At 41.6% G+C, this 115,960-nt stretch overlaps 5 protein-coding genes and 1 pseudogene across 6 annotated transcripts; 3 read left to right on the top strand and 3 right to left on the bottom strand.

Annotated features, from left to right (window-relative positions):
• Positions 1-23,998: 23,998 nt before the first annotated feature.
• Positions 23,999-27,445, top strand: LOC310633365 (olfactory receptor 5AR1-like; the record flags this gene model as incomplete). Its single annotated transcript, XM_083351066.1, has 2 exons — positions 23,999-24,086; positions 26,502-27,445. 2 exons carry the CDS (start codon positions 23,999-24,001, stop codon positions 27,443-27,445), a joined length of 1,032 nt encoding a protein of 343 aa, XP_083207192.1.
• A 2,783-nt stretch (positions 27,446-30,228) lies between these two features.
• On the top strand, positions 30,229-30,992 carry LOC310633364 (olfactory receptor 2V1-like; the record flags this gene model as incomplete). The annotated part of the gene is given in 2 exon segments (XM_083351065.1): positions 30,229-30,535; positions 30,538-30,992. Coding segments are annotated over 2 exon segments (762 nt in total).
• Positions 30,993-32,092: 1,100 nt separating this feature from the next.
• Positions 32,093-50,234, bottom strand: LOC310633363 (L-amino-acid oxidase-like; the record flags this gene model as incomplete). Its single annotated transcript, XM_083351064.1, has 5 exons — positions 32,093-32,588; positions 33,917-34,050; positions 48,416-48,650; positions 49,491-49,597; positions 50,211-50,234. The coding sequence occupies 5 exons, from the start codon at positions 50,232-50,234 to the stop codon at positions 32,093-32,095; spliced, it is 996 nt and encodes a 331-aa protein (XP_083207190.1).
• A 732-nt stretch (positions 50,235-50,966) lies between these two features.
• LOC310633362 lies at positions 50,967-63,650 on the top strand (annotated as a pseudogene). Its single transcript has 5 exons — positions 50,967-50,973; positions 58,592-59,515; positions 60,216-60,324; positions 62,283-63,049; positions 63,619-63,650. The product of its transcript is annotated as an uncharacterized misc_RNA (transcript).
• A 512-nt stretch (positions 63,651-64,162) lies between these two features.
• LOC310633361 (L-amino-acid oxidase-like) lies at positions 64,163-83,672 on the bottom strand (the record flags this gene model as incomplete). Its single annotated transcript, XM_083351063.1, has 6 exons — positions 64,163-64,658; positions 65,981-66,114; positions 68,448-68,501; positions 81,894-82,089; positions 82,927-83,033; positions 83,649-83,672. The coding sequence occupies 6 exons, from the start codon at positions 83,670-83,672 to the stop codon at positions 64,163-64,165; spliced, it is 1,011 nt and encodes a 336-aa protein (XP_083207189.1).
• Positions 83,673-89,800: 6,128 nt separating this feature from the next.
• LOC310633360 (L-amino-acid oxidase-like) lies at positions 89,801-111,151 on the bottom strand (the record flags this gene model as incomplete). Its single annotated transcript, XM_083351062.1, has 6 exons — positions 89,801-90,625; positions 91,959-92,092; positions 94,180-94,233; positions 109,373-109,568; positions 110,406-110,512; positions 111,128-111,151. 6 exons carry the CDS (start codon positions 111,149-111,151, stop codon positions 89,869-89,871), a joined length of 1,272 nt encoding a protein of 423 aa, XP_083207188.1. The 3' UTR covers positions 89,801-89,868.
• Positions 111,152-115,960: the final 4,809 nt, after the last annotated feature.

The raw sequence follows: 115,960 nt of genomic DNA, 5'->3' as shown, positions 1-115,960 counted from the left end.
AAACCAAAGTCCTTTCCAAAGGATTTAACTTAGCACTCGCCCCCAAACGCATCCCCACTGAAAACATCATATGCGAACTTGAAGCCACAATGGACAAAGATACAAACAGATAGAAGGAGCACCCATGGGATCACCTCTCTCACTTGCAAACCTGTACATGGAACACTTTGAAACCAACACCTTAGACAAGTCTGAACACAAACACAACCTCTGGCTTAGATATGTAGATGACACTTTCGTAATTTGGCCACATGGGAAAGAAAAACTGGACAACTTCCTCACACATCTCAACAGCCTACACCCCAAAATACAATTTACTATGGAAATAGAAGCTAACAACCAACTCCCCTTTCTGGATGTCCTAATCTACAAAAAACCCAATGGTTCCCTAGGACACACCATCTACCGGGGAAAAAAACACACCAACCACTACTTAAATGCACAATCCTACCACCACCCGGCACAGATCAACTCCCTAGCCAAGACCCTCATCTCCAGAACCAAACGCCTAGCCGACAAACACCAAGTCAGATCAAAAGGTTGGCATCACAATTATAGATCAAAATTTAGTAAAACAAATTAGAGATTTAAATAGTGCACATATAAAGAGGATATATAATGCTTTAATTGAATTGGATTCGGAAACGGAATTGGTTAAAGACTGTATGATAAAGTGGGCACAAAATATTCAGGAACCAATTTTGTTGGACACCTGGGATATAATTTGGGTCAGAAATGTTAAATTTACTCAGGCTCAAAACTTAAGAGAAAATTTTTATAAAATGTTCTATAGATGGCATCTGGTTCCCAAGAAGTTGTCCAACATGTATCCTAATTTACAGTCTAAATGTTGGAGATGTGGTAGTTTAGAAGCTACCTATTTTCACATGTGGTGGACTTGTAGAAATATAAAAGCTTTTTGGATCAAAATTTGGTGGAACATTCAAAAGATTTTTAAGAGAAAAATAAAGTTTTCTCCACAATTGTTTTTATTGGGTATTGTTGTAAATTGTGATCTTAAAGAAACTAATTTGATGTTGAATATGATAACAGCAGCACGGTTCCTGGCGGGACAATATTGGAAGAAGGATAGTTTGCCTACTATAGAAGAATGGGTGCTTAAAGTATCTTGCAGAAATGTCTAAGATTTCTGCTTACTTGAAAGATCATTCACAGGAAAGATATATTTCAGTTTGGAGGAGATGGATAGATTATATTCAGAACAAATATGGGACTAAAAAGTTTCATTTAGCTTATGAGTAGATTTTCGTGGGATATTGTTATTGGTACTTTGTAGTTATATTAAAGGAGAGCACATTATGAATTGGTTAATTGTATATTATGCATAATTTTTATTTAGAATATGATTATTATAACTATAATCCTGTATTTAGCTCTGGGAAGTGGGGGGGGGGAAGTGGGGGGTTTGGGGTCGGGGGGATTTGGGGATATATTGTAAAACTTTGTTTTTGTAAAACTCTTTAATAAAAAAAAAAAGACAGCCTTCGGCACCGACCAAAAAATATCCAACATCTTAAGAAACCCCAAAGACAAGATCCAGCTTGAAAACCAAGGAGTCTATGAAATAACATACAAAATCTGCCCAGCCACATACATTGGACAAACTAATAGAAGAATAAATGCACGCATCGCAGAACACAAGAACGTAGTTGGAAAAGAAGAAAAAACTTCCTGCCTTTTCCAGCACCTTAAAGCAACAGGACATGAAATTGACTTTGAAGGAACGAAATTAATCTCGAAAACTGAACACTACAACAAGAGAATAATAATGGAAGCCATCGAAATAGAGGAACACCCCCACAACATGAATAAACGTGATGAGACCTGCCGCCTACCAGACATCTGGAAACTAGCCCTAGTCAAAAAAACAAGTCCCAGCCACAAAAACCGTCACTGGACCCACAACAACACAGGACACCACCACCAATCATCCTCACCAGACTCAAACCCAAACCAAACCCATAGACGAAATGCAACCACCATCCAGAAGCCAAACCATGGCGGCATCTCCAGCTGTTGTACACACACCCAACCCCCACACAAAGCAAACTGACACACGCCATGAACACAAGGCCAGACCGCAAACTGGAAGCCAAACCAAAGCCCAGGATGTTACACCACAGCCTTCTGCTCAGGACATTACATCACAGAACTCAGGAGGTTACAATGCTAAAGCTCGGGATGTCACAACACAGCCAACCACCCAGGATGTTGCAGCCCAGAACAAAGGATATCACTACACTAGAGCTCAGGATGTCACAAATCAGCCAATCACTCAAGTCGTTACAACACTCAAGTCGTTACAACACAAAAGACTAATAGGCACACAGCCATCACCTCAGCCACACAGGATGTTACACAACAACCGACTCAGCTACAAACAATAACTCCATCATCCAATCAGGATGCAACCCAGTGACCTACTCGTGAGCTTCGATGTCATTTCCCTCTTCACCCAAGTGCCTATTAAAGAAGCCTTGACAGCTATCCAAAACAAATACAACCCCCCTAAGCACATCCTAGATCTGACCAAACACTGCCTAACCGACACATACTTCAGCCACAATGAACAAAGATACAAACAGATAGAAGGAGCACCCATGGGATCACCTCTCTCACTCATCATCGCAAACCTATACATGGAACACTTTGAAACCAACGCCTTAGACAAATCGGAACACAAACCCAAACTCTGACTTAGATATGTAGATGACGCTTTCGTAATTTGGCCACATGGAAAAGAAAAACTGGACAACTTCCTCACACATCTCAACAGCCTACACCCCAAAATACAATTTACTATGGAAATAGAAGCTAACAACCAACTCCCCTTTCTGGACGTCCTAATCTACAAAAAAACCTAATGGTTCCCTAGGACACACCATCTACCGGAAAAAAACACACACCAAACACTACTTAAATGCACAATCCCACCACCACCCGGCAGAGATCAATGTTCTGTACCAGCCTGCTACTGGCCCTGCAGAAAAGGCAGGGAGAACCCCTTTTACAAGAAGGCAAGAGGCTGGAACTAAGCCTGCCAAATTTATGGATACAAAAGCAAACAGAACAAGACACGAACCATGAAACAGGAGCTATTCAAGAGGTTGCCTTCAGCAAACCAGCCCTCACACGCATTCCCCTTTTATACAGTTCAGGGCGTGGCTTCTCTCTGCCTCCTTCCGAGGTGCCCCAATGCCTTCCTCTGTTTACTCCTGATTGACTGCCTCCTGCGTCGGACGTCCTTAAACAGGGCCAGCTGTGGGTCATCTTCATCCACGCCGTCAGGCTCACACAGCTGGATCTGTGTCGTGACCAGGTGGGAGGGGCCTGGCTGAGGGCTCTCATCAGCAAGCTCTCCAACCCCCTCAGCAACCTCTCCAACACCCCCCTCCTCCTCTGAATCGTCCGACCCAACTGCTGAACCCACAGGCTGACCCTGAATCACAACAATCAACTCCGTAGCCAAGACCCTCATCTCCAGAACCAATCGCCTAGCTGACAAAGATCACCTGAAAACTGAATTACACACTCTCACAAACGTATTAATTTCCAACGGATTCCAAAGAAACACAATTACCAACCTAATCCAAAGGGAGACACCCCCCAAGAACCAAGACACAGAACAGGACAACGGCATCGCCCTCCTCCCCTATATTAAAGGCGCCACAGATAAAATCAGCAAAATTCTCCACAAACACAATATCAAGACAGCCTTCGACACCAACCAAAAAATAGCCAACATCTTAAGAAACCCCAAAGACATGATCCAGCTTGAAAACCAAGGAGTCTATGAAATAACATGCAAAATCTGCCCAGCCACATACATTGGACAAACTAATAGGAGAATAAATGCACGCATCGCAGAACACAAGAACGCAGTCAGAAAAGAAGAAAAAACTTCCTGCCTTTTCCAGCACCTTAAAGCAACAGGACATGAAATTGACTTTGAAGGAACGAAATTAATCTCGAAAACTGAACACTACAACAAGAGAATAATTATGGAAGCCATCGAAATAGAGAAACACCCCCACAACATGAATAAATGTGATGATACCTCCCGCCTACCAGACACCCTCAATCTTACACGGGAAAAGACCCGAATACGCCAAGACCTACATACCTGTACCCAGAAAAATCTACAAAAACAAATATCTTACCTCTACGGGGAGGAAACCTTCTGGCTGACCAGGACCTACGAGAAACTGGAAGTCCAAAGAGCCACCATCTTATGTGACCTCACATTCGTACGCAACTGCCAAGACAAAAACGTGATCCCCACATGCTTCCAACTAAAATTCCATTCTAAAACCTCAGCTGCTGAAAGGATCCTGAAAAGAACTGAATTAGCCCTAATCAGAAACAAACTCCACAGGAAAAGATTCCTACTAGACCAAACCAACAGGGACCTACTCACTCTTCACCTCAAACTCAGCAACAAAATCCACCCAGCACTCTGGGACAAATCCAAACAACTAGCCCTCTGGAGAGCCGAAACAGAAACCTCCCACAAGACGCGCAACAGAGATATATGGTGGAGTGGAGAAGATGGATTGATTATATACAGAATAAATATGGGACTAAAATGTTTCATCTAGCATTTGAATAAGTATTGATGTGATATTTAAATTGCTTGTAGTTATTTTATAAGAGTTAAAGTGCGATAGATTTAATATTTTATTGTTGTTTGCATAACATAGACTATGATTGTTTGTATATTTATACCCTGTATTGATCTCTGGGAAGTAAGGGAGGGGAGAGAGGGAGGGGAGGGAGGTGTTGGGGAGGGTTGGGGAGAGGGGAGGGGGAGGGGGTTGGGAGGGGTTTTTTCTTTTTAAAAAATGTATTGTAAAACTTTTAAATAAGAAACCTCCCACAAGACAGACACACACACGAACAAACTCCACAGACTAGAAAAACGCCAGAAGCCCAACCCCCCTCCACAGCAACTCATGAAACAAACAGTATATAACATATCAGACAGGACCCTCACCATAGCAGAAACCAATGTCCTTTCCAAAGGATTCAACTTTGCAGTCGCCCCCAAACGCATCCCCACTGAAAACATCATATGCGAAGTTGAAGCCTCCCTAACCAAAATCAACCCAGATGAAGCCAGTAAAATCAGACTCGAAGTCACCAATGTCCTCTGCTCCAGCAATCCACCTAGAAGCAACTTACATAACGAAGAACAAAGAGCACTCACCAACCTGAGGAAAGACAACAACATAATCATTCTCCCAGCAGACAAACGAAACGTCACTGTGGTGATGAACACATCTGACTACCAAGCCAAACTACCCAACCTACTCCAAGTCCCCGCTTACAAACCTCTAAACACAGACCCCACCACCTACCTGGAAAAATCCACCAAATCCAAAATAAAAGCCTCTTCTATCAGCGAAGAGATCCAGCAAAGAATCATCCACAGAGAGAAATCATCCAGATGCCCCAAACTCTATGGCCTCCCCAAGATACAAAAAGAAGAAATACCACTCAGACCCATAGTCAGCTCCATAGGGTCACCTCTACAGAATCTTGCCAAATTCCTTGCCAAACAACTTCAGCCCTACACAAAATCCATCACCTCACACGTACAAAACTCATTCCACTTCATAGAAACAATAAAGAAACAAAACCTGCAACCCAGTGACCTACTCGTGAGCTTTGATGTCATATCCCTCTTCATCCAAGTGCCTATTAAAGAAGCCTTGACAGCTACCCAAAACAAATACAACCCCCCTAAGCACATCCTAGATCGGACCAACCACTGCCTAACCAACACATACTTCAGCCACAATGGACAAAGATACAAACAGATAAAAGGAGCACCCATGGGATCACCTCTCTCACTCGCAAACCTATACATGGAACACTTTGAAACCAACGCCTTAGACAAGTCTGAACACAAACACAAACTCTGGCTTAGATATGTAGATGACACTTTCGTAATTTGGCCACATGGGAAAGAAAAACTGGACAACTTCCTCACACATCTCAACAGCCTACACCCCAAAATACAATTTACTATGGAAATAGAAGCTAACAACCAACTCACCTTTCTGGACGTCCTAATCTACAAAAAACCCAATGGTTCCCTAGGACACACCATCTACCGGGGAAAAAAACACACCAACCACTACTTAAACACACAATCCCACCACCATCCGGCACAGATCAACTCCGTAGCCAAGACCCTCATCTCCAGAACCAAACGCCTAGCCGACAAACACCACCTAAAAACCGAATTACACACTCTCACACACGTATTAATTTCCAACGGATTCCAAAGAAACACAATTACTAACCTAATCCAAATGGAGACACCCCCCAAGAACCAAGACACAGAACAGGACAACGGCATCGCCCTCCTCCCCTAAATTAAAGGCGCCACAGATAAAATCAGCAAAATTCTCCACAAACACAATACCAAGACAGCCTTCGGCACCAACCAAAAAATATACAACATCTTAAGAAACCCCAAAGACAAGATCCAGCTTGAAAACCAAGGAGTCTATGAAATAACATGCAAAATCTGTCCAGCCACATACATTGGACAAACTAATAGGGAGAATAAATGCATGCATCGCAGAACACAAGAACGCAGTCAGAAAAGAAGAAAAAAGTTCCTGCCTTTTCCAGCACCTTAAAGCAACAGGACATGAAATTGACTTTGAAGGAACGAAATTAATCTCGAAAACTGAACACTACAACAAGAGAATAATTATGGAAGCCATCGAAATAGAGGCACACACCCACAACATGAATAAACGTGATGGTACCTCCCGCCTACCAGACATCTGGAAACTAGCCGTAGTCAGCAAACGACTCTGAGCCACAAAAACCGACACCGGACCCACAACAACACAGGACACCACCACCAATCATCCTCACCAGACTCAAACCCAAACCCAACCCATAGACCAAATGCAACCACCATCCAGAAGCCAAACCACGGCGGCATCTCCAGCTGTTGCACACACACCCAACCCCCACACAAAGCAAACTGACACACGCCATGAACACAAGGCCAGACCGCAAACTGGAAGCCAAACCAAACCCCGGGATGTTACACCACAGCCTTCTGAACAGGACATTACATCACAGAACTCAGGAGGTTACAATGCTAAAGCTCGGGATGTCACAACACAACCAACCACCCAGGATGTTGCAGCCCAGAACAAAGGATATCACTACACTAGAGCTCAGGATGTCACAAATCAGCCCATCACTCAAGTTGTTACAACACTCAAGGCGTTACAAGACTCAAATTGTTACTACACTCAAGGCGTTACAACACAAAAGACTAATAGGCACACAGCCATCACCTCAGCCACACAGGATGTTACAAAACAACCAACTCAGCTACAAACAATAACTCCATCATCCAATCAGGATGCAACCCAGTGACCTACTTGTGAGCTTCGATGTCATATCCCTCTTCACCCAAGTGCCTATTAAAGAAGCCTTGACAGCTATCCAAAAAAATAGAACCCCCTAAGCACATCCTAGATCTGACCAAACACTGCCTAACCGACACATACTTCAGTCACAATGAACAAAGATACAAACAGATAGAAGAAGCACCCATGGGATCACCTCTCTCACTCGCAAACCTATACATGGAACACTTTGAAACCAACGCCTTAGACAAATCTGAACACAAACCCAAACTCTGACTTAGATATGTAGATGACGCTTTCGTAATTTGGCCACATGGTAAAGAAAAACTGGACAACTTCCTCACACATCTCAACAGCCTACACCCCAAAATACAGTTTACTATGGAAATAGAAGCTAACAACCAACTCCCCTTTCGGAATGTCCTAATCTACAAAAAGCCCAATGGTTCCCTAGGACACACCATCTACCGGCTCTGCAGAAAAGGCAGGGACAACCCGTTTTACAAGAAGGCAAGAGGCTGGAACTAAGCCTGCCAAATTTATGGATACAAAAGCAAACAGAACAAGACACGAACCATGAAATAGGAACAATTCAAGCGGTTGCCTTCAGCAAACCAGCCCTCACACGCATTCCCCTTTTATACAGTTCAGGGCGTGGCTTCCCTCTGCCTCCTTCCGAGGTGCCCCAATGCCTTCCTCTGTTTACTCCTGATTGACTGCCTCCTGGGCAGGGCCAGCTGTGGGTCATCTTCATCCATGCTGTCAGGCTCACACAGCTGGGTCTGCGTTGTGACCAGGTGGGAGGGGCCTGGCTGAGGGCTCTCATCAGCAAGCTCTCTGACCCCCTCAGCAACCTCTCCAACACCCCCCTCCTCCTCCTCCTCTGAATCGTCCGACCCAACTGCCGAACCCACAGGCTGACCCTGAATCACAACAATCAACTCCGTAGCCAAGACCCTCATTTCCAGAACCAAACACCTAGCCAACAAAGACCACATGAAAAATGAATTACACACTCTCACAAACGTATTAATTTCCAACAGATTCCAAAGAAACACAATTACCAACCTAATCCAAAGGGAGACACCCCCCAAGAACCAAGACACAGAACAGGACAACAGCATCGCCCTCCTCCCCTACATTAAAGGCGCCACAGATAAAATCAGCAAAATTCTCCACAAACACAATATCAAGACAGCCTTCGGCACCGTGAGTATGGTGAGTGTGGGAGTGAGTATCGATATGTTTTCTTATAAGGAATTACTTAGATTGCAAGGGAATGATTGGCAACTTAAATCATTAGATGAGTTAAGACAAGAAAACATAAATTACTCTTGGTTTCAATATACCCAATTGAAAGTTAGGTGGAAGTCAGATCAAAAGGTTGGCATCACAATTATAGATCAAAATTTAGTAAAACAAATTAGAGATTTAAATAGTGCACATATAAAGAGGATATATAATGCTTTAATTGAATTGGATTCGGAAACGGAATTGGTTAAAGACTGTATGATAAAGTGGGCACAAAATATTCAGGAACCAATTTCGTTGGACACCTGGGAGATAATTTGGGTCAGAAATGTTAAATTTATTCAGGCTCAAAACTTAAGAGAAAATTTTTATAAAATGTTTTATAGATGGCATCTGGATCCCAAGAAGTTGTCCAACATGTATCCTAATTTACAGTCTAAATGTTGGAGATGTGGTAGTTTAGAAGCTACCTATTTTCACATGTGGTAGAGGACAGGAAGGCCTGGAGGAACATTGTCCATAGGGTCGTGATGGGTCGGACATGACTTCGCAACTAACAACAACAACAACAATTTTCACATGTGGTGGACTTGTAGAAATATAAAAGCTTTTTGGATCAAAATTTGGTGGAACATTCAAAAGATTTTTAAGAGAAAGATAAAGTTTTCTCCACAATTGTTTTTATTGGGTATTGTTGTAGATTGTGATGTTAAAGAAACTAATTTGATATTGAATATGATAACAGCAGCACGGTTACTGGCGGGACAATATTGGAAGAAGGATAGTTTGCCTACTATAGAAGAATAAGTGTTTAAAGTTTCCATTCTTGCAGAAATGTCTAAGATTTCTGCTTATTTGAAAGATCATTCACAGGAAAGATATATTTCAGTTTGGAGGAGATGGATAGATTCTATTCAGAACAAATATGGGACTAAAAAGTTTCATTTAGCTTATGAGTAGATTTTAGTAGGATATTGTTATTGGAACTTTGTAGTTATATTAAAGGAGAGCACATTATGAATTGGTTAATTGTATATTATGCATAATTTTTATTTAGAATATGATTATTATAACTATAATCCTGTATTTAGCTCTGGGAAGTGGGGGGGAAGTGGGTGGGTTTGGGGTCGGGGGGATTTGGGGATATATTGTAAAACTTTGTTTTTGTAAAACTCTTTAATAAAAAAAAAGACAGCCTTCGGCACCAACCAAAAAATATCCAACATCTTAAGAAACCCCAAAGACAAGATCCAGCTTGAAAACCAAGGAGTCTATGAAATAACATGCAAAATCTGTCCAGCCACATACATTGGACAAACTAATAGGAGAATAAATGCACGCATCGCAGAACACAAGAACGCAGTCAGAAAAGAAGAAAAAACTTCCTGCCTTTTCCAGCACCTTAAAGCAACAGGACATGAAATTGACTTTGAAGGAACGAAATTAATCTCGAAAACTGAACACTACAACAAGAGAATAATTATGGAAGCCATCAAAATAGAGGCACACACCCACAACATGAATAAACGTGATGAGACCTGCCGCCTACCAGACATCTGGAAACTAGTCCTAGTCAACAAACGAGTCCCAGCCACAAAAACCGTCACTGGACCCACAACAACACAGGACACCACCACCAATCATCCTCACCAGACTCAAACCCAAACCCAACCCATAGACGAAATGCAACCACCATCCAGAAGCCAAACCACAGTGGCATCTCCAGCTGTTGCACACACACCCAACCCCTACACAAAGCAAACTGACACACGCCATGAACACAAGGCCAGACCGCAAACTGGAAGCCAAACCAAAGCCCAGGATGTTACACCACAGCCTTCTGCTCAGGACATTACATCACAGAACTCAGGAGCTTACAATGCTAAAGCTCAGGATGTCACAACACAGCCAACCACCCAGGATGTTGCAGCCCAGAACAAAGGATATCACTACACTAGAGCTCAGGATGTCACCAATCAGCCCATCACTCAAGTCGTTACAACACTCAAGTCGTTACAACACAAAAGACTAATAGGCACACAGCCATCACCTCAGCCACACAGGATGTTACAAAACAACTGACTCAGCTACAAACAATGACTCCATCATCCAATCAGGATGCAACCCAGTGACCTACTTGTGAGCTTCGATGTCATATCCCTCTTCACCCAAGTGCCTATTAAAGAAGCCTTGACAGCTATCCAAAACAAATACAACCCCCCTAAGCACATCCTAGATCTGACCAAACACTGCCTAACCGACACATACTTCAGCCACAATGAACAAAGATACAAACAGATAGAAGGAGCACCCATGGGATCACCTCTCTCACTCATCATCGCAAACCTATACATGGAACACTTTGAAACCAACGCCTTAGACAAATCGGAACACAAACCCAAACTCTGACTTAGATATGTCGATGACGCTTTCGTAATTTGGCCACATGGAAAAGAAAAACTGGACAACTTCCTCACACATCTCAACAGCCTACACCCCAAAATACAGTTTACTATGGAAATAGAAGCTAACAACCAACTCCCCTTTCTGGATGTCCTAATCTACAAAAAACCCAATGGTTCCCTAGGACACACCATCTACCGGAAAAAAACACACACCAACCACTACTTAAACGCACAATCCCACCACCACCCGGCAGAGATCAATGTTCTGTACCAGCCTGCTACCGGCCCTGCAGAAAAGGCAGGGACAACCCCTTTTACAAGAAGGCAAGAGGCTGGAACTAAGCCTGCCAAATTTATGGATACAAAAGCAAACAGAAGAAGACACGAACCATGAAACAGGAGCTATTCAAGCGGTTGCCTTCAGCAAACCAGCCCTCACACGCATTCCCCTTTTATACAGTTTAGAGCATGGCTTCTCTCTGCCTCCTTCCGAGGTGCCCCAATGCCTTCCTCTGTTTACTCCTGATTGACGGCCTCCTGCGTCGGCCGTCCTTGAATAGGGCCAGCTGTGGGTCATCTTCATCCATGCTGTCAGGCTCACACAGCTGGGTCTGCGTCGTGACCAGGTGGGAGGGGCCTGGCTGAGGGCTCTCATCAGCAAGCTCTCCAACCCCATCAGCAAGCTCTCCAACACCCCCTCCTCCTCCTCCTCCTCTGAATCATCTGACCCAACTGCCGAACCCACAGGCTGACCCTGAATCACAACAATCAACTCCGTAGCCAAGACCCTCATTTCCAGAACCAAATGCCTAGCCAACAAAGACCACCTGAAAAATGAATTACACACTCTCACAAACGTATTAATTTCCAACGGATTCCAAAGAAACACAATTACCAACCTAATCCAAAGGGAGACACCCCCCAAGAACCAAGACACAGAACAGGACAACAGCATCGCCCTCCTCCCCTACATTAAAGGCACCACAGATAAAATCAGCAAAATTCTCCACAAACACAATATCAAGACAGCCTTCGGCACCAACCAAAAAATATACAACATCTTAAGAAACCCCAAAGACAAGATCCAGCTTGAAAACCAAGGAGTCTATAAAATAACATGCAGAATCTGCCCAGCCACATACATTGGACAAACTAATAGGAGAATAAATGCACGCATCGCAGAACACAAGAACACAGTCAGAAAAGAAGAAAAAACTTCCTGCCTTTTCCAGCACCTTAAAGCAACAGGACATGAAATTGACTTTGAAGGAACGAAATTAATCTCAAAAACTGAACACTACAACAAGAGAATAATTATGGAAGCCATCGAAATAGAGAAACACCCCCACAACATGAATAAATGTGATGATACCTCCCGCCTACCAGACACCCTCAATCTTACACGGGAAAATACCCGAATACGCTAAGACCTACATACCTGTACCCAGGAAAATCTACAAAAACAAATATCTTACCTCTACGGGGAGGAAACCTTCTGGCTGACCAGGACCTACGAGAAACTGGAAGTCCAAAGAGCCACCATCTTATGTGACCTCACATTCGTACGCAACTGCCAAGACAAAAACGTGATCCCCACATGCTTCCAACTAAAATTCCATTCTAAAACCTCAGCTGCTGAAAGGATCCTGAAAAGAACTGAATTAGCCCTAATCAGAAACAAACTCCACAGGAAAAGATTCCTACTAGACCAAACCAACAGGGACCTACTCACTCTTCACCTCAAACTCAGCAACAAAATCCACCCAGCACTCTGGGACAAATCCAAACAACTAGCCCTCTGGAGAGCCGAAACAGAAACCTCCCACAAGACGCGCAACAGAGATATATGGTGGAGTGGAGAAGATGGATTGATTATATACAGAATAAATATGGGACTAAAATGTTTCATCTAGCATTTGAATAAGTATTGATGTGATATTTAAATTGCTTGTAGTTATTTTATAAGAGTTAAAGTGCGATAGATTTAATATTTTATTGTTGTTTGCATAACATAGACTATGATTGTTTGTATATTTATACCCTGTATTGATCTCTGGGAAGTAAGGGAGGGGAGAGAGGGAGGGGAGGGAGGTGTTGGGGAGGGTTGGGGAGAGGGGAGGGGGAGGGGGTTGGGAGGGGTTTTTTCTTTTTAAAAAATGTATTGTAAAACTTTTAAATAAGAAACCTCCCACAAGACAGACACACACACGAACAAACTCCACAGACTAGAAAAACGCCAGAAGCCCAACCCCCCTCCACAGCAACTCATGAAACAAAGAGTATATAACATATCAGACAGGACCCTCACCATAGCAGAAACCAATGTCCTTTCCAAAGGATTCAACTTTGCAGTCGCCCCCAAACGCATCCCCACTGAAAACATCATATGCGAAGTTGAAGCCTCCCTAACCAAAATCAACCCAGATGAAGCCAGTAAAATCAGACTCAAAGTCACCAATGTCCTCTGCTCCAGCAATCCACCTAGAAGCAACTTACATAACGAAGAACAAAGAGCACTCACCAACCTGAGGAAAGACAACAACATAATCATTCTCCCAGCAGACAAACGAAACGTCACTGTGGTGATGAACACATCTGACTACCAAGCCAAACTACCCAACCTACTCCAAGTCCCCGCTTACAAACCTCTAAACACAGACCCCACCACCTACCTGGAAAAATCCACCAAATCCAAAATAAAAGCCTCTTCTATCAGCGAAGAGATCCAGCAAAGAATCATCCACAGAGAGAAATCATCCAGATGCCTCAAGCTCTATGGCCTCCCCAAGATACAAAAAGAAGAAATACCACTCAGACCCATAGTCAGCTCCATAGGGTCACCTCTACAGAATCTTGCCAAATTCCTTGCCAAACAACTTCAGCCCTACACAAAATCCATCACCTCACACGTACAAAACTCATTCCACTTCATAGAAACAATAAAGAAACAAAACCTGCAACTCAGCGACCTATTCGTGAGCTTTGATGTCATATCCCTCTTCATCCAAGTGCCTATTAAAGAAGCCTTGACAGCTACCCAAAACAAATACAACCCCCCTAAGCACATCCTAGATCGGACCAACCACTGCCTAACCAACACATACTTCAGCCACAATGGACAAAGATACAAACAGATAAAAGGAGCACCCATGGGATCACCTCTCTCACTCGCAAACCTATACATGGAACACTTTGAAACCAATGCCTTAGACAAGTCTGAACACAAACACAAACTCTGGCTTAGATATGTAGATGACACTTTCGTAATTTGGCCACATGGGAAAGAAAAACTGGACAACTTCCTCACACATCTCAACAGCCTACACCCCAAAATACAATTTACTATGGAAATAGAAGCTAACAACCAACTCACCTTTCTGGACGTCCTAATCTACAAAAAACCCAATGGTTCCCTAGGACACACCATCTACCGGGGAAAAAAACACACCAACCGCTACTTAAACACACAATCCCACCACCATCCGGCACAGATCAACTCCGTAGCCAAGACCCTCATCTCCAGAACCAAACGCCTAGCCGACAAACACCACCTAAAAACCGAATTACACACTCTCACACACGTATTAATTTCCAACGGATTCCAAAGAAACACAATTACTAACCTAATCCAAATGGAGACACCCCCCAAGAACCAAGACACAGAACAGGACAACGGCATCGCCCTCCTCCCCTACATTAAAGGCGCCACAGATAAAATCAGCAAAATTCTCCACAAACACAATATCAAGACAGCCTTCGGCACCGTGAGTATGGTGAGTGTGGGAGTGAGTATCGATATGTTTTCTTCTGCTTATTTGAAAGATCATTCACAGGAAAGATATATTTCAGTTTGGAGGAGATGGATAGATTCTATTCAGAACAAATATGGGACTAAAAAGTTTCATTTCGCTTATGAGTAGATTTTAGTGGGATATTGTTATTGGTACTTTGTAGTTATATTAAAGGAGAGCACATTATGAATTTGGTTAATTGTATATTATGCATAATTTTTATTTAGAATATGATTATTATAACTATAATCCTGTATTTAGCTCTGGGAAGTGGGGGGGGAAGTGGGCGGGTTTGGGGTGGGGTTTTTTGGGGATATATTGTAAAACTTTGTTTTTGTAAAACTCTTTAATAATAATAATAAAAAAGACAGCCTTCGGCACCAACCAAAAAATATCCAACATCTTAAGAAACCCCAAAGACAAGATCCAGCTTGAAAACCAAGGAGTCTATGAAATAACATGCAAAATCTGCCCAGCCACATACATTGGACAAACTAATAGGAGAATAAATGCACGCATCGCAGAACACAAGAACCCAGTTAGAAAAGGAAAAAAAAAAAACTTCCTGCCTTTTCCAGCACCTTAAAGCAACAGGACATGAAATTGACTTTGAAGGAACGAAATTAATCTCGAAAACTGAACACTACAACAAGAGAATAATTATGGAAGCCATCGAAATAGAGGATCACCCCCACAACATGAATAAATGTGATGATACCTCCCGCCTACCAGACATCTGGAAACTAGCCGTAGTCAGCAAACGACTCCGAGCCACAAAAACCGACACCGGACCCACAACAACACAGGACACCACCACCAATCATCCTCACCAGACTCAAACCCAAACCCAACCCATAGACAAAATGCAGCCACCATCCAGAAGCCAAACCATGGCGGCATCTCCAGCTGTTGTACACACACCCAACCCCCACTCAAAGCAAACTGACACACGCCATGAACACAAGGCCAGACCGCAAACTGGAAGCCAAACCAAACCCCGGGATGTTACACCACAGCCTTCTGCTCAGGACATTACATCACAGAACTCAGGAGGTTACAATGCTAAAGCTCGGGATGTCACAACACAGCCAACCACCCAGGATGTTGCAGCCCAGAACAAAGGATATCACTACACTAGAGCTCAGGATGTCACCAATCAGCCCATCACTCAAGTCGTTACAACACTCAAGTCGTTACAACACAAAAGACTAATAGGCACACAGCCATCACCTCAGCCACACAGGATGTTACAAAACAACTGACTCAGCTGCAAACAAAAACTCCATCATCCAATCAGGATGTAACAACACAGCCAACCAACATATACACATACACATACACATACACATTTCATACACACACACATACATACACATATAATTATCTTTTTTGTATATGGTATGCATGTGAATTTTGCTTATTTTACTGTGTAATATGATGATCAAGTAATCCATTTAGTTCTTCAGTTAGAGGCATGGCTTTATACATTAAACATGAGATATGGATAAGGATTCCACACATAAATATCAATCAAACTTAGCTGGAGGAACCTAGTTGTAAACTTTGGACCTATGTTCTAACTCATTGTATATATTTTTCTTATATTAAAGTACTCTAGTTTATGAAAAAATCAGGAGCACTGGAACCTATCAAAATCTTTCTTGGTATATATAATAAAGTGCCTGAATATATGGCATTTTCAATTTTATGCATTGCATTTAATATAGATGGATTTTTGTATAAGTGCACTTTGATAAAAATTGTATCTATTTATCTCTTTAATTAGTTATTTCATATGCAAAGTGATTCTAGATGGCTTAAAATTAAGATCATAATATAAAACTATTAAAACTAAAAAATCCTTAAACTATTAAAATTATGAAAACTAGACTGAATTGTGTGACTGTTATTTAATGTGCACTTTTCTGTATTTTATGTCATTTGGATTTAACATATTTTGTATGTGATATAAAGTGCTTTATGCACATTATTTCAGTAAGTATTATAGCAGCCTTTCCCATCCCTGATATTATTCTACAACTCTCATAATACCAACTAGAACTATACTAGTACATTAGATTTCTCTGCTTGTACATCCAGTCTACTTCTTAAAACTACCTTGTTCAGCGTCTCCTCAAACAGCTGGTTTGCAGACTTTCTCCACTCATTGGGGTTAAGTTGATATCCAAAGATTTCATTATTGTCAAGTGCCATTTTTTGTCTGACATTTTGAATTAAATACCAGGCATTCTTATCAGTCTGATTGAATGGGTGTAGACGAAGTTTAAACTTGTCAATGTATTCACGTACAATTCTGTGAAGGGAAAAACAATCCAGATTTATTTGCGAGCTTATTTCTTTATCAAAGCAAGCAAAAAACACAAATTTATCAGATTAACAGTTGTTCTACTCTGGCCTTGTCTGGTTCTCAATAACCACCAAGGACAATTGTCTGTCCCTACCATAGTTCTCCTGGAATTGCACCTTAGAGACACTGCCCATGATCCAGGAAATAGCTTGTAATCCTGATGACTACTTGCTTTGATAGCAAGGCAAGACTGCATAACCCCCACTGTAAAATTATATTTAAAAAAAAGTTTCACACCTCAGTTTTCCATCACAGAAACATAGTCTTTATAGGAGACTATGTATCTATCTATAATTTAATAGAGAAGTTTGCAGTAATAGCACAGTTTCCAAAATGAAACAGTTCTAGTCCTACTCTCTGGAACTGTCCACCACCATCCAAAATTTAGCTGACCTTGACACAGCAGGCATTTCCGAAAGCTTTAAAAATGTGGCCATTTCCCCAGGTTTAGGGAATGAATGCCCTTGAAATTGGCTACAGCTACCACTATGTAGAGATTTATTATGGCTATTGTTATCAGGTGTCTTTCAATGAGTTTTACTTTTATATGGACCACCCAGAAATGATGTGGCAAGATGTACTACTAGTGCAAGCTTTCTGGATAGTTTTCAGAGTCAAGTTCTTATCAACACAACTGTTGTCCTCTTCCAGTAAGCATCTTAACAGTTATCAACTTTCTAACAATATGCCTAGCATTTCAGGAAGGCGACAAATTATTAAATGTGAATGAGTTTGCCTCTTACATCAGATGATGGATGGAGAAAGACCTTTCAATCAATCTTACCTGTGTTTTGTGGGCAATCGCATTGGCCCCACATCTACATACCAGCCTCCTTCTCGGTGCGTCTTTATGCGTCCTCCCACACGGTTACTGGCTTCCAAGATCACAACCTAGGAGAAAAGAGTGCTGATGGGGAATGAGTGAGATCCAAGGTTCTGGTAATGGTTTTTAAGTCCCTACATGGCATGGGTCCGGAGTACCTCAGGGACCACCTGCTGCCGGCGTCAACTTCCCTCCGCCCTGTGCGTTCCCACAGAGAGGGCCTCCTCAGGGTGCCTCCAGTCAGAGAATGTCGGCTGGTGGCCCAAAGGGGGAGGGCCTTCTCTGTGGGCGCTCCGGCTTTATGGAACCAGCTGCCGGTCGAGCTTTGGATGGCACCGGACCTTCGCTCCTTCCGACGCGGTCTGAAGGCCCATTTATTTGAACAAGCTGGCCTGGCCTGATGGGGGATGTTAGGTTTTTTAATGGTGTTTTTTATATTGTTATTGTCTTTATCTGGGCTATTATTTAATCCTTTTTAATTTTTGTATTCTCTATTTATATGTGCCCTGTTCACCGCCCTGAGTCCTTCGGGAGAAGGGCGGTATATAAATATAATAAAATAAATAAATAAATAAATAATGGATTGTTCTAATTTCTCTCTCTTCTCATAAGGGTTTGGTGATCTGTACTTAGGTGTGCCTCCTCCAAATTTCCCTTCGATTTCACATGAACATTGATTTACCTTTACAAACCCTGCATCCCACATCCTTATTGCCTGGCTGGAGCTACAGTATATTCTCTGTTGGCTATTAATATATTACAGCAATTATTATAAACTTTGGTCCTTTTATTCCTCCTCCTCCTTCTCCTCTTCCTCCTCTTCCTCCTCCTCCTCTCTTCTCTCAAAGCCTGCTTGGACGAGTCCCTACAGTTTTATTTTCAGGAGTGACTTGCCATTGCCTCTTTCCTGGGTCTGAGAAAGAGTGACTGGCCCAGGGTCATCCAGCTGGCTTTGAGCCTAAGGCAGGACAAGAACTCACAGTCTCCTGTTGCCTTAATGTCTCCTGTTGCCTTAATATCTATGCTATATTGGCTCTTCTAGGAGGCCATCAATTAAATAAAAAATTCAAATAGTTGAAGTAAATATTCACAAACAAATAATAATTTTTAGTCTTTATGTTATTCGTCAAATATAGAGGTAGTCCTCAGCTTACAACCACGATGGGGACCAGAATTTCCATTGCTGAGCAACGCAGTTGTTAAAGGAGGTGGGCCCAATTTTACTACCGGTATTATTATTTCTTTGCCATGGTTGTTTGTTTGTTTGTTTGTTTCGATTTATATACCACCCTTTTCCCGAGGGATTCAGGGCGGTTTACAGGGCAAATTAAAACAGTGCAATGTACAAATTAAAATAAAATTTAAGTAATAGCCCCAAAAGAGTTTAAAATTTTAAATTTGAAACCCCTCAGTCCAGGGGTTAAGCGAATCACTGCAGATGTCAAGTAAGTCACATGGTTCTTAAGCGAATTCAGCTTCCCCCATTGACCTTGCTTAGAATAATCTAAGCCCAATTAATTCAGTTTCTGTAACATTTAATTTTTATGGCTGCTCTTCTTCAGTAAGCAGCACTGAGTAGTGTATGAAATGTCTTTACAAAGACAAGAGCGAGACCATTGGCAAGTTCAAAGATTTATTCGGTTCAGCTCCGGGCAGCTGACTGTCAAAACAATCCCGGCTTATATAGTGAACTGTCAAACATTACAACCAATCAGGTAACAGTAACTTTCCTGCCGCTCGGACAGCGGCCAATCGGCAAGCGGCATTTTGACAGCTCGGCGGCTGTTGGGGAATTCCTCTCAGCTGAGCGCTTGGCTCAGTTCGGAGGACCAGATTGTGGACTGCGGATTTGACAGTTCCGGGAACTGTCAAATCCGGCGTGTGCGTGTTTGGTCCCGGCAGCTCGTTTGACAGCTGTCATCGGTAATGGCGGCCGGCTGGGCGGTGCGCATGCGCTGTATCTTCTGGCGGCCATTTGACAGCTGTCAACTGTCAAAAGTTTGCCGCGCCGGTGTTTTGTATGCTGTTTGGAATTCCCGGATTTCCCGATTTGATTCACCCCCTTTCCCCCCCCCTGAACTGGTATGTTATTGGTAACAACAGTTGAACTTTTACAACAAGTATTGTTAACAGGGTTTCTAATAGTCGGCGGGTTTCCCTCCCATTCAAAGTCCGCGAGGTATGCGGGGGGTCTTCTGGCTCGGCTGGACCGACGGAGGCAGGGGGTGCTTCCTTCGTATTGTGCTGCCGGTGGAGTCATTTCTGGAGGGATTTCGGCAGTCGGTTGTGGGACCTGGGGAAGGGGAAGTTCGATGGGTCCGGGGGTGTCGGGTGGCGCGGCCTCCTCCAGAGTCGGTTGCAGCGTGGGGTTGGGGGGTGACTGGGGTCGGAGCTGATCTGCGTGTCTGCGTTGTGTAAGTCCTGTCCCTGTGTCCACCATGTATGACAACGGTCCTGTTTGGTCCAGGATAACCCCTTGAACCCACTTATCCCTTCCCCCATAATCCCGAGACCAGACATTTTGACCCCTGGAGAATGTTTTTGGCTGGGCGTTGGGGGTCATTTCGGCTGCGGTTCTGTCCGGGTGGAGTCTGTCGAGCCTTGTCACCAGGCGGCGACCCCAACGGAGTTCAGCCGGACTTTTGCCGGTGGAGGAGCAGGGCGTAGCGTGATGGGCTAAAAGAAATTGCGCCAGGCGACGGTGCCAGTTCCCCGTGATGATTCTTTTGAGGGCATCTTTGGTGGTCCTCACTATAACTTCCGCAAGGCCATTGTGCGATGGGTGGAAGGGAGCCGACGTTGAGTGCCTAATACAATTGCTCCTCGTGAAGATCTGAAAGTCATGAGAAGTAAATTGTGGGCCATTGTCTGATATTATAACGTCGGGGAGACCGTGTGTTGCAAAGATTCCCCTGAGGGCTTGGATGGTTGCGGTGGATGTTGTGCTGTGAACTGGGAGAACCTCCCGCCACTTAGAATAACTGTCCACTACTATAAGGAAGACCTGCCCTTGAAAAGGTCCGGCATAATCAATGTGGATGCGGGACCAGGGGTTTTTTGTGAGTTCCCATTTGTGGATCGGAGCTCTGGGTTGGAGCGGACAGGATTCCTGGCACAAATAGCAGCCAGCGATGTGTTTTTCTATGTCTTGGTCTATTCCTGGCCACCAAACGTAGCTGCGGGCCAAGACTTTTGTTTTTACGATGCCTGGGTGGCCCTCATGTAACGTGTGCAGTACCTTGGGTCTGTGTTTGGGTGGCACGATTACCCTGCACCCCCAGAGTAAGCATCCCAGGTGAGAGGTTAATTCATTTTGTCTGGAAAAATATGGCTGGAATTCTGTGCCTGGACAGGAGGATTGCCAGCCAGTATGTACCCATGCTAACACTCTGCTAAGCGTTTTGTCCTGGGATGTTGCTGCAGCGATATCGTTCGCTGTCAGTGGGCATTCCAGGAGTTCCTGAATTGCTAAGATGTTGCTTGCTGGGGCCGGGTCTGGTTCCGAGTGGGGTAATGGCAGCCTGCTAAGACCGTCTGCGTGACACATTTGGTGTCCCGGCTTGTATACTAGTTGGTATGAATACGCTGCGAGGAATGTTGTCCAGCGCAGCATCCTGGGGGACAAAATTTGGGGGGTTTGGCGGTCCCAGGTGAACAATCCTAACAGTGGCTTATGATCTGTGTAAATCACAAAGGGGCGGCCGTAAAGGTAGTCGTGAAATTTTTTTATTCCCGCCACTATTGCCAGGGCTTCCTTATCTATCTGGGCGTAATTTCTTTCCGTTTTGGACAGAGTCCTGGAATAATAGGCCACCGGGGCATGAGAGCCGTCACTGTCTAAGTGGCTTAAAACTGCTCCGATCCCATATGGGGATGCGTCGCAGGCTATGCAGAGAGGTTTGTCCTCTTTATAGTGGGAGATGGTGGCATTACTGGATAGCATTTGTTTGAGAGCTTTGAAACTGTTGTCATGGACTGTTGTCCACTGCCAGGCTGCCCCTTTGTCGAGCAACCTGTGGAGAGGCTCTGCGATGGTTGCCTTTCCAGGTAGGAAGGCGTGATAAAAATTCAAAAGCCCGAGGAAAGCCTGGAGCTCTGTTTTATTTTTGGGTGTGGGGGCGGCTTTGATTGCGAGAATTTTGGAGTTAGTGGGGTGGATTCCTTGCGAGTCAATTTTGTAGCCCAGAAAATCAGCGGATGGGACGCCTATGGAACATTTTTCTCTTTTGAGTTTTAAGCCCGCTTTTAGAAATCTGGATAGTACCTCTTGCAGTCTGGTTGCTAAGTTGTTTTCAGATTCCCCTGCGATGAGCACATCATCGAAATAGGGGCAGACTCCTGGGATTCCCTTTAACGTTTTTTCCATGACTTCCTGGAAAATACCAGGAGCCACTGAAATGCCGATTTGAAGGCGGTTTACCTTAAAGGCGCCGCGGTGTGTAACAATGGTTTGAGCCTCTGCTGTTTCTTGGGTGACAGAAAGCTGAAGGAAAGCGTGCGCCAGATCGAGTTTGGCGAATATTGACCCAGAACCTATTTCAGATAGCACGTCCCTAACTGCGGGGACGGGGTATGCATGGGGATTCAGTGCGCGGTTCAGGGTTGCTTTATAATCAGCGCATATTCTCACGTCCCCGTTTGGTTTAACTGGTGTCACGATGGGTGTCTCCCAGGTTCCCCCATCTGTTGGTTCTAGTACCCCGAGGCTGACTAAGCGATCTAATTCTGCCTCGATTTTTTGTTTCAGCGCGAAAGGGACCCTTCTTGCCTTAATGCGGATGGGACCCACCTCAGGTTTTAGCTTGAGGTCGATAGGGGTGCCGGTATATTTGCCAAGCGTTCCGTCGAAGACATCGGCGAACGCTTGGCAGACCTGTTCTAGGGTTTGGGACTGTATGCGGTGGGTGCCCTCCAGGCGGATGCCCAGAGCCTCGAACCAGTCTAATCCGATGAGGCTAGTTCTGGGTGCCTCTGTGATCTGTACTGTTAAGTGCCCAAGGAATTTTTTATATTCTACTTTTAATTGTGCTTGTCCCTTTAATTGGATAGCAGCCCCCTGGAAGTCTGCAAGGAGAATTTTGGAGGGCTGTAGGGAAATACGGCGTCTGCTTTTAAACCCAATTTTTTTGAGAGTGTCCCATGACATTATCGAAACGGAGGACCCGGAGTCAACCTCCATTTCACAGGGCACCCCTTGAATCTTAACCCAGATCTTAATCTTGGGCTGTAAATGGTGGATGGCCGAGATTTTTTGTTTGGCCCGAATGGACAACACTGAGGGCTGGGGATTTTCTTTGGCGGGGGAAGGAACCTTGGTCCTACCTGCCGGAATTTCCTCAAGCTCGTGGAGGGTTTCCCAGTTCAAACTGCGGCACGCAGAGCGAATGTGCCCGATCTTCCCACATCCGTGGCACTTGGCATTTCTGAAACGGCATGTGGCTCTGGCATGAGCCCTGCCACAGCTGGCACACTTCGGTTTGGGGCCGGTGGAGGTGGGTCTTTGGCCTGGACCGGCTGGTTTGAATGGCCTGCGGTTCCTTCCATGGTCGGTGCTCATTTTGTTGAAACGGGACATGATGTCGTCGACGCCGGTGTAGGTCTCCGGTTGCTCGTTGTCCGGCTCCCAGGTGTGGTGGACTGACCCGGCCGGGCTGCTTCTGAGCACAGGGGAGCCCTCACGGTGGCTGTCTTCGTAGGCCATGATCTCAAGTATGAGTTGAGCGAGGTCCATCGTGGCCTTGGCTACCAATTTCCGCTGGAGCCGCTCATTAGAGAGACCGGCGATAACCTGGTCTCTGATGCGGTCTTCCAGGTCTGGAAATTGGCACCTGCGGGCAGCGTGACGTACCCCCGCGACAAAGGCTGTGGACGTTTCGCCGGGTTGCTGGCGGCGGCGGGCGAAGTGGAGGCGCCAATACAGCTCAGACCGATGGGGCATGAAGTGCTTGCTGAGGAGGTCGGTCAACACAGGGGACGGTCGCGACGGGGTCTGGGCTGCAGAGCCCTACCGCGATGTCGTAAACGGTGGGTCCGCTGAGACAGAGAAGGGCTGCGGCTTTGTGGCGGTCCTCCGTTATCTTGTTGACAACGAGGTAGCCTTCAATTTGCCCCCAGTGCGATTCCCATCCCTCGGGATGGCGGACGTCGAATTCTCTAACGTGGCCTAAGTTTGCCATGGTCTGGGTCCGCAGTACTGTACAAGCTGCAGAAGGGTTCCTTTGCCCTCAAAGTGGCTTCAGCAGTGACTTGTCAGCGAGAGGGATCGGAACTCCTTCGCGGTGTGACTTAGCTCAGCAGGCAGCTCTATAGTACCGGGATCCCATCTTCGTCGCCAGGTGAAATGTCTTTACAAAGACAAGAGCGAGACCGTTGGCAAGTTCAAAGATTTATTCGGTTCAGCTCCGGGCAGCTGACTGTCAAAACAATCCCGGCTTATATAGTGAACTGTCAAACATTACAACCAATCAGGTAACAGTAACTTTCCCGCCGCTCGGACAGCGGCCAATCGGCAAGCGGCATTTTGACAGCTCGGTGGCTGTCGGGGAATTCCTCTCAGCTGAGCGCTTGGTTCAGTTCGGAGGACCAGATTGTGGACTGCGGATTTGACAGTTCCGGGAACTGTCAAATCCGGCGCGTGCGTGTTTGGTCCCGGCAGCTCGTTTGACAGCTGTCATCGGTAATGGCGGCCGGCTGGGCGGTGCGCATGCGCTGTATCTTCTGGCGGCCATTTGACAGCTGTCAACTGTCAAAAGTTTGCCGCGCCGGTGTTTTGTATGCTGTTTGGAATTCCCGGATTTCCCGATATGATTCAGTGTACATAGTTAAAGCCAATAATACAAAACAAAATATTAAAAACTAAGGAAACCCAACAAGAATAAAGTAAAAATGTGGAAGTCTTGCTATGTTACTTTGTTCTGTTCTTCAACTCCCATGCTATTCTAATATTTCTTCTTTTATGCCTTCGGATCATAAATGCTAGTTGCCAACTCTTTTATGTGGTCAAATACTTCAGAGGTTGACTGGGAAATATATGATTCATGATCTAACAAGCTTGCTTTTTAAATTAATTGAGGGGCAAAAATATGGTGATTATTTGAGTATGAAAATAGAATTGAACTATTGTATTGCTATGTTTCTCAAGAGGCTATTTTCTTTCAGCTGGGGTACATTTATGCAAGTTTATGACTGTTTTATATAGATATCTTAGAATGGGGGTGAACCATACGTTTAAATAACACAAAGTTCTCCAGAGAAATGCATTCTAGAAAGCTGAGGACACGGTAAACTAGATATCACTGAAGGAACATTACAGTGGAATTGGTGGCCAGATGATGCATCTTGGCTGGCAAAATCTCTCCGGAGAAAGGAGAAATTGTGAGATTGCTCACATGTACTCCAGACAGCTGTCTCATAAGCAGACTGCCAGAACTGAGGTTTTTGCACAGCAGCTAGGAGTTGAAGGACACCAATTAAGCTCATAGTTGTAGTAATAATAATAATAATAATAATAATAATAATAATAATAATAATAATAATAATAATAATAATAATAATAATAATTTTATTTGTATACCGCCCTTCTCCCAAAGGACTCAGGGTGGTGAACAGGACAAACATATAAAAATACAAAAATACAAAAGTTAAGAAAGAATTAAACGAGATGCACAAGTTCTAACAATAGGTTAAAATACATTTAAAACAACAATAAAATCCAAACCCATCCCCCATCAGGCCAGGCCGGCTTGTTCAAACAAATAAGTCTTCAGATCACGTCGGAAAGAACGAAGGTTGGGCACCATTACATTGCCGGTTGAGCTCAACCGGCAATGTAATGTAATGTAATGTAATGTAATGTAATGTAATGTAAGGTAATGTAATGTAATGTAATGTAATGTAATGTAATGTAATGTAATGTAATGTAATGTAGCCTATATGGACATAATGTTCCACTAAGCCTTATTTCTTAATCACTTTTGGAATTTTTTTATAAGAACCTTTAGAACAGCATGTTCAATCTATGGCATTCACTGGCTAAGTATCTTCATTCTTTCATGAAATAACTTTTAAATACTCGAGGGCATTTTCTTTCAATAAACAGCAATGGGGTTGCTTCACTTGAAGGAATGTCTTCCTTTACAATTAAATGCAAATGTGGGAAACCACTTGCCTGAATGATGATATATATGCTGCACCTTCTTATAGCTAAATTTCTCCAGATTTCTTTTTCCATTTGATTTATCTTTCATCAAACTGAATGGGAATAGGCAGACAGGCACCTATGTCTTCACACAAACTTTTTTGCACAGCACCTATGTCTCTACACAAACTTCACTATTCAGTGGCACCAGTTTTCTCTCACAATCATTTGTAAAAATAGCACTCCTGAATTCCGCTTTTTTTAAAAAAAATAATAATAAGCTCACTTCTTTTTTATCTTAGGTGAACATGGCAAAAATCTCCTATGGGAAAATAAAAGTTCTGTGTCTGAATTCATCCTTCTGGGTTTCTCAACCAAGCCGCAAACGCAACGATTCCTTTTTGCTACCTTCTTCATCCTGTATCTGATGATTGTGCTGGGCAACGGTCTCATTATCATCCTCATTAGAGTAGACTCTCGTCTCCACACACCCATGTACTTCTTCTTGGCCAACCTCTCCTTCTTGGACATCAGCTACAGTTCAACCACAATGCCCCAGATGTTAATACATCTCCTTTCAAAAAGAAAAAACATCTCCTTTGCAGGCTGTACTGCCCAAATGTACATCTTCCTGTCTTTGGGGATAACTGAATGTGTTCTCTATGCCGTGATGGCTTATGATCGATACATAGCCATCTGCCGCCCGTTACACTACACTAACCTGATGAGTAAGTCAATTTGTGTTAAGATGGTAGCCGGATCCTGGGCCTGTGGCTTCCTCTTTGCCACGATGCACACTGGCTTCACTATGCACTTGCCTTACTGTGGCCCAAATGAGATCAACCACTTCTTTTGTGAAGTGCCAGCTATCTTGGAATTAGCTTGTGCCGACACACGTGTTAATGAGGTGGTGGACTTTGTGTTGGGGGTGATCTTGCTCATGACCCCACTTTCTTTGATTGTGACCTCTTACATGTTCATCCTGGGTGCTATCCTGAAGATCCGCTCCGCAGAAAGGAAATTCAAAGCTTTCTCCACTTGCACCTCACACATCACAGTGGTGACTCTCTTCTATGGTGCTGCCATGTTCATGTACATGCGCCCAGCTTCCAGCTATAAGCCGGAAAGAGACAAGAAGTTTTCTCTCTTTTACAACGTGGTATCTGCTCTTTTGAACCCATGTATTTACTCTCTAAGAAATAAAGAGGTCAAAGGAGCTCTGTGCAAATGGGTTTGCATTCAATAAATGAACATGTATATTATTTATTAACAGAGGAAATGTAAACAAGAGGACTATTTTATAACCATGCTATAATTTATGCAGAATACATGAATGATTCCCCAGCTCACAAGGACACTCCATTTGTCTATCTATATATTGGGCTAGACATAAGAAAATAATTTTCCAGACAGACCTTCTAGCATATTTCTATAATATTCACTTGTATATTCATGTTCGCTGGAAGAGTGTGAGTTCTAGTTCCATTTTCGGCATGAAGCCAGCTGGGTGACATTGGGCCAGTCCTGATACTGAAAATATTGCCAACAAAACTTCTGTGACTTTTCCAGGCATTCACCAAGAATCAATACTGATTCAAAGGCACCCCAACATTTTAAAGGTAAAATGTTCTATTGTGTGAAAGTAAATATTATAACCTTATAATTGCTACAGAGCAGATCAGTTTCTTCCTAAGAAGATAGTTAGAGGGACTGATTTCCTCAGAGACTTTAGCTAGAAAGTCAAGAAAGAAAATGGAACAAAATAAAAACTAGGACCTATGTTTGATTTTTTTTATTTAAAAAAGACACATCCAAAATTCTAAAAACTGGGTCAAAATGGCTTTGTTAGAATGGATCGCGGTAGGCGTCCAGGTTACCTGAAGAGCTGCCTCACCCCAATGGGACTGGCCTGCCCCACTCGTTCTGGCAGAAGAGGCCTACTGCGGAGCCCATCGGCCAAAGAATTTCAGCTGCTGGGGTCCAAGAGAAAAGCCTTTTCTGCCAGGGCTCCCGCCCTCTGGACCATCTTGCAACCAGAGGTGAGATCTTTCCTCACCCTCCTGGCCCTCAGGAAGAGCCTTAAAACCTGGTTCTTCCATCAGGTATGAGGCCCTGAGGGAGAAGGTCTAGGCCGGAGGTGGCCAGTGCGATGACAGAGAAGGTACCACCATCGCTCCATTCCAAACCCTTGCTATTTTAGACTCTTCTGCCATTTTAATCTCTTTCAATGTTTATAACTGTTTTTATATCTCAGTGTTTCATCATACTGTAAGCCATTCAGTTGCCTCCAACTGCCAGATGGGCAGGATGTAATTTGAATAAATAAAAAAATAATGGGAATGATAAATCAGTTGCAATCCCATCTATAGCGCTATGATGTCTGAGTTATTTTACCGATTATTGTTTATGTTCCCGTCATGCAAATCAATAAATTAATCAATTAACCTCTTTGAAATGGGCTGTTGGTGCAGGAGATTGGAGTCAGAATGCCTGGAATATTAGATATGACCCTTTCCAGTCTAATCAACAAAGGTGATGGTTTGCTGTACACTTAGTCCTCTACTTACAGCCATTCAGTTAGTGACTGGTCGAAGTTACGTCTTTGGAAAAAGTGATTTATGACCAGTTTTCATACTTATGATTGTTGCAGCATTCCCACGGTCATGTGATCAAAATTTGGGTGCATGGTGAATTTATCATGGGTGCACTGTTCCAGGGTCATGTGATCACCATTTTGCACCCCCCCCAAGCTGGCTTCTGACAAGCAAAATCATTGGGGGAAGCTAGATTCCCTCAACGACTGCATGATTACACTTAACAACTGCAGTGATTTGCTTAATGACGGTGGCAAAAAAAGGTCATATAGTGGGGCAAAACTCACTTTACAACTGCCTTGCTTAGCAGTGGAAATTTTGGGTTCAACTATATTTATACGTCAAGGACTATCTGTAGTTCATTGTCACTGTACTTCTCAACATCTCATGGGAAATTACTCGCTTTAGCGAGTCCCAAATTAAAGCCTCGGGAATAGTGAGTAAAGTCCCCAAAGTTTGATACCTTGGAAGATTTTTTTCTCGTCCTGGAGGTGTGAGCCTGAGGCAATAATTAATCAGCCATTCTTTCAAAACAAAACACTTACTTGCCATAGCTTGTTCAATATAACAGAAGTTACTTCACAGAGGAAAGTTATTTTATTGTATGAGTGCAGCTAAAAATGAAGCACCAGGAGAAACCCTGAAAATCATGCATGAAAGTAGTATATACTACCTAGCAGGTAATGATAGGTTTGGGATTGGGATTGGGTTGTTGTGAAGAATATTTGAATTTCTCATAATCATCAGACATCCTTTTAGCCCCAATTTCTTCAGGGAAAAGATTATAATAGAAAGGTGGATGATTAAATTCAGAGGTAAGAAAGCCAGTGTGGACATGAGACACAAACCTGATGCTGAGAATTAATAATTGGAGTTCTGTGGAACAAAATGTCTTCTGTGCATTTCCAGAAGACAAACCTACATCTTTCATTGCATTCATCAATAATGAAAGAGCATCTCTTCAGCTCTGCAATTTTCTCTCAAGAAATGGGTAGAATTTAAAGCCAAGGTATTTTTTTCCTAATACTGAAGAACTGTTTTTTTAAAACGTATTTCTTAGTGGAAGATACCTCAGCAAAGGATTCAAAGAAGTTCTGACAGCAGGTGTGTGAACTCTGTGTGTGTTCATGTGTGTGTGTGTGTGTGTGTGTGTGTGTGATTCCTATCCAACTATTACCAGCTTTGATTTTGGTTTTCATCTCAACCACTAGCTTTCTAGCTTTACTTCCAATATTTGCGGTTATGTTTTCAGGAGAACCCGTAATAGAAATAATGAACAGAACTTTATGACTGAATTCATTCTTCTTGGACTTCTGAGTCACACGGTGACACACACAGTTTTCTTTGGGGTGATTCTATTGGTTTTTTTGTTGCTTTACTGGGAAACAGTCTTTTCTTTTTTGTAATCATCACAGGTTCATATTCCAGGGCCCCTATGTACTTTTTCCTCAGCCAGCTCTCATTCATAGACATCTGCCAGACGTCTAGCATTGTCCCCAAAATGTCCATGGATTTTTGGAACAAGGGCAATACAATTTCTTTGGCTGGATGTGGGACTCAGATTTTTTTCACCCACATGATGGGAGGAGCAGAGTGCCTCCTACTGACTGTCATGTCTTATGACAGGTATGTGGCCATCTGCAAACCTTTGCACTATCCAGTTCTCATGAACAGAAGGGTTTGTGTGACCATGTCAGGTGGAGTCTGGTTTGGGGCTGTTTTTCATTCACTCGTGCACCCTTTTGTGTGCTCCAGCTGCCTTTCTGTGAGTCTAATCGAGTGAATCAGTTCTTCTGCACAGTCCAAGCTCTGCTGAAATTATCTTGTTCTGAAACATCCAACTATGAAAATTGGTTGTTCCTAACTGGCAGTATATTACTCCTTGGTCCCTTCTCCATCATCCTGGCTTCCTACATCGCTATTCTTTTGACAGTCCTGGGAATGCAATCAGTGGAAGGAAGGCATAAAGCATTTGGCACTTGTCTCTCTCACCTCTGTGTGGTGGGGCTCTTCTATGGGGCAGCAAGCTTTAAATATATGAGACCCAGATCTTACCGAACACCAGAACAGGATAAGGTGGCCTCTTTGTTTTGTGACATTGTGACTCCCATGCTGAATCCCTTGATATACAGTCTGAGGAACCGTGATGTGCTAGTAGAACTGAGAAAACACATTCTGAAATGTAAGTTGCATTTTTAACCCACCTAACAAGGCCACATCAGAGCCAATCAATAGTTATGTGGAAGAGAACAAAAACAAGGAGAAAAATATTATGTAACAGTCATGAGTAGTGTTGAAAGAAAAGTCGTCATCATGGTTCAATCCAAGCCGGGAATGAACAACATGGCAATTGCTTTAGGAAGAAGGTTGAAGTTTATTGAGGAGGAGAGCCAGACAGGAACATGGCTCTGGAAGAAGAGAGAGAGAGCATGTGTAGGGAGTGGGTTTTTATACCTTCTGGAGACTTTTATTTGGAGTTGTTCCTGTGGAATGAACTTTGACCTCAGTCTGAGTGTGCCCTTTGGCGTCTCTGGGTTAATCCTATTATGTTCTGTCTTAGAGTTTGGGTGGGGTATGTAGATTTTAGGTGTCTTTGTCTTCCTAAACTTCTAGCTGGGGCCTCCAACCTTCCTGGATTATTTACATCTGCATTTCTACAGAGCTGGTTTCTGCTTGAGGGAGGGAGACTTGGGGCAGTTAAGAAAAACTAGGCATCCTTTTCTGCCTCTTTAATATTTCCATATTTCCAAGCGAAGACCCCATACTTACAGAAACCCGAATAGAGGGTTGACAGTGCACCAAGTCCTTGCCGGACAAAGTATTGGGTCCCTGTTTCGGGTGCCACGTGTAGTATGAAATGAGACTCACACGAATCTTGAGCAGCTGTCTTCTTTATTGGTTAACATTCAGTCATATATATATATATATATGTCTTAAACAATAGCTTTAGCGGTTAAACATTAGCAGTTTACATGCCATCCCGAAACTGGTTGTTTTTCCTTATCAATTGCTTATCCCTTTCAATAAATACAAGGATTAATACATGATCCAGTTTCCTGCATTCCATAAGCTTATCTTTCTATTTTAAGATCTTATTTTTCGCATGTTGTCTCAAGCACACTTTGTACACTTCCTCTGTAGTCCTTGTCTGAGGTTCGCCATCCAAGACAGGAACATACAGAACGTATACTTCAAGATGGACTCAGAAAACATGCCTACATAAATTATTCTTCAATAAACAAGTAAATCCTTCAACAATAAATTATTCTTTTATGCATTGTGGATATTGACTGCTTCCCTTATGGCAGACTTCTGGAAGTGTCAATCCAACCATGTGGCTGACTCGTGTGTTCACCAGCAAAATAGATCCTCTCTTCATTCTGGGCCAATATCTGAGAATAATGGGTAGACTGGTATGGGGTGTACCCGCTGAATGCTCCCCTATAATATGGATCAAGGTTCCATTTTTGCACCACGTATTTTCCACAGACTGATTTGAGATAATTTTTAGGTACTTGATGGATTTCCACAAGATTATCCATCACCACATCAAGACACTTTTCATCACTGAGAGGTGGCACAAACTTGATGAGTTGTGTGGCTGGTGCTGTAGCTGTGATGAGGACATAATCAGCAACCAGAGATGCAGAGCCAGTCAACCATTTGTAGAAGATTCTCACTTTGTTGTTTGTGCGAAGTATCTTCTCCACAGTGCAATTGAAATGGGCAATTCTAACCATTTCCCGGAAGAAACTTTGAGGAAGTTGATCAAATCCATCAACAATTTCATCAAAACTGAGTTTGAGAGAAGGAAAAAACAAATACAAGTTATTTCTAAGTTATCTCAAAAAAGTGTGCCTTGTTCTTATTTCATTCTTTGACAAAGTGACTAAATTAGTAGACCAAAGAAATGCTATGGACATAGTATACTTAGATTTCAGTAAGGCATTGACAAAGTAGTACATAACCTGCTGCTTAGTAAGCTAGAAAAAGGTGGGATAGACAACATCATCATCAGATGCAATTCTAGCTGGCTGACAAATGGTACTCAATGGGTATTCCTCAATGGTACTACATCCACATGGAGAGAAGCAAGCAGTGGGGTACCACAAGGCTCCGTCTTAGGCCCAATACTCTTCAATACCTTCATAAATGACTTAGATGAGGGAATAGCTAATACAATCCTACATTGTATAAACAGAGGCATAGAATCAAGGCCATGCAAAGCATCGTACCACTTTATAAAATTCTAGTAAGACCACATCTGGAATACTGCAACCAATTTTGTTTACCATACTATAAAAAAGATGTTGAGACTTTGGAAAAAGTTCAGAGAAGAGCAACTAAAATGATCAAAGGCCTGGAGAGGAAAACATACGAAGAATGGTTGCAGGACTTGGGTTTGGCTAGTGTAAAGAAAAGAAGACACAGGGGTGACATGATAGTAGTATTCCAGTATTTGAGGGGCTGCCACAAAGAAGAGGGGGTCAAATTATTCACCAAAATACCAGAGGGCAGGACAAGAAACAATGGTTAGAAACTGATCAAAGCGAGAAGCAACCTAGAATTAAGGAGAAACTTCCTAACAATGAGGACAATTAACCAGTGGAAATCATGGGCACTCCATCACTGGAGGTTTTTAAGAAGAGACTAGAGCTAGACAGTCACTTGTCTGAAATGGTATAGGTTCTCTTGCTTGAGTGGGGGACTGGAATAGAAGACTTCCAACGTCCCTTCCAGCTCTATTCTATTCTATTCTATTCTATTCTATTCTATTCTATTCTATTCTATTCTATTCTATTCTATTCTATTCTATTCTATTCTATTCTATTCTATTCTATTCTATTCTATTACAGTCCAACATCAATTATTTTAGCCCATCTACTTGAGATCAAAGATTAGTTAATTTCTTTTTCAGTTCAGTAATATTTTAACTGTCATAGTTGCCAAGAAGATGTCAAATATAATTTATAATCTTAAAAAAAGTTAGAGGAGACAAAATTTAACAATCAAAATAAATAACAAGAAATGCACTAAAAATAATAATAATACAAGAAATAAACTATTTTTAAAAGTAGCCTTTGGTTTCCCCCCCCCCCACACACACACACCATCTTGTTTACCTGTTATTCGCAAAGATTAAATGATCCATAACAGAAGGAAGGAATGAGTAATGAAATCCACTTTCGTCATTCAGGAAGTCACCAATCATCTCAACAGCTCCTTTGCTCAAATTTCCTTCCTTAATGAGATATTCCTAAAATACAAAGAATATTTGATGGGGAAAATACTGAATTTTGCCATTCATGAATACACAGTAGAATTCTTCTTTGATTGCATGGATCTAATGCTAAGGCAGATGACCTTAGGAAGTTGAACACTGAAGTTCCTGGAAAAGTGCAGTAGGCAGGTGAAGGAGGCAAACAGCATGGCAATACATCCATAGGCCACCACAGTGATAGCAAGCCATAACACATGTATCAAAGGTGACACACTATGATGCTTTGGGTGACATGCCAAGGTTCATCAACATCCAACAACAACTATTCTCGAAAGCAGGCCCCTTTCTCACACGATTTTGGGGAACCTTAGAGGTCACGCAAGAGGACTATGCTCCATTTGGAGCCTCTGAAAATCATGTGAGAACGGGGCAGGATTTCTCATGGGTTTAGGAGGCTGTGGAAGAGCCTTCATTGAAGACACTTTACAAATGAAGCCTTATGCAACCCAGACAGTGGTGAGATTCAGCCGGTTTGCACCACTTCGGCACAACCGGTAGCTAACCCAAGCCCAGAATGGACTTCCGGAAGCGGCATCCATACAGAGAACCAGTTGTTTGCATATCTGAATCCCATCACTAGACCCAGAGAAACCTCAGGTAGATGGCAGGGTCTACCAACAGAAAGAAAACACCACCCGTGGCAGATCCTGAAAAGTGCAGATCACAGGCACAATCCCCAAGAGCTCATGCCTCAAAATAATAAGAAGCTATATTGCCAATTCCTCTCTCCCCCCTACAACAGCAGGGAGAAAGGAATTAAATTCTCTTTCTACAAAACCAGTTATGTTGTTAATTGTAGGAGAACAATAGGCAGAATGGGTGAGTGGGGTGGGGTGGGGGTGGGTGGAGTTATGTGCATCATCAGCTCAAAGTCATTGGGTTCCCACACGTGGTCCAAATTCATCCTCTTCTGAAAACTCCGCTGACCCTTGACTTGCACCAATGTGATGCTGAGACTTGGCTGACTAGATTCTTGGGAATAATAATAATAATAATAATAATAATAGTAATAATAATAATAATAATAATGATGATGATGATGATAATGATAACAACAACAACAACAACAATATTGGAAGGAACCTTGGAGGACATCTAGGCCAACCCCTTGCTTAGGCAGGAAACCCTATACCAGGGGTAGGCAACCTTGGCTCTTTAATGACTCGTGGACTTCAGTTCCCAGCATTCTTGAGCCAGCCATGCTGGCTCAGGAATTCTGGGAGTTGAAGTCCACGAGTCATAAAAGAGCCAAGGTTGCCTACCCCTGCCCTATACCATTTCAGACAAATGGCTGTCCAATCTTTTCTTAAAAAGTTCCAACTTCTGGAGGTAAGTCATTCCACTGATTAATTGTTTTAACTGTCAGGAAATTTCTCCTTAGTTCTAGGTTGCTTCTCTCCTTGACTAGTTTCCATCCTTTGCTTCTTGTCCTGCCTTCAGGTGCTTTGGAGAATAGCTTGATTCCCTCTTCTTTGTGGCAGCCCCTGAGATATTGGAACACTGCTATCCTTCACCCCTCGTCTTTCTCTTCATTAAACTACACATACCCAATTCAGGTAACTGTTCCTTACATCTTTTAGCCTCCAGTCCCCTAATCATCTTAGTTGCTTTTCTCTGTACTCTTTCTAGAGTCTCAATATCGTTTTTACATCTTCTATGCTGCAGTTTGAATAGATGGTCCTGATCTTTTGCACTTGACATTAATATAGGATGATGCATAGTGAGTAAAGGAGGAATGCAGGTGTCATTTTTTTTATTTTTTTAGTAAAATCATTGTACAATTCTGACACCTGCAGGTTATTTTTCCCTTTGCTTTTTTCCATTGGTAAATTCAACCAGGCAATTCTCTACCATTTTGACCAGTTCTGACCGTGGTAATAATAAAATGCATATGCGTCTGATGTAAATTTCTCCAAACATATTTTCCTTTTCTTTGGAATTTTGATAAACATGGCTAGGCTTGGCAAATCATTTTCTTAAATCTGTTTTGTACATTGCTTCTTAATTAATCCTCTTTTCTGCAAGTTTTCTCTGATAGATTTTTTTTAAAAAATTGGCAAACTACTTTGCAAACTTGAAAAAGCAGGGACATTAGCCAAGTTGCAGTTAATTCATTAGACTGGTTCAAAACTGCACTCTGGGACAAATCCAAACAACTAGCCCTCTGGAGAGCCGAAACAGAAACCTCCCACAAGACAGACACAAACACCAACAAACTCAACAGACTAGAAAAATGCCAGAAGCCCAACGCCCCTCCACAGCAACTCATGAAACAAACAGTACATAACATATCAGACAGGACACTCACCATAGCAGAAACCAAAGTCGTTTCCAAAGGATTCAACTTTGCAGTCGCCCCCAAACGCATCCCCACTGAAAACATCATATGCGAAGTTGAAGCCACAATGGACAAAGATACAAACAGATAGAAGGAGCACCCATGGGATGACCTCTCTCACTCGCAAACCTATACATGGAACACTTTGAAACCAATGCCTTAGACAAGTCTGAACACAAACACAAACTCTGGCTTACATATGTAGATGACACTTTCGTAATTTGGCCACATGGGAAAGAAAAACTGGACAACTTCCTCACACATCTCAACAGCCTACACCCCAAAATACAATTTACTATGGAAATAGAAGCTAACAACCAACTCCCCTTTCTGGATGTCCTAATCTACAAAAAACCCAATGGTTCCCTAGGACATACCTTCTACCGGGGAAAAAAACACACCAACCGCTACTTGCACAATCCTACCACCACCCGGCACAGATCAACTCCCTAGCCAAGACCCTCATCTCCAGAACCAAACGCCTAGCCAACAAAGACCACATGAAAACCGAATTGCACACTCTCACAAACGTATTAATTTCCAACGGATTCCAAAGAAACACAATTACCAACCTAATCCAAAGGGAGACACCCCCCAAGAACCAAGACACAGAACAGGACAACGGCATCGCCCTCCTCCCCTACATTAAAGGCGCCACAGATAAAATCAGCAAAATTCTCGACAAACACAATATCAAGACAGCCTTCGGCACCGTGAGTATGCTGAGTATGGGAGTGAGTATGGATATGGTTTCTTATAAGGAATTACTTAGATTGCAAGTGAATGATTGGCAACTTAAATCATTAGATGAGTTAAGACAAGAAAACATAAGTTACTCTTGGTTTCAATATACCCAATTGAAAGTTAGGTGGAAGTCAGATCAAAAGGTTGGCATCACAATTATAGATCAAAATTTAGTAAAACAAATTAGCGATTTAAATAGTGCACATATAAAGAGGATATATAATGCTTTAATTGAATTGGATTCGGAAACGGAATTGGTTAAAGACTGTATGATAAAGTGGGCACAAAATATTCAGGAACCAATTTCATTGGACACCTGGGATATAATTTGGGTCAGAAATGTTAAATTTACTCAGGCTCAAAACTTAAGAGAAATTTTTTATAAAATGTTTTATAGATGGCATCTGGATCCCAAGAAGTTGTCCAACATGTATCCTAATTTACAGTCTAAATGTTGGAGATGTGGTAGTTTAGAAGCTACCTATTTTCACATGTGGTGGACTTGTAGAAATATAAAAGCTTTTTGGATCAAAATTTGGTGGAACATTCAAAAGATTTTTAAGAGAAAGATAAATTTTTCTCCACAATTGTTTTTATTGGGTATTGTTGTAGATTGTGATGTTAAAGAAACTAATTTGATGTTGAATATGATAACAGCAGCATGGTTACTGGCGGGACAATATTGGAAGAAGGATAGTTTGCCTACTATAGAAGAATGGGTGTTTAAAGTTTCGAATCTTGCAGAAATATCTAAGATTTCTCCTTATTTGAAAGATCATTCACAGGAAAGATATATTTCAGTTTGGAGGAGATGGATAGATTATATTCAGAACAAATATGGGACTAAAAAGTTTCATTTAGCTTATGAGTAGATTTTAGTAGGATATTGTTATTGGTACTTTGTAGTTATATTAAAGGAGAGCACATTATGAATTGGTTAATTGTATATTATGCATAATTTTTATTTAGAATATGATTATTATAACTATAATCCTGTATTTAGCTCTGGGAAGTGGGGGGGAAGTGGGTGGGTTTGGGGTCGGGGGGATTTGGGGATATATTGTAAAACTTTGTTTTTGTAAAACTCTTTAATAAAAAAAAAGACAGCCTTCGGCACCAACCAAAAAATATCCAACATCTTAAGAAACCCCAAAGACAAGATCCAGCTTGAAAACCAAGGAGTCTATGAAATAACATGCAAAATCTGTCCAGCCACATACATTGGACAAACTAATAGGAGAATAAATGCACGCATCGCAGAACACAAGAACGCAGTCAGAAAAGAAGAAAAAACTTCCTGCCTTTTCCAGCACCTTAAAGCAACAGGACATGAAATTGACTTTGAAGGAACGAAATTAATCTCGAAAACTGAACACTACAACAAGAGAATAATTATGGAAGCCATCGAAATAGAGGCACACACCCACAACATGAATAAACGTGATGAGACCTGCCGCCTACCAGACATCTGGAAACTAGCCCTAGTCAACAAACGAGTCCCAGCCACGAAAACCGTCACTGGACCCACAACAACACAGGACACCACCACCAATCATCCTCACCAGACTCAAACCCAAACCCAACCCATAGACGAAATACAACCACCATCCAGAAGCCAAACCACAGTGGCATCTCCAGCTGTTGCACACACACCCAACCCCTACACAAAGCAAACTGACACACGCCATGAACACAAGGCCAGACCGCAAACTGGAAGCCAAACCAAAGCCCGGGATGTTACACCACAGCCTTCTGCTCAGGACATTACATCACAGAACTCAGTAGCTTACAATGCTAAAGCTCAGGATGTCACAACACAGCCAACCACCCAGGATGTTGCAGCCCAGAACAAAGGATATCACTACACTAGAGCTCAGGATGTCACAAATCAGCCCATCACTCAAGTCGTTACAACACTCAAGTCGTTACAACACAAAAGACTAATAGGCACACAGCCATCACCTCAGCCACACAGGATGTTACAAAACAACTGACTCAGCTACAAACAATGACTCCATCATCCAATCAGGATGCAACCCAGTGACCTACTTGTGAGCTTCGATGTCATATCCCTCTTCACCCAAGTGCCTATTAAAGAAGCCTTGACAGCTATCCAAAACAAATACAACCCCCCTGAGCACATCCTAGATCTGACCAAACACTGCCTAACCGACACATACTTCAGCCACAATGAACAAAGATACAAACAGATAGAAGGAGCACCCATGGGATCACCTCTCTCACTCATCATCGCAAACCTATACATCAGGGGTGTCAAACTCAATTTCATTGAGGGCCGCATCAGCATTGCGGTTGCCCTCAAGGGGCCGGGCGGGTGTGGCCTGGGTGGGCGTGGCCTACTGGGTAGGCGTGGCTAGAGTGCGTATGGCCTACTGGGTGGGCGTGGCCAGCTCTACATCGTTCGCATCAAGGGAGCCTATGGGTGCCTGGGCAGGAGTGGGACAGATCTGAGGGTCTCTGGCAGGAGGAGGGTCTCTGGGCCAGGGCCAAGGCAGTGGGGGCCGTTCCCTCACTGTTTCCAGGATGGCTTCGCGCGCCACATAAAACCACTTCGCGGGCCGGATCCGGCCCCCCGGGCCTTGTGTTTGACATGTCTGCTATACATGGAACACTTTGAAACCAACGCCTTAGACAAATCGGAACACAAACCCAAACTCTGACTTAGATATGTAGATGACGCTTTCGTAATTTGGCCACATGGAAAAGAAAAACTGGACAACTTCCTCACACATCTCAACAGCCTACACCCCAAAATACAATTTACTATGGAAATAGAAGCTAACAACCAACTCCCCTTTCTGGATGTCCTAATCTACAAAAAACCCAATGGTTCATTAGGACACACCATCTACCGGAAAAAAACACACACCAACCACTACTTAAACGCACAATCCCACCACCACACGGCAGAGATCAATGTTCTGTACCAGCCTGCTACCGGCTCTGCAGAAAAGGCAGGGACAACCCGTTTTACAAGAAGGCAAGAGGCTGGAACTAAGCCTGCCAAATTTATGGATACAAAAGCAAACAGAACAAGACACGAACCATGAAACAGGAGCTATTCAAGTGGTTGCCTTCAGCAAACCAGCCCTCACACGCATTCCCCTTTTATACAGTTTAGGGCGTGGCTTCTCTCTGCCTCCTTCCGAGGTGCCCCAATGCCTTCCTCTGTTTACTCCTGATTGACTGCCTCCTGCGTCGGCCGTCCTTGAATAGGGCCAGCTGTGGGTCATCTTCATCCACGCTGTCAGGCTCACACAGCTGGGTCTGCGTCGTGACCAGGTGGGAGGGGCCTGGCTGAGGGCTCTCATCAGCAAGCTCTCCAACCCCCTCAGCAACCTCTCCAACACCCCCCTCCTCCTCCTCCTCTGAATCATCTGACCCAACTGCCGAACCCACAGGCTGACCCTGAATCACAACAATCAACTCCGTAGCCAAGACCCTCATTTCCAGAACCAAACGCCTAGCCAACAAAGACCACCTGAAAAATGAATTACACACTCTCACAAACGTATTAATTTCCAACGGATTCCAAAGAAACACAATTACCAACCTAATCCAAAGGGAGACACCCCCCCAAGAACCAAGACACAGAACAGGACAACGGCATCGCCCTCCTCCCCTATATTAAAGGCGCCACAGATAAAATCAGCAAAATTCTCCACAAACACAATATCAAGACAGCCTTCGGCACCGACCAAAAAATAGCCAACTTCTTAAGAAACCCCAAAGACAAGATCCAGCTTGAAAACCAAGGAGTCTATGAAATAACATGCAAAATCTGCCCAGCCACATACATTGGACAAACTAATAGGAGAATAAATGCACGCATCGCAGAACACAAGAACACAGTCAGAAAAGAAGAAAAAGCTTTCTGCCTTTTCCAGCACCTTAAAGCAACAGGACATGAAATTGACTTTGAAGGAACGAAATTAATCTCGAAAACTGAACACTACAACAAGAGAATAATTATGGAAGCCATCGAAATAAAGAAACACCCCCACAACATGAATAAATGTGATGATACCTCCCGCCTACCAGACACCCTCAATCTTACACGGGAAAATACCCGAATACGCCAAGACCTACATACCTGTACCCAGGAAAATCTACAAAAACAAATATCTTACCTCTACGGGGAGGAAACCTTCTGGCTGACTAGGACCTACGAGAAACTGGAAGTCCAAAGAGCCACCATCTTATGTGACTTCACATTCCTACGCAACTGCCAAGACAAAAACGTGATCCCCACATGCTTCCAACTAAAATTCCATTCTAAAACCTCAGCTGCTGAAAGGATCCTGAAAAGAACTGAATTAGCCCTAATCAGAAACAAACTCCACAGGAAAGGATTCCTACTAGACCAAACCAACAGGGACCTACTCACTCTTCACCTCAAACTCAGCAACAAAATCCACCCAGCACTCTGGGACAAATCCAAACAACTAGCCCTCTGGAGAGCCGAAACAGAAACCTCCCACAAGACAGACACACACACCAACAAACTCCACAGACTAGAAAAACGACAGAAGCCCAACCTCCCTCCACAGCAACTCATGAAACAAACAGTACATAACATATCAGACAGGACCCTCACCATAGCAGAAACCAATGTGCTTTCCTAAGGATTCAACTTTGCAGTCGCCCCCAAACGCATCCCCACTGAAAACAGCATATGCGAAGTTGAAGCCTCCCTACCCAAAATCAACCCAGATGAAGCCAGTAAAATCAGACTCGAAGTCACCAATGTCCTCTGCTCCAGCAATCCACCTAGAAGCAACTTACATAACGGAGAACAAAGAGCACTCACCAACCTGAGGAAAGACAACAACATAATCATTCTCCCAGCAGAGAAACGAAACGTCACTGTGGTGATGAACACATCTGACTACCAAGCCAAACTACCCAACCTACTCCAAGTCCCCGCTTACAAACCTCTAAACACAGACCCCACCACCTACCTGGAAAAATCCACCAAATCCAAAATAAAAGCCTCTTCTATCAGCGAAGAAATCCAGCAAAGAATCATCCACAGAGAGAAATCATCCAGATGCCTCAAGCTCTATGGCCTCCCCAAGATACAAAAAGAAGAAATACCACTCAGACCCATAGTCAGCTCCATAGGGTCACCTCTACAGAATCTTGCCAAATTCCTTGCCAAACAACTTCAGCCCTACACAAAATCCATCACCTCACACGTACAAAACTCATTCCACTTCATAGAAACAATAAAGAAACAAAACCTGCAACCCAGCGACCTATTCGTGAGCTTTGATGTCATATCCCTCTTCATCCAAGTGCCTATTAAAGAAGCCTTGACAGCTACCCAAAACAAATACAACCCCCCTAAGCACATCCTAGATCGGACCAACCACTGCCTAACCAACACATACTTCAGCCACAATGGACAAAGATACAAACAGATAAAAGGAGCACCCATGGGATCACCTCTCTCACTCGCAAACCTATACATGGAACACTTTGAAACCAATGCCTTAGACAAGTCTGAACACAAACACAAACTCTGGCTTAGATATGTAGATGACACTTTCGTAATTTGGCCACATGGGAAAGAAAAACTGGACAACTTCCTCACACATCTCAACAGCCTACACCCCAAAATACAATTTACTATGGAAATAGAAGCTAACAACCAACTCACCTTTCTGGACGTCCTAATCTACAAAAAACCCAATGGTTCCCTAGGACACACCATCTACCGGGGAAAAAAACACACCAACCGCTACTTAAACACACAATCCCACCACCATCCGGCACAGATCAACTCCGTAGCCAAGACCCTCATCTCCAGAACCAAACGCCTAGCCGACAAACACCACCTAAAAACCGAATTACACACTCTCACACACGTATTAATTTCCAACGGATTCCAAAGAAACACAATTACTAACCTAATCCAAATGGAGACACCCCCCAAGAACCAAGACACAGAACAGGACAACGGCATCGCCCTCCTCCCCTAAATTAAAGGCGCCACAGATAAAATCAGCAAAATTCTCCACAAACACAATACCAAGACAGCCTTCGGCACCAACCAAAAAATATACAACATCTTAAGAAACCCCAAAGACAAGATCCAGCTTGAAAACCAAGGAGTCTATGAAATAACATGCAAATATACAACATCTTAAGAAACCCCAAAGACAAGATCCAGCTTGAAAACCAAGGAGTCTATGAAATAACATGCAAAATCTGTCCAGCCACATACATTGGACAAACTAATAGGGAGAATAAATGCACGCATCGCAGAACACAAGAACGCAGTCAGAAAAGAAGAAAAATGTTCCTGCCTTTTCCAGCACCTTAAAGCAACAGGACATGAAATTGACTTTGAAGGAACGAAATTAATCTCGAAAACTGAACACTACAACAAGAGAATAATTATGGAAGCCATCGAAATAGAGGCACACACCCACAACATGAATAAACGTGATGGTACCTCCCGCCTACCAGACATCTGGAAACTAGCCGTAGTCAGCAAACGACTCCGAGCCACAAAAACCGACACCGGACCCACAACAACACAGGACACCACCACCAATCATCCTCACCAGACTCAAACCCAAACCCAACCCATAGACCAAATGCAACCACCATCCAGAAGCCAAACCACGGCGGCATCTCCAGCTGTTGCACACACACCCAACCCCCACACAAAGCAAACTGACACACGCCATGAACACAAGGCCAGACCGCAAACTGGAAGCCAAACCAAACCCCGGGATGTTACACCACAGCCTTCTGAACAGGACATTACATCACAGAACTCAGGAGGTTACAATGCTAAAGCTCGGGATGTCACAACACAACCAACCACCCAGGATGTTGCAGCCCAGAACAAAGGATATCACTACACTAGAGCTCAGGATGTCACAAATCAGCCCATCACTCAAGTCGTTACAACACTCAAGGCGTTACAAGACTCAAATTGTTACAACACTCAAGGCGTTACAACACAAAAGACTAATAGGCACACAGCCATCACCTCAGCCACACAGGATGTTACAAAACAACCAACTCAGCTACAAACAATAACTCCATCATCCAATCAGGATGCAACCCAGTGACCTACTTGTGAGCTTCGATGTCATATCCCTCTTCACCCAAGTGCCTATTAAAGAAGCCTTGACAGCTATCCAAAAAAATAGAACCCCCCTAAGCACATCCTAGATCTGACCAAACACTGCCTAACCGACACATACTTCAGTCACAATGAACAAAGATACAAACAGATAGAAGAAGCACCCATGGGATCACCTCTCTCACTCGCAAACCTATACATGGAACACTTTGAAACCAACGCCTTAGACAAATCTGAACACAAACCCAAACTCTGACTTAGATATGTAGATGACGCTTTCGTAATTTGGCCACATGGTAAAGAAAAACTGGACAACTTCCTCACACATCTCAACAGCCTACACCCCAAAATACAGTTTACTATGGAAATAGAAGCTAACAACCAACTCCCCTTTCGGAATGTCCTAATCTACAAAAAGCCCAATGGTTCCCTAGGACACACCATCTACCGGCTCTGCAGAAAAGGCAGGGACAACCCGTTTTACAAGAAGGCAAGAGGCTGGAACTAAGCCTGCCAAATTTATGGATACAAAAGCAAACAGAACAAGACACGAACCATGAAATAGGAGCAATTCAAGCGGTTGCCTTCAGCAAACCAGCCCTCACACGCATTCCCCTTTTATACAGTTCAGGGCGTGGCTTCCCTCTGCCTCCTTCCGAGGTGCCCCAATGCCTTCCTCTGTTTACTCCTGATTGACTGCCTCCTGGGCAGGGCCAGCTGTGGGTCATCTTCATCCATGCTGTCAGGCTCACACAGCTGGGTCTGCGTTGTGACCAGGTGGGAGGGGCCTGGCTGAGGGCTCTCATCAGCAAGCTCTCTGACCCCCTCAGCAACCTCTCCAACACCCCCCTCCTCCTCCTCCTCTGAATCGTCCGACCCAACTGCCGAACCCACAGGCTGACCCTGAATCACAACAATCAACTCCGTAGCCAAGACCCTCATTTCCAGAACCAAACACCTAGCCAACAAAGACCACATGAAAAATGAATTACACACTCTCACAAACGTATTAATTTCCAACAGATTCCAAAGAAACACAATTACCAACCTAATCCAAAGGGAGACACCCCCCAAGAACCAAGACACAGAACAGGACAACGGCATCGCCCTCCTCCCCTACATTAAAGGCGCCACAGATAAAATCAGCAAAATTCTCCACAAACACAATATCAAGACAGCCTTCGGCACCGTGAGTATGGTGAGTGTGGGAGTGAGTATCGATATGTTTTCTTATAAGGAATTACTTAGATTGCAAGGGAATGATTGGCAACTTAAATCATTAGATGAGTTAAGACAAGAAAACATAAATTACTCTTGGTTTCAATATACCCAATTGAAAGTTAGGTGGAAGTCAGATCAAAAGGTTGGCATCACAATTATAGATCAAAATTTAGTAAAACAAATTAGAGATTTAAATAGTGCACATATAAAGAGGATATATAATGCTTTAATTGAATTGGATTCGGAAACGGAATTGGTTAAAGACTGTATGATAAAGTGGGCACAAAATATTCAGGAACCAATTTCGTTGGACACCTGGGAGATAATTTGGGTCAGAAATGTTAAATTTATTCAGGCTCAAAACTTAAGAGAACATTTTTATAAAATGTTTTATAGATGGCATCTGGATCCCAAGAAGTTGTCCAACATGTATCCTAATTTACAGTCTAAATGTTGGAGATGTGGTAGTTTAGAAGCTACCTATTTTCACATGTGGTAGAGGAGAGGAAGGCCTGGAGGAACATTGTCCATAGGGTCGTGATGGGTCGGACATGACTTCGCAACTAACAACAACAACAACAATTTTCACATGTGGTGGACTTGTAGAAATATAAAAGCTTTTTGGATCAAAATTTGGTGGAACATTCAAAAGATTTTTAAGAGAAAGATAAAGTTTTCTCCACAATTGTTTTTATTGGGTATTGTTGTAGATTGTGATGTTAAAGAAACTAATTTGATATTGAATATGATAACAGCAGCACGGTTACTGGCGGGACAATATTGGAAGAAGGATAGTTTGCCTACTATAGAAGAATAAGTGTTTAAAGTTTCCATTCTTGCAGAAATGTCTAAGATTTCTGCTTATTTGAAAGATCATTCACAGGAAAGATATATTTCAGTTTGGAGGAGATGGATAGATTCTATTCAGAACAAATATGGGACTAAAAAGTTTCATTTCGCTTATGAGTAGATTTTAGTGGGATATTGTTATTGGTACTTTGTAGTTATATTAAAGGAGAGCACATTATGAATTTGGTTAATTGTATATTATGCATAATTTTTATTTAGAATATGATTATTATAACTATAATCCTGTATTTAGCTCTGGGAAGTGGGGGGGGGAAGTGGGCGGGTTTGGGGTGGGGTTTTTTGGGGATATATTGTAAAACTTTGTTTTTGTAAAACTCTTTAATAATAATAATAAAAAAGACAGCCTTCGGCACCAACCAAAAAATATCCAACATCTTAAGAAACCCCAAAGACAAGATCCAGCTTGAAAACCAAGGAGTCTATGAAATAACATGCAAAATCTGCCCAGCCACATACATTGGACAAACTAATAGGAGAATAAATGCACGCATCACAGAACACAAGAACCCAGTCAGAAAAGAAAAAAAAAACTTCCTGCCTTTTCCAGCACCTTAAAGCAACAGGACATGAAATTGACTTTGAAGGAACGAAATTAATCTCGAAAACTGAACACTACAACAAGAGAATAATTATGGAAGCCATCGAAATAGAGGATCACCCCCACAACATGAATAAATGTGATGATACCTCCCGCCTACCAGACATCTGGAAACTAGCCCTAGTCAACAAACAAGTCCCAGCCACGAAAACCGTCACTGGACCCACAACAACACAGGACACCACCACCAATCATCCTCACCAGACTCAAACCCAAACCCAACCCATAGACAAAATGCAGCCACCATCCAGAAGCCAAACCATGGCGGCATCTCCAGCTGTTGTACACACACCCAACCCCCACACAAAGCAAACTGACACGCCATGAACACAAGGCCAGACCGCAAACTGGAAGCCAAACCAAAGCCCGGGATGTTACACCACAGCCTTCTGCTCAGGACATTACATCACAGAACTCAGGAGGTTACAATGCTAAAGCTCGGGATGTCACAACACAGCCAACCACCCAGGATGTTGCAGCCCAGAACAAAGGATATCACTACACTAGAGCTCAGGATGTCACCAATCAGCCCATCACTCAAGTCGTTACAACACTCAAGTCGTTACAACACAAAAGACTAATAGGCACACAGCCATCACCTCAGCCACACAGGATGTTACAAAACAACTGACTCAGCTGCAAACAAAAACTCCATCATCCAATCAGGATGTAACAACACAGCCAACCAACATATACACATACACATACACATACACATTTCATACACACACACATACATACACATATAATTATCTTTTTTGTATATGGTATGCATGTGAATTTTGCTTATTTTACTGTGTAATATGATGATCAAGTAATCCATTTAGTTCTTCAGTTAGAGGCATGGCTTTATACATTAAACATGAGATATGGATAAGGATTCCACACATAAATATCAATCAAACTTAGCTGGAGGAACCTAGTTGTAAACTTTGGACCTATGTTCTAACTCATTGTATATATTTTTCTTATATTAAAGTACTCTAGTTTATGAAAAAATCAGGAGCACTGGAACCTATCAAAATCTTTCTTGGTATATATAATAAAGTGCCTGAATATATGGCATTTTCAATTTTATGCATTGCATTTAATATAGATGGATTTTTGTATAAGTGCACTTTGATAAAATTGTATCTATTTATCTCTTTAATTAGTTATTTCATATGCAAAGTGATTCTAGATGGCTTAAAATTAAGATCATAATATAAAACTATTAAAACTAAAAAATCCTTAAACTATTAAAATTATGAAAACTAGACTGAATTGTGTGACTGTTATTTAATGTGCACTTTTCTGTATTTTATGTCATTTGGATTTAACATATTTTGTATGTGATATAAAGTGCTTTATGCACATTATTTCAGTAAGTATTATAACAGCCTTTCCCATCCCTGATATTATTCTACAACTCTCATAATACCAACTAGAACTATACTAGTACATTAGATTTCTCTGCTTGTACATCCAGTCTACTTCTTAAAACTACCTTGTTCAGCGTCTCCTCAAACAGCTGGTTTGCAGACTTTCTCCACTCATTGGGGTTAAGTTGATATCCAAAGATTTCATTATTGTCAAGTGCCATTTTTTGTCTGACATTTTGAATTAAATACCAGGCATTCTTTTCAGTCTGATTGAATGGGTGTAGACGAAGTTTAAACTTGTCAATGTATTCACGTACAATTCTGTGAAGGGAAAAACAATCCAGATTTATTTGCGAGCTTATTTCTTTATCAAAGCAAGCAAAAAACACAAATTTATCAGATTAACAGTTGTTCTACTCTGGCCTTGTCTGGTTCTCAATAACCACCAAGGACAATTGTCTGTCCCTACCATAGTTCTCCTGGAATTGCACCTTAGAGACACTGCCCATGATCCAGGAAATAGCTTGTAATCCTGATGACTACTTGCTTTGATAGCAAGGCAAGACTGCATAACCCCCACTGTAAAATTATATTTAAAAAAAAGTTTCACACCTCAGTTTTCCATCACAGAAACATAGTCTTTATAGGAGACTATGTATCTATCTATAATTTAATAGAGAAGTTTGCAGTAATAGCACAGTTTCCAAAATGAAACAGTTCTAGTCCTACTCTCTGGAACTGTCCACCACCATCCAAAATTTAGCTGACCTTGACACAGCAGGCATTTCCGAAAGCTTTAAAAATGTGGCCATTTCCCCAGGTTTAGGGAATGAATGCCCTTGAAATTGGCTACAGCTACCACTATGTAGAGATTTATTATGGCTATTGTTATCAGGTGTCTTTCAATGAGTTTTACTTTTATATGGACCACCCAGAAATGATGTGGCAAGATGTACTAGTCTAGTGCAAGCTTTCTGGATAGTTTTCAGAGTCAAGTCCTTATCAACACAACTGTTGTCCTCTTCCAGTAAGCATCTTAACAGTTATCAACTTTCTAACAATATGCCTAGCATTTCAGGAAGGCGACAAATTATTAAATGTGAATGAGTTTGCCTCTTACATCAGATGATGGATGGAGAAAGACCTTTCAATCAATCTTACCTGTGTTTTGTGGGCAATCGCATTGGCCCCACATCTACATACCAGCCTCCTTCTCGGTGCGTCTTTATGCGTCCTCCCACACGGTTACTGGCTTCCAAGATCACAACCTAGGAGAAAAGAGTGCTGATGGGGAATGAGTGAGATTCAAGATTCTGGTAATGGTTTTTAAGTCCCTACATGGCATGGGTCCGGAGTACCTCAGGGACCACCTGCTGCCGGCGTCAACTTCCCTCCGCCCTGTGCGTTCCCACAGAGAGGGCCTCCTCAGGGTGCCTCCAGTCAGAGAATGTCGGCTGGTGGCCCAAAGGGGGAGGGCCTTCTCTGTGGGCGCTCCGGCTTTATGGAACCAGCTGCCGGTCGAGCTCTGGATGGCACCGGACCTTCGCTCCTTCTGACGTGGTCTGAAGGCCCATTTATTTGAACAAGCTGGCCTGGCCTGATGGGGGATGTTAGGTTTTTAATGGGGTTTTTTATATTGTTATTGTCTTTATCTGGGCTATTATTTAATCCTTTTTAATTTTTGTATTCTCTATTTATATGTGCCCTGTTCACCGCCCTGAGTCCTTCGGGAGAAGGGCGGTATATAAATATAATAAAATAAATAAATAAATAAATAATGGATTGTTCTAATTTCTCTCTCTTCTCATAAGGGTTTGGTGATCTGTACTTAGGTGTGCCTCCTCCAAATTTCCCTTCGATTTCACATGAACATTGATTTACCTTTACAAACCCTGCATCCCACATCCTTATTGCCTGGCTGGAGCTACAGTATATTCTCTGTTGGCTATTAATATATTACAGCAATTATTATAAACTTTGGTCCTTTTATTCCTCCTCCTCCTTCTCCTCTTCCTCCTCTTCCTCCTCCTCCTCTCTTCTCTCAAAGCCTGCTTGGACGAGTCCCTACAGTTTTATTTTCAGGAGTGACTTGCCATTGCCTCTTTCCTGGGTCTGAGAAAGAGTGACTGGCCCAGGGTCATCCAGCTGGCTTTGAGCCTAAGGCAGGACAAGAACTCACAGTCTCCTGTTGCCTTAATGTCTCCTGTTGCCTTAGTGTCTATGCTATATTGGCTCTTCTAGGAGGCCATCAATTAAATAAAAAATTCAAATAGTTGAAGTAAATATTCACAAACAAATAATAATTTTTAGTCTTTATGTTATTCGTCAAATATAGAGGTAGTCCTCAGCTTACAACCACGATGGGGACCAGAATTTCCATTGCTGAGCAACGCAGTTGTTAAAGGAGGTGGGCCCAATTTTACTACCGGTATTATTATTTTTTTGCCATGGTTGTTTGTTTGTTTGTTTCTTTCGATTTATATACCACCCTTTTCCCGAGGGATTCAGGGCAGTTTACAGGGCAAATTAAAACAGTGCAATGTACAAATTAAAATAAAATAAAATTAATAGCCCCAAAAGAGTTTAAAATTTTAAATTTAAAACCCCTCAGTCCAGGGGTTAAGCGAATCACTGCAGATGTCAAGTAAGTCACATGGTTCTTAAGCGAATTCAGCTTCCCCCATTGACCTTGCTTAGAATAATCTAAGCCCAATTAATTCAGTTTCTGCAACATTTAATTTTTATGGCTGCTCTTCTTCAGTAAGCAGCACTGAGTAGTGTACATAGTTAAAGCCAATAATACAAAACAAAATATTAAAAACTAAGGAAACCCAACAAGAATAAAGTAAAAATGTAGAAGTCTTGCTATGTTACTTTGTTCTGTTCTTCAACTCCCATGTTATTCTAATATTTCTTCTTTTATGCCTTCGGATCATAAATGCTAGTTGCCAACTCTTTTATGTGGTCAAATACTTCAGAGGTTGACTGGGAAATATATGATTCATGATCTAACAAGCTTGCTTTTTAAATTAATTGAGGGGCAAAAATATGGTGATTATTTGAGTATGAAAATAGAATTGAACTATTGTATTACTATGTTTCTCAAGAGGCTATTTTCTTTCAGCTGGGGTACATTTATGCAAGTTTATGACTGTTTTACATAGATATCTTAGAATGGGGGTGAACCATACGTTTAAATAACACAAAGTTCTCCTGAGAAATGCATTCTAGAAAGCTGAGGACACGGTAAACTAGATATCACTGAAGGAACATTACAGTGGAATTGGTGGCCAGATGATGCATCTTGGCTGGCAAAATCTCTCCGGAGAAAGGAGAAATTGTGAGATTGCTCACATGTACTCCAGACAGCTGTCTCATAAGCAGACTGCCAGAACTGAGGTTTTTGCACAGCAGCTAGGAGTTGAAGGACAACAATTTAATTTAATTTAATTTAATTTAATTTAATAATATTTCTATACCGCCCTTCTCCCGAAGGACTCAGGGCGGTGAACAGGGCAAGAATAAAAATACAGAATTACAAAAGTTAAAAAATGATTAAATACATGCCCACTAAAAAACAATCAATACATATTAAAACCCCAATAAAATTACAATGAAAAACCCCCCCAATCCCTCATCAGGCCAGGCCGGCTTGTTCGAACAAGTATGTTTTGAGATCGCAGCGAAAGGAGCGAAGATCGGGCGCCATCCGGAGCTCAACCGGAAGCTGATTCCATAGCTCCGGAGCGCCCACAGAGAAGGATCTCCCCCTGGGGGCCACCAATCGACATTCTCTGATCAGTGTCACCCTGAGGAGGCCCTCTCTGTGGGAACGCACAGGGCGAAGGGAAGTTGATGCCGGCAGCAGGTGTTCCCTAAGGTACTCCGGACCCCTGCCATGTAGGGCTTTAAACACCATTACTAGTACCTTGAATCTCACCCGGAAGACAACTGGTAACCAATGCAGCTCACGGAGCAGAGGTGTAACATGGGAGTATCGGGAGACTCCCAACACAACTCTCGCGGCTGCATTCTGTACCAGTTGGAGCCTCCGGGTGGTCCTTAAGGGCAGCCCATTGTAGAGAGCGTTGCAGTAGTCTAGACGAGAGGTCACGAGCGCATGAGTGACCGTGCATAAATCATCCCGGCCTAGATAGGGCCGCAACTGGCGCACCAGGCGAACCTGGGCGAAAGCCCCCCTAGTCACAGCCACTATGTGATCTTCCAAGGTGAGCCGTGAATCTAGGAGGACTCCCAAGTTGCGAGCCCTATCTACGGGGGGTAATAATTCACCCCCCATAGAAAGAGATGGAATATCCGAATTGACCCGGGATGAAGGTATGCAAAGCCACTCAGTCTTGTAGGGGTTGAGTTGAAGTCTGTTCCTCCCCATCCAGACCCGAATTAAGCTCATAGTTGTAATAATAATAATAATAATAATAATAATAATAATAATAATAATAATAATAATAATAATAATTGTTAGAATATGTTGTTGAAAAAATGGTTTGTTTAACAGAGTATTATTAATACACAGTGGAAGTTGTACTGGGACTTTTAGGCAAACAGTAATGCACTAACACGAGTTTTATAACTTATTTTTACTCAGACAACAAAAAGAAACACAGTAAGAAATAGTCCAAATATCAATCCAGTATCATGCACATAAAAGTCAGTCCATAAAAACATAGTATCAAAATACAAAAGCTGCTTACCAATATCAAAAACAATATACACTGTAGCAAGCAGTTGATTCTTGAGAGAATAAATATCAAGTTAGCAAACAAGAGAACAAGAGGTATCCAAACACTAACATCAAACACATATACAAGAACAACAATGTGTAACATCTAACTCTCTTTTATGTGGAATAATTACAGCCACACCCTTAGGCCGTTTAACTCCTTAAAGGTGCTTTTACTCCATTATATAATATTGTCACCCAAATCAAGTTTAATCTCTAACAATCTCCCCTTTTGGGTGGCATATTATACATATATTTTTACAATCTCAAATTACACATATCACAAACAGATTTATGCTTTATAGCACCCTGAGCTTTAGTAAACTGGTCAGCAATATTATCTTCAGTTGCACAATATTCCAGTTTAATCAAATTATCTTTAACACATTGTCTGACATTTAGATACCGTAGATCCGTATGTTTTGATCTAGTTTTCACTGCAGCATTAGTTGCTAATTTTATAGCTGCTTGATTGTCTTCATACACTTTTATTGGTTCATTACAATTTAAACCCATATCAAACAATAATTGTTTCCATACCAATAGCTCAGTACATAATAAAGATAGACAAGAAAATTCAGATTCAGTTGTTGATAAACTTATATGCTTCTGTCTGTTAGACCTCCATCCTACTAAAGCGTTTCCCAATAATACAACCAATCCTGAAGTGGATTTTCTGGTTACAGTATCAGATGCAAAACTAGCATCTGCAAATGCTTTTAGTTCTAATTCCTTTGTTGGCTCTAGATATAGAGAATAATGTATGGTGTGTTTCAAATATCTTAAAACTCTTTTCGCACCTTGCCAACATCTGGTTGTAGGATTCTCACAATATCTAGCTAAATGATTAACTGTAAATGCTATGTCAGGTCTTGACCAGTTACATAAATACATCAAGCTGCCTATTAATGATTGATATATCTTTTTATCAAAGACATTGCTGTTATCTGCTGAACTCTCAAAACCTTGAACCATAGGTGTTTTTACTGGTTTACAGTTTTCCATATTATAACGTTTCAGCAAACCATTAATTTTCTTAGCTTGAGACAGTTTAAATCCTTTACTAGTCCTGACAATATCCAGTCCTAGATAATGACTAATAGCTCCTAGATCTTTTACTCTAAATTTTCTTTTTAACCCTGAAATTATTCTTTCAGTTTCTGTTTCATCTTTTGCTATAATAGCAATATCATCAGTGAATAATAATAACAATGATAATTCACTATTTTGCTGTTTTATAAATAAACAAGGATCTGCAATACTAGCTTTAAATCCCAAACTATTTAACTCTTTTACTAAACATCTATTCCACTCATAACCTGACTGTTTTAAACCATACAAACTCTTATTCAGTTTCCAACAGTACCCTACCTTACTTTCTATTCCTGATGGAACTTTCATATATATATCATGGTTTAATGTTGCATGCAAATAAGCAGTTTCAATATCTACATGTTTTATACTATAATTCTTATTTGCTGCCCAAACTAAAGCAGCCCTAAGAGTGGAAGCTCTTAACGTTGGGGAAAATACTACATCATAATCACTATTATTCTGTGCAAATCCTTGAGCAACTAATCTTGCTTTATGTATTACCTCTCCTGTAACACTTTCTTTCAGTTTAAAAACCCATTTACATCCAATTAACTTTTCTGTTTTAGGTATTTTAACCTCTTGATAAACATTAAGATCTTGCAAAGACTTTATTTCTTTATCCATAGCTACTTTCCAATTCTTTCTTTCATTCTCAGGATACATTTTTATTTCTTCAACATTAGAAGGTTCAATGTCTATTTGACAAATTAAACCTGCCTCAAAACGATCAGGCTGTCGTCTTTTCCTGTTAGACCTTCTGAGAATTATTGGACTTATAGGTACATTTACATTATTATCTTCTTCCTCTCCTGTCTCCCCTATCAGTGGTTCTTGTTTGATCTCTCTAGCAGGTTCCTCCTCTTCTTTATCACTTTCATTTGAAGAGTTAGTTAAATCTTGTTGAGGAATATATACAATATCTTCTACCCTTTCCCAGCCTGACTGTTCTTGAAAAACAGCGCTAGAACTACAATAAATGTTTTTAGTACCTTTCTCCCAAAACCGATAAGACTTATGGTTTAACTCATAGCCAACAAAAAATAATTGTTTAGCTCTATGTTCTCCTTTATTTCTTATTGAACTTGGAATATGTACCCAAGCAGGTGTCCCAAATGTGTGAATATAACTAAGATTTGGTTTTCTCTTATACCATAAGGTATAAGGAATTTTACCTGTAGCTGAACTAACCACATTGTTTAAAATATGATTAGCACATTTTGCTGCTTCTCCCCATAAGCTATCAGGTAAACCAGAATCTTCAATCATAGATCTAATCATAGCTTGCAATGTTTGGCCCCTCCGTTCAACAAATGCATTATGCTGAGGTCTATAAGGAGCTGTACGTCTATGCTCTATTCCCTCTGAAACTAACAGCTCATTGAACTGTTTATTAACAAACTCAGTTCCATTGTCTGTTATTATGGTTTTTACATTTAACTGAGTTTTCCTTTGTACAAACTTGAGCCAATTAGATATTGTTTGTATAGTTTCAGTTTTTGACGTAAGGAGATAACAGAACCCATATCTGCTATAATGGTCTAGAATATTTAATATGTAGCAAGCACCCCCTAAACTGGGTTTCATAGGACCTATCAAATCCATAAATACCAGTTCTAATGGAGTTGTGGTTTTAAATCCATCTAACCTATTAGCTGGTGCTGCCCTGCTCTTTTCTCTACCACATACGTTACACTGTAGATATTTCTTACAAGCCTTTAACTTAAACCCATTAGACAAAGCTACAGTTCTTTTTAGTGTATTAAAATTCACATAACCCAATCTTCTATGTAATAAATGAATACATTCATCATGTGGTTTTTGATTTGTACAAGTAGTAGCCATTATTATAGGATCATTGCTAATTACAAACAAACCATCTTTCATATTAGCTATTAAGTTCACTTCATTCTTTTGAATAAGACATTCCTCCCCTTGGAAAGTAACTTTAAAACCTGCTTCCAATAATGCCTTAACTGATAATAAATTATAATCACATCTGGGAACATATAGCATTTCCAAATTTTGTTTTAAAAATGAACAGTAAACCTTACCCTCTCCAGAGACCTTGACTCTCCAGCCATTAGCCATAGAAATATATTTTTTACTAGACCTTATATTCTCAAAATCCCTTTTTATTCTTGAAATACAGTGTGTAGCTCCACTATCTACCACCCACCAATTGTGGTTATTAGTAGTTCTATTAGCTACAGCTACATTAATCAGCTTTTTATTCTTTCTATGGCTTTCCTTTCTCTGACAATTACTATTCTGACAAAACTTAGCAATATGTCCCTTTAACCCACAATTAAAGCATTTCCTTAAAATATAAGCAGATTCAGTCTTCTTTATTTCTTGTTGCAATGGCTCTCTCAACTGTTTTCTCTCCATACGACATCTTGATTCTTCCAACAACCTTCCAGTTATTGAAGAAACAGTTAGGTCTTCTTTGGACAAAACCTCCAAGGACGATACAAAGGCATCGTAGCTCTCATCCAATGATGATAAAATGATGTAAACCTGGTGAAGCTCTGAGAAAATAAGTTCTTTTTCTTGCAGTTCCAACAAAGTTGCTTTTATAAAGTTAAGGTGAGCTAACATATCGCCATTCTTTTCCAGTCTAGCTCTAAATAGCTTTCTGGTAAGATTTATATGAGCACCAACACTGTCCCGAACAAAAATCTTTTTCAACTTAGCCCAACATTTAGCAGCAGATTCTTCTCCACGCACATGGACTAGCTGTTGGTCTCCTAATGTTAGCCCAATGATAGATAAAGCCTTATCATTGTCTTTATTGAAGTCTACAATCTTCTTGTTATCTTCTTCATTAGTTGGATCCCAGGCAGTTACATCAGGAGGATTATGGACTATTTTCCAAAGACCTTGATTTTGTAATAGCAAACTACATTGTGTAGACCAGGATACGTAGTTTGACCCATTAAGCCGGGTAATGCAGAATGGATTGAATAGTCCTTGTGCCATTGTCTGAATTTAAAAACTCAGTTAGGAAATATAAATACAATACTGTGCCTGTCCTCAGCACCACACTGGATCTGGGCCCATAACCATTGTTAGAATATGTTGTTGAAAAAATGGTTTGTTTAACAGAGTATTATTAATACACAGTGGAAGTTGTACTGGGACTTTTAGGCAAACAGTAATGCACTAACACGAGTTTTATAACTTATTTTTACTCAGACAACAAAAAGAAACACAGTAAGAAATAGTCCAAATATCAATCCAGTATCATGCACATAAAAGTCAGTCCATAAAAACATAGTATCAAAATACAAAAGCTGCTTACCAATATCAAAAACAATATACACTGTAGCAAGCAGTTGATTCTTGAGAGAATAAATATCAAGTTAGCAAACAAGAGAACAAGAGGTATCCAAACACTAACATCAAACACATATACAAGAACAACAATGTGTAACATCTAACTCTCTTTTATGTGGAATAATTACAGCCACACCCTTAGGCCGTTTAACTCCTTAAAGGTGCTTTTACTCCATTATATAATATTGTCACCCAAATCAAGTTTAATCTCTAACAATAATAATAATAATAATAATAATAATAATAATAATAATAATAATTTTATTTGTATACCGCCCTTCTCCCAAAGGACTCAGGGCGGTGAACAGGACAAACATATAAAAATACAAAAATACAGAAGTTAAGAAAGAATTAAACGAGATGCCCAAGTTCTAACAATAGGTTAAAATACATTTAAAACAACAATAAAATCCCAACCCATCCCCCATCAGGCCAGGCCGGCTTGTTCGAACAAATAAGTCTTCAGATCGCATCGGAAGGAGCGAAGGTTGGGCGCCATTACATTGCCGGTTGAGCTCAACCGGCAATGTAATGTAATGTAATGTAATGTAGCCTATATGGACATAATGTTCCACTAAGCCTTATTTCTTAATCACTTTTGGAAATTTTTTACAGCTTTTCAAATATTAAGAACCTTTAGAACAGCATGTTCAATCTATGGCATTCACTGGCTAAGTATCTTCATTCTTTCATGAAATAACTTTTAAATACTCGAGGGCATTTTCTTTTAATAAACAGCAAAGGGGTTGTTTCACTTGAAGGAATGTCTTCCTTTACAGTTAAATGCAAATGTGGGAAACCACTTGCCTGAATGATGATATATATGCTGCACCTTCTTATAGCTAAATTTCTCCAGATTTCTTTTTCCATTTGATTTATCTTTCATCAAACTGAATGGGAATAGGCAGACAGGCACCTATGTCTTCACACAAACTTTTTTGCACAGCACCTATGTCTCTACACAAACTTCACTATTCAGTGGCACCAGTTTTCTCTATTTTGCTCACAATCATTTGTAAAAATAGCACTCCTGAATTCCGCTTTTTTTTAAAAAAATAATAATAAGCTCACTTCTTTTTTATCTTAGGTGAACATGGCAAAAATCTCCTATGGGAAAATAAAAGTTCTGTGTCTGAATTCATCCTTCTGGGTTTCTCAACCAAGCCGCAAACGCAACGATTCCTTTTTGCTACCTTCTTCATCCTGTATCTGATGATTGGGCAACGGTCTCATTATCATCCTCATTAGAGTAGACTCTCGTCTCCACACACCCATGTACTTCTTCTTGGCCAACCTCTCCTTCTTGGACATCAGCTACAGTTCAACCACAATGCCGCAGATGTTAATACATCTCCTTTCAAAAAGAAAAAACATCTCCTTTGCAGGCTGTACTGCCCAAATGTACATCTTCCTGTCTTTGGGGATAACTGAATGTGTTCTCTATGCCGTGATGGCTTATGATCGATACATAGCCATCTGCCGCCCGTTACACTACACTAACCTGATGAGTAAGTCAATTTGTGTTAAGATGGTAGCCGGATCCTGGGCCTGTGGCTTCCTCTTTGCCACGATGCACACTGGCTTCACTATGCACTTGCCTTACTGTGGCCCAAATGAGATCAACCACTTCTTTTGTGAAGTGCCAGCTATCTTGGAATTAGCTTGTGCTGACACACATGTTAATGAGGTGGTGGACTTTGTGTTGGGCGTGATCTTGCTCATGACCCCACTTTCTTTGATTGTGACCTCTTACATGTTCATCCTGGGTGCTATCCTGAAGATCCGCTCCGCAGAAAGGAAATTCAAAGCTTTCTCCACTTGCACCTCACACATCACAGTGGTGACTCTCTTCTATGGTGCTGCAATGTTCATGTACATGCGCCCAGCTTCCAGCTATAAGCCGGAAAGAGACAAGAAGTTTTCTCTCTTTTAAAACGTGGTATCTGCTCTTTTGAACCCATGTATTTACTCTCTAAGAAATAAAGAGGTCAAAGGAGCTCTGTGCAAATGGGTTTGCATTCAATAAATGAACATGTATATTATTTATTAACAGAGGAAATGTAAACAAGAGGACTATTTTATAACCATGCTATAATTTATGCAGAATACATGAATGATTCCCCAGCTCACAAGGACACTCCATTTGTCTATCTATATATTGGGCTAGACATAAGAAAATAATTTTCCAGACAGACCTTCTAGCACATTTCTATAATATTCACTTGTATGTTCATGTTCGCTGGAAGAGTGTGAGTTCTAGTTCCATTTTCGGCATGAAGCCAGCTGGGTGACATTGGGCCAGTCCTGATACTGAAAATATTGCCAACAAAACTTCTGTGACTTTTCCAGGCATTCACCAAGAATCAATACTGATTCAAAGGCACCCCAACATTTTAAAGGTAAAATGTTCTATTGTGTGAAAGTAAATATTATAACCTTATAATTGCTACAGAGCAGATCAGTTTCTTCCTAAGAAGATAGTTAGAGGGACTGATTTCCTCAGAGACTTTAGCTAGAAAGTCAAGAAAGAAAATGGAACAAAATAAAAACTAGGACCTATGTTTGATTTTTTTTTATTTAAAAAAGACACATCCAAAATTCTAAAAACTGGGTCAAAATGGCTTTGTTAGAATGGATTGCGGTAGGCGTCCAGGTTACCTGAAGAGCTGCCTCACCCCAATGGGACTGGCCTGCCGCACTCGTTCTGGCAGAACAGGCCTACTGCGGAGCCCATCGGCCAAAGAATTTCAGCTGCTGGGGTCCAGGAGAAAAGCCTTTTCTGCCAGGGCTCCCGCCCTCTGGACCATCTTGCAACCAGAGGTGAGATCTTTCCTCACCCTCCTGGCCCTCAGGAAGAGCCTTAAAACCTGGTTCTTCCATCAGGTATGAGGCCCTGAGGGAGAAGGTCTAGGCCGGAGGTGGCCAGTGCGATGACAGAGAAGGTACCACCATCGCTCCATTCCAAACCCTTGCTCTTTTAGACTCTTCTGCCATTTTAATCTCTTTCAATGTTTATAACTGTTTTTATATCTCAGTGTTTCATCATACTGTAAGCCATTCAGTTGCCTCCAACTGCCAGATGGGCAGGATGTAATTTGAATAAATAAAAAAATAATGGGAATGATAAATCAGTTGCAATCCCATCTATAGCGCTATGATGTCTGAGTTATTTTACCGATTATTGTTTATGTTCCCGTCATGCAAATCAATAAATTAATCAATTAACCTCTTTGAAATGGGCTGTTGGTGCAGGAGATTGGAGTCAGAATGCCTGGAATATTAGATATGACCCTTTCCAGTCTAATCAACAAAGGTGATGGTTTGCTGTACACTTAGTCCTCTACTTACAGCCATTCAGTTAGTGACTGGTCGAAGTTACGTCTTTGGAAAAAGTGATTTATGACCAGTTTTCATACTTATGATTGTTGCAGCATTCCCACGGTCATGTGATCAAAATTTGGGTGCGTGGTGAATTTATCATGGGTGCACTGTTCCAGGGTCATGTGATCACCATTTTGCACCCCACCCCCCCAAGCTGGCTTCTGACAAGCAAAATCATCCCTCAACGACTGCATGATTACACTTAACAACTGCAGTGATTTGCTTAATGACGGTGGCAAAAAAAGGTCATATAGTGGGGCAAAACTCACTTTACAACTGCCTTGCTTAGCAGTGGAAATTTTGGGTTCAACTATATTTATACGTCAAGGACTATCTGTAGTTCATTGTCACTGTACTTCTCAACATCTCATGGGCAATTACTCGCTTTAGCGAGTCCCAAATTAAAGCCTCGGGAATAGTGAGTAAAGTCCCCAAAGTTTGATACCTTGGAAGATTTTTTCTCGTCCTGGAGGTGTGAGCCTGAGGCAATAATTAATCAGCCATTCTTTCAAAACAAAACACTTACTTGCCATAGCTTGTTCAATATAATAGAAGTTACTTCACAGAGGAAAGTTATTTTATTGTATGAGTGCAGCTAAAAATGAAGCACCAGGAGAAACCCTGAAAATCATGCACTAAAGTAGTATATACTACCTAGCAGGTAATGATAGGTTTGGGATTGGGATTGGGTTGTTGTGAAGAATATTTGAATTTCTCATAATCATCAGACATCCTTTTAGCCCCAATTTCTTCAGGGAAAAGATTATAATAGAAAGGTGGATGATTAAATTCAGAGGTAAGAAAGCCAGTGTGGACATGAAACACAAACCTGATGCTGAGAATTAATAATTGGAGTTCTGTGGAACAAAATGTCTTCTGTGCATTTCCAGAAGACAAACCTACATCTTTCATTGCATTCATCAATAATGAAAGAGCATCTCTTCAGCTCTGCAATTTTCTCTCAAGAAATGGGTAGAATTTAAAGCCAAGGTATTTTTTTCCTAATACTGAAGAACTGTTTTTTTAAAACGTATTTCTTAGTGGAAGATACCTCAGCAAAGGATTCAAAGAAGTTCTGACAGCAGGTGTGTGAACTCTGTGTGTGTTCATGTGTGTGTGTGTGTGTGTGTGTGTGTGTGATTCCTATCCAACTATTACCAGCTTTGATTTTGGTTTTCATCTCAACCACTAGGTTTCTAGCTTTACTTCCAATATTTGCTGTTATGTTTTCAGGAGAACCCGTAATAGAAATAATGAACAGAACTTTGTGGACTGAATTCATTCTTCTTGGACTTCTGAGTCACACGGTGACACACACAGTTTTCTTTGGGGTGATTCTATTGGTTTTTTTGTTGCTTTACTGGGAAACAGTCTTTTCTTTTTTGTAATCATCACAGGTTCATATTCCAGGGCCCCTATGCACTTTTTCCTCAGCCAGCTCTCGTTCATAGACATCTGCCAGACGTCTAGCATTGTCCCCAAAATGTCCATGGATTTTTGGAACAAGGGCAATACAATTTCTTTGGCTGGATGTGGGACTCAGATTTTTTTCACCCACATGATGGGAGGAGCAGAGTGCCTCCTACTGACTGTCATGTCTTATGACAGGTATGTGGCCATCTGCAAACCTTTGCACTATCCAGTTCTCATGAACAGAAGGGTTTGTGTGACCATGTCAGGTGGAGTCTGGTTTGGGGCTGTTTTTCATTCACTCATGCACCCTTTTGTGTGCTCCAGCTGCCTTTCTGTGAGTCTAATCGAGTGAATCAGTTCTTCTGCACAGTCCAAGCTCTGCTGAAATTATCTTGTTCTGAAACATCCAACTATGAAAATTGGTTGTTCCTAACTGGCAGTATATTACTCTTTGGTCCCTTCTCCATCATCCTGGCTTCCTACATCGCTATTCTTTTGACAGTCCTGGGAATGCAATCAGTGGAAGGAAGGCATAAAGCATTTGGCACTTGTCTCTCTCACCTCTGTGTGGTGGGGCTCTTCTATGGGGCAGCAAGCTTTAAGTATATGAGACCCAGATCTTACCGAACACCAGAACAGGATAAGGTGGCCTCTTTGTTTTGTGACATTGTGACTCCCATGCTGAATCCCTTGATATACAGTCTGAGGAACCGTGATGTGCTAGTAGAACTGAGAAAACACATTCTGAAATGTAAGTTGCATTTTTAACCCACCTAACAAGGCCACATCAGAGCCAATCAATAGTTATGTGGAAGAGAACAAAAACAAGGAGAAAAATATTATGTAACAGTCATGAGTAGTGTTGAAAGAAAAGTCGTCATCATGGTTCAATCCAAGCCGGGAATGAACAACATGGCAATTGCTTTAGGAAGAAGGTTGAAGTTTATTGAGGAGGAGAGCCAGACAGGAATATGGCTCTGGAAGAAAAGAGAGAGAGCACGTGTAGGGAGTGGGTTTTTATACCTTCTGGAGACTTTTATTTGGAGTTGTTCCTGTGGAATGAACTTTGACCTCAGTCTGAGTGTGCCCTTTGGCATCTCTGGGTTAATCCTATTATGTTCTGTCTTAGAGTTTGGGTGGGGTATGTAGATTTTAGGTGTCTTTGTCTTCCTAAACTTCTAGCTGGGGCCTCCAACCTTCCTGGATTATTTACATCTGCATTTCTACAGAGCTGGTTTCTGCTTGAGGGAGGGAGACTTGGGGCAATTAAGAAAAACTAGGCATCCTTTTCTGCCTCTTTAATATTTCCATATTTCCAAGTGAAGACCCCATACTTACAGAAACCCGAATAGAGGGTTGACGGTGCACCAAGTCCTTGCCGGACAAAGTATTGGGTCCCTGTTCCGGGTGCCACGTGTAGTATGAAATGAGACTCACACGAATCTTGAGCAGCTGTCTTCTTTATTGGTTAACATTCAGTCATATATATATATATGTCTTAAACAATAGCTTTAGCGGTTAAACATTAGCAGTTTACATGCCATCCCGAAACTGGTTGTTTTTCCTTATCAATTGCTTATCCCTTTCAATAAATACAAGGATTAATACATGATCCAGTTTCCTGCATTCCATAAGCTTATCTTTCTATTTTAAGATCTTATTTTTCGCATGTTGTCTCAAGCACACTTTGTACACTTCCTCTGTAGTCCTTGTCTGAGGTTCACCATCCAAGACAGGAACATACAGAACGTATACTTCAAGATGGACTCAGAAAACATGCCTACATAAATTATTCTTCAATAAACAAGTAAATCCTTCAACAATAAATTATTCTTTTTTTCATTGTGGATATTGACTGCTTCCCTTATGGCAGACTTCTGGAAGTGTCAATCCAACCATGTGGCTGACTCGTGTGTTCACCAGCAAAATAGATCCTCTCTTCATTCTGGGCCAATATCTGAGAATAACGGGTAGACTGGTATGGGGTGTACCCGCTGAATGCTCCCCTATAATATGGACCAAGGTTCCATTTTTGCACCACATATTTTCCACAGACTGATTTGAGATAATTTTTAGGTACTTGATGGATTTCCACAAGATCATCCATCACCACATCAACACACTTTTCATCACTGAGAGGTGGCACAAACTTGATGAGTTGTGTGGCTGGTGCTGTAGCTGTGATGAGGACATAATCAGCAACCAGAGATGCAGAGCCAGTCAACCATTTGTAGAAGATTCTCACTTTGTTGTTTGTGCGAAGTATCTTCTCCACAGTGCAATTGAAATGGGCAATTCTAACCATTTCCCGGAAGAAACTTTGAGGAAGTTGATCAAATCCATCAACAATTTCATCAAAACTGAGTTTGAGAGAAGGAAAAAACAAATACAAGTTATTTCTAGGTTATCTCAAAAACGTGTGCCTTGTTCTTATTTCATTCTTTGACAAAGTGACTAAATTAGTAGACCAAAGAAATGCTATGGACATAGTATACTTAGATTTCAGTAAGGCATTTGACAAAGTAGTACATAACCTGCTGCTTAGTAAGCTAGAAAAAGGTGGGATAGACAACATCAGCATCAGATGCAATTCTAGCTGGCTGACAAATGGTACTCAATGGGTATTCCTCAATGGTACTACATCCACATGGAGAGAAGCAAGCAGTGGGGTACCACAAGGCTCCGTCTTAGGCCCAATACTCTTCAATACCTTCATAAATGACTTAGATGAGGGAATAGCTAATACAATCCTACATTGTATAAACAGAGGCATAGAATCAAGGCCATGCAAAGCATCGTACCACTTTATAAAATTCTAGTAAGACCACATCTGGAATACTGCAACCAATTTTGGTTACCATACTATAAAAAAGATGTTGAGACTTTGGAAAAAGTTCAGAGAAGAGCAACTAAAATGATCAAAGGCCTGGAGAAGAAAACATACGAAGAACGGTTGCAGGACTTGGGTTTGGCTAGTGTAAAGAAAAGAAGACACAGGGGTGACATGATAGTAGTATTCCAGTATTTGAGGGGCTGCCACAAAGAAGAGGGTGTCAAATTATTCACCAAAATACCAGAGGGCAGGACAAGAAACAATGGTTAGAAACTGATCAAAGCGAGAAGCAACCTAGAATTAAGGAGAAACTTCCTAACAATGAGGACAATTAACCAGTGGAAATCATGGGCACTCCATCACTGGAGGTTTTTAAGAAGAGACTAGAGCTAGACAGTCACTTGTCTGAAATGGTATAGGTTCTCTTGCTTGAGTGGGGGACTGGAATAGAAGACTTCCAACGTCCCTTCCAGCTCTATTCTATTCTATTCTATTCTATTCTATTCTATTCTATTCTATTCTATTCTATTCTATTCTATTCTATTCTATTCTATTCTATTCTATTCTATTCTATTGCAGTCCAACATCAATTATTTTAGCACATCTACTTGAGATCAAAGATTAGTTAATTTCTTTTTCAGTTCAGTAATATTTTAACTGTCATAGTTGCCAAGAAGATATCAAATATAATTTATAATCTTAAAAAAAAGTTAGAGGAGACAAAATTTAACAATCAAAATAAATAACAAGAAATGCACTAAAAATAATAATAATACAAGAAATAAACTATTTTTAAAAGTAGCCTTTGGTTTTCCCCCCCCCCACACACACACACACCATCTCGTTTACCTGTCATTCGCAAAGATTAAATGATCCATAACAGAAGGAAGGAATGAGTAATGAAATCCACTTTCGTCATTCAGGAAGTCACCAATCATCTCAACAGCTCCTTTGCTCAAATTTCCTTCCTTAATGAGATATTCCTAAAATACAAAGAATATTTGATGGGGAAAATACTGAATTTTGCCATTCATGAATACACAGTAGAATTCTTCTTTGATTGCATGGATCTAATGCTAAGGCAGATGACCTTAGGAAGTTGAAAACTGAAGTTCCTGGAAAAGTGCAGTAGGCAGGTGACATGCCAAGGTTCATCAACATCCAACAACAACTATTCTCGAAAGTGGGCCCCATTCTCACACGATTTTGGGGAACCTTAGAGGTCACGCAAGAGGACTATGCTCCATTTGGAGCCTCTGAAAATCATGTGAGAACGGGACAGGATTTCTCATGGGTTTAGGAGGCTGTGGAAGAGCCTTCATTGAAGACACTTTACAAATGAAGCCTTATGCAACCCAGACAGTGGTGAGATTCAGCCGGTTTGTACCACTTTGGCACAACCGGTAGCTAACCCAAGCCCAGAATGAACTTCTGGAAGCGGCATCCACACAGAGAACCAGTTGTTTGCATATCTGAATCCCATCACTAGACCCAGAGCAATCTCAAGTAGATGGCAGGGTCTACCAACAGAAAGAAAACACCACCCGTGGCAGATCCTGAAAAGTGCACATCACAGGCACAATCCCCAAGAGCTCATGCCTCAAAATAATAAGAAGCTGTATTGCCAATTCCTCTCTCCCCCCTACAACAGCAGGGAGAAAGGAATTAAATTCTCTTTGTACAAAACCAGTTATGTTGTTAATTGTAGGAGAACAACAGGCAGAATGGGTGAGTGGGGTGGGGTGGGGGTGGGTGGAGTTATGTGCATCATCAGCTCAAAGTCATTGGGTTCCCACACGTGGTCCAAATTCATCCCCTTCTGAAAACTCCGCTGACCCTTGACTTGCACCAATGTGATGCTGAGACTTGGCTGACTAGATTCTTGGGAATAATAACAACAACAACAACCACAACAACAACAACAACAACAGTATTGGAAGGGACCTTGCTGAGACTTGGCTGACTAGATTCTTGGGAATAATAATAATAATAATAATAATAATAATAATAATAATAATAACAATAACAACAACAACAACAACAACAACAATATTGGAAGGGAACTTGGAGGACATCTAGGCCAACCCCTTGCTTAGGCAGGAAACCCTATACCAGGGGTAGGCAACCTTGGCTCTTTTATGACTCGTGGACTTCAGTTCCCAGCATTCTTGAACCAGCCATGCTGGCTCAGGAATTCTGGGAGTTGAAGTCCACGAGTCATAAAAGAGCCAAGGTTGCCTAACCCTGCCCTATACCATTTCAGACAAATGGCTGTCCAATCTTTTTAAAAAAACTTCCAACTTCTGGAGGTAAGTCATTCCACTCATTAATTGTTTTAACTGTCAGGAAATTTCTCCTTAGTTCTAGGTTGCTTCTCTCCTTGATTAGTTTCCATCTCTTGCTTCTTGTCCTGCCTTCAGGCGCTTTGGAGAATAGCTTGATTCCCTCTTCTTTGTGGCAGCCCCTGAGATATTGGAACACTGCTATCCTTCACCCCTCGTCTTTCTCTTCATTAAACTAGACCTACCCAATTCAGGTAACTGTTCCTTACATGATTTAGCCTCCAGTCCCCTAATCATCTTAGTTGCTTTTCTCTGTACTCTTTCTAGAGTCTCAATATCTTTTTTACACCTTCTATGCTGCAGTTTAAATAGATGGTCCTGATCCTTTGCACTTGACATTAATATAGGATGATGCATAGTGAGTAAAGGAGGAATGCAGGTGTCATTTTTTTATTTTTTTAGTAAAATCATTGTACAATTCTGACACCTGCAGGTTATTTTTCCCTTTGCTTTTTTCCATTGGTAAATTCAACCAGGCAATTCTCTACCATTTTGACCAGTTCTGACCGTGGTCATAATAAAATGCATATGCGTCTGATGTAAATTTCTCCAAACATATTTTTCTTTTCTTTGGAATTTTGATAAACATGGCTAGGCTTGGCAAATCATTTTCTTCAATCTGTTTTGTACATTGCTTCTTAATAAATCCTCTTTTCTGCAAGTTTTCTCTGATAGATTTTTTTAAAAAAATTGGCAAACTACATTGCAAACTTGAAAAAGCAGGGACATTAGCCAAGTTGCAGTTCATTCATTAGACTGGTTCAAAACTGCATTGTCAGCCAAATGTGACCTTTCCCCTTATCATTAGTGTTGAAAAGCTATAGCAAGCTATTAATATGGTTCACTCCCCTTTAATTTCCCTAGACCGCTGATGGTATTTTTATAATCATATTATTGGAAACAACATAATCATCTGAAGAAGATAGTGAGACCTTTAATTTTGTGAGAAGAATGAATGACACTGTCAGGTTTACCTTTGTGGAAAACGAATCGTATTTTTCCTTCAGAAGGGTACAGTTGTCTGTGACCTGAGCAAGGGAATACATAGAGTTAGTTGCAACTTCCTTCCAGGTGCAACAGTCTTTGTATTTGTCTTGAATTAAGTTGGTCTCCCCATATAAATGAAACAAAAAATAAATAAATCTCCTGTTTTGCTTGTGTGTAATTTGTATCAACTGCTTGAATGTTCTCCTTTGCTCATTAAGTGGGCCTGCTCCAGTGGTGGGATTCAAATAAGTGAGCAACATGTTCTCTGTGTGGATGCCACTTCTGGAAGTCCATTCTGGGCCTGGGCAACAAAAAATTAGCTACCGGTTCTGCCGAAGTGATGCAAACTGGCTTAATCCTACCACTGGCCTGGTCCCATCTCTATAAATATTGGTGGGGTTCTGTATTTATAGAGAGATGGCGGCTCCGATCATGCCATGCCTCTGGAAGTCCATTCTGGGCCTGATCAGAAGGTCGGCAGTTTGGCGGGTCGAATCCCGAGTGCCGCGTAGCAGAGTGAGCGCCTGTTACTCGTCCCAGCTTCTGCCCACCTAGCAGTTCGAAAGCACGTAAAAATGCAAGTAGAAAAATAGGGACCACTACGGTGGGAAGGTAACAGCGTTCCGTGCGCCTTTGGCATCTAGTCATGCCGGCCACATGACCACGGAGATGTCCTCGGACAAGCGCTGGCTCTTCGGCTATGAAACGGAGATGAGCACCGGCCCCTAGAGTCGGAAACGACTAGCACGCATGTGCGGGGGAACCTTTACCTTTACCTATATATATATATATATTGTTAGCAATTTAAAATTTACACAAATATGAGCTGTCACCAGTGTGACTACTGCCTGTCGATGGCCTTCAGGTTAGGCTGACACAGGAAATAAAGATTTGTCCCATTTTTGGGGCCTAGCAAGGTAATCTAAAAATAGTTAACAAGCATTATATATATATATATATTCTAAAATACTTAACAAACACTAATATATATATATATATTAGTGTTTGTTAAGTATTTTAGAATACTTTGCTAGGCCCCAAACATGGGACAAATCTTATTTCCTGTTTCAGTCTAACCCAAGGCCATCCACAGGCTGTAGTCACGACAGCTCATATTTGTGTAAATTTTTTTTGGATTGCTAACAATCCCTTTAATTCTTTGTTAGCAATCCAAAAAATTTACACACACAATGTGTGTGTGTGTGTGTGTGTTTTTGTAGATTTTTGTAGATTTTAGGTCTTGGTGTATTCGGGTCTTTTCCCATGTAAGATTGAGGGTGTCTTCTTAGCATTTGAATGAATCTTCCTTTCTTTTTTTTCTTTTTCTTTCTTTTTATATGTAATATTGTTTGCAGTTATCTTATATGAGTTAGTGGGCGATAGATTTAAGAGTTTATTGTTGTTAGCATATGGATGTTTATGATTGTTTTCTGTTTTTATACCTTGTACTTAGCTCTGGGAAGTCGGGGGAGGGGAGAGGGGGGAGGGGTAGGGAGGGATAGGTAGGGGAGGGGGAGGGGGGATTGTTAAAGATAAAATGTATTTTAAAACTTTTCAATAAAAAAAAAGATTGAGGGTTTCGTGCTTGTGCAAGCAAAGCGTGAACGGAGCTGCCGTCTCTCTGTAAATATTGGTGGGGTTGTGTGTGGTGCTGGCTTTGTTGCTGTAAGCAGGTTGGCTGGCTGTGTTGTTACATCCTGATTGGATGATACACAAAGAAGGAATACCACTCAGACCCATAGGCAGCTCCATACGCTGACTACTAGACCTACTAGACCAAACCAACAGGGACCTACTCACTCTTCACCGCAAACTCAGCAACAAAATCCACCCAGCACTCTGGGACAAATCCAAACAACTAGCCCTCTGGAGAGCCAAAACAGAAACCTCCCACAAGACAGACACAAACACCAACAAACTCAACGGACTAGAAAAATGCCAGGAGCCCAACCCCCCTCCACAGCAACTCATGAAACAAACAGTATGTAACATATCAGACAGGACACTCACCATAGCAGAAACCAATGTCCTTTCCAAAGGATTCAACGTTGCAGTCGCCCCCAAACGCATCCCCACTGAAAACATCATATGCGAAGTTGAAGCCACAATGGACAAAGATACAAACAGATAGAAGGAGCACCCATGGGATCACCTCTCTCACTCGCAAACCTATACATGGAACACTTTGAAACCAACGCCTTAGACAAGTCTGAACACAAACACAAACTCTGGCTTAGATATGTAGATGACACTTTTGTAATTTTGGCCACATGGGAAAGAAAAACTGGAGAACTTCCTCACACATCTCAACAGCCTACACCCCAAAATACAATTTACTATGGAAATAGAAGCTAACAACCAACTCCCCTTTCTGGACGTCCTAATCTACAAAAAACCCAATGGTTCCCTAGGACACACCATCTCCCAGGGAAAAAAACACACCAACCGCTACTTAAACGCACAATCCCACCACCACCCGGCACAGATCAACTCCGTAGCCAAGACTCTCATCTCCAGAACCAAACGCCTAGCCGACAAAGACCACATGAAAACCGAATTACACACTCACACAAACGTATTAATTTCCAACGGATTCCAAAGAAACACAATTACCAACCTAATCCAAAGGGAGACACCCCCCAAGAACCAAGACACAGAACAGGACAATGGCATCGCCCTCCTCCCTTACATTAAAGGCGCCACAGATAAAATCAGCCAAATTCTCCACAAACACAATATCAAGACAGCCTTCGGCACCGTGAGTATGCTGAGTATGGGAGTGAGTATGGATATGGTTTCTTATAAGGAATTACTTAGATTGCAAGGGAATGATTGGCAACTTAAATCATTAGATGAGTTAAGACAAGAAAACATAAGTTACTCTTGGTTTCAATATACCCAATTGAAAGTTAGGTGGAAGTCAGATCAAAAGGTTGGCATCACAATTATAGATCAAAATTTAGTAAAACAAATTAGAGTTTTAAATAGTGCACATATAAAGAGGATATATAATGCTTTAATTGAATTGGATTTGGAAACGGAATTGGTTAAAGACTGTATGATAAAGTGGGCACAAAATATTCAGGAACCAATTTCGTTGAACACCTGGGATATAATTTGGGTCAGAAATGTTAAATTTACTCAGGCTCAAAACTTAAGAGAAAATTTTTATAAAATGTTTTATAGATGGCATCTGGATCCCAAGAAGTTGTCCAACATGTATCCTAATTTACAGTCTAAATGTTGGAGATGTGGTAGATTAGAAGCTACCTATTTTCACATGTGGTGGACTTGTAGAAATATATAAGCTTTTTGGATCAAAATTTGGTGGAACATTCAAAAGATTTTTAAGAGAAAGATAAAGTTTTCTCCACAATTGTTTTTATTGGGTATTGTTGTAGATTGTGATGTTAAAGAAACTAATTTGATGTTGAATATGATAACAGCAGCACGGTTACTGGCGGGACAATATTGGAAGAAGGATAGTTTGCCTACTATAGAAGAATGGTTTCCATTCTTGCAGAAATGTCTAAGATTTCTGCTTATTTGAAAGATCATTCACAGGAAAGATATATTTCAGTTTGGAGGAGATGGATAGATTATATTCAGAACAAATATGGGACTAAAAAGTTTCATTTAGCTTATGAGTAGATTTTAGTGGGATATTGTTATTGGTACTTTGTAGTTATATTAAAGGAGAGCACATTATGAATTTGGTTAATTGTATATTATGCATAATTTTTATTTAGAATATGATTATTATAACTATAATCCTGTATTTAGCTCTGGTAAGTGGGGGGGAAGTGGGCGGGTTTGGGGTGGGGGGATTTGGGGATATATTGTAAAACTTTGTTTTTGTAAAACTCTTTAATTAAAAAAAAGACAGCCTTCGGCACCGACCAAAAAATAGCCAACATCTTAAGAAACCCCAAAGACAAGATCCAGCTTGAAAACCAAGGAGTCTATGAAATGACATGCAAAAATCTGCCCAGCCACATACATTGGACAAACTAATAGGAGAATAAATGCACGCATCACAGAACACAAGAACGCAGTCAGAAAAGAAGAAAAAACTTCCTGCCTTTTCCAGCACCTTAAAGCAAGAGGACATGAAATTGACTTTGAAGGAACGAAATTAATCTCGAAAACTGAACACTACAAGAGAATAATTATGGAAGCCATCGAAATAGAGGAACACCCCCGCAACATGAATAAACGTGATGATACCACCCACCTACCAGACATCTGGAAACTAGCCCTGGTCAACAAACGACTCCCAACCACGAAAACCGTCACAGGACCCACAACAACACAGGACACCACCACCAATCATCCTCACCAGACTCAAACCCAAACCCAACCCATAGACAAAATGCAACCACCATCCAGAAGCCAAACCACGGCGGCATCTCCAGCTGTTGCACACACACACAACCCCTACACAAAGCAAACTGACACACGCCATGAACACAAGGCCAGACCGCAAACTGGAAGCCAAACCAAAGCCCGGGATGTTACACCACAGCCTTCTGCTCAGGACATTACATCACAGAACTCAGGAGCTTACAATGCTAAAGCTCGGGATGTCACAACACAGCCAACCACCCAGGATGTTGCAGCCCAGAACAAAGGATATCACTACACTAGAGCTCAGGATGTCACAAATCAGCCCATCACTCAAGTCGTTACAACACTCAAGTCGTTACAACACAAAAGACTAATAGGCACACAGACATCACCTCAGCCACACAGGATGTTACAAAACAACCGACTCAGCTACAAACAATGACTCCATCATCCAATCAGGATGCAACCCAGTGACCTACTCGTGAGCTTCGATGTCATTTCCATCTTCACCCAAGTGCCTATTAAAGAAGCCTTGACAGCTATCCAAAACAAATAGAACCCCCCTAAGCACATCCTAGATCTGACCAAACACTGCCTAACCGACACATACTTCAGCCACAATGAACAAAGATACAAACAGATAGAAGGAGCACCCATGGGATCACCTCTCTCACTCATCATCGCAAACCTATACATGGAACACTTTGAAACCAACGCCTTAGACAAATCTGAACACAAACCCAAACTCTGACTTAGATATGTAGATGACGCTTTCGTAATTTGGCGTGGCTTCTCTCTGCCTCCTTCCGAGGTGCCCCAATGCCTTCCTCTGTTTACTCCTGATTGACTGCCTCCTGCGTCGGGCGTCCTTAAACAGGGCCAGCTGTGGGTCATCTTCACCTATTAAAGAAGCCTTGACAGCTATCCAAAACAAATAGAACCCCCCTAAGCACATCCTAGATCTGACCAAACACTGCCTAACCGACACATACTTCAGCCACAATGAACAAAGATACAAACAGATAGAAGGAGCACCCATGGGATCACCTCTCTCACTCATCATCGCAAACCTATACATGGAACACTTTGAAACCAACGCCTTAGACAAATCTGAACACAAACCCAAACTCTGACTTAGATATGTAGATGACGCTTTCGTAATTTGGCGTGGCTTCTCTCTGCCTCCTTCCGAGGTGCCCCAATGCCTTCCTCTGTTTACTCCTGATTGACTGCCTCCTGCGTCGGGCGTCCTTAAACAGGGCCAGCTGTGGGTCATCTTCATCCATGCTGTCAGGCTCACACAGCTGGATCTGCGTCGTGACCAGGTGGGAGGGGCCTGGCTGAGGGCTCTCATCAGCAAGCTCTCCAACCCCCTCAGCAACCTCTCCAACACCCCCCTCCTCCTCCTCCTCTGAATCGTCCGACCCAACTGCCGAACCCACAGGCTGACCCTGAATCACAACAATCAACTCCATAGCCAAGACCCTCATTTCCAGAACCAAACGCCTAGCCAACAAAGACCACCTGAAAACTCAATTACACACTCTCACAAACGTATTAATTTCCAACGGATTCCAAAGAAACACAATTACCAACCTAATCCAAAGGGAGACACCCCCCAAGAACCAAGACACAGAACAGGACAACATGCAAAATCTGCCCAGCCACATACATTGGACAAACTAATAGGAGAATAAATGCACGCATCGCAGAACACAAGAACGCAGTCAGAAAAGAAGAAAAAACTTCCTGCCTTTCAAGCACCTTAAAGCAACAGGACATGAAATTGACTTTGAAGGAACGAAATTAATCTCGAAAACTGAACACTACAACAAGAGAATAATTATGGAAGCCATCGAAATAAAGAAACACCCCCACAACATGAATAAATGTGATGATACCTCCCGCCTACCAGACACCCTCAATCTTACACGGGAAAAGACCCGAATACGCCAAGACCTACATACCTGTAACCAGGAAAATCTACAAAAACAAATATCTTACCTCTACGGGGAGGAAACCTTCTGGCTGACTAGGACCTACGAGAAACTGGAAGTCCAAAGAGCCACCATCTTATGTGACCTCACATTCCTACGCAACTGCCAAGACAAAAACGTGATCCCCACATGCTTCCAACTAAAATTCCATTCTAAAACCTCAGCTGCTGAAAGGATCCTGAAAAGAACTGAATTAGCCCTAATCAGAAACAAACTCCACAGAAAAGGATTCCTACTAGACCAAACCAACAGGGACCTACTCACTCTTCACCTCAAACTCAGCAACAAAATCCACCCAGCACTCTGGGACAAATCCAAACAACTAGCCCTCTGGAGAGCCGAAACAGAAACCTCCCACAAGACAGACACACACACCAACAAACTCCACAGACTAGAAAAACGCCAGAAGCCCAACCCCCCTCCACAGCAACTCATGAAACAAACAGTATATAACATATCAGACAGGACCCTCACCATAGCAGAAACCAATCTGCTTTCCTAAGGATTCAACTTTGCAGTCGCCCCCAAACGCATCCCCACTGAAAACAGCATATGAGAAGTTGAAGCCTCCCTAACCAAAATCAACCCAGATGAAGCCAGTAAAATCAGACTCGAAGTCACCAACGTCCTCTGCTCCAGCAATCCACCTAGAAGCAACTTACATAACGAAGAACAAAGAGCACTCACCAACCTGAGGAAAGACAACAACATAATCATTCTCCCAGCAGACAAACGAAACGTCACTGTGGTGATGAACACATCTGACTACCAAGCCAAACTGGACAACCTACTCCAAGTCCCCGCTTACAAACCTCTAAACACGGACCCCACCACCTACCTGGAAAAAACCACCAAATCCAAAATAAAAGCCTCTTCTATCAGTGAAGAGATCCAGCAAAGAATCATCCCCAGAGAGAAATCATCCAGATGCCCCAAGCTCTATGGCCTCCCCAAGATACACAAAGAAGGAATACCACTCAGACCCATAGTCAGCTCCATAGGGTCACCTCTACAGAATCTTGCCAAATTCCTTGCCAAACAACTTCAGCCCTACACAAAATCCATCACCTCACACGTACAAAACTCATTCCACTTCATAGAAACAATAAAGAAACAAAACCTGCAACCCAGCGACCTACTCGTGAGCTTTGATGTCATATCCCTCTTCATCCAAGTGCCTATTAAAGAAGCCTTGACAGCTACCCAAAACAAATACAACCCCCCTAAGCACATCCTAGATCGGACCAACCACTGCCTAACCAACACATACTTCAGCCACAATGGACAAAGATACAAACAGATAAAAGGAGCACCCATGGGATCACCTCTCTCACTCGCAAACCTATACATGGAACACTTTGAAACCAACGCCTTAGACAAGTCTGAACACAAACAGAAACTCTGGCTTGGATATGTAGATGACACTTTTGTAATTTGGCCACATGGGAAAGAAAAACTGGACAACTTCCTCACACATCTCAACAGCCTACACCCCAAAATACAATTTACTATGGAAATAGAAGCTAACAACCAACTCCCCTTTCTGGACGTCCTAATCTACAAAAAACCCAATGGTTCCCTAGGACACACCATCTACCAGGGAAAAAAACACACCAACCGCTACTTAAACGCACAATCCCACCACCACCCGGCACAGATCAACTCCGTAGCCAAGACCCTCATCTCCAGAACCAAACGCCTAGCCGACAAAGACCACCTAAAAACCGAATTACACACTCTCACAAACGTATTAATTTCCAACAGATTCCAAAGAAACACAATTACTAACCTAATCCAAATGGAGACACCCCCCAAGAACCAAGACACAGAACAGGACAACGGCATCGCCCTCCTCCCCTATATTAAAGGCACCACAGATAAAATCAGCAAAATTCTCCACAAACACAATACCAAGACAGCCTTCGGCACCGACCAAAAAATATCCAACATCTTAAGAAATCCCAAAGACAAGATCCAGCTTGAAAACCAAGGAGTCAATGAAATAACATGCAAAATCTGTCCAGCCACATACATTGGACAAACTAATAGGAGAATAAATGCACGCATCGCAGAACACAAGAACGCAGTCAGAAAAGAAGAAAAAACTTCCTGCCTTTTCCAGCACCTTAAAGCAACAGGACATGAAATTGACTTTGAAGGAATGAAATTAATCTCGAAAACTGAACACTACAACAAGAGAATAATTATGGAAGCCATCGAAATAGAGGAACACCCCCACAACATGAATAAACGTGATGATACCTCTCGCCTACCAGACATCTGGAAACTAGCCGTAGTCAACAAACGACTCCGAGCCACGAAAACCGTCACTGGACCCACAACAACACAGGACACCACCACCAATCATCCTCACCAGTCTCAAACCCAAACCCAACCCATAGACAAAATGCAACCACCATCCAGAAGCCAAACCACGGCGGCATCTCCAGCTGTTGCACACAGGCACAACCCCCACACAAAGCAAACTGACACACGCCATGAACACAAGGCCAGACCGCAAACTGGAAGCCAAACCAAAGCCCGGGATGTTACACCACAGCCTTCTGCTCAGGACATTACATCACAGAACTCAGGAGGTTACAATGCTAAAGCTCGGGATGTCACAACACAGCCAACCACCCAGGATGTTGCAGCCCAGAACAAAGGATATCACTACACTAGAGCTCAGGATGTCACAAATCAGCCCATCACTCAAGTCGTTACAACACTCAAGTCGTTACAAGACTCAAATTGTTAAAACACTCAAGTCGTTACATTACAAAAGACTAATAGGCACACAGCCATCACCTCAGCCACACAGGATGTTACAAAACAACCGACTCAGCTACAAACAGTAACTCCATCATCCAATTAGGATGCAACCCAGTGACCTACTTGTGAGCTTCGATGTCATATCCCTCTTCACCCAAGTGCCTATTAAAGAAGCCTTGACAGCTATCCAAAACAAATACAACCCCCCTAAGCACATCCTAGATCTGACCAAACACTGCCTAACCGACACATACTTCAGCCACAATGAACAAAGATACAAACAGATAGAAGGAGCACCCATGGGATCACCTCTCTCACTCATCATCGCAAACCTATACATGGAACACTTTGAAACCAACGCCTTAGACAAATCTGAACACAAACCCAAACTCTGACTTAGATATGTAGATGACGCTTTCGTAATTTGGCCACATGGAAAAGAAAAACTGGACAACTTCCTCACACATCTCAACAGCCTACACCCCAAAATACAGTTTACTATGGAAATAGAAGCTAACAACCAACTCCCCTTTCTGGATGTCCTAATCTACAAAAAACCCAATGGTTCCCTAGGACACACCATCTACCGGCTCTGCAGAAAAGGCAGGGACAGCCCGTTTTACAAGAAGGCAAGAGGCTGGAACTAAGCCTGCCAAATTTATGGATACAAAAGCAAACAGAACAAGACACGAACCATGAAATAGGAGCTATTCAAGCGGTTGCCTTCAGCAAACCAGCCCTCACACGCATTCCCCTTTTATACAGTTCAGGGCGTGGCTTCCCTCTGCTTCCTTCCGAGGTGCCCCAATGCCTTCCTCTGTTTACTCCTGATTGACTGCCTCCTGGGCAGGGCCAGCTGTGGGTCATCTTCATCCATGCTGTCAGGCTCACACAGCTGGGTCTGCGTTGTGACCAGGTTGGAGGGGCCTGGCTGAGGGCTCTCATCAGCAAGCTCTCCAACCCCCTGAGCAACCTCTCCAACACCCCCTCCTCCTCCTCCTCTGAATCGTCCGACCCAACTGCCGAACCCACAGGCTGACCCTGAATCACAACAATCAACTCCGTAGCCATGACCCTCATTTCCAGAACCAAACACCTAGCCAACAAAGACCACCTGAAAAATGAATTACACACTATCACAAACGTATTAATTTCCAACGGATTCCAAAGAAACACAATTACCAACCTAATCCAAAGGGAGACACCCCCCAAGAACCAAGACACAGAACAGGACAACGGTATCGCCCTCCTCCCCTACATTAAAGGCGCCACAGATAAAATCAGCAAAATTCTCCACAAACACAATATCAAGACAGCCTTCGGCACCGTGAGTATGGTGAGTGTGGGAGTGAGTATCGATATGGTTTCTTATAAGGAATTACTTAGATTGCAAGGGAATGATTGGCAACTTAAATCATTAGATGAGTTAAGACAAGAAAACATAAGTTACTCTTGGTTTCAATATACCCAATTGAAAGTTAGGTGGAAGTCAGATCAAAAGGTTGGCATCACAATTATAGATCAAAATTTAGTAAAACAAATTAGAGATTTAAATAGTGCACATATAAAGAGGATATATAATGCTTTAATTGAATTGGATTTGGAAACGGAATTGGTTAAAGACTGTATGATAAAGTGGGCACAAAATATTCAGGAACCAATTTCGTTGGACACCTGGGAGATAATTTGGGTCAGAAATGTTAAATTTACTCAGGCTCAAAACTTAAGAGAAAATTTTTATAAAATGTTTTATAGATGGCATCTGGATCCCAAGAAGTTGTCCAACATGTATCCTAATTTACAGTCTAAATGTTGGAGATGTGGTAGTTTAGAAGCTACCTATTTTCACACGTGGTAGAGGACAGGAAGGCCTGGAGGAACATTGTCCATAGGGTCGTGATGGGTCGGACATGACTTCGCAACTAACAACAACAACAACAATTTTCACATGTGGTGGACTTGTAGAAATATAAAAACTTTTTGGATCAAAATTTGGTGGAACATTCAAAAGATTTTTAAGAGAAAGATAAAGTTTTCTCCACAATTGTTTTTATTGGGTATTGTTGTAGATTGTGATGTTAAAGAAACTAATTTGATATTGAATATGATAACAGCAGCACGGTTACTGGCGGGACAATATTGGAAGAAGGATATTTTGCCTACTATAGAAGAATAGGTGTTTAAAGTTTCCAATCTTGCAGAAATGTCTAAGATTTCTGCTTATTTGAAAGATCATTCACAGGAAAGATATATTTCAGTTTGGAGGAGATGGATAGATTATATTCAGAACAAATATGGGACTAAAAAATTTCATTTAGCTTATGAGTAGATTTTAGTGGGATATTGTTATTGGTACTTTGTAGTTATATTAAAGGAGAGCACATTATGAATTTGGTTAATTGTATATTATGCATAATTTTTATTTAGAATATGATTATTATAACTATAATCCTGTATTTAGCTCTGGGAAGTGGGCGGGTTTGGGGTGGGGGTTTTTGGGGATATATTGTAAAACTTTGTTTTTGTAAAACTCTTTAATAATAATTAAAAAAAGACAGCCTTCGGCACCGACCAAAAAATATCCAACATCTTAAGAAACCCCAAAGACAAGATCCAGCTTGAAAACCAAGGAGTCTATGAAATAACATGCAAAATCTGCCCAGCCACATACATTGGACAAACTAATAGGAGAATAAATGCACGCATCACAGAACACAAGAACGCAGTCAGAAAAGAAGAAAAAACTTCCTGCCTTTTCCAGCACCTTAAAGCAACAGGACATGAAATTGACTTTGAAGGAACGAAATTAATCTCGAAAACTGAACACTACAACAAGAGAATAATTATGGAAGCCATCGAAATAGAGGAACACCCCCACAACATGAATAAACGTGATGATACCTCTCGCCTACCAGACATCTGGAAACTAGCCCTAGTCAACAAACGACTCCCAGCCACGAAAACCGTCACAGGACCCACAACAACACAGGACACCACCACCAATCATCCTCACCAGACTCAAACCCAAACCCAACCCATAGACGAAATGCAACCACCATCCAGAAGCCAAACCACGGCGGCATCTCCAGCTTTGCACACACACACACAACCCCTACACAAAGCAAACTGACACACGCCATGAACACAAGGCCAGACCGCAAACTGGAAGCCAAACCAAAGCCTGGGATGTTACACCACAGCCTTCTGCTCAGGACATTACATCACAGAACTCAGGAGGTTACAATGCTAAAGCTCGGGATGTCACAACACAGCCAACCACCCAGGATGTTGCAGCCCAGAACAAAGGATATCACTACACTAGAGCTCAGGATGTCACCAATCAGTCCATAACTCAAGTCGTTACAACACTCAAGTCGTTACAACACTCAAATCGTTACAACACTCAAGTCGTTACAATACAAAAGACTAATAGGCACACATCCATCACCTCAGCCACACAGGATGTTACAAAACAACCGACTCAGCTGCAAACAATAACTCCATCATCCAATCCGGATGTAACAACACAGCCAACCAACATATACACATACACATACACACACATACATACACATATAATTATCTTTTTTGTATATGGTATGCATGTGAATCTTGCTTATTTTACTGTGTAATATGATGATCAAGTAATCCATTTAGTTCTTCTGTTAGAGGCATGGCTTTATACATTAAACATGAGATATGGATAAGGATTCCATACATAAATGTCAATCAAACTTAGCTGGAGGAACCTAGTTGTAAACTTTGGACCTATGTTCTAACTCATTGTATATATTTTTTCTTATATTAAAGTACTTTAGTTTATGAAAAAATCAGGAGCACTGGAACCTATCAAAATCTTTCTTGGTATATATAATAAAGTGCCTGAATATATGGCATTTTCAATTTTATGCATTGCATTTAATATAGATGGATTTTTGTATAAGTGCACTTTGATAAAATTGTATCTATTTATCTCTTTAATTAGTTATTTAATATGCAAAGTGATTCTAGATGGCTTAAAATTAAGATCATAATATAAAACTATTAAAACTAAAAAATCCTTAAACTATTAAAATTATGAAAACTAGACTGAATTGTGTGACTGTTATTTAATGTGCACTTTTCTGTATTTTATGTCATTTGGATTTAACATATTTTGTATGTGATATAAAGTGCTTTATGCACATTATTTCAGTAAGTATTATAACAGCCTTTCCCATCCCTGATATTATTCTACAACTCTCATAATACCAACTAGAACTATACTAGTACATTAGATTTCTCTGCTTGTACATCCAGTCTACTTCTTAAAACTACCTTGTTCAGCGTCTCCTCAAACAGCTGGTTTGCAGACTTTCTCCACTCATTGGGGTTAAGTTGATATCCAAAGATTTCATTATTGTCAAGTGCCATTTTTTGTCTGACATTTTGAATTAAATACCAGGCATTCTTATCAGTCTGATTGAATGGGTGTAGACGAAGTTTAAACTTGTCAATGTATTCACGTACAATTCTGTGAAGGGAAAAAAAATCCAGATTTATTTGCGAGCTTATTTCTTTATCACAGCAAGCAAAAAATACAAATTTATCAGATTAAGAGTTGTTCTACTCTGGCCTTGTCTGGTTCTCAATAACCACCAAGGACAATTGTCTGTCCCTACCATAGTTCTCCTGGAATTGCACCTTAGAGACACTGCCCATGATCCAGGAAATAGCTTGTAATCCTGATGACTACTTGCTTTGATAGCAAGGCAGGACTGCATAACCCCCACTGTAAAATTATATTTTAAAAAAAGTTTCACACCTCAGTTTTTCATCACAGAAACAATCTTTATAGGAGACTATGTATCTATCCATAATTTAATAGAGAAGTTTGCAGTAATAGCACAGTTTCCAAAATGACACAGTTCTAGTCCTACTCTCTGGAACTCTCCACCACCATCCAAAATTTAGCTGATCTTGACACAGCAGGCATTTCCGAAAGCTTTAAAAATGTGCCATTTCCCCAGGTTTAGGGAATGAATGCCCTTGAAATTGGCTACAGCTACCACTATGTAGAGATTTATTATGGCTATTGTTATCAGGTGTCTTTCAATGAGTTTTACTTTTATATGGACCACCCAGAAATGATGTGGCAAGATGTACTAGTCTAGTGCAAGCTTTCTGGATAGTTTTCAGAGTCAAGTCCTTATCAACACAACTGTTGTCCTCTTCCAGTAAGCATCTTAACAGTTATCAACTTTCTAACAATATGCCTAGCCTTTCAGGTAGGCGACAAATTATTAAATGTGAATGAGTTTGCCTCTTACATCAGATGATGGATGGAGAAAGACCTTTCAATCAATCTTACCTGTGTTTTGTGGGCAATCGCATTGGCCCCACATCTACATACCAGCCTCCTTCTCGGTGCGTCTTTATGCGTCCTCCCACACGGTTACTGGCTTCCAAGATCACAACCTAGGAGAAAAGAGTGCTGATGGGGAATGAGTGAGTTTCAAGGTTCTGGTAATGGTTTTTAAGTCCCTACATGGCATGGGTCCGGAGTACCTCAGGGACCACCTGCTGCCGGCGTCAACTTCCCTCCGCCCTGTGCGTTCCCACAGAGAGGGCCTCCTCAAGGGTGCCTCCAGTCAGAGAATGTCGGCTGGTGGCCCAAAGGGGGAGGGCCTTCTCTGTGGGCGCTCCGGCTTTATGGAACCAGCTGCCGGTCGAGCTTTGGATGGCACCGGACCTTCGCTCCTTCTGACGCGGTCTGAAGGCCCATTTATTTGAACAAGCTGGCCTGGCCTGATGGGGGATGTTAGGTTTTTTAATGGGGTTTTTTATATTGTTATTGTCTTTATCTGGGCTATTATTTAATCCTTTTTAATTTTTGTATTCTCTATTTATATGTGCCCTGTTCACCGCCCTGAGTCCTTCGGGAGAAGGGCGGTATATAAATATAATTAATTAAATAAATAAATAAATAATGGATTGTTCTAATTTCTCTCTCTTCTCATAAGGGTTTGGTGATCTGTACTTAGGTGTGCCTCCTCCAAATTTCCCTTCGATTTCACATGAACATTGATTTACCTTTACAAACCCTGCATCCCACATCCTTATTGCCTGGCTGGAGCTACAGTATATTCTCTGTTGGCTATTAATATATTACAGCAATTATTATAAACTTTGGTCCTTTTATTCCTCCTCCTCCTTCTCCTCTTCCTCCTCTTCCTCCTCCTCCTCTCTTCTCTCAAAGCCTGCTTGGACGAGTCCCTACAGTTTTATTTTCAGGAGTGACTTGCCATTGCCTCTTTCCTGGGTCTGAGAAAGAGTGACTGGCCCAGGGTCATCCAGCTGGCTTTGAGCCTAAGGCAGGACAAGAACTCACAGTCTCCTGTTGCCTTAATGTCTCCTGTTGCCTTAATATCTATGCTATATTGGCTCTTCTAGGAGGCCATCAATTAAATAAAAAATTCAAATAGTTGAAGTAAATATTCACAAACAAATAATAATTTTTAGTCTTTATGTTATTCGTCAAATATAGAGGTAGTCCTCAGCTTACAACCACGATGGGGACCAGAATTTCCATTGCTGAGCAACGCAGTTGTTAAAGGAGGTGGGCCCAATTTTACTACCGGTATTATTATTTTTTTGCCATGGTTGTTTGTTTGTTTGTTTGTTTCTTTCGATTTATATACCACCCTTTTCCCGAGGGATTCAGGGCGGTTTACAGGGCAAATTAAAACAGTGCAATGTACAAATTAAAATAAAATTTAATTAATAGCCCCAAAAGAGTTTAAAATTTTAAATTTGAAACCCCTCAGTCCAGGGGTTAAGCGAATCACTGCAGATGTCAAGTAAGTCACATGGTTCTTAAGCGAATTCAGCTTCCCCCATTGACCTTGCTTAGAATAATCTAAGCCCAATTAATTCAGTTTCTGTAACATTTAATTTTTATGGCTGCTCTTCTTCAGTAAGCAGCACTGAGTAGTGTACATAGTTAAAGCCAATAATACAAAACAAAATATTAAAAACTAAGGAAGCCCAACAAGAATAAAGTAAAAATGTGGAAGTCTTGCTATGTTACTTTGTTCTGTTCTTCAACTCCCATGCTATTCTAATATTTCTTCTTTTATGCCTTCGGATCATAAATGCTAGTTGCCAACTATTTTATGTGGTCAAATACTTCAGAGGTTGACTGGGAAATATATGATTCATGATCTAACAAGCTTGCTTTTTAAATTAATTGAGGGGCAAAAATATGGTGATTATTTGAGTATGAAAATAGAATTGAACTATTGTATTGCTATGTTTCTCAAGAGGCTATTTTCTTTCAGCTGGGGTACATTTATGCAAGTTTATGACTGTTTTATATAGATATCTTAGAATGGGGGTGAACCATACGTTTAAATAACACAAAGTTCTCCTGAGAAATGCATTCTAGAAAGCTGAGGACATGGTAAACTAGATATCACTGAAGGAACATTACAGTGGAATTGGTGGCCAGATGATGCATCTTGGCTGGCAAAATCTCTCCGGAGAAAGGAGAAATTGTGAGATTGCTCACATGTACTCCAGACAGCTGTCTCATAAGCAGACAGCCAGAACTGAGGTTTTTGCACAGCAGCTAGGAGTTAAGGGACACCAATTAAGCTCATAGTTGTAATAATAATAATAATAATAATAATAATAATAATAATAATAATAATAATAATAATAATAATAATAATAATAATAATAATTTTATTTGTATACCACCCTTCTCCCAAAGGACTCAGGGTGGTGAACAGGACAAACATATAAAAATACAAAAATACAAAAGTTAAGAAAGAATTAAACGAGATGCCCAAGTTCTAACAATAGGTTAAAATACATTTAAAACAACAATAAAATCCAAACCCATCCCCCATCAGGCCAGGCCGGATTGTTCGAACAAATAAGTCTTCAGATCGCGTCGGAAAGAACGAAGGTTGGGCACCATTACATTGCCGGTTGAGCTCAACCGGCAATGTAATGTAATGTAATGTAATGTAATGTAATGTAATGTAATGTAATGTAATGTAGCCTATATGGACATAATGTTCCACTAAGCCTTATTTCTTAATCACTTTTGGAATTTTTTTATAAGAACCTTTAGAACAGCATGTTCAATCTATGGCATTCACTGGCTAAGTATCTTCATTCTTTCATGAAATAACTTTTAAATACTCGAGGGCATTTTCTTTCAATAAACAGCAAAGGGGTTGCTTTCACTTGAAGGAATGTCTTCCTTTACAGTTAAATGCAAATGTGGGAAACCACTTGCCTGAATGATGATATATATGCTGCACCTTCTTATAGCTAAATTTCTCCAGATTTCTTTTTCCATTTGATTTATCTTTCATCAAACTGAATGGGAATAGGCAGACAGGCACCTATGTCTTCACACAAACTTTTTTGCACAGCACCTATGTCTCTACACAAACTTCACTATTCAGTGGCACCAGTTTTCTCTATTTTGCTCACAATCATTTGTAAAAATAGCACTCCTGAATTCCGCTTTTTAAAAAAAATAATAATAAGCTCACTTCTTTTTTATCTTAGGTGAACATGGCAAAAATCTCCTATGGGAAAATAAATGTTCTGTGTCTGAATTCATCCTTCTGGGTTTCTCAACCAAGCCGCAAACGCAACGATTCCTTTTTGCTACCTTCTTCATCCTGTATCTGATGATTGTGCTGGGCAACGGTCTCATTATCATCCACATTAGAATAGATGGGAATGATAAATCAGTTGCAATCCCATCTATAGCGCTATGATGTCTGAGTTATTTTACCGATTATTGTTTATGTTCCCGTCATGCAAATCAATAAATTAATCAATTAACCTCTTTGAAATGGGCTGTTGGTGCAGGAGATTGGAGTCAGAATGCCTGGAATATTAGATATGACCCTTTCCAGTCTAATCATCAAAGGTGATGGTTTGCTGTACACTTAGTCCTCTACTTACAGCCATTCAGTTAGTGACTGGTCGAAGTTACGTCTTTGGAAAAAGTGATTTATGACCAGTTTTCATACTTATGATTGTTGCAGCATTCCCACGGTCATGTGATCAAAATTTGGGTGCGTGGTGAATTTATCATGGGTGCACTGTTCCAGGGTCATGTGATCACCATTTTGCACCCCTCCCCCCAAGCTGGCTTCTGACAAGCAAAATCATTGGGGGAAGCTAGATTCCCTCAACGACTGCATGATTACACTTAACAACTGCAGTGATTTGCTTAATGACGGTGGCAAAAAAAGGTCATATAGTGGGGCAAAACTCACTTTACAACTGCCTTGCTTAGCAGTGGAAATTTTGGGTTCAACTATATTTATACGTCAAGGACTATCTGTAGTTCATTGTCACTGTACTTCTCAACATCTCATGGGAAATTACTCGCTTTAGCGAGTCCCAAATTAAAGCCTCGGGAATAGTGAGTGAAGTCCCCAAAGTTTGATACCTTGGAAGATTTTTTCTCGTCCTGGAGGTGTGAGCCTGAGGCAATAATTAATCAGCCATTCTTTCAAAACAAAACACTTACTTGCCATAGCTTGTTCAATATAACAGAAGTTACTTCACAGAGGAAAGTTATTTTATTGTATGAGTGCAGCTAAAAATGAAGCACCAGGAGAAACCCTGAAAATCATGCATGAAAGTAGTATATACTACCTAGCAGGTAATGATAGGTTTGGGATTGGGATTGGGTTGTTGTGAAGAATATTTGAATTTCTCATAATCATCAGACAACCTTTTAGCCCCAATTTCTTCAGGGAAAAGATTATAATAGAAAGGTGGATGATTAAATTCAGAGGTAAGAAAGCCAGTGTGGACATGAGACACAAACCTGATGCTGAGAATTAATAATTGGAGTTCTGTGGAACAAAATGTCTTCTGTGCATTTCCAGAAGACAAACCTACATCTTTCATTGCATTCATCAATAATGAAAGAGCATCTCTTCAGCTCTGCAATTTTCTCTCAAGAAATGGGTAGAATTTAAAGCCAAGGTACTTTTTTCCTAATACTGAAGAACTGTTTTTTTTAAACGTATTTCTTAGTGGAAGATACCTCAGCAAAGGATTCAAAGAAGTTCTGACAGCAGGTGTGTGAACTCTGTGTGTGTTTCTCTGTGTGTGTTCATGTGTGTGTGTGTGTGTGTGATTCCTATCCAACTATTACCAGCTTTGATTTTGGTTTTCATCTCAACCACTAGCTTTCTAGCTTTAATTCCAATATTTGCTGTTATGTTTTCAGGAGAACCCGTAATGGAAATAATGAACAGAACTTTGTGGACTGAATTCATTCTTCTTGGACTTCTGAGTCACACGGTGACACACACAGTTTTCTTTGGGGTGATTCTATTGACTTTTTTTGTTGCCTTACTGGGAAACAGTCTTTTCTTTTTTGTAATCATCAGAGGTTCATATTCCAGGGCCCCTATGTACTTTTCCTCAGCCAGCTCTCATTCATAGACATCTGCCAGACGTCTAGCATTGTCCCCAAAATGTCCATGGATTTTTGGAACAAGGGCAATACAATTTCTTTGGCTGGATGTGGGACTCAGATTTTTTTCACCCACATGATGGGAGGAGCAGAGTGCCTCCTACTGACTGTCATGTCTTATGACAGGTATGTGGCCATCTGCAAACCTTTGCACTATCCAGTTCTCATGAACAGAAGGGTTTGTGTGACCAGTGACCAGTATCTGTGGGAGCACTGGGACTAATATAAGCCTCAGGGGCTGCTGGTGGACAAATAACTGGTGCGCCAGTTGCGGCCCTATCTGGACTGAGATGCCCTACGCACAGTCACTCATGCACTCGTGACCTCCCGGTTAGACTACTGCAATGCCCTCTACATGGGGCTGCCCTTGAGGACCACTCAGAGGCTTCAACTGGTGCAGAATGCAGCCGTGCGAGTTGTGATGGGAGCTTCCCGATACTCCCGTGTAACACCTCTTCTCCGCGAGCTGCATTGGCTTCCAGTTGCCCTCCGGGTGAGATTCAAGGTGCTGGTAATGACCTATAAAGCCCTAAATGGCTTGGGTCTGGACTATCTAAGGGAACACCTGCTGCTGGCATCATCTTCCCATCATCCTGTGTGCTCCCACAGGGAGGGCCTTCTCAGGGTACCGCCGGTTAATGAATGCCGACGGGTTATTCCCAGGGGAAGGGCGTTCTCTGTGGGTGTGCGTGCCCTATGGAACCAACTACCTATGGAACTTAGGACTGCCCCCGACCGTCGCTCATTTCACCGGGACCTGCAAACTTGGCTCTTCGAGCTGTTTGGCCCAGACTGAGGGGTTTTTAATTTTAATTGGGTTTTAGATTTACTTTTGGGGCTTGTATTTAATTAATTGTTTTAATTGATTTTAATTTTTGTATTTTATGGTTTTAACTGCCCTGTAAACTGCCCTGAGTCCTACGGGAATAGGGCGGTATACAAATTCAATAAATAAATAAACAAAATAACTGGAGAAGTATAAGTCGGAGTAGGAGGTGGTGACACTAATGATACTACATTGTTGCCAAATTTTTCTATAGCATACTGACATAAATGCCAGAGATGTAGAATTTCAACAGCAGCCCTAGGCTCCGCATGTAAAGTAGTTCCGATTTTTTCCCAATCTGTTAATTTTAAAGATCCCTTTTCTGGGTACCATAAACATTGAGCAGAAACGTCCTGAACCAGCCGGGAAAGGCTTCGCTGAGATACCTCATGACTGTCCTTTTTTAATAAAAACCCGAGTTCCTCAACATGCTTCCTTTGCAATTCAGAAAGCGAAGACCCCATACTTACAGAAACCCGAATAGAGTGTTGACGGTGCACCAAGTCCTTGCCGGACGAAGTATTGGGTCCCTGTTCAGGTGCCACGTGTAGTATGAAAGGAGACTCACACGAATCTTGAGCAGCTGTCTTCTTTATTGGTTAACATTCACTCATATATGTATGTCTTAAACAATAGCTTTAGCGGTTAAACATTAGCAGTTTACATGCCATCCCGAAACTGGTTGTTTTTCCTTATCAATTGCTTATCCCTTTCAATAAATAAAAGGATTAATACATGATCCAGTTTCCTGCATTCCATAAGCTTATCTTTCTAATTTAAGATCTTATTTTTCGCATGTTGTCTCAAGCACACTTTGTACACTTCCTCTGTAGTCCTTGTCTGAGGTTCGCCATCCAAGACAGGAACATACAGAACGTATACTTCAAGATGGACTCAGAAAACATGCCTACATAAATTATTCTTCAATAAACAAGTAAATCCTTCAACAATAAATTATTCTTTTATGCATTGTGAATATTGACTGCTGCCCTTATGGCAGACGTCATGGAAGTGTCAATCCAACCATGTGGCTGACTCGTGTGTTCACCAGCAAAATAGATCCTCTCTTCATTCTGGGCCAATATCTGAGAATAATGGGTAAACTGGTATGGGGTGTACGCGCTGAATGCTCCCCTAGAATATGGATCAAGGTTCCATTTTTGCACCACGTATTTTCCACAGACTGATTTGAGATAATTTTTAGGTACTTGATGGATTTCCACAAGATCATCCATCACCACATCAACACACTTTTCATCACTGAGTGCAGTATAGAAGTCAGAGTCAGAATACCAAACATAGGATGCTAGAAGGACACCTATTCCATGAGGGAAGTCATGATTTGGATAGTAAATCACTCGTGATGGGAGATCTGTGATTGATCTCCCTCCTCGGATCCCATCATTCTCCCAAAATTTCTCAGTGCAAACCAAGGCAATTTTAGTAGCACTTGCATAAGTCAAAGATCGCAGTGCACGGGTCTTGGGAATGGAAAGAGGTGGCACAAACTTGATGAGTCGTGTGGCTGGTGCTGTAGCTGTGATGAGGACATAATCAGCAACCAGAGATGCAGAGCCAGTCAACCATTTGTAGAAGATTCTCACTTTGTTGTTTGTGCGAAGTATCTTCTCCACAGTGCAATTGAAATGGACAATTCTAACCATTTCCCGGAAGAAACTTTGAGGAAGTTGATCAAATCCATCAACAATTTCATCAAAACTGAGATGAGAGAAGGAAAAAACAAATACAAGTTATTTCTAAGTTATCTCAAAAAAGTGTGCCTTGTTCTTATTTCATTCTTTGACAAAGTGACTAAATTAGTAGACCAAAGAAATGCTATGGACATAGTATACTTAGATTTCAGTAAGGCATTGACAAAGTAGTACATAACCTGCTGCTTAGTAAGCTAGAAAAAGGTGGGATAGACAACATCATCATCAGATGCAATTCTAGCTGGCTGACAAATGGTACTCAATGGGTATTCCTCAATGGTACTACATCCACATGGAGAGAAGCAAGCAGTGGGGTACCACAAGGCTCCGTTTTAGGCCCAATACTCTTCAATACCTTCATAAATGACTTAGATGAGGGAATAGCTAATACAATCCTACATTGTATAAACAGAGGCATAGAATCAAGGCCATGCAAAGTATCGTACCACTTTATAAAATTCTAGTAAGACCACATCTGGAATACTGCAACCAATTTTGTTTACCATACTATAAAAAAGATGTTGAGACTTTGGAAAAAGTTCAGAGAAGAGCAACTAAAATGATCAAAGGCCTGGAGAGGAAAACATACGAAGAATGGTTGCAGGACTTGGGTTTGGCTAGTGTAAAGAAAAGAAGACACAGGGGTGACATGATAGTAGTATTCCAGTATTTGAGGGGCTGCCACAAAGAAGAGGGGGTCAAATTATTCACCAAAATACCAGAGGGCAGGACAAGAAACAATGGTTACAAACTGATCAAAGCGAGAAGCAACCTAGAATTAAGGAGAAACTTCCTAACAATGAGGACAATTAACCAGTGGAAATCATGGGCACTCCATCACTGGAGGTTTTTAAGAAGAGACTAGAGCTAGACAGTCACTTGTCTGAAATGGTATAGGTTCTCTTGCTTGAGTGGGGGACTGGAATAGAAGACTTCCAACGTCCCTTACAGCTCTATTCTATTCTATTCTATTCTATTCTATTCTATTCTATTCTATTCTATTCTATTCTATTCTATTCTATTCTATTCTATTCTATTCTATTCTATTCTATTCTATTCTATTCTATTCTATTACAGTCCAACATCAATTATTTTAGCACATCTACTTGAGATCAAAGATTAGTTAATTTCTTTTTCAGTTCAGTAATATTTTAACTGTCATAGTTGCCAAGAAGATATCAAATATAATTTATAATCTAAAAAAGGTTAGAGGAGACAAAATTTAACAATCAAAATAAATAACAAGAAATGCACTAAAAATAATAATAATACAAGAAATAAACTATTTTTAAAAGTAGTCTTTGGTTTCCCCCCCCCCACACACACACCATCTCGTTTACCTGTTATTCGCAAAGATTAAATGATCCATAACAGAAAGAAGGAATGAGTAATGAAATCCACTTTCTTCATTCAGGAAGTCACCAATCATCTCAACAGCTCCTTTGCTCAAATTTCCTTCCTTAATGAGATATTCCTAAAATACAAAGAATATTTGATGGGGAAAATACTGAATTTTGCCATTCATGAATACACAGTAGAATTCTTCTTTGATTGCATGGATCTAATGCTAAGGCAGATGACCTTAGGAAGTTGAAAACTGAAGTTCCTGGAAAAGTGCAGTAGGCAGGTGAAGGAGGCAAACAGCATGGCAATACATCCATAGGCCACCACAGTGATAGCAAGCCATAACACATGTATCAAAGGTGACACACTATGATGCTTTGGGTGACATGCCAAGGTTCATCAACATCCAACAACAACTATTCTCGAAAGCGGGCCCCATTCTCACACGATTTTGGGGAACCTTAGAGGTCACGCAAGAGGACTATGCTCCATTTGGAGCCTCTGAAAATCATGTGAGAACGGGGCAGGATTTCTCATGGGTTTAGGAGGCTGTGGAAGAGCCTTCATTGAAGACACTTTACAAATGAAGCCTTATGCAACCCAGACAGTAGTGAGATTTAGCCGGTTTGCACCACTTCGGCACAACCGGTAGCTAACCCAAGCCCAGAATGGACTTCCGGAAGCGGCATCCACACAGAGAACCAGTTGTTTGCATATCTGAATCCCATCACTAGACCCAGAGCAACCTCAGGTAGATGGCAGGGTCTACCAACAGAAAGAAAACACCACCCGTGGCAGATCCTGAAAAGTGCCGATCACAGGCACAATCCCCAAGAGCTCATGCCTCAAAATAATAAGAAGCTGTATTGCCAATTCCTCTCCCCCCCACTACAACAGCAGGGAGAAAGGAATTAAATTCTCTTTCTACAAAACCAGTTATGTCGTTAATTGTAGGAGAACAATAGGCAGAATGGGTGAGTGGGGTGGGGTAGGGGTGGGTGGAGTTATGTGCATCATCAGCACAGAGTCATTAGGTTCCCACACGTGGTCCAAATTCATCCTCCTCTGAAAACTCCGCTGACCCTTGACTTGCACCAATGTGATGCTGAGACTTGGCTGACTAGATTCTTGGGAATAATAATAATAATAATAATAACAACAACAACAATATTGGAAGGAACCTTGGAGGACATCTAGGCCAACCCCTTGCTTAGGCAGGAAATCCTATACCAGCGGTAGGCAACCTTGGCTCTTTAATGACTCGTTCTAGGTTGCTTCTCTCCTTGATTAGTTTCCATCTCTTGCTTCTTGTCCTGCCTTCAGGCGCTTTGGAGAATAGCTTGATTCCCTCTTCTTTGTGGCAGCCCCTGAGATATTGGAACACTGCTATCCTTCACCCCTCGTCTTTCTCTTCATTAAACTACACATACCCAATTCAGGTAACTGTTCCTTACATGATTTAGCCTCCAGTCCCCTAATCATCTTAGTTGCTTTTCTCTGTACTCTTTCTAGAGTCTCAATATCTTTTTTACACCTTCTATGCTGCAGTTTAAATAGATGGTCCTGATCCTTTGCACTTGACATTAATATAGGATGATGCATAGTGAGTAAAGGAGGAATGCAGGTGTCATTTTTTATTTTTTTAGTAAAATCATTGTACAATTCTGACACCTGCAGGTTATTTTTCCCTTTGCTTTTTTCCATTGGTAAATTCAACCAGGCAATTCTCTACCATTTTGACCAGTTCTGACCGTGGTCATAATAAAATGCATATGCGTCTGATGTAAATTTCTCCAAACATATTTTTCTTTTCTTTGGAATTTTGATAAACATGGCTAGGCTTGGCAAATCATTTTCTTCAATCTGTTTTGTACATTGCTTCTTAATAAATCCTCTTTTCTGCAAGTTTTCTCTGATAGATTTTTTTAAAAAATTGGCAAACTACATTGCAAACTTGAAAAAGCAGGGACATTAGCCAAGTTGCAGTTCATTCATTAGACTGGTTCAAAACTGCATTGTCAGCCAAATGTGACCTTTCCCCTTATCATTAGTGTTGAAAAGCTATAGCAAGCTATTAATATGGTTCACTCCCCTTTAATTTCCCTAGACCGCTGATGGTATTTTTATAATCATATTATTGGAAACAACATAATCATCTGAAGAAGATAGTGAGACCTTTAATTTTGTGAGAAGAATGAATGACACTGTCAGGTTTACCTTTGTGGAAAACGAATCATATTTTTCCTTCAGAAGGGTACAGTTGTCTGTGACCTGAGCAAGGGAATACATAGAGTTAGTTGCAACTTCCTTCCAGGTGCAACAGTCTTTGTATTTGTCTTGAATTAAGTTGGTCTCCCCATATAAATGAAGCAAAAAATAAATAAATCTCCTGTTTTGCTTGTGTGTAATTTGTATCAACTCCTTGAATGTTCTCCTTTGCTCATTAAGTGGGCCTGCTCCAGTGGTGGGATTCAAATAAGTGATCAACAGGTTCTCTGTGTGGATGCCACTTCTGGAAGTCCATTCAGGGCCTGGGCAACAAAAAATTAGCTACCGGTTCTGCCGAAGTGATGCAAACTGGTTTAATCCTACCACTGGCCTGGTCCCATCTCTATAAATATTGGTGGGGTTGTGTATTTATAGAGAGACGGCAGCTCCAATCATGCCTTGCTCGAACAAGCACGAAGCTGAAGACACCAGCCTGAAGATGACGAGTGGGACTTCGTCGATATATATATATACATATATATATATATATACATATACATATACATATACATATACATACACATACATATACATATACATATATATATATATATACATATATATGTGTGTGTGTGTGTGTGTGTAAATTACTAACAAAGAATTAAGGGAGACTAAGATGCATTTCTGACTCTTTAGTCTTCATCTGTCAGTCATACCCTTCTGAGATTCGAACCTGGGCTGATTGCATATTAGGCAGTTTTTTTACCTCTTGAGCCACAGGTTCTCTCTCGCTCTCTGTTAGTTTTCTGCAAGGGGAGATATGCCTGTTCGAAAGGCTGAAAACAGGAAATAAAGATTTGCCCCATGTTTGGGGCATATATATATATATATATATATATATATATATATATATATATATATATATATATGTAGATCTAGAGTCTCGGGTTTCTTCCCGCGTTCCTTTCATCTTCAGAAAGTTGTGGCGACGTTTCGACGAAATCCCATCCGTCATCATCAGGCCGGAGTGTTCCTCCTGCTGCTTCCAGGCTGGCTGTTCCTTTCCTTCCAACTGCCGGTGGGGCTGTGTTCTGACTGGGTGGAGGCGTGGCCACGCGGGAAGAAACCCGAGACTCTAGATCTACACGAAAACATATATATATATATATATATATATATATATATATATATATATATATATATATATATATATATATATATATATACACACATATATATATATATACACACACACACATATATATATATATATATATATGTACATATATATATATACATATACATATATATATGTGTCTGTGTGTGTGTGTGTGTGTGTGTGTGTGTGTGTTTTCTGAGGTTTTCGCGGGTGTTTGTATGTGGATCTTTGGTCATTCAGGTTTTTCCCCGCATCGAGTTGAAGGTGTAGGAGCAACGTTTCGACGGAATCCCATCCGTCATCCTCAGGCTGGTGGCTTCAGCTTCCTTCTTCTGGGAGAAGCATGTGGTAGTGGCTGTTTGTTCCTCTTTTTTAAACTGCCAGAGGGGGTGTGTTCTGTGGGTGGAGGTGTGCTCTGATTGGGTGGGGGATTAAGTGTGTTCTGATTGGGTGGGAGTGTGTTTTGAATGGTGGGGGTGTTCTGATTGGGTGGGGGTGTGTTTTGAGTGGATGGGCTGGTCTCAGCTCCCAGCCTTAGACCTGAGCTGGTAAGTTGTGCTGCTTTTGTTTAGCTTCGTGTTTGTGGTGGTGCTATGTTTTTATAGTGGGTGTCTGTTTGCTTATTGTGTGGTTTGGAGGGGTTTAAAGTGGCTGATGTTGCAGCTGTAGTTAGGTTTCTGTTTTGTGGTTGTGCGTCCTTATCATTGTGGGTTCAGATTTGCTTTTTGAATGGTTGTGTGGTGGTGGTGTCATGTGATGTTATCATGAGTTTGGGTCTGGTATCATTCTTGGTGGTTGGAACTCGTCTGTCAATCAAGGCGGGTTTCCAAATGGCTGGTAGGCGAGAGGTATCATCTCGTTTGTTCATGCTGTGGGGGCGTTTTTCTATGGTCTGCCCAAGATACACAAAGAAGGAACCCCACTCAGACCCATAGTCAGCTCCATAGGCTCACCTCTACAAAATCTAGCCAAATTTCTTGCCAAACAACTACAGCCTTATGCAAATTCCATCACCTCACATGTACAAAACTCATTCCAATTCATAGAGATCATAAGTAAACTAAACTTACAGCCCTGTGACCTACTTGTGAGTTTTGATGTCATATCCCTCTTCACCCAAGTGCCAATCAAAGAAGCCTTGACAGCTATCCGAAATAAATACAACCCCCCAAAACACATCCTAGATCTGACCAACCACTGCCTATCTAGCACATACTTCATCTACAATGGACAAAGATACAAACAAATGGAAGGAGCACCCATGGGATCACCCCTCTCACCTGTCATTGCAAACCTCTACATGGAACACTTTGAAACCCTCGCTCTAGAAAAATCCAACTACAAACCCAAACTCTGGCTCAGATACCCTTCTGAGCCATACCCTTCTGAGATTCGAACCTGGGCTGATTGCACATTAGGCAGTTGTTTTTACCTCTTGAGCCACAGGATCTCTCTCGCTTTGTTAGCTTCTGCAAGGGGAGATATGTGTCAAATGTTAACTATTTAGATTACCTTGCTAGGCCCCAAACATGGGGCAAATCCCAGGTTCGAATCTCAGAAGAGTATATATATATATATATACACACAAATCTTATTGTCTGTTTCAGCCTAACCCAAGGCCATCCACAGGCTGTAGTCACAACAGTGACAGCTCATATTTGTGTAAATTTTTTTGGATTGCTAACAATCCCTTTAATTCTTAGCAATCCAAAAAATTTACACACACACACACACACACACACGTGTGTGTGTCTGTGTGTGAGTGTTTGTAGATTTTTGGTCTTGGTCTTAAGATTCGGGTCTTTTCCATGTAAGATTGAGGGTGTCTTGGCGACATTTCGACGAGGTCCCACTCGTCATCTTCAGGCTGGTGTCTTCGGCTTCGTGCTTGTGCGAGCAAAGCATGATTGGAGCTGCCGTCTCTCTATAAATATTGGTGGGGTTGTGTGTGGTGCTGGCTTTGTTGCTGTAAGCAGGTTGGTTGGCTGTGTTGTTACATCCTGATTGGATTATACACAAAGAAGGAATACCACTCAGACCCATAGGCAGCTCCATACGCTGACTACTAGACCTACTAGACCAAACCAACAGGGACCTACTCACTGTTCACTTCAAACTCAGCAACAAAATCCACCCAGCACTCTGGGACAAATCCAAACTACTAGCCCTCTGGAGAGCCGAAACAGAAACCTCCCACAAGACAGAAACACACACCAACAAACTCCACAGACTAGAAAAACGCCAGAAGCCCAACCTCCCTCCACAGCAACTCATGAAACAAACAGTACATAACATATCAGACAGGACCCTCACCATAGCAGAAACCAATGTGCTTTCCTAAGGATTCAACTTTGCAGTCGCCCCCAAACGCATCCCCACTGAAAACAGCATATGCGAAGTTGAAGCCTCCCTAACCAAAATCAACTCAGATGAAGCCAATAAAATCAGACTTGAAGTCACCAACGTCCTCTGCTCCAGCAATCCACCTAGAAGCAACTTACATAAAGAAGAACAAAAAGCACTCACCAACCTGAGGAAAGACAACAACATAATCATTCTCCCAGCAGACAAACGAAACATCACTGTGATGATGAACACATCTGACTACCAAGCCAAACTAGCCAACCTACTCCAAGACCCCGCTTACAAACCTCTAAACACATACCCCACCACCTACCTGGAAAAAACCACCAAATCCAAAATAAAAGCCTCTCCCGTCAGTGAAGAGATCCAGGAAAGAATCATCCCCAGAGAGAAATCATTCAGATGCCCCAAGCTCTATGGCCTCCCCAAGATACACAAAGAAGGAATACCACTCAGACCCATAGTCAGCTCCATAGGGTCACCTCTACAAAATCTTGCCAAATTCCTTGCCAAACAACTTCAGCCCTACACAAAATCCATCACCTCACACGTACAAAACTCATTCCACTTCATAGAAACAATAAAGAAACAAAACCTGCAACCCAGCGACCTACTCGTGAGCTTTGATGTCATATCCCTCTTCATCCAAGTGCCTATTAAAGAAGCCTTGACAGCTATCCAAAACAAATACAACCCCTCTAAGCACATCCTAGGTCTGACCAATCACTGCCTAACCGACACATAATTCAGCCACAATGGTCAAAGATACAAACAGATAGAAGGAGCACCCATGGGATCACCTCTCTCACTCGTCATCGCAAACCTATACATGGAACACTTTGAAACCAACGCCTTAGACAGGTCTGAACACAAATACAAACTCTGACTTATTTATTTATTTATTTATTTATTTATTTATTTATTTATTTATTTATTTATTTATTTATTTATTTTTGGGATTTATATGCCGCCCTATCTCCCGAAGGATTCAGGGCAGCTAACAACAGTAAAATACAATGATACAAAAGTTAAAAAGAATTAAATTAACAGACCCAAAAGATTAAAATTAATAAATTAAAAATTTAAAAAAAAATAAAAAAAACATTAAAAAACATTTTAAAATCCCTGTCATCAGTCCACGTCAGCCTGATGAAAAAGGAATGTTTTAAGGCCGCGGCGAAAGGACCGGAGATCCGGGGACATCCAGAGCTCAAGGGGCAGTTGATTCCACAGGGCTGGCACTCCCACAGAGAAGGCTCTCCCCCTGGGGGTCACCAGCCAACATTGTATAGCCGACGGCACCCTGAGGAGGCCCTCTCTATGTGAGCGCACTGGGCGATGGGAAGTCATTCCCGGCAGCAGACCATCCTGCAAATATGCTATGTAGATATGTAGATGACACTTTTGTAATTTGGCCACATGGAAAAGAAAAACTGGACAACTTCCTCACACATCTCAACAGCCTACACCCCAAAATACATTTACTATGGAAATAGAAGCTAACAACCAACTCCCCTTTCTGGACGTCCTAATCTACCAAAAACCCAATGGTTCCCTAGGACACACCATCTACCGGAAAAAAACACACACCAACCGCTACTTAAACGCACAATCCCACCACCCCCCGGCACAGATCAACTCCTCAGCCAAGACCCTCATTTCCACAACCAAATGCCTAGCCGACAAAGACCACCTGAAAACAGAATTACACACTCTCACAAATGTATTAATTTCCAACGGATTCCAAAGAAACACAATTACCAACCTAATCCAAAGGGAGACACCCCCCAAGAACCAAGACACAGAACAGTTCAACGGCATCGCCCTCCTCCCCTACATTAAAGGCGCCACATATAAAATCTGCAAAATTCTCCACAAACACAATACCAAGACAGCCTTCGGCACCGACCAAAAAATATCCAACATCTTAAGAAACCCCAAAGACAAGATCCAGCTTGAAAACCAAGGAGTCTATGAAATAACATGCAAAAGCTGCCCAGCCACATACATTGGACAAACTAATAGGAGAATAAATGCATGCATCTCAGAACACAAGAACCCAGTCACCAACAGGACCTTATTAAGGATGCTTTTGTGGATTTTTATTCTAAATTATATGCTAAGGAGAAGATTAATGAAAAAGACATTGATGTATACTTGGAGAATGCTAGCATCCCAGTTCTTACGCAAGCACAAAAAGAGGGGATTAATCAATTGATTACAGAAGAAGAAATTCTTATAGCAATTAAGGAATTGAAGGTGGACAAAGCACCAGGTACGGATGGTTTGACTGTGGCTTATTACAAAAATCTACAATTAGAGATGATAAAACCGTTAAAGGAACTGTTCCAGACAATTCAGAGGGGGGGGGGGGGAAAGGTGCCTCCGTCTTGGAGAACTGCTTTCATATCTTTGATTCCGAAGGAAGACCAAGATGCTACTCAAGTTAAAAATTATAGACCGATATCGCTTTTAAATACAGATTACAAGATATTTGCTAAGGTGTTGGCTAATAGACTGATGAGGGTTCTGCAACAGGTGATTCATGGGGACCAAACGGGGTTTATTAGGGGTAGGCAAATGAAAAATAATGTGAGGCATATAGTTGATGTGTTAGAGTTTTTGGAAAGGAACAACCAGATCCCTGCGGCGCTAATTTTTTTAGATGCTGAAAAAGCTTTTGATCAATTGAATTGGCAATTTTTGATGAAAGTTCTAGATAAAATGAATTTTGGGGAAAATTTTTTACAACCGATTAGGGCATTATATCAAAAACAAACTGCCCGAATTATAGTTAATAATAGCCTGACAGAAGCGTGTAATATTGAGAAGGGCACAAGGCAAGGGTGTCCGTTATCGCCCTTGTTATTTGTGTTAACATTGGAGATATTATTGGTTAAAATACGGAATTCGGAAAAAATTAAGGGTATACAAATTAGAGATCAGGATTATAGATTGAGAGCATTCGCAGATGATCTGGTTGTTACAGTGACCCAGCCGGAGAACTCTGTTGTGGACCTGATGGAGATAATAATACAATATGGGAAGGTTTCTGGATTTAAAGTTAATATACAAAAAACTAAAATTCTGGCCAAAAATATGACAGCTTCGCAAAAGGCTCTCTTAGAAGGATTAACTGGATTTGAGATTGTTAAAAGGGTCAAATATTTGGGGGTGCTTCTGTCGCCCTCTAATACAAAGTTATATAAAAATAATTATGAAAAACTATGGGGGAAAATTCAAAAAGAAATGGAGAGTTGGGAAAAACTGCAATTGTCTTTGTTGGGGCGAATCGCAGCAGTGAAAATGAATGTCCTGCCTAAATTTTTATTTTTATTTCAAATGATACCAATTCTTAAGAAAGATTCTAATCTGGAGGAATGGCAGCGAGGTATCAATAAATTTGTTTGGGCAGGGAAAAGGCCACGAGTTAAACTTAAGATTATGCAGGATACTCGTGAGAGAGGTGGTCTTAAAATGCCCAATCTTAAACTATATTATGAAGCTGCTGCGTTAGTAGGAATAAGTGATTGGATTAATTTGACACAAGAGAGATTATTAAATCTTGAGGGCCACGACTTATTGTTTGGCTGGCATGCATATTTGTTGTATGATAAGAAGGTAGATAATGTGTTTAGAGTGCATATTTTAAGACAGGTATTGTTGAGAGTTTGGAAGAAATATAGACATAAGTTAGACTGCAAGATACCATTGTGAGCAATTCCAAAACACGCAATAGAAAATATAAATGTTGGTTTTAAACATGATGTGACTACGTATAAGGAGATTTTAAGCTTGGAAAGAAATGTCTGGTGTCTGAAACCATACAGCCTCTTGCGAGATGAGAAGATTGTTCAAACTTGGTTTCAATATATTCAGCTACGGGCCAGGTGGAAAGAAGATCAGAAAATTGGTTTTACAATGACTGATGAAAATCTGATAAAGCAAATTAGAAATCAGGGTCCAGCACATATCAAACGGATATATCTTGCATTGATAGAAATTGACTCAGAAACAGAACTTGTTAAAGATTGTATGATTAAATGGGCCCAAAACATCCAAGAAGTTATTACAATGGACACGTGGGAAAGGATTTGGGTGAGGAATGTAAAATTCACACAAGCTCAAAATCTAAGAGAGAATTTTTATAAAATGTTTTACAGATGGCATTTAGATCCTAAAAAGCTTGCAAGTATGTATCCGAATTACCAGCCTAAATGCTGGAGGTGCGGTGACGAAGATGCAACATATTTCCACATATGGTGGACTTGTAAAAAGGTTAAGGCTTTTTGGATAAAAATCTGGTGGAATATGCAGAAGATTTTTAAGCAGAGGATAAAGTTTTGTCCGCACCTTTTTTTGTTGGGAATAATTACAGATGCTACAGTTGTGGACACTAAGTTGACGCTGAATTTAATTACGGCAGCAAGACTCTTAATAGGTCAGTATTGGAAGAAGGAGGAATTGCCGACTATAGAAGAATGGACTTTAAAGGTTTCTGACCTGGCAGAGATGGCAAAGATATCGGCTTGTTTGAAAGATCACTCGCAAGAACGCTATATTATGGAGTGGAGAAAATGGATTGAGTATATCCAGAACAAATATGGGACTAAGAAGTTTCATGTAGCATTTGAATAAGTCTTCCTTTCTTTCTTCTTTTTTTCTGTTTTTTTATATACTTTATATTAATAGTGTTTGTAGTTATCTTATATGAGCTAGAGAGTGATAGATTTTAGAGTTTATGGTTGTTAGCATATGGATGTTTATGATTGTTTTTTTGTTGTTTTCTATACCTTGTACTTAGCTCTGGGAAGTCGGGGGAGAGGGGAGGGGGGGAAGGGTAGGGAGGGAGGGATAGGGGAGGGGTAGGGGGGACTGTTAAAGATAAAATGTATGATAAAACTTTTCAATAAAAAAAAGAACCCAGTCAGAAAAGAAGAAAAAACTTCCTGCCTTTTCCAGCACCTGGCTGGACAGGGGCAGGGGCCGTCAACATAAATGTAATAAGAGGCCCCTGATTATGTTTTTATCAAAAAATTTTACGGGGTTGGGGAGAGGGGTGGGAGATAGGGGTTGTCTGGCTTTGGGGGGCGGCCAATCAACCATAGTTCAGGCCAGACTTGGGTCTGACCGCGTGGGGGGAGTACGAGGGGTTATTGTCTCCGGGGCTCATGAGCGGGTCGTGGGATTACCAATTCCCACGACGGGGAATGGCAGCAGGCAGATAGACAGGGGGCCATATCGTTACCGGGAGCGCCGTCTCCGCTATTTGCAAGCGGTGGGGCGCTCCGACCCTCTGCTTCTTTCCCGAGGTTCCGGGAGCGAGGATGTGCAGCCTCCTGAGCTCAGGCTGGTGTACCTGAATGCCAGGTCCATGGTTAACAAAGCTCCCCTTGTTAGGGATTTAGTTGAGGGTGAGCATGCGGACCTGGCTTGCATCACAGAGACTTGGTTGGGCCCAGAGGGTGGGGTCCCTTTGGTTGACCTTTGCCCACCAGGCTTCCGGGTGCTACACCAGCCTCGAGCTCAGGGTAGGGGTGGGGGTGTGGCGGTGATTGTTAGGGAGACCTTATGTCCGCGGGACACCACCGTTCCTCAGATAGTCGGGTGTGAGTCTCTCTTTATGAGATTTGGCTCTGGGGCGCAGTTGGGCTTGCTGCTCGTGTACATTTCGCCTAGTCGCATAGCGGCAGCCCTGCCCGAGCTGCTCGATATCCTCTCGGGGTTGGTGGTTGAGTTCCCCAAACTTATAGTTTTGGGAGACGTCAACCTACCATCCCTGGGAGGTTCATCTGAACTTGCTCGGGAGTTCATGGCTTCCATGACGGCCATGGACCTGATGCAGGTAATTTCTGAGCCAACTCATGAGGGAGGCCACACCCTTGACCTGATTTTCTTATCTGGACGGTGGTTAGATGATCTTGGTGGGGGCTTTCCATTTATTACGCCCCTGTCATGGACCGATCATCACCTCCTGCGGCTGGTCTTCCATTTTGCCACCCCCCGCCGTGGGGGTACGGAGCCAACTAGATGGTACCGCCCCAGACGCCTAATGGATCCTGATAGATTCCAAGCGGCGCTGGGGTCCCCACCTGCCTCCATTGCTCACAGCTCGGCGGATGCCTTAGTGGAAGCCTGGGAAAGGGCAGCCACTGAGGCACTCGACCGGGTTGTACCCTTGCGGCCCCTGACCCGGCGCAGATCCCAGCGAGCTCCATGGTTCTCCGCGGAGCTCCAGGAGATGAAGCGTCGGAAACGGGGCCTAGAGAGCTGCTGGAGGTCCAGCCGATCTGAACCCGACCGATTGCGGTTAAGAACCTACATTAGGTCTTATCTCGCTGCGATGAGGGAGGCGAGGTGTAATTACTTCTCCACCCTCATCGCGTCCGCAGATAATCGCCCGGCCGCCTTGTTTAGGGTGACTCGCTCCCTTCTTAATCAGGAGGTGAGGGAGGATCCCTTGCAGGGTCGTGCCGAGGAGTTTAGTCAACATCTGTCGGATAAAATCGCTCGGATCCGGACCGGTTTGGACTCCAGCTGGGCAGAGTCTGGCGATCAGGACGCGGGCGGTCTTGTCAATGTTATCTGGGAGGAGTTTGATTCTGTGACCCCTGATGAAGTGGACAGGATTATGGGGAAGCTGAGTTCCACCACATGTTTATTGGACCTGTGCCCTTCTTGGCTGGTTTATGCAGCTAGGGAGAGGACACGAGGCTGGCTCCAGGCGGTTATATCTGCTTCTTTGAGCGAGGGTTATTTCCCCACCATCTTGAAGGAGGCGGTGGTGAGACCTCTCCTCAAGAAACCTGCCTTGGACCCAGCTGTATTGAACAACTTTCGTCCAGTCTCCAACCTTCGCTTCCTTGCGAAGGTTGTTGAGAGTGTGGTGGCGCATCAGCTCCCTCTGGTCCTGGATGAAGCGGATTATCTGGACCCTTACCAATCGGGTTTCAGGCCCGGGCACAGCACGGAGACGGCATTGGTCGCTCTGGTGAATGATCTCTGGAGGGCTCGGGATAGGGGATATTCCTCTGTCCTAGTCCTATTAGACCTCTTGGCGGCTTTCGATACCATCGACCATGGTATCCTGCTGCAGCGTCTCAGGGGATTGGGAGTGGGAGGCACGGTTCTTCAGTGGTTCTCCTCCTATCTCCTGGGACGCTCGCAGTCGGTGTTGGCAGGGGGGCAGAGGTCGACCCCTAGGACTCTCGCTTGTGGAGTTCCTCAGGGGTCGGTCCTCTCGCCTCTCCTGTTCAACATCTATATGAAACCACTGGGTGAGATCATTCGTGGTTTTGGAGTTGGGTATCATCAATATGCTGATGATACCCAACTTTTTATTTCGACCCCAAACCACCCCAGTGATGCCCTCGCTGTGATGTCCCGTTGCCTGGAGGCGGTTCGGGTCTGGATGGGGAGGAACAGACTTCAACTCAACCCTGACAAGACTGAGTGGCTGTACATTCCGGCTTCCCGGGACACCTGGGATGTTCCACCTCTTTCTATGGGGGGTGAGCTTTTACCCCCTGTGGATAGGGCTCGCAACTTGGGAGTCCTCCTAGATTCACGACTCACTCTGGAGGATCACATAGTGCCCGTGACTAGGGGGGCTTTTGCCCAGGTTCGCCTGGTGCGCCAGTTGCGGCCCTATCTGGACCGGGAGGCCTTATGTACGGTCACTCATGCGCTCGTGACCTCTCGCCTAGACTACTGTAACGCTCTCTACATGGGACTTCCCTTGAAGAGTACTCGGAGGCTCCAACTGGTACAGAATGCGGCCGCGAGAGTTGTCTTGGGAGTTTCCCGGTACTCCCATGTTACACCCTTGCTCTGTGAGCTGCATTGGTTACCAGTTGTCTTCCGGGTAAGGTTCAAGGTTTTGGTTATGATCTTTAAGTCCCTACATGGCATGGGTCCGCGATACCTCGAGGACCACCTGCTGCCGGCTTCGACTCCCCTCCGCCCTGTGCGCGCCCACAGAGAGGGCCTCCTCAGGGTGCCTCCTGTCAAGGAATGTCGACTGGTGGCCCCCAGGGGGAGGGCCTTCTCTGTGGGTGCTCCGGCGTTATGGAACCAACTGCCGGTAGAGCTCCGGATGGCATCAGACCTCCGATCCTTCCGTCGCGGGTTGAAGACCCATTTATTTGAACTAGCGGGTCTGGCCTGATGGGGGTACATGGGTTTTTTATATAGGCTTGTTTTATTATTCTGGTTTTAACTTGGGCATTGATTTAATTGTCTTTTAATGTTTGTATTGTTATTTATATTTATGCCCTGTGAACCGCCCTGAGTCCCTTTGGGAGAAGGGCGGTATAAAAATCTCAATAAATTAAAAATTAAATTAAATTAAAGCAACAGGACATGAAATTGACTTTGAAGGAACGAAATTAATCTCGAAAACTGAACACTACAACAAGAGAATAATTATGGAAGCCATCGAAATAGAGAAACACCCACACAACATGAATAAACGTGATGATACCTCCCGCCTACCAGACATCTGGAAACTAGCCCTAGTCAACAAACACCTCCCAGCCACGAAAACCGTCACTGGACCCACAACAACACAGGACACCACCACCAATCATCCTCACCAGACTCAACCTCAAACCCAACCCATAGACGAAATGCAACCACCATCCAGAAGCCAAACCACAGCGACATCTCCAGCTGTTGCACACACACCCAACCCCCACACAAAGGAAACAGACACACACCATGAACACAAGGCCAGACCGCAAACTGGAAGCCAAACCAAAGCCTGGGATGTTACACCACAGCCTTCTGCTCAGGACATTACATCACAGAACTCAGGAGGTTACAATGCTAAAGCTCGGGATGTCACAACACAACCAACCACCCAGGATATTGCAGCCCAGAACAAAGGATATCATTACACTAGAGCTCAGGATGTCACAAATCAGCCCATCACTCAAGTCGTTACAGCACTCAAGTCGTTACAACATTCAAGTCGTTACAACATAAAAGACTAATAGGCACACAGCCATCACCTCAGCCACACAGGATGTTACAAAACAACCAACTCAGCTACAAACAATAACTCCATCATCCAATCAGGATGCAACCCAGTGACCTACTCGTGAGCTTCGATGTCATATCCCTCTTCACCCAAGTGCCTATTAAAGAAGCCTTGACAGCTATCCAAAACAAATACAACCCCTCTAAGCACATCCTAGTTCTGACCAACCACTGCCTAACCGACACATACTTCAGCCACAATGAACAAAGATACAAACAGATAGAAGGAGCACCCATGGGATCACCTTTCTCACTCATCATCGCAAACCTATACATGGAACACTTTGAAACCAACGCCTTAGACAAATCTGAACACAAACCCAAACTCTGATTTAGATATGTAGATGACGCTTTCGTAATTTGGCCACATGGAAAAGAAAAACTGGACAACTTCCTCACACATCTCAACAGCCTACACCCCAAAATACAATTTACTATGGAAATAGAAGCTAACAACCAACTCCCCTTTCTGGACGTCCTAATCTACAAAAAACCCAATGGTTCCCTAGGACACACCGTCTCCCAGGGAAAAAAACACACCAACCGCTACTTAAACGCACAATCCCACCACCACCCGGCACAGATCAACTCCGTAGCCAAGACCCTCACCTCCAGAACCAAACGCCTAGCCGACAAAGACCACCTGAAAACCGAATTACACACTCTCACAAACGTATTAATTTCCAACAGATTCCAAAGAAACACAATTACCAACCTAATCCAAAGGGAGACACCCCCCAAGAACCAAGACACAGAACAGGACAACGGTATCGCCCTTCTCCCCTATATTAAAGGTGCCACAGATAAAATCAGCAAAATTCTCCACAAACACAAAACCAAGACAGCCTTCGGCACCGACCAAAAATATCCAACATCTTAAGAAACCCCAAAGACAAGATCCAGCTTGAAAACCAAGGAGTCTATGAAATAACATGCAAAATCTGTCCAGCCACATACATTGGACAAACTAATAGGAGAATAAATGCACGCATCACAGAACACAAGAACGCAGTCAGAAAAGAAGAAAAAACTTCCTGCCTTTTCCAGCACCTTAAAGCAACAGGACATGAAATTGACTTTGAAGGAACGAAATTAATCTCGAAAACTGAACACTACAACAAGAGAATAATTATGGAAGCCATCGAAATAGAGGAACACCCCCACAACATGAATAAACGTGATGATACCTCCCGCCTACCAGACATCTGGAAACTAGCCCTAGTCAACAAACGAGTCCCAGCCACGAAAACCGTCACTGGACCCACAACAACACAGGACACCACCACCAATCATCCTCACCAGACTCAACCCCAAACCCAACCAATAGACGAAATGCAACCACCATCCAGAAGCCAAACCATGGCGGCATCTCCAGCTGTTGCACACACACCCAACCCCCACACAAAGCAAACTGACACACGCCATGAACACAAGGCCAGACCGCAAACTGGAAGCCAAACCAAAGCCTGGGATGTTACACCACAGCCTTCTGCTCAGGACATTACATCACAGAACTCAGGAGGTTACAATGCTAAAGCTCGGGATGTCACAACACAGCCAACCACCCAGGATGTTGCAGCCCAGAACAAAGGATAGCACTACACTAGAGCTCAGGATGTCACCAATCAGCCCATCACTCAAATCGTTACAACACTCAAGTCGTTACAATACAAAAGACTAATAGGCACACATCCATCACCTCAGCCACACAGGATGTTACAAAACAACTGACTCAGCTGCAAACAATAACTCCATCATCCAATCAGGATGTAACAACACAGCCAACCAACACATACACATACACATACACATACACATACACATACACACACACACACACACACACATACACATACACATACACATACACACACACACATACACATACACATACACATATAATTATCTTTATTTGTATATGGTATGCATGTGAATTTTGCTTATTTTACTGTGTAATATGATGATCAAGTAATCCATTTAGTTCTTCTGTTAGAGGCATGGCTTTATACATTAAACATGAGATATGGATAAGGATTCCATACATAAATGTAAATCAAACTTAGCTGGAGGAACCTAGTTGTAAACTTTGGACCTATGTTCTAACTCATCGTATATATTTTTCTTATATTAAAGTACTCTAGTTTATGAAAAAGTCAGGAGCACTGGAACCTATCAAAATCTTTCTTGGTATATATAATAAAGTGCCTGAATATATGGCATTTTCAATTTTATGCATTGCATTTAATATAGATGGATTTTTGTATAAGTGCACTTTGATAAAATTGTATCTATTTATCTCTTTAATTAGTTATTTAATATGCAAAGTGATTCTATATGGCTTAAAATTAAGATCATAATATAAAACTATTAAAACTAAAAATCCTTAAACTATTAAAATTATGAAAAACTAGACTGAATTGTGTGACTGTTATTTAATGTGCACTTTTCTGTATTTTATGTCATTTGGATTTAACATATTTTGTATGTGATATAAAGTGCTTTATGCACATTATTTCAGTAAGTATTATAACAGCCTTTCCCATCCCTGATATTATTCTACAACTCTCATAATACCAACTAGAACTATACTAGTACATTAGATTTCTCTGCTTGTACATCCAGTCTACTTCTTAAAACTACCTTGTTCAGCGTCTCCTCAAACAGCTGGTTTGCAGACTTTCCCCGCTCATTGGGGTTAAGTTGATATCCAAAGATTTCATTATTGTCAAGTGCCATTTTTTGTCTGACATTTTGAATTAAATACCAGGCATTCTTTTCAGTCTGATTGAATGGGTGTAGACGAAGTTTAAACTTGTCAATGTATTCACGTACAATTCTGTGAAGGGAAAAAAAATCCAGATTTATTTGCGAGCTTATTTCTTTATCACAGCAAGCAAAAAATACAAATTTATCAGATTAAGAGTTGTTCTACTCTGGCCTTGTCTGGTTCTCAATAACCACCAAGGACAATTGTCTGTCCCTACCATAGTTCTCCTGGAATTGCACCTTAGAGACACTGCCCATGATCCAGGAAATAGCTTGTAATCCTGATGACTACTTGCTTTGATAGCAAGGCAGGACTGCATAACCCCCACTGTAAAATTATATTTTAAAAAAAGTTTCACACCTCAGTTTTTCATCACAGAAACAATCTTTATAGGAGACTATGTATCTATCCATAATTTAATAGAGAAGTTTGCAGTAATAGCACAGTTTCCAAAATGACACAGTTCTAGTCCTACTCTCTGGAACTCTCCACCACCATCCAAAATTTAGCTGATCTTGACACAGCAGGCATTTCCGAAAGCTTTAAAAATGTGCCATTTCCCCAGGTTTAGGGAATGAATGCCCTTGAAATTGGCTACAGCTACCACTATGTAGAGATTTATTATGGCTATTGTTATCAGGTGTCTTTCAATGAGTTTTACTTTTATATGGACCACCCAGAAATGATGTGGCAAGATGTACTAGTCTAGTGCAAGCTTTCTGGATAGTTTTCAGAGTCAAGTCCTTATCAACACAACTGTTGTCCTCTTCCAGTAAGCATCTTAACAGTTATCAACTTTCTAACAATATGCCTAGCCTTTCAGGTAGGCGACAAATTATTAAATGTGAATGAGTTTGCCTCTTACATCAGATGATGGATGGAGAAAGACCTTTCAATCAATCTTACCTGTGTTTTGTGGGCAATCGCATTGGCCCCACATCTACATACCAGCCTCCTTCTCGGTGCGTCTTTATGCGTCCTCCCACACGGTTACTGGCTTCCAAGATCACAACCTAGGAGAAAAGAGTGCTGATGGGGAATGAGTGAGTTTCAAGGTTCTGGTAATGGTTTTTAAGTCCCTACATGGCATGGGTCCGGAGTACCTCAGGGACCACCTGCTGCCGGCGTCAACTTCCCTCCGCCCTGTGCGTTCCCACAGAGAGGGCCTCCTCAAGGGTGCCTCCAGTCAGAGAATGTCGGCTGGTGGCCCAAAGGGGGAGGGCCTTCTCTGTGGGCGCTCCGGCTTTATGGAACCAGCTGCCGGTCGAGCTTTGGATGGCACCGGACCTTCGCTCCTTCTGACGCGGTCTGAAGGCCCATTTATTTGAACAAGCTGGCCTGGCCTGATGGGGGATGTTAGGTTTTTTAATGGGGTTTTTTATATTGTTATTGTCTTTATCTGGGCTATTATTTAATCCTTTTTAATTTTTGTATTCTCTATTTATATGTGCCCTGTTCACCGCCCTGAGTCCTTCGGGAGAAGGGCGGTATATAAATATAATTAATTAAATAAATAAATAAATAATGGATTGTTCTAATTTCTCTCTCTTCTCATAAGGGTTTGGTGATCTGTACTTAGGTGTGCCTCCTCCAAATTTCCCTTCGATTTCACATGAACATTGATTTACCTTTACAAACCCTGCATCCCACATCCTTATTGCCTGGCTGGAGCTACAGTATATTCTCTGTTGGCTATTAATATATTACAGCAATTATTATAAACTTTGGTCCTTTTATTCCTCCTCCTCCTTCTCCTCTTCCTCCTCTTCCTCCTCCTCCTCTCTTCTCTCAAAGCCTGCTTGGACGAGTCCCTACAGTTTTATTTTCAGGAGTGACTTGCCATTGCCTCTTTCCTGGGTCTGAGAAAGAGTGACTGGCCCAGGGTCATCCAGCTGGCTTTGAGCCTAAGGCAGGACAAGAACTCACAGTCTCCTGTTGCCTTAATGTCTCCTGTTGCCTTAATATCTATGCTATATTGGCTCTTCTAGGAGGCCATCAATTAAATAAAAAATTCAAATAGTTGAAGTAAATATTCACAAACAAATAATAATTTTTAGTCTTTATGTTATTCGTCAAATATAGAGGTAGTCCTCAGCTTACAACCACGATGGGGACCAGAATTTCCATTGCTGAGCAACGCAGTTGTTAAAGGAGGTGGGCCCAATTTTACTACCGGTATTATTATTTTTTTGCCATGGTTGTTTGTTTGTTTGTTTGTTTCTTTCGATTTATATACCACCCTTTTCCCGAGGGATTCAGGGCGGTTTACAGGGCAAATTAAAACAGTGCAATGTACAAATTAAAATAAAATTTAATTAATAGCCCCAAAAGAGTTTAAAATTTTAAATTTGAAACCCCTCAGTCCAGGGGTTAAGCGAATCACTGCAGATGTCAAGTAAGTCACATGGTTCTTAAGCGAATTCAGCTTCCCCCATTGACCTTGCTTAGAATAATCTAAGCCCAATTAATTCAGTTTCTGTAACATTTAATTTTTATGGCTGCTCTTCTTCAGTAAGCAGCACTGAGTAGTGTACATAGTTAAAGCCAATAATACAAAACAAAATATTAAAAACTAAGGAAGCCCAACAAGAATAAAGTAAAAATGTGGAAGTCTTGCTATGTTACTTTGTTCTGTTCTTCAACTCCCATGCTATTCTAATATTTCTTCTTTTATGCCTTCGGATCATAAATGCTAGTTGCCAACTCTTTTATGTGGTCAAATACTTCAGAGGTTGACTGGGAAATATATGATTCATGATCTAACAAGCTTGCTTTTTAAATTAATTGAGGGGCAAAAATATGGTGATTATTTGAGTATGAAAATAGAATTGAACTATTGTATTGCTATGTTTCTCAAGAGGCTATTTTCTTTCAGCTGGGGTACATTTATGCAAGTTTATGACTGTTTTATATAGATATCTTAGAATGGGGGTGAACCATACGTTTAAATAACACAAAGTTCTCCTGAGAAATGCATTCTAGAAAGCTGAGGACATGGTAAACTAGATATCACTGAAGGAACATTACAGTGGAATTGGTGGCCAGATGATGCATCTTGGCTGGCAAAATCTCTCCGGAGAAAGGAGAAATTGTGAGATTGCTCACATGTACTCCAGACAGCTGTCTCATAAGCAGACAGCCAGAACTGAGGTTTTTGCACAGCAGCTAGGAGTTAAGGGACACCAATTAAGCTCATAGTTGTAATAATAATAATAATAATAATAATAATAATAATAATAATAATAATAATAATAATAATAATAATAATAATAATAATAATAATTTTATTTGTATACCACCCTTCTCCCAAAGGACTCAGGGTGGTGAACAGGACAAACATATAAAAATACAAAAATACAAAAGTTAAGAAAGAATTAAACGAGATGCCCAAGTTCTAACAATAGGTTAAAATACATTTAAAACAACAATAAAATCCAAACCCATCCCCCATCAGGCCAGGCCGGATTGTTCGAACAAATAAGTCTTCAGATCGCGTCGGAAAGAACGAAGGTTGGGCACCATTACATTGCCGGTTGAGCTCAACCGGCAATGTAATGTAATGTAATGTAATGTAATGTAATGTAATGTAATGTAATGTAATGTAGCCTATATGGACATAATGTTCCACTAAGCCTTATTTCTTAATCACTTTTGGAATTTTTTTATAAGAACCTTTAGAACAGCATGTTCAATCTATGGCATTCACTGGCTAAGTATCTTCATTCTTTCATGAAATAACTTTTAAATACTCGAGGGCATTTTCTTTCAATAAACAGCAAAGGGGTTGCTTTCACTTGAAGGAATGTCTTCCTTTACAGTTAAATGCAAATGTGGGAAACCACTTGCCTGAATGATGATATATATGCTGCACCTTCTTATAGCTAAATTTCTCCAGATTTCTTTTTCCATTTGATTTATCTTTCATCAAACTGAATGGGAATAGGCAGACAGGCACCTATGTCTTCACACAAACTTTTTTGCACAGCACCTATGTCTCTACACAAACTTCACTATTCAGTGGCACCAGTTTTCTCTATTTTGCTCACAATCATTTGTAAAAATAGCACTCCTGAATTCCGCTTTTTAAAAAAAATAATAATAAGCTCACTTCTTTTTTATCTTAGGTGAACATGGCAAAAATCTCCTATGGGAAAATAAATGTTCTGTGTCTGAATTCATCCTTCTGGGTTTCTCAACCAAGCCGCAAACGCAATGATTCCTTTTTGCTACCTTCTTCATCCTGTATCTGATGATTGTGCTGGGCAACGGTCTCATTATCATCCACATTAGAATAGATGGGAATGATAAATCAGTTGCAATCCCATCTATAGCGCTATGATGTCTGAGTTATTTTACCGATTATTGTTTATGTTCCCGTCATGCAAATCAATAAATTAATCAATTAACCTCTTTGAAATGGGCTGTTGGTGCAGGAGATTGGAGTCAGAATGCCTGGAATATTAGATATGACCCTTTCCAGTCTAATCATCAAAGGTGATGGTTTGCTGTACACTTAGTCCTCTACTTACAGCCATTCAGTTAGTGACTGGTCGAAGTTACGTCTTTGGAAAAAGTGATTTATGACCAGTTTTCATACTTATGATTGTTGCAGCATTCCCACGGTCATGTGATCAAAATTTGGGTGCGTGGTGAATTTATCATGGGTGCACTGTTCCAGGGTCATGTGATCACCATTTTGCACCCCTCCCCCCAAGCTGGCTTCTGACAAGCAAAATCATTGGGGGAAGCTAGATTCCCTCAACGACTGCATGATTACACTTAACAACTGCAGTGATTTGCTTAATGACGGTGGCAAAAAAAGGTCATATAGTGGGGCAAAACTCACTTTACAACTGCCTTGCTTAGCAGTGGAAATTTTGGGTTCAACTATATTTATACGTCAAGGACTATCTGTAGTTCATTGTCACTGTACTTCTCAACATCTCATGGGAAATTACTCGCTTTAGCGAGTCCCAAATTAAAGCCTCGGGAATAGTGAGTGAAGTCCCCAAAGTTTGATACCTTGGAAGATTTTTTCTCGTCCTGGAGGTGTGAGCCTGAGGCAATAATTAATCAGCCATTCTTTCAAAACAAAACACTTACTTGCCATAGCTTGTTCAATATAACAGAAGTTACTTCACAGAGGAAAGTTATTTTATTGTATGAGTGCAGCTAAAAATGAAGCACCAGGAGAAACCCTGAAAATCATGCATGAAAGTAGTATATACTACCTAGCAGGTAATGATAGGTTTGGGATTGGGATTGGGTTGTTGTGAAGAATATTTGAATTTCTCATAATCATCAGACAACCTTTTAGCCCCAATTTCTTCAGGGAAAAGATTATAATAGAAAGGTGGATGATTAAATTCAGAGGTAAGAAAGCCAGTGTGGACATGAGACACAAACCTGATGCTGAGAATTAATAATTGGAGTTCTGTGGAACAAAATGTCTTCTGTGCATTTCCAGAAGACAAACCTACATCTTTCATTGCATTCATCAATAATGAAAGAGCATCTCTTCAGCTCTGCAATTTTCTCTCAAGAAATGGGTAGAATTTAAAGCCAAGGTACTTTTTTCCTAATACTGAAGAACTGTTTTTTTTAAACGTATTTCTTAGTGGAAGATACCTCAGCAAAGGATTCAAAGAAGTTCTGACAGCAGGTGTGTGAACTCTGTGTGTGTTTCTCTGTGTGTGTTCATGTGTGTGTGTGTGTGTGTGTGTGTGTGTGTGTGTGTGATTCCTATCCAACTATTACCAGCTTTGATTTTGGTTTTCATCTCAACCACTAGCTTTCTAGCTTTAATTCCAATATTTGCTGTTATGTTTTCAGGAGAACCCGTAATAGAAATAATGAACAGAACTTTGTGGACTGAATTCATTCTTCTTGGACTTCTGAGTCACACGGTGACACACACAGTTTTCTTTGGGGTGATTCTATTGACTTTTTTTGTTGCCTTACTGGGAAACAGTCTTTTCTTTTTTGTAATCATCAGAGGTTCATATTCCAGGGCCCCTATGTACTTTTCCTCAGCCAGCTCTCATTCATAGACATCTGCCAGACGTCTAGCATTGTCCCCAAAATGTCCATGGATTTTTGGAACAAGGGCAATACAATTTCTTTGGCTGGATGTGGGACTCAGATTTTTTTCACCCACATGATGGGAGGAGCAGAGTGCCTCCTACTGACTGTCATGTCTTATGACAGGTATGTGGCCATCTGCAAACCTTTGCACTATCCAGTTCTCATGAACAGAAGGGTTTGTGTGACCAGTGACCAGTATCTGTGGGAGCACTGGGACTAATATAAGCCTCAGGGGCTGCTGGTGGACAAATAACTGGTGCGCCAGTTGCGGCCCTATCTGGACTGAGATGCCCTACGCACAGTCACTCATGCACTCGTGACCTCCCGGTTAGACTACTGCAATGCCCTCTACATGGGGCTGCCCTTGAGGACCACTC

Source organism: Vipera ursinii (assembly GCF_947247035.1).
Source record: "Vipera ursinii genome assembly, chromosome: 2".
NCBI classification, from domain to species: Eukaryota; Metazoa; Chordata; class Lepidosauria; order Squamata; family Viperidae; genus Vipera; species Vipera ursinii.
The sequence above is the reverse complement of the archived record's forward strand: the minus strand, read 5'-3'. Positions and strand labels throughout refer to the sequence as shown.